General features: G+C 46.7%; 5 protein-coding genes and 1 long non-coding RNA gene across 9 annotated transcripts; 5 read left to right on the forward strand and 1 right to left on the reverse strand.

Moving 5' to 3' along the window:
• The first annotated feature begins 4,887 nt into the window (after positions 1 to 4,887).
• Positions 4,888 to 38,690, forward strand: MYT1 (myelin transcription factor 1). Its single transcript, XM_065850157.2, has 21 exons — positions 4,888 to 4,942; positions 6,793 to 6,823; positions 10,007 to 10,069; positions 11,104 to 11,351; positions 12,123 to 12,989; positions 13,658 to 13,792; positions 15,176 to 15,266; positions 16,836 to 16,949; positions 18,336 to 18,550; positions 21,106 to 21,311; positions 21,994 to 22,263; positions 22,716 to 22,870; positions 23,834 to 23,896; positions 24,122 to 24,190; positions 27,452 to 27,514; positions 28,110 to 28,193; positions 31,877 to 32,098; positions 32,671 to 32,762; positions 33,687 to 33,790; positions 33,903 to 34,046; positions 35,885 to 38,690. Exons 1-21 carry the CDS (start codon positions 4,888 to 4,890, stop codon positions 36,023 to 36,025), a joined length of 3,432 nt encoding a protein of 1,143 aa, XP_065706229.1. The 3' UTR covers positions 36,026 to 38,690.
• Positions 38,691 to 48,219: 9,529 nt separating this feature from the next.
• PCMTD2 (protein-L-isoaspartate (D-aspartate) O-methyltransferase domain containing 2) lies at positions 48,220 to 60,555 on the forward strand. 2 transcript variants are annotated; one of them, XM_065849916.2, is made up of 6 exons: positions 48,220 to 48,350; positions 51,255 to 51,589; positions 52,914 to 53,016; positions 54,767 to 54,938; positions 55,862 to 55,985; positions 57,203 to 60,555. In XM_065849916.2, exons 2-6 carry the CDS (start codon positions 51,283 to 51,285, stop codon positions 57,583 to 57,585), a joined length of 1,089 nt encoding a protein of 362 aa, XP_065705988.1. In that variant the 5' UTR covers positions 48,220 to 48,350; positions 51,255 to 51,282; the 3' UTR covers positions 57,586 to 60,555. The 2 variants fall into 2 exon arrangements, with proteins under 2 accessions (XP_065705988.1, XP_065705989.1); XM_065849917.2 differs by lacking the exon at positions 48,220 to 48,350 and adding an exon at positions 48,357 to 48,758.
• Positions 60,556 to 63,103: 2,548 nt separating this feature from the next.
• On the forward strand, positions 63,104 to 105,241 carry LOC136108292 (peroxidasin homolog). 3 transcript variants are annotated; one of them, XM_065849955.2, is made up of 23 exons: positions 63,104 to 63,396; positions 71,864 to 71,935; positions 79,377 to 79,448; positions 79,693 to 79,764; positions 82,046 to 82,117; positions 83,553 to 83,624; positions 85,139 to 85,308; positions 87,366 to 87,483; positions 89,034 to 89,203; positions 89,669 to 89,941; positions 90,100 to 90,216; positions 91,736 to 91,894; positions 93,184 to 93,296; positions 94,652 to 94,808; positions 96,345 to 96,453; positions 97,229 to 97,386; positions 98,601 to 100,104; positions 100,582 to 100,716; positions 101,332 to 101,540; positions 102,322 to 102,436; positions 102,788 to 102,881; positions 103,222 to 103,339; positions 104,724 to 105,241. In XM_065849955.2, exons 1-22 carry the CDS (start codon positions 63,233 to 63,235, stop codon positions 103,315 to 103,317), a joined length of 4,221 nt encoding a protein of 1,406 aa, XP_065706027.1. In that variant the 5' UTR covers positions 63,104 to 63,232; the 3' UTR covers positions 103,318 to 103,339; positions 104,724 to 105,241. The 3 variants fall into 3 exon arrangements, with proteins under 3 accessions (XP_065706027.1, XP_071671869.1, XP_071671870.1); XM_071815768.1 differs by lacking the exon at positions 63,104 to 63,396 and adding an exon at positions 68,030 to 68,181; XM_071815769.1 differs by lacking the exons at positions 63,104 to 63,396; positions 71,864 to 71,935; positions 79,377 to 79,448; positions 79,693 to 79,764; positions 82,046 to 82,117 and adding an exon at positions 82,191 to 82,209.
• Positions 105,242 to 106,320: 1,079 nt separating this feature from the next.
• On the forward strand, positions 106,321 to 115,432 carry LOC136108203 (tyrosine-protein kinase Srms-like). Its single transcript, XM_065849823.2, has 8 exons — positions 106,321 to 108,503; positions 110,269 to 110,390; positions 111,259 to 111,425; positions 112,575 to 112,713; positions 113,179 to 113,337; positions 113,833 to 114,014; positions 114,189 to 114,345; positions 114,829 to 115,432. The coding sequence occupies exons 1-8, from the start codon at positions 108,148 to 108,150 to the stop codon at positions 115,020 to 115,022; spliced, it is 1,476 nt and encodes a 491-aa protein (XP_065705895.1). The 5' UTR covers positions 106,321 to 108,147; the 3' UTR covers positions 115,023 to 115,432.
• A 2,334-nt stretch (positions 115,433 to 117,766) lies between these two features.
• On the reverse strand, positions 117,767 to 119,533 carry PPDPF (pancreatic progenitor cell differentiation and proliferation factor). The gene is made up of 4 exons (XM_065849827.2): positions 119,444 to 119,533; positions 118,540 to 118,617; positions 118,303 to 118,399; positions 117,767 to 118,086 (listed from the first exon to the last, which is right to left on the reverse strand). Exons 1-4 carry the CDS (start codon positions 119,496 to 119,498, stop codon positions 117,975 to 117,977), a joined length of 342 nt encoding a protein of 113 aa, XP_065705899.1. The 5' UTR covers positions 119,499 to 119,533; the 3' UTR covers positions 117,767 to 117,974.
• Positions 119,534 to 119,869: 336 nt separating this feature from the next.
• LOC139829243 (uncharacterized) lies at positions 119,870 to 120,642 on the forward strand. The gene is made up of 3 exons (XR_011741653.1): positions 119,870 to 120,079; positions 120,226 to 120,332; positions 120,423 to 120,642. It is a non-coding gene; the product is annotated as an uncharacterized lncRNA (long non-coding RNA).
• The last annotated feature ends 1,254 nt before the right edge of the window (positions 120,643 to 121,896 follow it).

Genomic DNA, 121,896 nt, shown 5'->3' on the forward strand with positions numbered 1-121,896 from the left:
ATACTCAAATGTCAGGCCCACGTTACAGCTGCGGCTGTGTCAGGCGTGATGCTCGGCAGCATCTTTTCTGGTCCACTTCCCCCGTGCGGAGGATGTCTCTGCTATCACTACAAAGCGTTAGTGCTCTGTAAGTGTTTCATTCGCAGCATTGGGCGTGTTTTTTATTTTTTGGGTGGGGGTTGGACCCTTTCTGCAAATGCAAACTGACAGCACAGCTTCAGGAGGATGTTTGCGCCACAGCTGTAGTTTTTAATTTGAGGTTGGTACAAGCTGCGGTTTTGCATCTAGAGATGTCAAAGCAAAATCCTCCCCCCGACTCTGAGCCCGAGAACATCGCACAGGGTGTCCTTTCCTGGAAGCTGTGCCAGAGCAAAAGGCAGACGGTAGTTTATTCAGCTGAGGACAGGACTCACAATAGGTGGAACGTCAGGAGGATTTAAATCAAGCAGCAGGGAAGACCCTAAAGGAAGAAGGGAAAAAAAACCCAACCCTAACCTCAGAATGTGGTTATAAAATAGCAACTGGGAGCTACTGAGCCTTTTTTATAAATAGAGGGAGACTTGATGAAGGAGTATTTCTCCCTCCATCACCCCTTCATATTTATTTTTTTTTAATTAATAGCTAGAGAAGGTCCAGCGGGATGAATCCCTCTTCACGTCCTGCATGGCACTTTGCAGAGAGCAGGAGGAGAGATTTAGAGACCCAGATCCAGGTCTGTCCACCTGTGTTCAGCCTGCAGCAGCCAATCGGGAAATGTGTAGGAGAGAAGCAGCAAATTAACCAGCAAAGTGATCTTTCCTGGTGAGAGCTTGAAGGAGTTTGCTGGGATGAGGTTGTTGGTGGTGAAGGTTTCCCACACAGCATTCTTCTCCATTCCCCTCCCTCATTCTGGCTTTGAAACAGGGTTGTGAGAGCTGGACCATCTTGCTGCTAGGCAAATTTATGTTTCGGGTGTTTTACAACTAAACACAGAGGCTCTGTCTGTCTGCTTGTCCCTCTAAAGCTCAGCCACAGCTTCTTGCAAATGGAATTTTGCTATATCCACAAATAAGCACTGATGGAAGCTCTGCTGATTTCAGAGTAAAATAAATATTCCCACTGAATCCTCACCTCCCTTTGTCCAGCTGAAAGCTTTTTCAGCGTGTTTATTTTCCCTGAGCTCCGTGATGCTCTTGAATACATATAAAGTATTACCGCTGACCGTGGGGAATTTCAGCATGGCCCTTAATGGTTTATTTGCATAGAGCTGTCAAAGCCCAGGCACACCTGGGCAACAGCGGTTTTATGTTAGCACCTCAGTCTTCCATCAGAAAATAAATGTGTATTAAGACAAGAAAGAAGAAAATATCAACCCTGTAGGTACTCTATAAAATAAAGCTGCACATCCCGCGCTGTATCGCTGTAGTCTTGGCAGCAGAGCAAGACCGTTATTGTAGAAGCAGGCTGTTAAAATTCGCATTGTACTTGGGTTAAAGTGTCTTTCAAGTTTATCTGTCTGAACCTTGTTAATTCAGATTTGCAGCAATGGGACATCACCAACTGAAATTGTGTTATGGTCGTGTCAGGAGGCTCCTTAGCGTGGGACAAACTTTAGAGAGAAGAGGGGGAAAAAGGGGCACCCAGAGATGAAGTGATGTGCCCAAGGTTACCCTGCCTGGCAGTGGCAGAGCTTGGAGCTGAATCCTGAAGCAAGACAGGATCCTTTCCCCTACGTTGTGTCCTGGCATTGGGTTAGGAACTCTGCTAGGGGCTTACTTTGGTTTAATATGTTACTGAGAATCCAGCGCTAAGGTGCGGAATAAACCTCTGTGTTTTCTAGCTGGACTAACATGCTCTGAGGCTGGCATCTGGCAGGTTTCCTTTCAGTTTGCTTTGTTTTCCATTCGGAGTTAAAATAATAAGAGTGAAATCTGGAGAACTTCTCAGCCTGGTTATTATGTGAGCAAGAGAAGAGAACAAATGAAAATACCGCCCTCGGTCTCTAAGACTGCAAACATGCACTATATGACCTGAAATTTTGCATTAAACCGATCTGTCTAGAGGGCTTCTTGCTGAAGGAGGCGAGCAATAAAGGACAGTGGTTTCATGTAACCTTCATGCACCCCAGCCTGATAACCACGGAGGCTCCAGAAGCGCCGTAATGACCACGTCAGTTAATGTAAGTTGCCTGGGAGGAGCAGGGGCTGAGCTCAGAAATGGATCTTTCTCCTGGTGTTTCGGTACTTTGGTGGGAAAAGAAGACTTTTTTTGAGGTGATGCTGCTGTTGATTTAAGCTGAGAAAATGAGCCTGACGGTAGAAAACAGAGTATGGGTGTGCAAAGCCCACTCCATCCCTCGGTCCTCTAAACGAAAGAGGATAAATACACAGCGGTGCGGCTGTGTCAGGTTCTCTAACCAAGTAATGGTGTCTTCTCTATGGGGCAAAACCCCCAATAATTTAGTTTGTGGGGTTTCTTGATGTATGCATGTGTGTGTGTGGGAGGCTGGTATGTTGTTGTTTATTTGTTTAGTTTTTTTTTCTTTTTAAAAAAGGCTGCTTTGGACAGCAGGTCAGGCAAGGCAGCTTATTTGGCTTTATTTTAATTTATCCTGAATGTTAGCTCAGATGTGATACCTAGTATTTCGAAGACAAAGGTGACATGAAATAGGATCTCTCCCATTTATAGATGAGCAGCTTGAGCTCTTCCCACCTGCTTGTCCTTGAAGGGCAGGTTTTAGGAAATGGAAGTTTTGCTCCACTTTTCCCCCACAGTCCCTGCAGGGTCCCAGCCTTTTCCTCTTTCTTTGACCAGAGCTGGCACTTTGCAGGCGGTGCCTGTTCCGCTTCCCGCAGCCTTCCCTCCTCTGCCGCTTTCAATAATTTATCTGCAGGAAACCCATCTTGCCAAGGCACCAGCCCAACATGTGCCAATTCCCTGGGAAAACTGTCAAAAAAAATCAGTGAAAAAAAAAAAATAGAAAGAAAAAGCCCTCTGTGAAATTCATTTTGGTTGGAGGCAGCTCCCAGCAATCAAACGTATTAGTCGTATTGTCGGCATGCGGTGGTGGCATTAACTGGCTCGCTCAGCGCACGCCGGCGTTGAAAGGCTCATAAATGTAATGAAGTCCCTTTGACACCTGCTCCTCTCCACACTTTAAGCGTGAGCCATTGGTCCGCAGGGAACCGGGGCTTTAAAAATAGAAATTATAGTAATTGTCTGCTGTGTTATTGGGAAGATTGTAATAAACGTGGAGCACAACACCGCGGTGCCATGAGCTGAATGCTGACAGGATGCATAAATTGCTCCAGGTTTTGATTTTTATTTTTTTTTCCCCCTCTCCAATCTCACCATCTAACAAATCACATAAATCACTGTGTGTTAATGCTGTGTTTCTGGAGGGTGGGATGGATAGAAGCACTTGGGGAGCTGTCATCCCTCCCCTTTTCAGCTGCGGTGTCCCATCACCTGGGGACATCACTCTGTCCCATCTCCCTGCCTGCCCAGCAGTGTCCCTCCCTCTCCACCACCCCCAAAACTCAGGGGGGACAAAAGGGTCCCCAACCATTAGTGCATTCTCTGAGAGGGATGGATGAAGACCCCCAGCCCCTTCTGCTGGGTTTCGAGATGCATATGTGGCTGTGGTGGGACATGTCATGGGTGCGTTGTCCCCTCGTGTCCTTCCTGCCCATTGAGCAGGGGGAGCATCCACTCCGGAGGGTTTATGCATGGATCCTCCTCATTTAAGGATGGTACAGGAGCTGGATGGATCCCCCTCCAGATGGACCTTGTCAAGGATGCTCCAAAGAGCACACATCAAAGAGAATCTGTGTTTAGTACAGCAAATCCGTGTTGGGAATGGTCCTTCCCACCTGCTGCATTCTCCCTCCTTCCTGTTATCCCAGGAAGAAGTGTCCCAGCCCATAATACTGTAATAAAAACCAAATTGCCTTGTCCCCAACTTACCAGGCTCTGATCCACCTCCCTGCTCACTCTCCAACCCTCTGCACAACCCTGGCATTTGCTGCTGAATGCACCTGCCCACAAAAGCATCTATTTTGAGATGTAGAACCGGCTCCTTGACCACTTCAGCAACTTCATTGACAAGTTTAATAAAATCCCATTGCTCTTTTTCTGGCCATGTTTCTTTACCCCACTGTGGGGTCTCCAGCTTTCACTGCTCCCACCCCGGCCACAACCTGATTTCAAAGCCCTTGACGCTAGGACATGGAGCCCATGCTGCACCCCAGAGGTGGCTGCACTTCAGCCTTCCACTACCGTGTGGCATGTTGTGATGTTTAATTAATATCAAGCTCTTTGAAGTCCCCGATGTTACTTATTCATGCCCGTATTCCCTGCAGACCCTCCTGTTTGATGTCTGTGTTGCAGGGGTTATTTAGATGCAACCCTCTTTGTGTCAAATTGAAGCGGAGAGGAGAGGTTGCTCTTTAGGGCACTGCATGAAAAGTTGCCCTTCCCAGGCACAAAATCAGCTTGGTTGCAAACTCAGAGACTTCTGAATATGTGCTGGCTACTCACCCAGGTGCTCACAGCACTTCTGTGGTGTAAATCCAGATAAATCAGTTCTGGCCTTAATAAGCAATACCTCAGACGTAGCTGTTTTCTATCTAAGGGCATCACATCTGGGTGTTTGTCCCTGTGTGGTACCCAACCAGCAGAGAGTCCTTGTTGTGTTCCAGGATGTGGAAATTAATTTAGGGTTGCTAAATTTGAGCACTGTAGGTTGAATGATAAAAATCGATGCAAGAAACCTCCGCTTCAAAAATGTGGGAAAAAGATTTCCCTGCCACCCGGGTATTCACACAGAGCAGCAACCACGAGTGAGGTTGTCCTTTAACAATGATTTTCTTGTTATCTTTCAACAATTATCTTTTCTTTCCATTCCAGATGAGTTTAGAAAATGACGATAAGAGAGCACGCACGCGATCGAAGTCTATCAGAGGTGAGCAGCTGGTGATCCCACAGCGCGGGGATGTTTAGACCCGAGCTCCCTGCACTTTGCTTGTTCCAAATGAGCTTTGATTTTTCACGTCCAGGCTTAACTCTAAGTTATGCTCACTGTCTCTCCACCAAAATTTGTCTAGGAAACTTTACAGGTCCTCCTAACATTTAACCCTCATCCGCTACAGTCAGGAGAAGAAGAAGAAAAAAGGTGGGGGGGAGCGGGGAGAAAAACGCCTTTGCATGCTTTGCTTTAGGGGAATCGCAATCACCAGAGCTTCAGATCAGTTCCCGGGGCTTTCATCACACACACTCTGGCAGCAGCTTTGAAGTTGCACATCTGAGAGCGCCTGGCAGAAGCTGTGCGTGCTGGAGAGGCAAACAGGGTTGTCCCTGGCAGGGACGTGAGGACAAACGGCTTGTTAATGCAAAGCTTGATTGCTGTTTATTTTCCAACTTTAAAAAAAATGTGCAGGTCTGTCTTTGGGTGCTTTCTGTCTGGGAGAAGGTTCTGGTACAGAGCACAGCGTGGTCCCTCGGGTGGTCCCATTGCCACGTGTGATGGCTACAGACTGGCTTCTCCATTCTGTTTCCTTTTTATGGATGTGGATTTGATGAATTTTAGAGGTGGCTGGAGGAGAAAAACAAACAAGGCTGGCTGAAAAAACACAATAGCCACAGAGACTGCAGCATCACCACAGAGCCGTGCTGGACACCTCCCTTTGTCCTGACCCACCTTCCTCCTTGCTCTTTTCAGCACCTGCATCTCTTTAAAAACAAAACCCAGATGCTGCCACTTGTGCTGAAATGAGTTCAGCTATTTGAGTTTCATCGCTTTGTTGCACGTACATAAAGGTGCTTGCTCAGGTTGCTAATGAGTGTGCCCAGATTCTATTTATTTTCTCGCACCCTGCCTTCCCCACACTCGAATCTGGATTTCTTGATGTGAAAAGGTAATTTATTGCATACACCCTGGGACTTGCCACTGCCTCCAGTTTGTTGAAGCTTGTGAGTCATCCCACCGGGAGCTGGATCCCAGGAAACCAATTAGCTCAAACAAATTGAGCAAACGTGTTATGGTTTTTAGCCCAGGCAAATTTAGACTTGTGGGTATTTTTTTTTTTTCCCCCTGATTATTTGGATTCCTGGCTGGATGTAAGGTTTCAGTAGCAATGAGCTGTTGTTGTATGTTTTTATTTGTAAGCAGTGACATGTCCTCTTATTCACAAGTGGGGAATAATCCCTAAAATCCCTACAAGCTGTTGTTGACCCTAAAAGCCAAGTATCACATCCCTATCATGTGTCTGAGCGTAGTCAGGGGCTCCCACATCAGTTTGGTGTGACAAGGAGAGAAAAACGTGCCTGTGCATGTTAGAGATAAATGTGGCCATTGCAGCAAAACAGTAGTGAACTGTGCAAACAGTAGCTGAGGGGCATATTTTACAGGCAGACATAGAGACGAAGGCACAAGAAAACTCAGTCTTTTCTTAAAAGCGTTAGAGTCATATGCATTTGTATCATTATAGCTCCATGGACTTTGAAGTCATCGTGTATTTAGAGAGAGATGTGGTCTCTGCTGCTGCAAACATGCACTCACGTGCTTGAAATTAAGCACAGCCATGGGGATTTACAGGCAGGATTATGATTTACTACAGGCTGGCATGTAGTAAATGATGGCAGGATAGATTTGCCCTTTCTTTCCCAAACGGGATGCCTGAGGAAGCAACAGAAATGCAGCAGCAGGCAGGAGAAGATCCCCAGGGGAGGGGAATGTTTCGGGGGGCTGAGCATCCCTCTTGTGTTTTTGACCTTGTATTTGTTTCCATTGCTGTGTCCTGCCCCCTCGCCCAGTGCCCACAGAGCTCATCGGCCAGGAGGTGAGGTAAGGACCCTGCTCCTTGGCTCCGGGAGGAAGGTGGGGACCGGTGCTGGGACTGGCTTGGGAACTGGGGAATAAGAGGGTGGAGGGCTGGCTGAGGAGCTTATATTGGTGGAACTCGTGTCCAAGTTCTTGGGGCACCACTTGACAACACACATCAGAGGAACCGCGGGAGTTAAAGGGATGAAAACACAGGCTCTGGATGGGTCACATTAGATGCTCTAGCCATCCTCTGTCCCACCTTAGGTCTAAACCCTGGCAAAACCTGATGCGCACCTTTTGTGTTGCAGGGTCATTAGGAACAACATCCTAATAAGCAGAGTTTCTTCTCTGTGTATTTTGCATCCTCTTGTTGCCCCTAAATGATATTGTCACATCACTTCTTGTGCCAGATGCTCCTCCTTTGGCCCTACATCCCCTGTTGTGTCACCGAGCTCCTGTTGTCACTCAGCAGCGCTGGCATGCCAACAGCAGCAGCCAAAAGAGCCGGAGCAAGCCTAACAGAGCTTCTCTTTATAAATATCAGCCTCCCCCATCTCTAAGCTCCCTTTAAACCCTGCACAAGGGCTTACACAAGAGGTAGGAATCTTTAACCTGGACTGGCGCTAATAGCAGGGGATGCCTCTCCTAGCAGCCTCTGTTTGAAAACCGCGTGTGTCAAAGAGTAATTGGACCTTATCCAACCCAGTTTCAGAGCATTTCTGCTCTTTCACTCTCCCATTACTCCGGAAAGGCAGGAGGAATGAGCAGTGGACAAGCCACTTCTTCAACTTTTATTGCTGAACACTTGAGCGGAGGTGGTAATTGGAGCAGGTGACATATATAAGGGGCAGGACAGAGTGCTCCACAAAGCCATCTCTGCAGCTGTCACCTAATTGCCTGATTAACTGGACGATTAATCGACTAATTGGAAGCAGAGCATCGTCTGCATAACAATAAGAGGCCCTTTTGTCAAGCATATGAAGGCTGGGGAGGCGGGGAGAGCAGGTCGGTGTGGTGGCTCTTGTGGGGAAGGAGAGCAGCTTTAATGGACATCGAAGCCGTTTTCCCCTTTTGGGATTCCTGCCAAAATACATGAAACCTCCCTGGAGGAGACTGGGGACTAGAAAGCCTGGCCATGTTGAGTATCACCTCTGTGCTGGTGTTTTCTAAAGGGACTAAATTAACCCACCAAAGCCCGAGACATCCCAAATCACCACCTGCTTTGGAAAGCCTTGATGCTGAACCACTTGGCTCTTTCCTGCTCACTCTTTAGTGCAGGCTTCATTTCACCACATCAAAAATGGGATGGGGGAATCAGGCTTAATTGATGCAAGAAACCTTATAAAAGCCTGTAACATCTTCATCAGAGCTGCTCTTGTTCCCCACTGAATAAGGCCTTTTTCAGGCAAGTCACTGGTAACATAAACATCACTTTGTCTTTTGGTGCAGAGTCATTTAAAGTGTGTCTGGGACTGCTCAGGACAGAGCTGCCTCAGTCAGGGCTGAGGGCAATTAAAATTAAATAAGACTTTCAGATCATCAGCAGAGGGAGCAGCAAAGAAGGGAGCTCCCTCTTCTAATCATGCACGTTAGTGAGATGAGATCTTTTTGTGTATGACCTGGAGCGTTTTGCTCAGTGGCCAGCAGGACCCCAGGCATGGTGGGGCTCAGGTTGTGTGCACACTGAAAAGTGTGGGAGCTGTTCCCCAAGTGATGGCGTTGGAAGATGCTCAGGATCTTGGGTTGACATTGGGCCATGAGCAAAGGGGACAGCAGAAAGGGGGAACTTTGTCTTGGAGGGGCCAGGAGGTGCAGCTTACAGCTACGCATCCACCTCATCTAGAAATCCACGTCCCCTTAGGGGACATGCTGCTGTCATTTACCCTCTTAGTATTAGCTTTACTAAGCTAAAGCAAGCCAGTATCCTCGAAGCAGTAGCCCTTTCCTGTCCCTGTTTTTGGTTGAATTCTGTTCTTTGAACGCAGATTTGACTCGTGCAGGGTGTTCTGGGGAGCTGTGCCGTTAATAACCCACTGGTGCACCCAGAGCAACTGCATCGTTTGGTGCGCTTGGATCTTCCTCATCCTCAGCTTTCTGCAAGGGCTGAGCTCTCTGCTGAGAGCAGGAATTCTGTGTCCCTAAAGCCTGACTTAGCAATTGGTACTTATTTAATATTTTCCTGTGTCTTTTACTCCAAGAATAACAGGCTGGCCAGATGCCCTCTGGGCTGGCAATGCCTTCTCCTTCTGTACTGTCATCAAGAGATTTCATTAGTGCTTCCAACTTCCCGGGCTGAGGGTGATACAGTGCTAAATGAGGTTATTAATCCTACATGACTCCAGGATTCCTCAGACAGCAGGCAAGTCACTTGGGCACCCTATAATCAATGCCATAATCTGGTTTTGCCAGAAAATGTTTGCTTTAATGCTTCTTATCTGAGGCCTTTATAGCTCCCGGAGCTGGGACTGATCGTGGCTGCAGGGGAGGTGTGTGGCCCCATGCCTAAGGATGCAGCGAGCAGGAACGTGCTGCCGAAAGCTCCCTGGAAACCTTTAACTCATCCTGTTCTGCAGAGCAGCAGGAACAGATGCAGAGATTTGGGAGATCTGGTCACATAAACCCCATCTGTTCCCCCAAAAATTAGGTTCTGAAGTTGCTTTGCAGGTTTTTGTCCTGGTGTTCTCCATCCAACGTACTCTTGCTAAAAACTCCTCCATCCATTCCCAGCCTGTTCTTTCCAACAAGCCGCCCATTTCTTACTGTAAGGAATCCCAGCTCCCTGATAAGCCATCAAACCAGTGAAAAGCCTGTGTTTTCCTCCTGCAGCAGCAAAAAAGAAAACTGCAGAGTGGCAGTGGGGAGGCAGGGTGCTGTAGTTGTCTGCTTTTTTAAAAGCTTGCTCTTACACATGCAAATCTTTAATTAAACATACTCATAAAACTATAATGAACCGTTCATCTAATTAAATGGGGTGAGTCATTTCATTAATTTTTAGCAAACTGCAAGGCTGCTCTCCTGCCCTCCTCCCTTGGAATTCAAAGGGATAAGCTGAACCACTTGTGGGGAATTCTTTTCCCTTTTGCGGTTATTTCGTTCCTTGTGCATAGGATCTGTTTAACTGACCATAGTTTATACACTTCTAATTAAAAATGAATTTTCCGAGTCCTATTGCTGCTCTTGACGGTTGCCTGTTTCCCTCTCAAGCTGTCCAACCCCAGGCTGTAACGGCTCAGGACACATCCGTGGGAAGTATGCAAGACACAGAAGGTGAGGCTGGGTCGGAGCTAGCTGGGGTGGAAAAATGCAAGAAAGGAACACAAAGACAGACATTCACTGGAGAGAAGCTGGTTTAGAGCATCAACCCAACTCACCTGCCCCAAATCTGCATAAAAGAACCCATTTTATGATAGAATCATAGAATGTCCTGAGTTGGGAGGGACTCACAAGGATCATTGAGTCCAACTCCTGCCCCTGTGCAGGACAACCCCACAGTTCCCACCATGTGTCTGAGGACGTTGTCCAGTCTCTTGAACACTGTCAGGCTTGGGGCTGTGACACCTCCCTGGGGAGCCTGTTCCAGTGTCCAGCACCCTCTGGGTGAAGAACCTTTTCCTCATGTACAACCTAAACCTCTCCTGGCACATCTTTTTTGTCTCTACATCAGTCCAGGAGGGATCCTGGGGGAGCTGCTTCCCCAGGCTGCACAGAGCCTTCCCACACACCCCAAACCAAGGCAGAAGAACCTGGCTCAGGTGCCTGGGGTTGACAGGAGCTGTCGGCAGGCAGAGATTTTGGTCTGCTTGGTGCCTCTATGGATGGGGAGGGGAAATGAGAGCCTGCTGGCTGCCTTGGAGGCTGTGCCAGCCTTAACTGATAGATTTCATCGCCCTGTAATGGTGGAATCAGTGCAGTTGGTAGACATGTCCCAGGGGCTTGTTCTGCATCCCCTACCTGGTTTCATGATGGCTCTGGTGGCCGTCACCAACAGTGATGTTGGGAGCTGTTGGTCCTGCTACTCCCTGGACAACCACTGCCCATGGGCCAGATGGTTGGAGTGAGCTCAACATCATCCTTGCGCTGACTTCTGAGCAAAGCTGACAAAGTTGCACAAAGTCAAGGTCTGAGAGCACATTTTCTGGCCACAAAGGGTTCAAACAGATAAAAATCTGGGTTGTTGAATAATTATTTTTTTAGTATTTGTGTATTTGTCCCCCTTGCTTTTGCCTAACGGGTTCAGATGCCATAGCCGTGCCTTTCTCACTCAGCAATGCCTCCTCTCTGCTCCTTGATCCCATCTGCAGTTTACAAAGCTGCCCTCTGGCAAAGAAGAGGAAGCTTCAGGATGTGGAGACCGAACATCTGGTGTCAAAGAGAAAATCCCATCCGCTCAAGCTGGCCTTGGATGAAGGCTACAATGTCGACAGCGATGGCAGCGAGGAGGCCGAGGCGAAGGAGGAATCTGGCTCTGAAGAGTCGGAGGGGACGCTGGAGGAGGACGAGTCAGAGGTGGTGGAGCAGGAGGAGACCCACAGCCCCGAGCCAGCAGATGGTACTTTATCGTTATTGATTGCAGATAATAAAGGGCAGGGAGTGTTAATAACCAGGAGTTATAGCTCCTCTGAGTTATATATAGGATGGGTCCTTCCGTTATTACGTTTGGTGGAAGCACAACAGCAAAGCTCTGGTTAAGCTGAGATGGGACATGCACAGATTGTCTCCGGTGTCCTAAAAATGAGAGTTTTTCCATTGAGGATGCTCCCTGGGGAAAGACCCACGGAAAGCACAGAGGAGGTAGCGGTGTGGCTCAGATGGCAGTGGGGACAGCAGCTGGGGTCTCACCAACAGTGCCTTGAGGATCTCGGTCACCTCTCCCAGTGCAGGAGTGACAGGAAGAGGAACTGGGGTCCAGCCACTGTGTCAGACCCCAGTTTGGAGCCCCTGGCCTGGGGAGCACTGGGAACATGAGGGGCAGGTGGCTGTTGGTGGTTGAGAAGCTGTGAGCATCTGAGCCTCGTGAAAGCTTCCATGTGGAAATCCTCTTCCTACCTGCTGTTCCCAAGTGCAATAAATTAGGCTGCTCCAGGAGTATAAGAGCCGGGCTCTGGTTTCAATTAGGCTTAAGTAAGAGAAAGAGATGTTAATGAGCTTCTATAATTACTTTATTTTCGTCCCTTTTAAAAATTTTCCTTCTTTTTTCTTTTCCCTTTTTATATTTGCTTTTTTCTTTTTCTATTTTCCTTCTCCTTCTTTTCTCCTTTTCTCGCCTGTTTCTCCTTTTCTTTCCCGTTTCCCTTTTTCTTTTTTCTTTTCCTCCCCTCAGAGGGAAGCCCAGCAAAATCAACCCATTACGGACAAAACACGGCAACAAGTACATCTGGGCCCAGCAAGGCCAACTACAGCAGCTATCAAGAAATAATTGCCAACTCCCTCCTCAACCTTGGCCAGATAGCGGAGGAAACCCTCGCCATCGAAGGGCAGCTGCCTGAAGCTGAGCTGCAGGTCTCCAAGCCGCCATCCAACGTTGTGCACCTGGTCCATGAGGATCCAGGAGAGGAGCTGGTGGAGGAGGAGTGCGACAAGGAGATCATCATCCAGACGGAGGACGCGGAGGAGGTCATCGAGGTTACCAGCGAACGCAGCAGCGAGTTGTGTCCGGAGCACCGGGATGATGCAAACTGCGAGGAGTCCTGCAAACTGCAAAAGGCTGAAGCAGAAGAAGAGGATGAGGAGAACGAGGAGGAGGATGAAGATGATGATGAGGAGGAGGAGGAGGAAGAGGAGGAGGAAGAGGAAGAAGAAGAGGAGGATGAAGAGGATGAGGAGATGGCTCCAGAAGTGATCTGTGAAGAAGCTCCTCACACTTCTCAGGACACCCAGAAAAGTCACTGTGAAGGGCAGTTCAGCCCGAAGCCCGAGTACTCGGTCATTGTGGAGGTCCGGTCGGATGATGACAAAGACGACGATGCCCGCTCCCAGAAATCAGCAGTGACCGATGAGTCAGAGATGTACGACATGATGACGAGGGGGAACCTGGGGCTACTGGAACAAGCCATCGCCCTGAAAGCTGAGCAGGTCAAAATTGTGCGGGAGCCCAGCCGGCTGCCAGGAGAGCATGTCAAGCACTTCCAGGTGGATGAGAAACAGAGCAAACCGCTGGACAGCATCCGAAAGAACTACTATGGCAAAGGTACTGGGATGAGCCTTCATGTGTCTCCTTCCTTTCCATCCCCAGTGAAAAAGCTGAATTTTTCTGCTCAGCACCTCATCAAAACTTGGCTGCTGGGGGGTTTCACAGCCCAAATGGGCATTTAGCCACAAATCCACAGTGCCCAGAGGGATGGGGACAGAATCACAGAGTGGCTGGGGTTGGAAGTGACCTCCGGAGATCATCTAGGAGATCATCATCCTAGAGGTCAATAGTGAATGCGCAAAGTAACAGTGTCCTCTATATCTCAGCAGGGGAATTGCCTGGCTAATTTTTTTGTTGGCCTTGAAAGTCTCAGCCTGGTCAGTGGGGCTGGTTTTAAAATCCAAGTGAGTTTTAAAGTGGTGGTAGGAGTCTGGCCACAGCAACACGAGGGACGTGGCAGGGGCTGCGGAGTCCCCTGGCCGGGCTGCTTGCTCGATCACTGTGAGCAGCTCCATGCCCCCAACCCAGTTAGATGCTAAAATTTGCCAATTTTAATTTTTGAAATTTCCAGTGTTATGATTCCACCTCCAGTAAAAAGCCCTCCAAACCCAAAGTTTTCTCTGTTTGACTGGAAAAGCGGTAGGAAGCATCCTCAGCAATTTCTCTCCCTCTTCCCTTCCAAATCACTGACCTGCTTCCCACTACCCTTTCCCCACAATCTCTAGATTCCTCAAGACCTGAGAAGCGAGAGATCAAATGTCCAACTCCCGGCTGCGATGGGACCGGCCACGTCACGGGTCTTTACCCTCACCACCGCAGCCTCTCTGGGTGTCCGCACAAAGACAGGATCCCTCCCGAGAGTGAGTACATGGTGGGATAACAAGGGTGGCTGAAATTACTCTGAATCCTTATTTCCTTAAGGGAAATTCACACCTGATGGGTAGAGTTGTCTCAAGGCCAACGAGAACTCCAAATAGTCCTGAGTGTGTGAATTTTGTGACTGAGTCCCTAGCACAAGCCTGGTGTTAACCCTTGGGATATAACAGAGTTTCTGGCATGGGACAGTCCAGGATGCTTCTATCTGCCAAAGCGTTATCACTTTTCATAGGAAACGTTATGCAGATTACTAAGAAGTTTCTACTGTTCTTAAAGATTTTTAGCACCATCCTGTGGAGAATGAGGTCCCTTCTCTGAAAATCAAAGAGATGCTTTAAAAATGATGCCCCCACCTCCAGAGGTGTGTTAAGGAGTTCCCATCTTTACACGGAATGTCACACATTTTTCTCTATTTGGGATATCGTGTTGGGGAGAAAGGGAAAATCTTCATTCTTGCTGTCCAAGCATGCTGAAGTTGTTCAGGATGTGCAGGATTGCTGAGTCTTCTGCTACACTCGCATCACTGTAAAATTCACAAGGTGCTATACTGAAATTCATCTATTCCACTGAAAATATTTATCGTCATTGTAACAGATTTATATATATATATGCATAGAGAGAGATTCTATTTCTACCTCTCTACCACCATCCTAAATAGCTTTCCCTGTACATATACATAAAAATCAATGTTGTATGTTTACGATAATGACATAATAGACCGAAAAAAAGCCATCAACCCCTTCCTTATCAGTAATTTCAAAGGTTGCAGGCCTGGCATAAACACAGAACTGCAGGAAACAGGGAGAAAGTACAGCTATCTTCATACAGGCTTGAATGCAAGAAAAAAATTAATAAATAACTAACACAAGCTCTGTGCTTTAGAAAGGCTTCAAATTAAATGATTTTCTTTACTTTTAAGGTCAGCACTGCAGGAAGCAATAAGCCCGAAGATTAAAATTAAAAAAAAAAAAATAAATCAAACAAAGACTAGTCCTAAGGATAAAAGCAGAGATACAACTTCAATCACTTAAAACTACCTGAAATTAGGAGACCTGGCTCCAAACCAGTGGTGGGCAGGAGGGGCTGGGTGGGGGGAAAGCGGATTGCAATCAGCAAACCAGGAGAAAGCCCAAGCTTTGTGCAGAGATGCTAATCTAGTGCTGACCTGAGCACTGCTGCCTTGTAAATCTTTTTTTCTTTATGCAGATGCATTCTAATTACAGCATTTCACGTTCCCTGATTTCTAGGAAACCAACGTACAAGACTTGATGATTTTGTCTTTTTTTTTTCTTCTTCTTTTTCTCTGATTTTTTATCAAGTTGTTTTTGCTTCCCTTCCCTTCTCCCCTTCCCCTTCTTGCTCCAAAGTCTTGGCGATGCACGAGAACGTGTTGAAATGCCCCACACCAGGCTGCACAGGACAGGGTCACGTCAACAGCAACCGCAACACGCACAGGAGGTACTGGCTTCATCATCTTCTCCTTCGTGGCCAGGGCAAGGATGGCAGGAGGGCAACCAGCCCAAAAAGCCTCTTGCACTGGGAGATGGTGGAATTATGATGGGTGAAGTAGGGATGACCCTACGACAAAGAATAATATGGTGAAAACAAGACAGGGTAGTGATTTTTGGCTGGATAATAGAGCATAGCAATGCTTCCAGGTGGAACTATGGAGGGGTAGATGCAGGTGGAGGTTCAGGGAAGAGGTATTTGGCATTAGGGAAGCAGAGGGTGTTTGGCGAAGGTGATGTTGGTGTGGCACTTGGCAGGATTTCTAGGAATTTACACAGTATTGAGGCTGAAATAATTGATGAGCAGGGGATTTAGGTCCTCTTGTCGTAGGACCTCAGCCCAGATGTGGTCAGGAGGGGACAGAGTTGTGTGTTGGGACCTGTAATTATACCCCATGCTCTGGCTTTGGTTAAACTTGAGTACTTTCACAAATGAGAAGGCTGAAAGTGGAGAGGATTGTGCACTTAAAAGCTAAAAACCTTCCAAAAAGCCGGACTACCTTGTGCTGCAGGAATGCACTCGTGAGTTTATGGTTTACCATTCGTTGCACTTGAGCTTAATTGGCAGAGTATGACGACTCTGCAAGTTCCAGTGTGTTCACAGGCACGAGGTGAGTTTGTGGTGTTCCCTGCTCAGCTGTGCAGGAAGCTGCTGGATGCTCCCTTGCAGCCATAGCTGCTAGAGGAAAATTGGGGAAATCTGCTTGGTTAATGGAGAAGCACATTTTGATGCAGGCAGCAAGTGATCACGGTGAGGATGAGGTTGATCCATTGATGTTGGTGGGTTACGGAGCGAGCTTTGGGCACAAAACTTTGGGTTGAGACCCAGCGGGTTTGGAACCTGGAGATGGAGATGGGGATCCCTCGGTGCTGGCTGTTCCAGCAATGCCTGTGATGATTTGGGGTTGGCTGGGAGGGTGTGAGCTCTGCTTGTGAGGGGTTTTTACCTTCCCTGAGCAATCACTGTAAGATCCAAGCTGTCCTGAAGAGGCAGAGCCAGGCTGGTGCCCAGGGTGCATGCCAGGAAAAGCCATTACAGCCCTTGACGTCCCCAGGCACCGGTGCGCTGGCAGCCGTGCACATCAGAAGTGCAAATGTTTCCCTGCAAGTGCCCCTCAGAAGGCTCCCTTAAAACAGCCTCTGCAAAAGATCCAAATAAATGCAAATCAAAAATGTCACTTAACTGCTAAAACCACTCCAAGAAACCAACCTGTCCCCTTCTGCCCCTACCGTGCTGAGCCCCGGGACCTGCCTCCATGGGCCCCTCAGGCCCTGGGGCTGCTCCAGGGCTCATCGTGGAGAGATTTGACACTTGATGTTTGGCTGCTTTGCTGCTTGCCAAGACTAAAAGTAAACTAGGATAATGATAATTAAAAAAACCCTTAAATGCAAACACTATTCCCATGGGCTCAGTGCAGCTCTGCGTCACTGAAGTGAGTGAAGATGTTCATGCTCAACCCTCATGCTTCATTTCCTTCTCCTTTTTCCTTCCTTTTATAAAAAAAATATGTATCCACAGTTTATCTGGGTGCCCCATTGCTGCTGCTGAAAAATTAGCCAAATCACATGAAAAGCAACAAACCCAGTCTGGTGATCCCACGAAGACCAGCTCTAATTCCGACCGGATCCTCAGGTAAACGGGACCGCGCTGCCCCAGCCTGCCCCGCGGGGCCACACTGGCACCGGCAGCTGTCACAGCTCCCCCAGCTGCATCTTGATACTGCTGAGCCCTGTTATTATCATCATAGGTCTCGCCAAGGTGGGGAGATATTTAATTGATGATCCCAGGGAGGGCATTGAGGACAATGAATTGCTTCTGTAGCATCAATTAATGCTGAGGCTACAGGCCAAAGGGTTTTACTGTTGAAGCAGAAGGCGTTTGTGCCGATCGCTCTGCAACGCAAACTGCCAGAGAATGACAGCTATTATATTAGCATTATAAGTAGGGTGGGCTCGAGGAGGGGGAAAAGGAGATTTAGGCTACATATAAATCACTCCATGGCAGTTTCGCATAAGTCCACCCGCTATTCTTCCTTAGCCCGCACGTTTCAGAGGCGAGAAACCTGCCACTCATTTCCAAACCAGTCGCATTTATTTTGTTATTTCGCCCATCTCTATCTTCCCGGAAGAAAGGGCTGTCGCACATTAAGGATGTCCCTGATAGATTCTGGCTTCCGTAGCTGATGTGATTCATGAGGCTGCAGATGGATTGTAATATGGTTAGTTATTTTGCAATGAGAGCAGGACAAAAACTGCAGCACGAGCCCTGAGCAGCGCTTCCACAAAGGCATCCAGGTCTGATTCATTTATTTCTTTGCTCCCCAGGGCTCCTGAGCACCCCAGTGCTTTGGAAAGGCCATTTAGGGTGATTACTTATTTATTTGCAGCAGAGCCCACGCCGGGTGCCGAGCGTTCTGGGCACATCACGAGGACGGTCCATGCTCCAAGGAGCTCCCGCTCCGAGGATTCACTGGTGCAAAGAGGTCAAGGGAAGGAGAATAACAATAAGCCATTTATGTACAATTTATATGCAAGACAAATTGATTCATGATAGGCAGCCCTGCATAAGCGGGGCTTTAAGAGGGACTCTGCAGGCAGGGGGAGGCCCTGGTGCCTTTGTAATGAACGTGCAGCAGGGAGTGGAGCTAAACTGGGGTCCTCACACCTTGATGTGCCATCCCGTGGCATGGGTCCCATCAGTGAGGGATGCCCAAGTTTCTGTTGCTGTTGGAAAATGCTGCAAGGATACTGTTTTGAATGGGATTGACACCTTGGTATTTTGCTTAAAAAGAGAAGGAAAAAAAAAATTGAAAAAAGAGGAAAAAAAAAAGGAATCTAAAAGGTCCAAACCAGATGCAGACTTGCTGAGGGAGAGCAAAAGGGCTGTTGCTGTCCCTCTTCCCCAGTAACACCTCAGGGACAAGATGCAGCCATGTGTCCCCATCACATCTTGTCCCCTCCCAACAGCCATCTTGTTGAGGGAAAAAGAAATCACTGTTGTTCATTGTTTCATCCTCAGGCCTATGTGCTTCGTGAAGCAACTGGAGATCCCTCAGTACGGAAGCTACCGGCCCAACATGGTCCCAGCAACCCCCCGGGCCAACCTGGCCAAGGAGCTGGAGAAATACTCCAAGGTCACCTTCGATTATGCAAGTTTTGATGCTCAGGTTTTTGGCAAACGCATGCTTGCCCCAAAGATTCAGACTAGCGAAACCTCACCTAAAGCCTTTAAATGTAAGTTGGGAGCAGGAATGGGATGGGTTTTGCATTTTCTGCCTTTCTCAGCATCTTGGGATCGTGGCTTTGGGGTGATGGGGGAATCCTGGGGCTGAGTTGCTGGATCCGTCATGCTGCTGTGGATTCAGGGTAGAGAAACGAGGCTGTGGAGGCTGAGGTCCCAAGTTGTGCACCTTTGGTGGAGAGAGGAGCTCGCGGCTGCTGGAAAAGCTTTGCTTGGGGACAGTGGCTTTGGGAAGAATTGCATTGAGTGCTGGAAACATTAATCTGAGCAACGTCTTTAGGTGGGATAAGTTACACAGTTGTCCTCAGTCGATCCCCGTTGCTTTGCAGTTCATATCTATTGATCTGTCTTGCCTCATCTGGCTAAATGGATTACAGTTTTCTTCTCTTCCATCTTCTATATGACCCATTGTGCCCATTTGTCTTCTCTGCCCTGCTCCGCAGCTCTGCTACCTATCGATCACCTACCTCCTGTCTCCCAGCTCTTTCCTAGCGTAGCCACCCACCTCTGCTCTGCACTGAGGACCTGGTGCTGGTTACAACACCATGTGATGAAAGCGTGGGGGAAAATGGAATGGTTAAATAAACCCTCAGGGACTGTTGGGGACAAGAGGGAACGTGCACGGGGAGCCAGGCTGCACAGGCTGATGCTCAACCTCCTTCTTCCCTTGGACACCAAATGTACACCTGAAGACATTTTTTGAGGAAAAAAAATACAGATTTAGGAGCCCAGTTTGCAGAAGTCAGCAGCCTCAAGAGGGCTTTCTGTCTGGCTAATCCCACTTCCACAATCCTGTTTAATCCTGATGCAGCTGCTCTCTGAGAAGTGCTCGTACTTGAAAGCATCCCGGTTGTTGCACTACAATGCAAGTGCCCTTTATTACAGTACTAAATCTGTAAAGGATCAGACAATGAAATTGGATGGAGGCCAGAGAGCACAACTGCCACTGTCATCCTGGGTTAGGGCTGATGGAAAAGTAATTTGTTTCCCAGCACAAGTGATTCTCTTGCTGAATAGATTGTGTTATTTGCAATATTAGCAAAGAATTTTCAGGGTAATTGTACTGACAAAAATAATTCCAGCAGACCCACTAGGATAATCCTTTCTATTTTTTCTCATCGCTTATTTTACTAATTTGCTGATTGCGAGTCTATAAGTGGTAGAAATACTTATGAAATGGAAAAGCATCACTGAGCCTATGGTGTGAAATTGCAATTGGCATCTCACAATCCTGGATATTGTCAGGTTGGGCTGGTGAATACCCGCACCCTGCCACAAAGACATGGATTAAACTGGACTTGAAAACAAGTAGCCATACACAAGAATAACCATTTGGGCATAGCTCCAATGAGTTAATCAAAGCGACAAGATGAATATGATTGCCAATCATAGCAGGGAAATCTGTTCCTTTCACTCACAACTTATTTTAAAGAGATCTTCATCCAGAGGGATTTATATTCCCCTGCATGTGTGTGCGTAACTCCCATTAATGTCAATATGCATTATATATGCACAAAACGAGGAAGAAAGCAGTCCTCGGGAAGATTAGCATTTTATAGTGTCTTATATTATGAGTTTGTAATGGGAATAATGAAATCACTTTGCTCTGTAGCCACATCAGCCAGGATTGTCTCTCACTGCTTTGCCATTGTCAGACCAAAGCTTGTGAGTCTTCCCTGGCAAAACTCTTATTGAAGGGGGTGGATTTTTTTCCACCAAAAAGGGCAGAGTAAAATTAATTAGGAATTTGAAGATTTTGCTCATTGGTTCAGAATACAATCTTGTGGTTGTTCAAAATCAGATGATCCTCGGTTTGCACCCACCGAAATTACTGATCCAGATGGACTCTGTGTGGGTCAGGACCCTCCTGAATGGGTCCAGGTTCAAGATCAGGGCAAGTTTTATTGTGGGTTAACCCTGGGAAGTACTCACTCTTTACACTCATAAGGTGTAAAGAGAAATTGTCACTCTGGGATTGCGTTGCTGCATGGTGTGACACACAGTAACCGTGCGGTGCTGCGGCCGTGAACGGCTGTGTAATAAATCCTGGTATTCAGGCATATTTAAATGGTATGTCAGCTGCCAGAAAATCCATATTTCACTGGTGTCTTCACTGGAAGCTTGTATTTCATGACCATGGTTTTGCTATTAAGGTAATTTTTTATATTGTAAGTTTTCAAACGTGCTACAAGAAATCTCCCTGTAATTCAGCTCTGCAGATAGATTATGAACAGTTAAAAAAAGAGCCAGGAAGATTCTCTAAGCTTTCTCCTCTAACTGCTTCCACTGAGGAGTGTGGAAAACCAGGCATGTTTTGGGGACTTGATTGCAGACTCAGTTAATGAATTGAGTTTTCACACTGAGAGACGCTTTGCACGAGCCACAGCCAGGATCATTCCTATCGCATATCCCGGGCAACAAAATAGCCTATGAATGGCCAATAACCACTAAAACTGCCTACATATTATCTGTATTGGACTGACTTGACCTCTCAATGCTGCTTGTGCCGTGATACATGAACCTTGTGTTGTTCCTCTTTTTCTTCCAGCCAAACCTTTTCCAAAGGCCTCTTCCCCCAGCCACAGCCCCTCCGGCAGTTACGTGAAGAGCACTTCATCTTCCTCCACAGCCTTCGACTACTCCCACGACGCCGAGGCCGCGCACATGGCGGCCACCGCCATCCTCAACCTCTCCACCCGCTGCTGGGAAATGCCGGAGAATCTCAGCACCAAGCAACAAGAAGCCCCCGGCAAGGTGAGTGAGGGGACCACCCCACCACCATACAGCAGAGGGATTAAAATGAAGTTTGGGATGGGAGAAACACCCCTTTTTTACCTCCCTTTTCATTTTAATCTTTAAATACTGATAAAATTCAGAGACTCGTATCACCCTTTCACTCCCTGCGTTGGGTGATGCGGTCTGGAGGAGGTAATCTTGGCTCTTACTGTGTTATGGAGATGCATCATGGTTCAAATTACCCATCCGAGATGAGCACCGCTCCCAAGCAGAGTCTCAGGGCTGGTTTCAGTTACTCACTGGTTTGTATCTGATGCCATTTGAGATTCTCCAGTTGCACCCAGGCTGACCTCCAGCTGTTTTTCAGAGGAACATGGGTTTTCTAGAAGTCCCACATTGCACCCCCAGCCTTGAGCAGATGTCTTGGATGTTGTGGGGCATCTTAAATGGCACTAGATGCCTGTGTTCAAGCAACTGAGTCAAAATGCCAGATTGCTGGTAGTAGAGGAGTGCATTTGCATGGCATGTTTCTGAAATATTTATGAAAGAGCATCCCTTCCATTCTGTTTCTTTTAACTGACTGTGGAGAGGATGGGACATGAATAACCTGCCCCGCACATGGCAAAAGCCAAATGGGAACAAGATCCCTGTAGGGAATTGCTGGCAGCTGCTAATGTTGGGCATGTTTCCAACCTTCCAGTCCATGGACATTGAGGTGGATGAAAACGGGACCCTGGACTTGAGTATGAATAAGCACCGCAAGCGGGAGAGCACCTTTCCCAGCAGCAGCAGCTGCAGCAGCAGTCCCAGCATCAAGTCCCCAGATGTGTCCCAGCGCCAAAACAGCACCAGTGCCACAAGCAGCACCATGACCTCCCCCCAGTCCAGCCAGGCCTCCCGCCAGGATGAGTGGGATGGGCCCATCGACTACACGAAACCAAACCGGCAGCGGGAAGAGGAGCCTGAAGAGGTGAGCAGTGACTCTTGATGCTTAAGTAACATCTCATGGGGGACTAAATGCCGTGTGTGCTTGCACAGTTGTTCTGTTTGTCCCCAGAACCTCTAGTTTGTCCTTTGAGCATAGGAGAGAAGTATTATTAGCTTCATCGGTGCTATCAGACATCATCGGTGGACAACCAGGAAGGAGACAGATGCTCTTGCCAACGAAGATCCCACCACTTGCCTTCTCCTGGCTCTGCAGTGTTTTCTTCATCATAAATACTTTCAGCCCATTGCACCAGCGCTGCTCCTGGTGACATTCCCCTATTCGCTCTCTGGTTTTGGACACTTCAAGGTGGTTGCAAAGGGCTCAGGAGTGTCAGCAATGCTGCACTAACAGGGATGAGCCTGGGTTCCTTTCCCACAGCGGCTCAGCAGCAATGACCACCACTACAACCGCTTTTTCTGACTGTTTTCTTGCAGTCAGAACCTGCCGCCCACTCTTTTGCCTCCTCGGAAGCCGATGAGCAAGAAGTGTCGGAGGAAAATTTTGAAGAACGAAAATACCCCGGGGAAGTTACTTTAAGCAACTTCAAGCTTAAATTCCTCTCCAAGGACATCAAGAAAGAGCTGCTCACGTAAGTCCTGCCTTCTTGGCTTTTCCTTCAAAATGTATAAAAGTTGTACCCAGCACAGCCAGGCTGGCAGGAGACGAAAGTTGTTAGCAAATACATTTTAAAAATTAGAAGTGTAGTTCTCTTTTTTATTGTGATTGATCTTATCTAAGCAGTTCAAATGAAAGCTCAGAGAGAAACTCTCTTTTCACACAATTGCAGATCATTGAGGCAAAGTACATTCCCATGTGGCCTTGAAAGTCTGCAGTGATAAGGGATCTTTCTGAGGAGCTCAGTGCCCTCGGGATTTGTGGATGTGGAAACCTCCGTGTAGAGCCTGGATGTTACTGCAATATGTTCCTGGCACAGTGGTGGAGACTGCCTGATCTCCTGCCCCCTCATTTGGGGACACTGGGCTGAAATGTCCCAGGACATCCCTGCAGTGTCCCAGGACATCCCTGCTCTCCCACACACCCCTGGCTTTGGGCAGGCAGTGTTATCAAGCTATTTTTGCAGCTATAAGGGCTAAAGAAAAAAAACCTTTCAGAAAGCTGAAATCTGATGCTTTCAGGGAATAGACTGATTCCCGCAGCCAGAGCTTCAATATTGGCAGCACTGAGGCAGTGGTGTTTGTGCCACACACAGGCTGCTTTAAGTCTTCCACTGCCAAGCAAACGAAGCAGCTAAGTCTTTTGAATATCTTCTACATATTTTCCACAATTTTTTTCACTTTTTTTCAAATTTTTTTCAGGATTCTTGTGAACTTTTGGGAACAAAAAAGGGAGGAAAGGGAGCTGAGAGGGAAACAGCTGGTTTATTTGCATGCAAACATATGCACAAGTGCTGCGGTCGGATGGAAGGAGCCGGTGTTTGGGGTCTGGATGAGCCGCCCCAGCCAGACCGGGGGCTTGGGTGACATCGCGGTCCTGCGACTCGGGCTGACTGTTCCTTCCCAGCACTGACCCTCCTGTTGTTGTTGTTGTGCAGTTGCCCAACCCCAGGCTGTGACGGCAGCGGACACATAACGGGAAACTATGCCTCTCACCGCAGGTGGGTTGACCCTTCTTTCACAATTGGGACTCAAAGACAACATTTTCAAATTTTTTTTAGAATATTTTTTGACCATGTGGATAGTTTGGTTCTGTTTCTTCCCCATCTTCTGTTGTCCCTTCCCCTCTCCCTCCCCACACCCTGGCCCTTTTTCTTTCTCCTTTTTTTTTTTCTTTTTTTTTTTTTTTTTTTGCTTATCCAGATATTCCATCTCTTCTCTTTCAGCCTTTCTGGTTGTCCTCTTGCTGACAAGAGCCTCAGAAACCTCATGGCTGCCCACTCTGCTGACCTCAAGTATGTTTGCGCTCAACTTGGAACTCCCTTTTTCTTTTCTTTGTTTTTGTTTTCTTTCCACCCTTTTTTCTCTCTCCCCCCTCCCTGCTCCTCCTCCTCTTGCTCTGCTTTGGCTTTTCCATCCCCTCCCTTCTCCTTTCAAAGAGCTGATGAAAATCCGCCTGCAAGGAGCTCTGGTGGAGTCCAACCTCCAGCTGCTGCGTTGAGAAGAGGTTTATTTTGGGGAGGGGGATCAGCTATTGGAGATAACCCAGACCCCTGGCAGGTTTCCTTTGGGCACTGTAGAAATCCGTATGCTATTTTTTGCCCAAGCTTTGGTTCCCTAGTTTGTGCCACAACCCTTTTCAATCAGCATTTTTTGTACATCTCTCAAGTAATCCAAAGCCTAGATAAAGGCACGCGCTTTATTTTTGGGTAGAGACACAGCTGGGAAAACACCACCAGGACACAGCAAATCCAATGCTTTTGGAGAACCTGATTTTAATGCTAAATTTGAGGAACCATTTGGGATGTAGTGACAGAGGTTCCTATTCATTTCCATGGGAGTTTGATTTGTGAGGGAATAGAAGAGGGAGCAAGAGCAAGAAAATCTGGTTTTGACATTTTCATTCAAATATCTTCCTCTGAATCCTGTTTTGAGCTTTAGTGCTGTCTTCCCAAAAGTTGTCATTTTCAGGAGGAGCTTATTCTTCACAGAAGGTTTCCCAAATACTCTCTTAGGTTGCTTCCCCTAAAGAAAGGTTTGATAGAAATTGTATTTAAAATAGATGGAGACACTGGGGGGACCCTGACCACCATCCACCCAACCTGCATCTTTGGGGGAAAGCTATTTGTGAATTTTTTTTTGACATCTCTTCCACAGAGCCAGCCTGCCTTTGGAGTCCAATTCTCCTCTGAGCTCCCCACTCTGCTGAATCCAGTTTCAGGATTATTTACACACCAAAATATTCATAACTACAATTGAGGAGCCTCTACTGAGGGTAAAACCTCATGGAGGACTTCACATTGCACAGGCTTGTAATGAAAAAAATTATAACACCCTGTGTCCTATATATGCAAAAAGTGATGTCTGGAGTCATAACAGAGGCAAGTGGGAGCCCCTTTGGTGATTAGGGTGGTTGGTAAAGTCCCAAATCCTTTTTTTGGTGGTCTGGAGGGTGGCATGGGTCTGGAACCAATGTGGGTGCTGATACCAGGAAAAATGTTCATTAACCGCCTGCTACTTATCACAGAGGTGGAAAAAGTAGCTGGATTAGTTGATATTAATAGAATATGCCAGTGGATGGAAAGGATGCGCATGATTAGCGCTAAGTACGCTTAATCATGCATTATTGGCGATATACATTTTGTAAGAACCTCTTAAGAGAGCTTTGCTGAACTGGTGTTTCTCCAACAGCCTTAAAGAATAGCCCAGTGATCAGGCAATTAGTGTTAGAGATATTAAAAGCTCTTCGGAACGGTGCCCATTTCCAGTAAGGGCCCCAAGATAAAGCAAAAGGGCTTGTCCCTGAGGCCAAGCATCGTGCCGAGCTTTGCTGTGCAGCGTTCCCTACTCCCCTTGGGCATCTGATGTCAGCGCTTTTTATCAAAATCCTCTGTAAACCAGGAGATTTTTGGCCAAAGCAAAGCTTTTTAGTGTTATTTCCCAAGTACTGCTTTTTTTTTTCCTAGCAAGAATGGGAACAGAGGAGGGAGGAAGAGGATTTGGAGATGATATTGCAGATAGCGCAGTCATACCTTTTCACAACTTCAGATAAGGCCATGTCAGCGTTTCTATTATAAATTCTATTTCAGGCGTTAATATCCTTGTTATAAAAGAAAATAGCTCCAGGCTGGAACATGCAATAAAAGGTCTCTGGTGGTATGATTTCTCTCTAGATAATTAAAAATAAAAATCAAATCACTTCTCTCCCCTCTTTGAAAGTCCTGAAAGGCAAAAGGAGTTCGATGTTAGTGTTTCCATAATTTCATCCCACCCTGAAGCTAGAACAACAACAAGAAATAGTTTTGCTTTCTATTTTAACAGCTCTAAAGCAAGCAGTTGAGCATCTCCCATTCATCCCGTGCCAGCGCCGTGAATTTTCTTCCCCCAGTCCTAATCACTTGACTCAAAAAGCCCTGGTTAATTGACATGTCCTCAGCGAGCACTCCTCGCCTCTCGTCCTTGTCCCCATGACAACTTTTATGCCTGCTGCGTCACCTACAGCATTTGGAACAGATCTTTGTGCATGTGGTACTTCATAACCCCACACCTTCCTCGCTCCTGCACCATTAGTGATGTGGTGCTGAACTCGTGCCATTATCTTGGCCCTTGCCAGCCTTTGTGCAGGTTTGTGTGATCACAGAACGATTCTCCAGGCTTTGCCTTCAACCACGGCCCGGAGAGCTGGATGCTTTACCTTCAGCCCCGTGATCACAGCTGCATCTTCAAAGTCCCCTCTGTATCACCAGCAGTTGAGGACTGAGGGGCAGATTTTGCACTGAAGCACCAGAAGCTGCTGGTGCACGATGCGTGGTTACCTGGTGATCCCCAGCCCAAGGTCCCATTGTTCTCCTGCAGACACTCCTGTCCCTTGCCCATGGTGTTACGGAAGGAGGAGACCCGAGGTTCACTCAACCTTCTCCCTCCTATTCCTCCATCAGAGACATCTGCCCATTTTGGACCCCAAGGACCCTCCTGCAGTGGGGTGTCTGTTTGCCCTCAGCGACATTAGCGCCCACAAAGTCACCTAGACCTGAGCTGAGACCTTCTGTTGGGCTTCCCTTTCGTGGTGGCCAAAGTGGCCTCTTTGTCCAGAGCCGTAGGCTGTATTTCTGGTTTGTTGTCCATGTTTGCATCCAGCCCAACGGCCCTGGGTGGTACCTGCTGTCTCCTTATGGCTTCCTCAAGATGACAGAGAGTGTCCTGGAGGTCATTTTGTGCCTATTGTCATCTCTTGAGCTGTCCCCTTCATGAGGGTGGGGACAGAGGCTGGGACCTGTGACCCTGTGCTGGAGAGCAGCCACCCACCGTGCTCCCACCGTCCCCACTGTGTCCCACTGATGCTCCTCTCCAACGCCAACATCGTGCAGCAATGCATCAGCTTAGGTGCCATGGATATTACAGACCAGACCTTGTTCTTACAGAGGGAGAAGGGGCAGGAAGAAAAAATCTGCCTCTGTGGTGATGGCCCCCAGATTTCTCTTTGAAATGAGCTGTCGCAAAGTGTTGATCCCCTGCTCATGTCCTCAGGCTAATCCAAGTGTCCCTTTCCTCCGCAGGTGCCCTACTCCTGGTTGTGATGGCTCTGGTCACATAACAGGAAATTATGCATCGCATAGAAGGTAAGATCTCCCTTAAATTATTTTCTCTGTAACCTCTTTCTGTTTTGTTTTTCTTTTCTTTTTTTTTTTTTTTTTCCCTGCAGTGGGCAGAGTTGTAAAGTTCTGAATAAAACATTAATGTTACTGACAACTGAAGCCTATTTTCATCTCTTTAATCTGACTTCTCTTTTTTATTTTTTTTTTGATGTTTCTAGCATCTGATTAGAAGCTCCCTTCAACAGAATAAAAGACAAAGGGTCAGATTTTAGCTGATGCAATGTTCCTGTTAATAATGCTACCTATTTATGACTTCTATTATCACTTTAGAACATTAATAGCAGAGATCTGAGCCTTCTGTTTCAACAATTCCATTAAACATCGCAGGCTGTTAGCAGATATCGTCTCATCTAGACACCATTAATTACTGTCCATCTCCCTTCGATTTTTTATTATATTTTTTTTTTCCTCCTGACTTCTCCTCGTGATGTGAAGCTGCAAAATGAGAGAGATCAAAAAATACTGTGCAAAATTCAAGGGAGAGATGACTGAAGTGGGGGAATAGGAAATGCAGTGATTCTGCCGCTCAGACAGGCCTTTCTTCTCTTTTTAACCACAGTCTGTCAGGCTGCCCTCGTGCCAAGAAAAGCGGGATCAAGATCACACCGACAAAGGATGATAAAGAAGACCCAGAACTGATGAAGTAAGTCTGAATGAAACTCCCGAGTGGAGCGTTTTCCTTGGCTTTGGCTCACACAGATTGATGCGGGGGGAGCAGCATCCATCCTGCATCCTCCCCGGCTCGCGCTGCTCTGAGCATCGTCTGCCCGAGCTCTTCTGCTGCTTTCCGGGGAATTTCTCCCTGATCCCGATAATGGTGTTGCGATTTTGAAATTTGCTTGGAAAAATAAGGTGATGGGGAGGCAATAGTGTATTTTTTTCTTAGTTGTTTTTGCAGATGTAAAAGGTGGGCTGGTAGAGCATAAACGGTTCCTTCCTACCTGTGCTTATAAAATTCCTAAAAAACCCCACCAGTGTTATAAATGTAAAACCCCATGTTTATTAGGGTTTATTCCTACTGGGAGCAGAGATTTTAAATATCTCTTGGTCTGCCTCAGGAGCTTTTATTTGCTGTGAAATCCATTTATTCTGACTTTAAGCAAGCCTCAGCATTACGGGCTCAGGTTTGGGGTCTGTGCCTCAACCCCACACAGCTAGAGGACATCAAAGCCTTTATGGCCGGGTCGGGGCCAGCACCAACTCCAGCATCTTACTTTTGGTTAACCCAAAGCATCCCCACTCACCCAGCGAGTGAAGGTGGAGGTGGGTAAAAAGAAATGTGGAAAAACTTATCAAGACCTTCACAGAGATTTTGGATGCCCAGGAGTGCTGGCATTTCCATCCAAACTCCTTTAGCTCTGCAGGCTGTCCCCAAATGCATCTTTTTTTCCCTATTTCAGCCCTGGTGCTGGTCTTGTCCTTGCGGAGCTGAGTCCCTCCACAGAGCCGGGTTTTGCTCTGGAGCAGAGACTGAGCTGGAGCATAAACTGTTGGGTGCGGAAGAGCCCCAGGGGGGCTGCGGGAAACCAGGATGCAGGAGCCGTGGGAAGGCCCTTTAGGAAAGATGATATCTGAGCCATCTGCTCTGTTTTTACTCCTCGGTCTACAGGAAGGAAAGCCTCCTGGTTCAATGAGCCGTGCGATAATTAGCAGGAGTTAGCAGAGTTTATTAAAAATTAAGCAACCTACTTTAGAATCTGTGGGAAAAGAAATCCTGTTTTGGCTGAAATACACTGAATACGCTGGTGGTATTGTAATGCTGTGCCTTTGAGCAGTGACACAGTAAAGGAAAGGACAAGCAGCCAATGCTGCTGTGCAACTGCCAGCTGTTGCACATTTCATAGAACCACAGAACATTTGGGTTGGAGGGCCCTTCCCAGCTCCCCCAGTGCCACCCCTGCCATGAGCAGGGACATCTTCACCAGCTCAGGTTGCTCAGAGCCCTGTCCAGCCTGGCCTGGGATGTCTTCAGGGATGGGGCATTCACCACCTCTCCAAGGCAACCTGGGCCAGTGTTTTACCACCCTGGGTAGCCTTGGGGATATGACGCCATTCCCCAAAGTCCCATGGCAGGAGCAGGAACCCTGCTCCTCCAGAATGCCCAGAAGGAGCAGAAACTCCTCTGAGATGTGCAAAACAGCACAGTGCAGTGGTCCCTTCACCACCACCTTCCCCCAGCCCTTGGAAAGTTCCTGTTCCATCTCCTGCAGCAAAATGTACCCGAAGCAGGTTTGGATGCTCCTGGTGCAGGTTCAGATGCGCCTGGTGCAGGTTTGATGTGCCCAGTTCAGGTTTGGATGCTCCTGGTGCAGGTTCGGATACTCCTGGTACAGGTTCGGATGTGCCTGGTGCAGGTTTGCGTTAAGGAGCTTTGGCTCTATAAATCCATCCTCCGTCTGCACCGAGCGCAACTTGGAACCCGGCCAAGTTTTGCACATTGTCACCGAGGAGAAAGTCACTTAGTCCCTGTTGTTTCTGCTGTTCATCCTTCAAGTAATTTGCTCGAGATGGGATTGAACAGATCACCTCAACCTCCAGCCCAGCCCTGCCATACAACGGAAGCGTCTGCCGCTGCCTAGTTGATCAAACGCTACCAATGCTTCCATTAAATAATAACAATTAAAAAAATATATATTTAAAAGAAGCCCAAGCCAGCTGTTTTGCACAATAAGGCTCTGGTTTATTTTTTTAACAATGAAAGTGTAATGAAAGTTAAATTAACAGTGTAAAATATGTAACGGTTGGACCGTAATGGCTGTGTTCTAACTGCTGGGGTTTGTCTCTTTCTTTCTCACTCTTTTTTTTTTTTATTCCCTTTTCCTCCTGAGGATTCAGTAATTTGCTCGTGATCATATAAAAGCAATGATGTTATGAATTTACTGAGGATCCTGCTGGCAGGGATATTATAAGTGAATTGTGCTGCATTTGCAGCTGATTAAAATCGAGATCAGCATTTTTCAAATTATCTTGGGAAAAGGCTGGGTGTGCAGCTCCCCCCGCTTCTGCTGTCATCTCCCTTTTGTACAAAATATAAACAATCAGGGTAATCATTTCTGCGGCGAAACGCAGCTTGCGATTTGCAGGAGCAGCTCAGCGGATATTTTGCTGGGGAAACTTAAGTCCCTAATTGCTTTCAAACCAAGGACACGGGGTTATTTTTGCCATTTCTTACCTATTTTTCCTCCCACTCCTGCTTTTTTTAGAGTAGCCTCCCTTGAGTAATAAACTTTTAAGTGTATTTATAATTGGCTAGCATCTTTAAACAAATGCAAACCACAGCAGAAACCTTAATAGGTACACCAGGCTTTGTCGAATGGCTGAATTTAGTGGGTATATCATTAGATGGGGAGTTTTGTGAGCTTTTTAGAGGTGGTCATCATCCTCCTGGTAATTAGCAGCTTCCACCTCTCACACCTCCCACCCACCCTAGCCAGTAAATGTTGGGGGCCGGAGGGTTCATGTGCTGGTTTGATGGTAATTCCCACTTTTATCCCCTTGCGAGAGCCATGGGATGTGAAGCAAGAGGAGGGAATCATAGAATCATAGAGTCACTTGAGTTGGAAAAGACCCTTAAGATCATCGAGTCCAACTGTTAACCCACCCCTGGCACTACCTCATGTCCCTGAGAACCTCATCTCCGTCTGTCCAACCCTCCAGGGATGGTGACTCCACCACTGTTCTGGGCAGCCTGTTCCAATGCCCAGCAGCCCTTTGGGGAAGAAATTGTTCCTGATTTCCAATCTCAGCTTCCCTTGGTGCAACTTGAGGCTGCAGGCTCAGCAATGCGCTGGGTTCATTCATCCTGTCCGGTGGGTTATGGACTCAGAAACCCCTTGGACACTCTCCTTACAGGAGCTGGTTTGCAGCTTTTTGGAGCACAGGTTGCAGTTCCCAGTGCAGGGGCTGGTTCCCAGGGCAGGGTTGTGTCCCCAGGGGCACAGACAGTCTCCTGGATCTCATTGGCCATGCTGGTGTAGGGTGATGAAGTTGATGACCTTGGGTTCCTCGGCAGTAACACTGGGTGGAGCCAGCTGTAAATGTGTGATGGTTCAGTGTGAGCGTGTCAGGCTTGAGGTAACATTGGGATCCAAAGTTGAGTAGCCCAACCTGCCATCTTTGCCCTCAATGAGGTACCAAACCCACAGTTGTAGACACTCTTAGCTCTTAATTTCCCATCTGCCATTTCCATCAACTAAGCATGAAGCCCAGATGAGATCCCCCAATGCAAAGCTCTCTTCCCAGGCTCCCTCGTTCCTGCTCATCCCTCATTTTCTTACATCCCTCTTCATTCCCATGCTGTAAATGTTGGCAATTCCCTCTGCCCAGGTGTCCGGTTCCTGGCTGCGTTGGGCTTGGACACATCAGCGGCAAATACGCCTCTCACCGGAGTGCATCAGGGTGTCCCCTCGCAGCCCGCCGGCAGAAGGAAGGATCACTCAATGGCTCCTCTTTTTCCTGGAAATCGTTGAAGAACGAAGGTCCAACCTGCCCTACCCCAGGCTGCGATGGCTCCGGCCACGCCAACGGGAGCTTCCTCACTCACAGAAGGTAAATCCTGGGGTGGGAATCGCCAGGAGAGTGACAATATTGCCAGGGACAGTTCCACTTGGCGGTAGTTGCTGCTTGAGCATCGCTCAGCAATTCATGGAGGCTCAGTGTCTGGTGTTTTTGGTGCTGGCCTCAGTCAGTTTGCTCCAAGGTTGGAGCCTTCTGCAGGGACGAAATGCATAATAGTTTTAATATTGCAACGGTGAGATGTAGATTGGGCAAAATAATGAAAATTTATAAGACAATGTCATTTTATGAAACGAATTTGGGCACCCCAAACAGGGTGTTTGACACCCAAATCAGCCAGACTCATCTCACTTTCCTCACCTGTCATGTCCTGTCTTTTAGGAAACAATGTGTTTTTAAATCTTTGTTCAGAGAAAATTGCTCTCGCTTCATAAATGGGGAGTTTTGTGGCATTATTCATAAAGCAATTTCCTCTGTACCGTAAAAAGCTTTTAGAAGAAGTGTCTCGCAGCATGAACTCCACCAAATGGTACGTGCTCTTGTTGGGAACATAAGCACCTATAAATACTGAGAGTTTATGAAACCCATTTTTACTCGCTTTTCAGTTTGTCAGGGTGTCCAAGAGCTACTTTTGCTGGGAAGAAAGGAAAACTCTCAGGGGATGAAATTCTCAACACTAAGTTCAAGACCAGCGATGGTAAGGATTTTCACTCCTCTTGCCTTGCGGGTGTGTGTCAACGTATTGAGCCTGTTCATCTTTTTCTTCGCGGACTTGGGAAGTTTCAAAAACTGAAATCTGGCCTCAGATTTCCAAGCTTGTCACGTGCTATGAACCCCCATTTCTCGGTTGCTCGGCTATGGGGGGTGGTGTGGTACCAGCACCTCTCCCCAGTGACACCCTGGGAGGGAGTAGTTGAGATGATAAAGGAGTTTCCAGGGTGAAATTCCAGGCAAAAAGACTTCATGATGAAATGGAGATATTTTTTGAAATATTCACTGACATTTTTACAAATCCCTTGCAGTCATTCAACTATTTTCACCTAGTCAGGGCTTTTAACCCCACAGATATTTCTGGATCTGGGATTTTGTTAGCGATGGCACTTTGCATTTCCACTGCTATTACTGAGATTTCTGTGGTATTTGAGAAGGTTCAGGCATTTTACTTGAATACTTATTTAGTTTGGAACCTATAAATACCTGCACTCTGCTAGAAATATCGTTTTATTTTATGAACCTTGGAATTTCTAACCAGGACATGCATTAGCTTTTTAAACGGCATCTTCCCAAACTCGGGACTGGAGAGAATGACCTGAGTTTTCAGGGCAATCAACCTTGCAGGGTGCATGGAGACACTGGGCTCCAGCTGCTACGCTGTCATTGGCTTTTGCATTTACATATTGACCTATAAAGTATCATTGAACCGTGACGCTAAAAATGTTACTAAAAATATTTTTTCAAATAATAAAAAACACAGGTGAGATGTGCATCCTGTTTTGAGGACGCGAAGGTGAGGACTTTGCGAGTGGTGATGTTTGTGAATAGGATGGGCTCAGCAGAAAACCCAACATTTTTGCTTTGCCCACGAGCATTTGCTGAGTGCCCATGACCTTCTCTCCCGCAGTTCTGGAGAACGATGAAGAGATCAAGCAGCTGAACAAGGAGATCAGTGAGCTGAACGAGTCCAACACGGAGATGGAAGCGGCCATGGTGAAACTGCAGTCGCAGGTTTGTGTCCTTGGCCGTGCGCCCAAGACTGGGGACACATGGCCAAGCCATGGGTGGTGGTGGGTGCTGTCACATGTGGGCTGGTCACCCTGCCGTGCTCGTTGCTCTGCAGATCTCCACCATGGAGAAGAACCTGAAGAACATTGAGGAGGAGAACAAAATCATAGAGGAGCAAAACGAAGCCCTGTTCCTGGAGCTCTCAGGGTTGAGCCAGGCTCTGATCCAAAGTCTTGCCAATATTCGCCTTCCGCATATGGTAAGAAACTTTCAGCCAGTGCAATCGAGGGAGCTGTGCCAAACCAAATCCACGATAAGGCTTATGTACAATTAAAGTGGGAGAATTTCTCTCCATACGCCTATGTGTTCTTTATAAGATCAGTACTTTTGCCTTATCTCTGGAGCTTGCATTGTGTATCCCTTTTGTTGTCATTTTTTGCCGATCTCCTTTTGTATCTATTGTTCTGTCTCATTACATCTGGGAGCATTATCACAAAATAGGAAACTTTATCAAGGGCATTCAGCGCCTTTTAGGCTAAGACAGCACCAGCGGAGATCAGGAGGGATTGGATTTCAACGTCAGAAAGATCTTACAGCTCCTATTATAATGCAGGTAGTTTCAATTCAGTTTTGAATAGCTGGCAGCCAAAGAATAGCATTCTTAAAGAGAGTGTATTTTGTTTAATTTAACAAGGTCTAACAGCCCACAGCATGTTACCACAGAGTTACTGCAAAATGAAAAGACTGCATTAAAATAGTAAACCCACAAAAGGCTATTAATTACCTCCTTGCTATTCACAGCAATGTAATTACTGTTGTCAAAACCAGGTGTGCGGAGGGGGGCTCATGTTGTTGGGGAATCTGTTCTCTTATAACTCACAAAGACCATCACAATGATCAGAGGAATGAGCTTTTGATTTATTTTTTTCTGCCATCATTTTTTTGGGGTCAGGGGGAGGGAGGTGCGGAATCTTTTTCGTTGGGGTTCATATTTAAATTCAGGCTGGTTGGAGAGGAGCCACCCTCCAGCAGAGCGGTTTTGGATAGTATTCACCCAGCTGCCTCACTGGCAGAAGACCACTCGCTGAGTGCTTTTCTGTAAAGTATTTGACACATAAAGGTCAAATAAACTGTTCAGCAAATATTTTTTTCAAGGTTTCAGGCAACTCCAATTAAATCATGCCCACGAGACCTGTATGCTCTTTTTATTCCTGTTCTTTTTCTTCCTCCTCCCTTTCTTTTCCCCCCCGTTAACTCCAAGTTAGATATTTGCAAGTTTTCCACGATGCCCCCCAAAAGCGAAGCTGTGCTGCAGCAGGATGCTGGTGTGGGCAGATGTGAGCTCAAGGTGGCCGGGCTCCTGTCCTGGCTTTGTCTTTGATTCCTTCCATGATGCTCCAGCAGCCTCTACCTCCTCTTGTCCTCCAGCCCTTCATTTCCACAGCCTAATTCAGCCTCAAGTCCATCCAGCTGCCTGCACACGCTTAAGCTGATGCTGTTAATAGTTTCACGAGGCCAATATATATAATTAAGGACCCAGTTAAGATACGTCAGGATCAGGGATTGCACACCGAGACTCCCGTACGTACAGCACGGGCACAAAAAGGCTCTGACCTGGAGACCCTTGGCTGTTGATGCATACAGATGATTAACTGCAAATAGAATCATAGAATCATTTTGGTTGGAAAAGTCCCTCAAGATCAAGTCCAACTGTTACCCCACCCCTGGCACTACCCATGTCCCTGAGAACCTCATCTTCGCGTCTGTTCAACCCCTCCAGGGATGGTGACTCCAGCACTGCCCTGGGCAGCCTGTTCCAATGCTCAACAGCCCTCTGGGGAAGAAATTGTTCCCAAGATCCAACCTTAACCTCCCCTGGCACAACTTGAGGCCATTTCCTCTCGTCCTGTTGCTTGTTCCTTGGGAGCAGAGCCCGACCCACCCTGGCTCCAAGCTCCTTTCGGGCAGTGCAGAGATCAGAAGGTCTCCCCTCAGCTCCTGTTCTCCAGGCTGAACCCCCCAGGTCCCTCAAAGAAACATCTCAACCTTCTTCTGCTGTACCGCTAACTCTTTTATTTGGCTTTTTTTTGGCTGCAGGAGCCAATTAGCGAGCAGAACTTTGACGCATACGTGAACACGCTGACCGACATGTACACCAACCAGGACTGCTACCAGAACCCGGAGAACAAGGACCTGCTGGAGAGCATCAAACAAGCTGTCAAGGGCATCCAGGTTTAGATGGGGATGGAGACGAGGAAACAAACAGACTGTAAGATGGAACTTTCCCTCCAAGTATTCAGGTTTACAAGTTAGAAAACTTGTTTAATGAATGAAAAAAAAAACTTAAAAAAATAAGGACCAAAATGTAACCAAGAGGCCATTTCTGAGACATGGAACTGATCGAACTCAATGTTCTCGTTTACTTAACTTCGGACTTTCTTGAGAAAAGTGGGATTTTTCTACCTGGACTACAAGGTAGATGAGGATGGAAGGTTAAATTCTCCAGTAGGCTGTGGGTCTTGATAGCTGGTGAAGAGTAGACAGCTTTCCTGAGCTGCCATGCTCTCACAGAGTTGATCCAAGGGTTGAAACGTTGCAAGAACAGGGTCTTGTCTGATCCAAGACTAGCATAAGACTGGCTTAAACCCTCATGTTGTCTATGGTCGTATGTCCAGATCACCTGCTCACACATGAATTACGTTCTGTATCGCTACAAGTGCTGGAGCGGCAAGCTACCTGTAAATCTGAACCTGTGCTGGGCCTCCCAACCCCGAGCTGTTCAGATACCCACTGGGCACAGGACCTCTGAAGTATTATAAAGTAGCTTATTTTTATTTTCTGACAGAAATCCGAAGAGTGGTTCTGGATCTCCAGTGGAAAGCGCAATGGAAAAAAGGTTCTCAGGGAAGCTTTTGGAGTTTGCAACTACAGTATTCCTTTGTCTGTCTTAACTATGAGAATAGCTATTATGAATAGGCCAATACCAGATATTTCATACAGAAGAATTCTTTAATGTGTCATGGTCCAGTGTATATGATTTTTTGGAAGTCTGTTTGATGACAGTTCTGGTTCTTTTCATTATTGTGATCATCCTTACAGCAGCGCAGTACTGCCAGTCCAGAGATCATACATCGATGCCAGAGAACGTTTGAGATTGTGATGAACAAAAAAACAAAAAAGAAAAAAACACAACATAAAGAGAGATGTTAATTGATGGCCAGCAAAGTGCTTACCTACCCTGAATCAGTAGTTGATTTCTTACAGATATCCACAGGGCAATGAGTATTTTTTGGTTTGGTGTTCTAAGTTTTGTGCAAAATCACAGCGCAAGCGCCATTCTGAAAAGACAAAAAAACCCAAGAGTATTCAGGTATTGGGTGTTCTTCCAAAGAAGCATTTTGTAAGCAGCTTGGTACATGCAGCCCACTGTGCACTTACAGGACAACTCTATGAATGTCTTTGCGACACGGCTCTCCAGCACCCGCCCTATAGCGCGTGGAGCCGCCTGTCACCCGCCGGGTTTGCTGTCCCCAACCTTTGCTCCTGCCTGGAACTCACTGTCCCCCTGCTGCAAACACTCTGGGAACAGAGCGGGGCAAAACTCCCCAAAGGGGTCCCAGTGTGGGGTGTATCTGTGTCCCACATCTGCATCCCGCATCCTACATCCCACATCTGCATCCCTCCTGGCAGCAGGGTGGGCAGAGCTGGGGAGGATTTTGCTGCCCCACATTAAAGGCAAGACTGCAGCATCGTTTTGAGCCCAATCCTGCAGATATTTAGGAAAAAATTCACAATTCAGAGAAGTCAGTGGATTCTCAGCGATGGCAGTGGCCACCAACTGGTGTCGTTCCCGCTGGGTTCAGTGGGGACGCCTGGCACAGGGGGGTTGCTCACACACGTTTGCAGGGTCAGACTCCACGAGTTCACTTATTTTAGAACCCATTCCAAGTGCAAAACTACAAAAAAGAAAGGGGAAAAAAAAAAATAATTTGAAGTGTTAAAAACACAATGTTCTTAACATGTAAATAGAGTCCAAATTGATTGTGACTGCAATTCAGTTAGTATTTAAAAGTAGAGAAATTGCACTTCCTGGAAGAAAGAGAGGAAAAAAAAAAAGTAGTTAGTTTAATTATCCTGTAAATTATTTAATTTTGGCAAGATGTATGTAATTTATATTTACAACACCTTATGTTAACTTTTTGCTATTTATTTAACTTTTTTATTTATTAATTTTATACTTATTTTGAACTGGACACTGCACCATAGAAAAGAAAAGAAGCAAAAAAAAAAAAAAGTTAAAAATTTAAGCTTTTGACCATAAAAAATGATATTCCAAAAAAAAAAAAAAGAGGAAAAAAAAAAAGAAAAAAACCTATCTACAACTCCTACTTGTAATTTTGATGCAACCAAGTTATTTTTTATATATTTTGTTATTTATTCTTTTAACGATGGGAATTTTTTTAAAGATATTTTATAACTGAGACATTTTGATAATTTTTTGGTTTGTTTTTTTGCGGGGCAGGGGCACCGGGGTGAACAGAGACTTCTTCCGTTTCTTTCTTTTTCATTCATATTGTTTCAGGCACTGATAACAGGAAATGAAAATTCTGTATTTATTATTTATTTAATATTTAAGTCGGGGGGGGGAAACGAACTGTGCTCTTGTTGTATATTTATTTTGTCGTTTGTGTGTTGGTTATGTGATGACTGAGTACTTGTTTATGTGAAGGAATACTGTTCATATTTAAATAATAAAGAGTCACATTGAAAGTTATAGCAGGCTACATGTTATTCTGTGAAAACGATACTGTGATCTACTTTCCTCAGGAAATGTATTTTGCAGACAGAACTTCCTTATGTACTGGCAGGGTTATTTCGTAATAAAACCCAGTTCTGTTTGTGACTTTAGTTCCTATGGTCTTTCTTCGAGCTGCTGCCAACGTCCCCGACGGGTCCCTGATGGATGGGTTTTGTCCTCGGGTGTGTGACCCCCCAGAGCTGCAGCCAGGGACTGTCCCCCCAAACCTGGCTCTCCCCACCTGCTAAACTGGGGGATTTAGGGGGAATTGGGTTGCACTAGGGGAGGTTTATATTGGATCTTGGGAACAATTTCTTCCCCAAAGGGCTGTCGGGCATTGGAACAGGCTGCCCAGGGCAGTGGGGGAGTCACCATCCCTGGAGGGGTTGAACAGATGCGGAGATGAGGTTCTCAGGGACGTGGATTCGTGCCAGGGGTGAGGGAATGGTTGGACTCCATGATCTTAAAGGTCTTTTCCAACCAAAATGATTCTATGATTCTATGAATTTAGTTTTGGTATCTCTGAAGGCTCTGAAGAATCAGGAGCTGTCATCATCTGCCCAGGAGGGCACCTAAAATCCTGCTAGTCCCATGACGGGGACAATCACAAGTCCAAGTACAGGTATGGATTTTGGATCTCTTTAGGCTGAAGTTCCTTGCCGAGGCAGGGAGCGGCAGGCAGCGATCCTCCTGCAGGATTTCACAGCTTCGTGCTCCTGCAAGTGATGTGCGAGTGGAGGAGCAGCCATCGGGAGCAGTGCAGGAGCTGCCAGCCCTGGAATGGGACACCAAGACAGACACTTTTCCCTCCCAGATTTAGAAAAAAGCCTCACCAAACTCTTCTCTGAGGTTTAACTAAAATGCTGGGAAGTGGCTTGTTTTTGTTAACCAGATTTCCTCACTTAGATCTGTCTGACTGTGGTATTCACAGATTCCCTGCCTGGAAGAATGGAGCTTTTTCACTGGCAAGAGTTTATGCTTTGAAGCTGTGGCAATGAAGAGAATTTCTCATCAGTCTCTGCGTTGGAAACATCATTTCTGAAGTTGCCAAAATTCAGTTTTGCTGTGCTGCAGCTGTAGCTTCAAAGGTGAAATAAGGTAAATCACATTAAGGCCATTTGGAGCTGAGTGAGTTGGGTCAAATGGGAATTTCAGGCAGGTCCATCACCAAGAAATTAAATTCTCTGATTATTGAGCTGAACTTTCCTGACCGTCCCCCTGCAGAGGTACAAGCGCTGCTGGGTTACAGCAGGACGGGGGCAGCCACATGGCAAAGACAAAGGTGAAAGGCAGAATAAAATGGAGCTAAAAAGGTAAGAAATGTAGCCAGGAAAAAATGGAGCAAAGTTTGGGCAGAAAGAGTATTTCTTTAAGACTTTTTCAAGCATGTACATGTTTCCTTTCCCAGTAGACCTCTCAGCCCCAGGAGCTGTGGAGCAGCCCCAAGGACAAGCTCTGTTTGAGGCTTTGCTGGGCACAACTCAGAGTCAATGGCATTTTGTCCCCTCCACAAAGAGCTGCACATCTTAAAACAAGCAAAACAGGGTGATTCATGCAATGGTTCACCCAAACTGCCTGGCATGTTGTTTTTCTGAAGGGCATGTAATTGTTTTATGGGGGATTTTGCTAGACTTTGCACTGCCAAGCAGCTCCTTGTGCCAATATTTGATTACGATGATAGAGTTAATAGACGTGCTCGCTTGTCCTTTCTTAACGAATTGGCTGTGCCGCATAATAGAGCGGTTAGATTTGTGTTAAATTGCAGCTTTGGGAGCCATCACTGTGAGATGTTATCTTCTCTGAACTGGCGTCCTTTATGGCAGGGAAGGGAATTGGATGGGTTTAAGATGGTACGCTGTCAGTTTATGGGTGTGCTTCCGAGAGCTCTTAAGCCTCCTCCAACACGCTCAGGGTGAGAGCTGAATGGCAGAGGAGAGCGGGTCTTCTGCTTCAAGGATACGAGGGAAAAGATACTTGTAAGCATAGGGTTTATTCTAAACATGTTGATAAATCATTGACCAACAGGAGTGTCATCTGGCCTCACTGATGCTGCTGTTAATTGTTAAAAGCTGCTAATGACCCTCCATTCTTCTGCTCAGGTGGTACCTTCTACTTGTTAACATTTACCCATCCTCTCCCACACAGCCACGGGTTTTGTGCAGAAAAACTTTCTGCTTTCCCAGCCTCCTGCATTTTTTTCCTGATTTTTGTTCCTCCTGTCCCAGAGCTGCTCTGGGTGAAGTCTCAAGGCTCCGTCCATCTCACCCTGCTGTCATGACCAACACACAGTTGGGTGGTCAGGAAAGGGTTGTCTCATTCTTCATCAGATTATTGGGGAGAGAGGGCAACTTGTCTCTTCAGAGCTGCTATTTGGCGTCAAATTCACCCCCTTTGAGCCCTGGGAGGATGATGCTGAGGCTGGGGAGCAATCGGATGGGCTGGAGATGACACTGGAGCCAATGGAGCTGGAAACTGCTCCCTTCCAAGCAGCCCTGAGCTCAGCCTGGCTGGATTAAAGGCTCTGGCTCGCACTTGTTAACACACTCACTGCTCCTACAGTTTTATGAGAAGATATATCCTGAAACAACCTCCCGCTTTGTACAGAAGGGCTCGTGGGATTGAGGCTGCTGGGAAGTACGCGGATGATGCATTCTTCAGACAAATAGCTCTCGTTATTCCAGATGCCTTCATCCCCTTCTTTCAGTGGGATGAATAAATCACCAGTTGTTGTAAAAATGGTAGTATCAGATTTAAAGACACTTTCGACCCTGTCAACAAGGAAGTATAACAACCATTAAAGCCAGCTTTCGTTTATATAACTGCAATGCTTTTTTGTTTGAATGTCAGTGACTATCTGCGATAATGTAAAGAAACGTAAGCCACGAAAGGATAGAGCAAGAACAGATGCTCTGCCTGAGCTCCAGGACTAGCACGAAGGGCTGGACCACCCTGGGAGGACTGGTCTACACTAAGATGCGATGTCTGATCCCACAGCGTCGTGGTCACAGTTAACTCCAGCTTGCCCTTATTTAAGCCAGGATGTACCAAAACTCTTCCTTGCCCAGTAAGCCCCAGAGTTTACCCAAACTGAGCACGAGGCATTGGCCAAATGGTCTCAAACAGGGACAAACCTGGTTTTAGCGTCACTGGGGAGCTGGGTTTGGCCTGAAGCTCACAAAGTCCAAGATCAAGGATCAAGCAGGTTTTGCCACTTGCCAGAGGACTCCTCAGGCTTCAACATTTAATAATCCAGCCCAACCCCGTCGAGGCTGTTTAGCAATTAAATAACATAAATCCAGAAGCTAGATTAATAAACAGACTAGTCTGTCTAGAGCAGTCTACAGGGTGGGGAGATAAAACTGTAAAATATTTATTACCAGCTTGGGGATGAAGTCATTAATTTAATAACTACCCATTGCTTTGCTTCTTACAGTTCTTAGCAGTCTGAAGGTTACAGAAGATTAGGTGGGAAACTTAGGGCCTCCCTGCTGAGAGGAGCCTTTCCCATGAAAGCCGGAGCCCAGCTCCCCCATCTGTCACCTGATTACGTTCTGAGGTGGTGAATATATTATCAAAATAAAAACAAAACAAAATTTCTGCTGGCCACATGGCAACCCTCCACGCAATTTAATGAGGACGCTGCTCTTTGTGTGCGGGGCCATTTTGAACAGCTGTGGAGATGACGGCAGGAGGATGTTCACTCACAACACGGCTCCCGGCAGCATCGCCAGAGCCGGTGCCTTCGGGGACCGACGCTTCGACCGCCTCTTGTCCTGAGAGGTGGGGAGTGTTGTCAGAACCTCCCTCATCTGTGATTTCTCAGTGGGTCTTCATGTTTTCAGGAGAGGGAACATGGGTATTAGTTCGGTCCCTGCTGTGATGTGATATTGGGGAGCATCAGGGCTTGGATAGGTGCATCCTCTTGATCCTGCTGATGGACGGAGCCCCCCGATGAGCCTGGCTCCCCTGCTGACAACCACAATTTGCAGTGATGCTGCAACAGAACTTGTGTGGGGGGAGCGAGTGAGGGTGTCTGTGCACCCTTGGTATGTTTTATCATCGGTTTCATCCAGGGACAGCAAACACATGTCATGCAAAAGAAGGGAAGAGGGGTAGGGTTTGAGCAGGGGTGATGTGTGATGTGAGGGGCCGAGATGCTGCTCATCCTCCCCAATGACTACACTGACGGGGGTAATCAAATCGCCTAAATAACTTAATTGACTTTTTAGCCTGCTTCATCAAATAAGTAAAAGGACTTTCTGGTTTCTGTGGGCTCCCACAAAGGAGACTTGTTTGGGGTCAGCTCAAAGCAACCGAATACAAAACTGGGTCTCCAAGGTCCTGGAGATGAGAGGCTCTGGACAGGTGGGTCAACTCTGATGTCTCGGCCAAGACTTCGCGTTATGGTTTAATGACATCAGGTTGTGTTTTAGCACAGAGTGAGATTTTTGTGGTAGGGTAGGGAGGAGAGGGAAAGGGAGATAAAATAGTTGTGAATCAGCCCGGCTTCTTCAGTGCTGAACAGCACAACAGACCCACAAGATATTTCTGTTACCACCAAAAAAGTAACAGAAATGTTTCTGCAGAGTGTTAACCTCAATTTTTTCCTCACAACACTCTAATTTGCAGCTGTCAGCACAAGCATCTTTGTCCTGACCATCCTGCACACATCCAGCACAGGCAGGGCTGACTGCGGAGAACCTGCCCCGGGATCATGTCATCACATTTTCTTTCATCTCTCTTATCAACGCCAACATTCAGTTCCGCTCCTTATTCCCAGCCGTTATCACATGTAGCCAAGGAAGCGCACAGTATCAGCCAGGAGGGAAAAAAAAAGGAACAGGTGAAATTCTGATGTTGTCAGCTAAAAGAGTTTCCAGATGAGCAGTGCCCACAAAGAAGCTGAATCTTGGTGATTTAGTTGCCAAATTTTACATTTGCTGCCTCTCCTCCATCACTCCTCCTGGCTGCGCGCTCGAAGCAGAGTCCTGACACTGCAAAGTGTTAATAGAATTAGTCTCCTGCTATAAACTGTTCACTGGGGCTTGTTAGTTCAATTGTTGATGCTAAATTCTTATCAGAGCCACCTAAAAGAGTATTAATCAAGAAAGGCTGAACTCCCCGACTGGGTCACAGAAATTTAATTAAACCCCAAGTAAAACCGGAAAATCATTTTGAAAAGAGAAGAGACGAATGCAAAACGCTTTTCGTCCTTTGACTCTGCATCTTCGCAGTTCAAACCTTCAGCCATGATTTCAAAGAGAGTTTTGCCAGAGCAAAGGCTGAGTGAAACAGACAAAACTTCCCTCCGTGCCTCCTTTAACACAAGGTCCTGATGCTCATGCAGGGTAAATAAAATATGGAAAATCACTGATCAAGACCTGCTAGGGATGAGGACCCACAACTGCAGCGGAGCAGGATGCCCTTCCAGGTAAAACAGTGATCTCCTTCAGTGAGATTGTGTTATGGTTATTGGTTTATGGATTATCTATTTTTCATTTGCTGTACAAAAAGCTCATGCAACAAACCATTTATTTGGTAGATTCAGGGGAATATTAGTACCAGCATCACTAGGACCTCACGTGGGGTATTGTGTGTATTCTAGGAAGTCTCTTTGGAAAAATAAAAGATTAATTTATCCTTGAACAGGTGTGAGGAAGGACTGGCAGGGTGATTAGAACAGAGAACCTATCTTAAGAGAGGAGATTAAGAGAGCTTGGCTTGTTTAGCCTAGAAAAACAAAGGTTAAGAGGGGATATGATTACTCTTCATAAATACATTCAGGGTGGGAGGAAGGGGAATTATTTAAGTTAGAGGATAATATGGGTAGGAGATCAAATAAGGCTCATCTTGGCCAGGATTGCATTTCCATGGCAAACCTGAAGATGTTTCCTGTTGCTGGAGGAGGGAGGTTCTGGAGAGGCCTTTTGAGCAGGATGGCTGAGCCCTCCTGGTTTTTAAGCGGGGGACGAACCAAAGTTGTGGTCGGTGCAAAGCCAAAGCAGGAAAATATGATACGGCTGCCATTTTGTTGATTTTTTTATCATTTAAGAATCCATAAAATCCATTGATTTTTATGTAATCCATGAACCACTTGAAAGATCTGGGAATTATTTTCTTCCCCCATAAATATGAAAAGCTTGATTTTTGAGATTTTTTATTTGGGAATCCTCTTCTAAATCATGGCAGACAGGCCTTAATAAGCCAGGAGAGAGCAGGACACCGAATGGGGCTGCTCAGTGTCCCCAGCACCAGGGGCCTCTGGGGACAAGTTCTCCCACCCTCAGCCAGGCTGCACCATCTCCTGGCCGCTCTCCTTTGACAACGCAGTTAAGTGAGATGAATCCAGGTCTTTACGAGTCCTTTCTCCAAGTGGCAGCGGTTATGCGCGGTGTGGCACAGTGCAAATCATGACATATGTTCTTCCTCTCGCTTCAGCAATTACTCAGAGCCCTTTGACAAAGTGAGGCGAGAGGACAGCTTGAGGAGACACACACATCTGCCCTTTGCATGGGCAGGAGGATCTTGGGCGGTTTGCTGTCAGTGTGCTAATAGTACTTACTATTGGTGTAAATGCACGTCTGCAAGTATTTACATATATACATAAGCGTGCGTTTATGCATGTACAGCATATGCTTCTGGAAGTGATACAGTGCCAAACTGACCAGAGCATATTTTGCAAAATAAAAAAAGGAAACAATGTCATCCTGTCACCCACCAAATTGTTGACTTAAACATTCACCTATATTGTGAAGCTGAGGTCAGACTGCCTGGGCAACTACATCGGGGCTAAACATGTTTTTACAATTTGTTCTTTCGAATAAATAGAAACATCCCATTTTAACTGGCAATCACTAAGATGGACTTTGGAAGTTAATTCCTGCTGACCGATGCTTTAAAAATATTTATAAAATTACTTGGTTTAGAAAAAAAATGAGGGAGGAACTGTAAAACATAGGGAAATAAAGACAAGGAAAAACAAGAAATATCTTGGCTTCAGCTTGCCCTCATGAAAATTGATTGTTCTCAGCAATTAAATATCTCAGCTGACGAATGATGAAGACCTAGTCGTTTTGTTGCTGAGGGCAGGGCCAGGGATTGCCCTTGCGCCTGGTCCCTGCCGTGCCCCAGCCCAGAAAAAGATGCTGAAGTGCCACCTCCAAACCCTGCAGCGATGCCCGAACTGCTGGGGACACCTTGTGGTACGTGGCTGAGCAAGAGAATAACGCTGGGATTCAACCAGTGCCACCAGCCCCAGCTTTCCCAGTCCTGCTCGTCCTTTTTCCACTCTCAGACGTTACCGGGGCTCTTTAAGCTGGGGGCAGCTGCCCACGCACATTTGCAGCCCACGCACACGCAGGACTTGCTCATCTCTTGCTGACTCTAACTCACGGATAACAGAGCCCCAGGTGAGCTGTGAGGGTGGAAGGAAGGTCTTTTTAAAAAAGCCGGGCAAGAAATAGCACAAACAGCAATCACAGACCCATGAAATCATGAAATACCCAACCATTTTGTTTTTCTTAAATGTGGGTATTTTTACAATTTTATCAGACAACTTTGGGTTTCCTCCAGAGCTGGAACCCAGTGCTACGACCTACACAGAGGAGTTTTCAGCAAGAACTACATTTTTGAAGAAAAAAGACCGTTTTCCTTCAGCTATTCTGTCCTGGTGGCTGTGCTCCAGCAGCTTTGGGGTGCAGGCAAAGAGGTGGGGACTTGGAGTGAGAAAGTGTCTTCTCTTCGTGTGTCACCCTGCTAATTCCTGCAATTACCCGGAACATGAAGGGCTGTAGGTCTCATCGACGGCACAGCCGCTCTAGCAATCATGGGAAATTATTTACCCAGCTTTTCTTTTAAAAATTTTTGTGCAAAAAAAAAAATAAAAATAAACCAACTGCTGTTTTCCAAGCAGGGAAGCAGAAGCCCTGGAATCACACGTGTAAGGAGTTTGTCCGTTCTGCCTTTGCAGATTCCGACCGCGTTGCTGTTACGCTCGAGCGCTTTCCGTATGAAAGGAGATGAGGCGAGCACAATCCCCACGCCCTGGTTCGGTTGAATCAGCAAGGAGTTTCAGCACTCGCTCTCCAGGAATAATCCCATTCTCCCAGGCAGCTGCCTCTGCAAAATGAAAGTGCAGACATCTACAGAATTACCCCTTTGCACAGAGACTGCTCTTATCATGGTAATGAAGGGAGCTGAGCTAATCACCTTAAAGCATAAATACATCTATGATGCTGATTAACTTTCTCCTATCCGAGTCTATTTACCAGGATAATTTTTTTTTCTTTTTCCACTGCAGGCTTGTTGTGTCTGAGATAGCTATTTCTTTTCACAATTAATCTCCAAACAACTTAAATCAAGAAGCCTCTTGTCTAGACACATTTATTCCTTCTCCTTTTGTAGCCATAGGCACTATCAAGTCCTAGATCTAAGGCCGGGCCAGACAGTTTTTTCTGATCTGCAGCCTTAGAGGTCGCACAGCTCATGCAGCCTCAGCCAGTGCTGTGTGGGTCACTTATGAAGACAAACACAAACTTTTAGAGGATAATTTCTCTCATTCTGGGATGAGTGGGAGGAAGCACCTTTCCCCATGTCTTGTTGGGCTCTGCATGTTGGTTATAACCACTTAAGGAGCCTACGTGGCCGAGTAAAATATAAATTAGGTGCCTAAAACTCAGCCAGGTCATGCCAGGGGACAGGGATCCCTCCACTGCACGAACGGCAAGTCAGATATTGTGGCAGTCTCACACTTCTCCATGTTTTCTTCAAGTCCGAGGTCCTGGAGTCATCTCACTTACTTTCTTCTCAGCAAATTTCTCCCTGGCATTTCTGGTTGCAGGAAAAAAAATAAATCAAAGCACGTGACTCAAGGTGGATGTTCATAGGCTCAAAATGCAGAATACCAATCAGCTCCCGCAGTAATTTTTTTTCTAAATTCCCGTGTTTTTTTCCCCGAGCCTAATGATACCAGAACATCTGGTGCTGGCTGCTCTTCATGCGGGAGGCTGAGCTGCAGCACGAGGACCGTGCGTGCCAGCCGGAACCTGGCACCTCCCCAGCTCCTCGGCGGCTCCCGCACCCCGGGAATCCCTGGTCCCATTTGCAGCAATGCTGGTACAGCGGGGGGTGCGGGGGGTGTCCTGCGGCGGATGAGGACTGAGAGAACTGGGAGAACTGGGCACCAAGCTGAAGGAGCAGGTGTGGAAAAGCAGCCCTAGGCTGGGAGCCAGAAATCAGGGCAGGGAAAAGATCAGGAAAAGTGAGTCCTGGTCTTTATTTAGGCCTGGTCCATATTTAGGCTGGATCTGTGGGTGCAGGCTGTTGGCCCGGTCTGTATTTAGGCCCGGCCTGCATTTACAACCGGCCGACATCCCTGTGCTGCAGACCCAGGCCATATCTAAGCCTGGCCTGTTGGCCCCATCTGCACTGAGCCCCCATCTGTAGCTCTGGTCCATAGAATCTGCCGGGTCCCCCCCCACGGAACTAGCGCTGCCCCCCCCAACCCCCGCCCCGCAGTGGTACAGTCATCCCCCCCGCGCCGGATCTGCATGGTACATCCCGAGCACCTCCCCCCGCGGGCAGCAGTGGTGTGCTCCCGCCCCCCTTCCCGCGGCGGTGGTACGCGTCGTGCATGCGCAGTGGGGCGGCCGGCCCTCGGCTGTGTTTACAGCTCCGGAGCGCAGCGTGACGGCCTCGCCATCGGGCCGGGAGGGGAGCGAGAGCACCGGGCTGGGCCGCGCCGCGCCGCGCCGACCCGCCGCTAAGGTACGGCCGGGGTGTGGGCGAGGAGACCTTGCCAGCTGAGGTGCGCCCGGTCCCGGCTCGCCCTGACCTCACCGGGCCGCTGCAGCGCCCCCCCGCCGACCCCCTCACCTCAGCCCCGGCCCCCAGAGCCTCGCTCCGGCCCTGCGGCTCCCACTGCTGCTGGGGCTGCCCCGCGGGGCGGACACGGCCCCTTCCCGTGGCCTCTCCCCCCGGCCCAGCGCCGGCTGCCCGGCCGGGGCTGCCTCAGAGCCGCGCTGGGCTATGGGCACGGCCGGGAGCAGCGATGGGTGGGGAGCGAGGCCACCCGGGGGTGATCAGAGCCGGGGACAGAGAGGATCAGCCTGGGCTTCCCTAGACCGACCTCTCGCTCCCTCCATCAGTTTCCTTGGCCTCAAGATGATAACGCAGGTAGTGATTGAGCTACATGGTGTGGGAGTTTCTAATGTGTTATTGGATAGTGTTAGAAGTGATAGAATTGAAAGCTGTGCTGGCTAACTTTTTTTTTTTTTTTTTTTATTGGTAAACATCCTCATGCTTGTTATTAATTTTGGAGTCTATTATGTCAGAGCAGGGATTACCCTGGAAATCTTTTGGGGTGAAGAACTGCCTTTTTGTGCCTTGTGTGTTGTTTTGAGTCTTGCCCTGTGCATCTGCTGGCCTTTGCCTTGGAAGAAATTTCAGTGTTTTGTTTCAGGCATCTGAATGCAGCTTCTCATATCCGACTTGGTTTTGTTTGTTCATTTTTCTGCTTTGTTTTTTGTTAAAGGGGAAGATGGCAACATGCAGTGGAAAGGGTGTTTCAACACTAAAAGGCTACTTGGTTTGATTCCTGTGTTGTGATCTGCTAATGCTCGTAATTTGTGGATGTGAACTTTGTCCCGGCTCAGATTTGTGGAAATCTGTGCTTCACCTAGGGCTGTGAAAAGTGCAACTGTGCTGATTGTGAAGAGACAGGATCTTGTTTTAAAAAATTTGTTAAAAATAAGTCCTGCTCATAGTCTAGGAGAAGGGAAACAAAGTTGAATGAAGATGTGGAATTATCTGAAGAGGAATTTAAATGTTTGAGTTCTGCATATAAAACATGCATTTTCCTGGAAGTAAGCTAGTGTCCAATAAAAGTAATAGTTTCAGAAGTAACGGACACCTGTTGCAACTTGGATGTTCCTTGATCTCATTAGAAAAATGTCTTCCATGTTGCAGAACATGGCAGAGTAATTATTGATCATACAGCTTAGTTAAAACCAGGTTGGACCAGTTGTCCCACTGGGGCTTGTGTACATCAGAAAGAATTTGTTTAGGATCCAAAGTGGAACACCGTTAAAGACACAACTTTTTATTCGTACTTTAAAAAATGTAGATTTTTTTTTTAATAGCCAAAAGAGCTTAAGTAGAAGCAAGAAGCAAGCCCAAGAACAAAATATACCAAAAAAATCAAGGGAGTCAGTGCTCTCAGGCAAGAGAGTATCTTAATGCATAAGCCTTCAACTTGATGTCCTTGCAGTGTGAAGTAACAAAACACAGTCATTTTTTGTAGAGGAAATGAAGGAGTAACTATAGAAAGGAGAGGTGTGGCCTTTTTTAAAGTTTCATTAATGGTCTGAAACTGGATTGATGTGTTTGAGGCAGGAATGTATTAAGAAGTGGCTCAAGTTACTTGCATAAGTATATCCTGCTTTGTGTCTCTCTGCAGATAGTCAGGATGGTGTGTTATTTGAGTAACTGAAATTTCCTTAGACTTCTGTAGCTTTTCTTTGTTTCCTCTGGATCTGAAAGTGTATAATCTGCTCTTACTGAATGTAACAAGTAAAACCCAACAATTTAGCTGTAGGCAGATCTTCTGGTCCCAGGAGTGAACTCTAAAGCTGCTCCTTCTGTGGTTGTTCTTGGGAGCAGAGAAAGATATTGTAAATAAATGCATATTAAAAAAATTAAATCATTATGTGTTTTCTGAAAAGTTGTTTTTTAATTTTAAGGTATGGATGAGGAAGAAAAGCTAGATTAATTTTGAGTAATAAGTTTTTCTATGTTCTTTTCCCCCTGTACCTTTTTCTTTAAAAGCTACAGATATTTCACTACATTATGTGTATAGTCAAAGAAGGCGCTTAATTTCTGCCAACAAGCCTGAGTAGGTTGCTGGAGATGATCATGCCAGTGAAGTCAGAATTATTTTAACTCATAAATGTGTTACTGAAGAGTTTCCAAATGGGGGTTAGCTCATCTAGGCAATTCCACAGGCTTCAGTGGAAATTCTCTCTGCAGTTTCTCTGTTTTGTTAAATGCTTTACTGATGCTGGTGGCTCAAGCACTAAGGATGAGCTGGGGGAAAGGGCAGTTGCTAAAGTGAGCTTGTTCTCTAGGTCAGAGGCTTTTTTAACCTCTGTGAAATCAGCATCCTGCTGTATGTTCCAAGAAGATGTAATTTGAGATTTTTCTGCTTCTTGCTGCCTGCATCTTAGTCTCTTAATTTCCCCTTACTGCTATTAGAGATGGAAAGTCCATGTGCAGTAAGAATTCCGACAGACAAGCCAGACTTGCACTAGTGGCTGAATTTGCCATGAAAAATGACCTGTAAGCAGAGGAGCTGGAATAATCCTTTACATAAAAGGGTTTGGTGGAACAGCTGACATGCTAGAAAAACATTGGTAGTGTTTGAAGATGGGCATTCCATGTTTAAATTGTCTATTGTGATTTTCCCCGCTAGTGTCAGGTACTAGATGCCAGATCTGCTGCATTTTGGTTTTCATTGTTTTCATGGGGGATGGGGGTCCTGGCCATAATGTTTTTTCTGCTGCTTGTGGTCCTTAATGTATCTGAAGGTCTCTCTCGAAGTACTTCATATACAGCAGCGTAATTTAGTGTTGAAGTGCATGTTCTGTGCCTCATCTCCCTTTATTATTCCTTTAGTTTTAGTGCTTATAGAAAACGGTTGAAGATGGGAGGTGCAGTGAGCGCAGGAGAAGATAATGATGAATTAATTGATAACCTGAAGGAGGCACAATACATCCGGACAGAGCTGGTAGAACAGGCGTTCCGAGCCATTGACCGAGCAGATTACTACCTGGAAGAGTTCAAAGACAATGCCTACAAGGACTTGGCGTGGAAGCATGGAAATATTCATCTCTCAGCGCCATGCATTTACTCTGAGGTGATGGAAGCTTTGGATCTGCATCCAGGGCTGTCGTTCTTGAATCTTGGCAGTGGCACCGGCTATCTGAGTTCTATGGTTGGACTCATCTTGGGTAAATACCTTTTCAGCCATGTTGACTATTTACATTAGATTTTTAAAAAAGTTTTGAAATTGGGAGTGGAGCATTCCTCAAGTAATGAAAGTAAAAGGTAGCTAGGAGTAAAGAATGCATTAATCCAACTGGCCAATTTATCGGGGTTCTTGAGGCTTTCTCTCTGGAAGTGCATGGGATCCAGATTTCTGTGGTGGTCCAGAACAGGCGACGATGTGACTGCACAGGTGGCTGTAGTGGACTCCCACAGGGCTGGGCACAAACTTGAGTTTGTTGCCCCTTGAGCAAGAATCCAGCTCAGGAGCAAGAGTGCCACGTTTGAGCTGGGACTGAGCATGTCACAGGAACCTGTGCCTGCCTTGTTTTTACACTGTCCTGTCTAGACTAAAACATGTGGGATCCTATGTTGACTCTGACCAACATACAGGTGGAGGTAAGTCTCTGGAAAAGAGTTAGTGCATCAGAACTGACTTTGTGACCACACCTACAGCAGGTACAAATCAAAGTGTTAAAGTGCAATTTATACAATTGTAATTTGCCCTAAAGTACTTCAGCCAAAACCTGTGCTGCTTCTGGCTGCCAAGATAGGTAACAGGTGACCGTAGGGTATATGTTTTGTTTTTGTGGAGGTGTCAAGAATTTTAACTGCTGAAATGTTTCTTGTCGGGGTGATCCCTTGTTCCCATCTCCCATGGCTTTTCATGGAATCATGTTTGTGGCTTGCTGTTAGGTTTGTTCGCATTACCTAGGATGCCAATGAGTAATTCCAGGGCTTTTGAATTCTTCTGAATTTTTTGAAAAGTTATCAAGTCAGTTCTGGGTAAAATGTGTGAGTACTGAATAGCTTCTGTATTTTCCAGTTTATTTTTGCTGTTAGTTGATGTACAATATATGGGGACTTCCTGATCCCATTGAGAAGATTTTTAGCATATCTTATTTTAGTAAGAGGGTATAAAAATAGCATAAAGATTTTTTTTTTGAGGAATTTTTTAAAACACACAGGCTGTTGTTGCATTGGAGTTTTTTCCAGGTAGTCAGTTTTACAGCAATAGTATCAGTGTTTCCTCCAACAGAGGAATTTCCTGCATAGTTAAGAGCAAATAATTTGAAATGAATTATGCAAAACAGCCTCATTTACTGCCAGAAATTGCAGGTATAGGGTTGCAATTCCCACTGTAGTACTAAAATAGCTGACCCTATGCAGGTGCTGACTGCCTGCCACTGAAGGAACAATCTGTTGTAGGAAATAACCAAAATTCTTTTCAACCCTGTTGGATTTTGTGTTGTTGCCTGTTACCATTATCCTCCTGTTCTAAATGTGCAGGTCCTTTTGGCGTTAACCATGGCGTGGAGCTTCATTCCGATGTGATTGAATATGCCAAGCAGAAACTGGACTTCTTCATCAAAACAAGCGACAGCTTTGACAAGTAAGAATGTGAAATGCCTGCTTGGATTCATTTTGTGCATTTGGCTTCAGTCGCGGCAGTTCTTGCTCCCACGTGGCAGCTCTGGATTCAGGGTAATCCGAGGATTCCGGCTCCTTAGGCTTGCTGAGCTGCAGAGTGTGACCTTCTAAGCTGATGTGTGTTGTGGGGGAGTTTCAGAAATTTTTGCAGTGTTTTTAATAGCAGTTGTGTTGCAGAGCTTAGAGGCAGCTGAAGACGGTTACTTATTTTAAAAAGCACTTGCAGGTAGCAGCTTGAAACTTGCAAATAACAATAACAGTTCAGTTTGTGATCTGAGAGCTTGCATGGTTGTTAGAAGAATATGAACTGATTTCTGTGGTAGCCTAATATGTTTTATCTGAGTAGAAGAAAAATGGCATTTTAAAATATAAAGGTAATTTTATGGTGATTAAGTTGGTACTAAAACTGCTTGGGATTTGATTTATCTTCTTCCTTGGAACCTCCATTCTGCTGCTGTCACAAGTAATAGCTTTCCAGCGAGATAACTATTGCCGATAGTAACCTCGGCAATAAAAGCTGTAGCTGTCATATTTTTGGATCCATCTCACAGTTTGTTCAAACAGTGAGGTAAAGCATCTCTGGATACCTGATAGTCCTCCTCTCATGGGAGGAAGAAAATTAAAGTCATTACATGCTGGAATTCAAACCGCTCAGCTTTGTGCTATTACTGCTGTACTAGAAAGCTCCTCATTAGAGAGCTGTTTTCCCGATGTTGGCAGCAGACCCAAAGCTTTCAGCTTGCACACAGATGAGTGGATTTTCTTTTTTCCAGAGTAAGGTTGCTGTTGTCTGAATAGGTGTTTTAAGGAAGACTTTTTATTTGTTTTCTCTCCAGACGAGTATAGCTATGGAGGAAAAGTGAGCTGAATTCAGAAATAAACATGATTGGAATATTGGCATTGCTGAGAGAAGTGTCTGCTGGGTTACACAGTTAGAACACTGTGTGCAGGAGCTGTTAGCTGGCTGCTCTCAATGTCTAGCATGCTTTGCAAAACCAGAAAGCTTCAGGAAGTGTTGAAGAATAAATAGGTGCTATATTGAGCTGCCTCTCAAGATACCGGTAGAAAAATCTATCAAAATCAGCCCTTAAATGCAGGGCTTAAAGCTTATGCAGTTTGGGAGCATGTAAGAAGACTGGAAGCATCATGGAATCATCCATTTTTCTTTTAATCTGAATCAGAAAAGCTATAGGCAAAAGTTCTTTTATAAAGGGTGAAATCACAGCTCTTCTGAAGCTACTGGCAAAACTTCCATTGGCTTCAGCAAAGCGTATTTCTGAAGCAGCAGGTGATAGACCCTGGTGACATCTGAAAGCCATTTAAAAGCTTTTGAAAATACCAAAAGAAACCCTGATTAGCATTTGGAATTACAGGTCTAATATTTATGTTTGTGTATTATAACTGAGTCAGCATCAGGTGACTAAAAATACCTTCTTCTAAAGAGGTATATGAAAATCGTGTATGAAATTATTTATACGTTGAAGATTTTCACCTATGAATTCTCACCTCATTGACTGATTTTGAGGCGTCTAGCTGTGGTCTGTTCCAATAAAGTCTACAGTATAGGGGCTTTGGAGGAGAAATCCCATGAAACTGGGTTTTGTTTTGGTTTTTTTCAAGTATTTTTCATTGTTTCATTTTTTTTGGAACAAAGAAAATAATTCATTTGATAAATTGTAATATTCTTGTGTGGTACATGTCGTCTTTTTCAGATTTGAATTTTGTGAGCCGTCTTTTGTTACTGGCAATTGTCTGGAGATTTCTCCAGACTGTACTCAGTACGACCGTGTTTACTGTGGGGCTGGAGTACAGAAGGAACACGAGGACTACATGAAGAACCTGTTGAAAGTTGGGGGAATTCTCGTCATGCCTCTAGAAGAGAAGGTTGAGTGTCTTTCTACTCATGTTTCTCTTTCAGTTGTTAATTCTGATCTTGGTTTAGTTGGTAGCTCTTCCTTTTATTTGCCCTTCTTGTAGCATGTTGAAGAAAATATTAAGTGCACACTTCATAACAGCTAAGAAATTTATAGTTCTGCCACTCTTTCACACGTACCAGTCTGTTGTTGTAAATTGCAAATTTACTTTCATGCAGCGGAAAAATGTCAGCAACTTTGTACGAGTTGTTTGATCTCGTGTTGTACTTAAGGTGTAGAATTTTGTATTTTACCATTAACTGGCTTATGGAAGTGTGCAAATTGTCCCTATTTAAAGTGTTAGTGGTTTATTTTTAGTAAAAAGTAGATATCTGCCCTGTATGTGAGCTCAAGACTGTCATGCAGAGGATGTTTTTGGTGTAATGGTGTGTTTTATCAGGCTGGGATGGCTGAGGTGCAGGGATCTGCCCTTTTACCGCTGTCAGGGTAGTTGGGATGGGCAGAGCGCAGAGTTTCTTCCCATAAGATGCTGTACGGTGAGTTTGTGTAAAAGATTTGAGCTGGAACAGAAATCCAGCGATCTGCAGACTTCCTTTGAGAGTGTTATCAGTGATGGACACGTTTTCTCAGTGGTCAGACATAGAAGTTGTGGTTCAGAATTGAGGAAGATCTGGGAAAGCAGGGTGAGCCAAACTGCCAGTGCCCAGAAGCTGTTGCAACAAATGAAGTTATTTGGAGCTAATCCTGGAAGAACTTCTCAATTTTCTGAAAAAAACCACGGGTGTTTCTCCTTATTACCTAATTTTACTGTTGTAGCTTCTAGTACTTTAACCACTTGTCTGGGCAGAATAGTCATTGTTTCATTTTTTTTGTTAAAAAAATAATCTTCCTGTAGTTCACACAATGGACGATAATCTCCTTGTTCTGCTTTAGTTGACTAAGATAACTCGTACGGGTCCTTCTGCCTGGGAGACCAAGAAGATTCTTGCTGTTTCTTTCGCTCCTTTGGTTCAGCCCAACCACGCAGATTCAGGAAAATCCAGGCTTGTTCACTTGCGTGAGTACAGACGTTCCTGAGGATGGGGGAGGTTTCTTCTGCTCTTTGGTTATAAGCTGCACCTTGCTTAGATGTAACATTCTGTGAACCCTTTCAAGGAAAATGATTCCAACGGCTTCCTCCTTTGAACAGTTGAGGGACAAAAGTTGTGCAATTTTTGGTGAGCTGTCTGGAGCGCAGTGGCCTCAATCTTTAGATTAAGGCTTCAGTGTAGAGGGGCCTCTTAAGAACATGTGAAGACAGAGATACTTCCATAAAGAGATTAGTCAGGCTTTTCTTGTTTTCTGGGAAGGTGTCTTTGCATGACAAAAACCAGCTCAACAAGCAGTCCGTGCTATGGGCGATAAAGTTCAATACGGACTGTGAAGTGCTTTAAAGTCCATTAAGTGCATATTTCAGCACGCTTTGTGTGATGGATTTGTAGTGAGACCTCTGTATATATTATGTGTATTTTTGAGTTCCTTCAGGTCACAGGAACACTTACTTGTCATTGAAAGGCGGGGTTTTATTTCTTTAGTGCACAGATGTGTGTGCATCAATACATGTTTTTCTTTATGCAGCATGACTTCTGTTGTGCACTTATGGGCTGTCAGCAAATAAGTGTAGAAGACAGAACAGTCTTCCATACTATTAATGTGGAAAGTGTTTTAGTGCAATAACTTACTGTATGCTTCTATAATCACTTTTACCAAATGGTTTCCAGCCGGCCTTCACCCTCTAAGTCTGAAGCAGGTTTTGAAGAGCGTAAATAGTACTCGTGCTCTGTAAGTGAAGAGCTTAGCGAAGCTGAAGTAGCTTCACAACAGAAAAATAATTTAATGGAAGAGTTAAATAGACTTCAGGTCTATTTATCTGTGGTAGGAAAAATACATTTTTCTACATTATTAAGCAGTCACAGTTTCAGTCACTAAGTCTGCATTCTTATAATCTTTAAGACTTGTATCTTAAAACAATTGGGAGGACTTGACAACAAAATCTGAAACTCTTCTTTCATCTCATTCTTTTTCTTCAGATAATGAGAGAAACTCATAGTTAAATTTTGTTTGGAAAGTTACAATACAGTTTATTTGAGTTGACAGGATTTGAATAGAGCTGTTTTTGTAATCGCAGCAGGGAATTCAAGTGGCCCGATTTAATTCGAGCAAATGCAACTTTGCCTGTGAGTACTCTTGGGGGAAATGTCTCCATATCTGTTAACGGTTTTCATTTTGTTTTAGCCCCAGTGGCTGTTCGCAGCCTCCAGGACCTGGCTCGCATTGCCATCCGAGGAACCATTAAAAAAATCATACATCAAGAAACAATGAGCAAAAATGGAAACGGGCTGAAGAACCCCCCCAAATTTAAACGAAGACGTGTGCGTCGCCGTCGCATGGAAACTATTGTTTTCTTGGACAAAGAAGTCTTCGCTAGTCGTATCTCCAACCCGTCAGACGATAACAACAACAATGAGGATCTGGAGGATGAGAGACAAGAAGACGAAGAAACTAAACCCTCCGAATTAAAGCCAGATCCCCCTGTAAACTTTTTGAGAGAAAAGGTCTTGAGTCTGCCTTTGCCTGATCCCTTGAAATATTACCTGCTTTATTACAGGGAAAAGTAATTTCGTTCTTTTAGAAAGTGGGAAGTAGGCAGAAAACAAAATACTTAGGGCTTGACAAATGTACCACTTGCTTGCCTGCTAATCTGACCACCCGAGGCAGTAGGTTAGCTGGGGAATGTGGCTGCTGTATATTTAAACTTTAGAGCTTTTTAAAGATTTTCTTCTCAGTTGTGTGCTATAGTTTTATCCTACAGCAGGGATTCCTTAGGAAGCGAGTTGGTGAAATGCTCAGCTGCTTATGAAAGGGGGATTTAATTCCCTGAAACTAACTACACGGAGATAGTCTAAAAATCTCATGGCTGCTCTACCGAATTGCAGTTTTTAAATACTCTTAAGCAGTTCCCCAAAGACCTTTGCTGTCTGTGCTCTCTCACTCTAAACCTGCCATGTGTTTCCTGTGGTGTGTGTTTAATGGAGGATGAAGATTATTAGTAAAAACCGACCTGGCAAATCTTGTTTCTTCCAGAAATGTGAAAAAGCACAGCTTTTACAAAATGAAAGAATTTTTGGTGTTACCCTTGTGGCATCCAGGTTTTGAATGAGAAGGAAAGCATTAGCTCCCCTTTGGTCTCGGTTTTGCTTATCAGATATATATAATTTTTCCAGTGGAAGGTAAAAATGTTTTACAGAATATTGGATTTTTTTAATGGGAGACACCTGTTCTAGTGAATTAGTCTAAGAGATGCAAAGTTTGGTGTTTTTTTTGAAGTGATGGAGGCAAGTGAAGGATTGCAGAGCTGATCAGCTGTGATGGGATGCGAGGGTCGGCAGGGCTGTGACTGCCTCTGGAAATGTTTACACAGTAATTCTGGGTGAGGAAGAGCATAGAGATGCAGAGCAGTGAGGTCGTGAAAGCGGAATCTGCAGATTTTGCTGTTGTGTGAGATGAGATCTGCTGGGCTGAACAGCACGAAGTGCAGAGCGCTGGCCTGAGCAGAGTGGCTTGTGTCCGCGTAAATCGGCCACATGTAGTTTTGGGGAGAACATGTAGAACCTGAAAACAGTCTAGAAAATCAAAGGGACGCGGTTTGTCCATGTTCCTGGCCCAGCTGGAGCGAGGGGGCTGGAATACAACGTGTGTACACATGGTCCATGTGCAGTAGGTGGAATGAAGCTGATTGACTTAGTAGGTTATTTTATTCCTGCAACAATTAAGTAGATGTTTTAACAGGCTCATATAGAAGGACCTTCCACTCTGCAGTTCTGTGGACATGAACTCTAATTTTTATTCCCAAGTCTTCCTGTAACAGGGATGGAAGGAGATACCATGTTTCGAAGTATTTGGTTCAGCCTGTTTGAAAAAATCAGCCTACACTGGTAAAGGCTGGCAGGAAACCCTTGAGCTTGTATTGATGTGAAATACTGCTGAAGCTGGGGGGCAGGGGTTACAAACCCCCTCGCAGTAGGTACTAAAGCTGTGTGAAGACATTGCCCCATCAGAAGCACTTCAGTTGGTATCACTTTGATATCTTATTTTCTTTTATGCCATCTCATTTTCTGAGGAAGGATGAATCAAGATCGTCTTTCCAAAAATACGCTGGCTTTTCGGTTAATGGTACCGAGTTGTACAACTTGCTTAATGATAGTGTTTCAAAGTTCTGTGTGGCTTTGAAAATAAACAGATAACTCTTGTACGTCTAAGCCTGGGGTGGAGAGCTCTTCCATGCTTAATAGGCTTTTTGTAGATCTTTGAGAATATTTCCTGTAGGAATGATATGATAATACAGTGTTGTGTGGCCACTGGCACATAGTGCAGTCGTGGGCTGTATTTTGCCTCTGGTTTCCTAGGTCTCCACGGCTGGTCTCAGTGGTACCCCAAGCTATCTTGTTCCCTCTGATTTTTATTTCTTGATTTTTAAATGGGGCAGTTCTGTGGCCACTGAGCTGATGGTTTCCTGTAAACACACAAGTGCCCATTTTGGAATTCTGGCAACTACAATAAATTTTTCTCTACAAATGAAAATACCGCATATGGTGGTAAATGGAGGCTTAGTAGAATCTCAGTGTGATGTTTCTTTGTGCTTCCCCAAAGCTGTCACCTCTCTGTTTACAAGGCATTTTTGTTTAATAGCTGTCACATTTGCCTTCCTGAGTTGTGGCACAGTTTTCACACCCCTGTGTAGTACAGGGCACCTCTTACTTTGGCTACCAGGTCATCCTGCAGTTTGTTCGTTACTAAACTTCTTTTAAAGGAGCTGCTTTAAAAACAACATTCAACTTCAGGTTTGTATTTGTAAACCAGGCTGAGATTCTGTTAAGGCTGACCAGTAGAGGGAGAATTATCTTTCATTTATCCCTGTTTGATTTTTACCTCCATCCCACCCGCAGTTCTAAAATATATTTTGTCAGATTTTTCACCAGATTTGCCTTTTTTATTACATTTGCTAGATTTTTGTAGCTTTCTATAAGATGCATAAAATACTGCTATTTTTTCCTGGATGAGTTCAAATAAATAAATATATATACAGGAGATTTATGTTCTAGGTTGTCAGATTGTCCCCTTGTCCAAAAAGCCACAAATCCAAACAAACACATAGTAGAAATTTTATGTGTAATATAATTGTGAAATACTATTGCTTATAGCCTATACATGAAGGGGAACTGTAAATATCTTTTCCCTGTGCACAAGCACTTGCACTGTAGTTTTGTATGCGTTTGTAAGAGAGTATTTGTAGCATAACTGGTTTTGTGTAGTCTGTAAACTGTCTAGGAATTTTACCTGCTTTACCTGTTTCCTTTTGTCTTCACTGTAATTGTGTGTTACTCCTTATAGGTTTCAATACTGCAGTAAACTTGCAAAAAGAAATGAACTTCAAGCTGCTTTGATCATTAGTGTGTAAGTTGAAAAATCGATGTGTAGAAACCTGCGCTCAGTTGGCCCAAGGCATGTGGGAGCGTTATGCAATTTAAACTTTATTAACAAGTGGTTCTGTATCAATAAATTCAGTAAAGACTTTTTAGCCTTCTTAACATGGTTTCGCATCATCTCGTGATTAGAATACCTTGTAGATAAGTACTTACCTTCATAATTGAAGATTAAAACACTAGAACGCTAGAAAAAGCACTTAATAGTGTGGTGCAGGTGTGTAGTTTTAGATAAGCTCCTCGAAATACAACCTCTCAAAAGAAACCTGCCCAGCTTGTGGTTTCTAAACCTTGATGTGATGGAGTCGTGCAAGGCAGATCTTGGAGTTAGCACACGTAGAACTGACCTAGACATAATATATCGGAATGGTTCAAGAGTGAGCTCACTTACCTGGCTGTTAGACCTGCAGACAGCAGATATCAAGAGGTTATTTAGTCCATTTCTGTACTTCCAGAGATCGCCAAACCAAACGTCAGGAGCTCCTTTCATGTGTTCTGAGCTGCAGCTCCCCGCTTGTCTCTACTCTGCTTCAGTGCTTAATTAACACACGTTTTAAAGAGCTGGTGTTCAAGGCTTCATTTCACTAGTATAGAGAACAATATTTTGGCTTCAGCTGTAATAGGAAACTTGTCATCATAGCAAATACAGCTGTCGCTAATTAAATGTAACCATTAACCTTTATTCCACAGGATAATTACCTGTAGTCTGTGTTTCTTCCTGTCATTTGTGTGTATGATAGATCTCATTTTACGGCTATAACAGAGTCTAGCTCAGTGTTCATGTTTTCCTTCACATGATGCTTGCTGAAAAAAACCCCTTTTCTGCTTTGGAAAACTATGGATGTGTCATACAAATAGCATCGAGTAAGTTAAATTTGTTAGATAATGTTTATGTTCATAGTATAATGTACAACATCACAGTTCCCTGGGAAGCAGAGCTCCTCAGGGGATGTACCCCAGTGAAATCTTTCTCCTGGGGCAGAAATGATGATTAAAAATAAGGAAGTGGGGGGGAGGGAAAAGCCCCATTTGAAAAGCAACCCCAACTTCTTGCATTGTGTTGGTGTGAAAAAGTCTGTCAGGCAGAGGCTGGCAATGCCGAAGCGCAGGACACAAGTGTTACCTTTCATTCCTGGTGCTCGGGAGTTGACTTTTTGTTCAGAGCTGCACGCTCCTTTTTAAACAGTTTGTTATGTCGGTAGAAAATAAACAGGTAATTGAGCCTCTTAGAACCTGGTTTTGTCAAAAAGGGCCGAGTGGCCACTAGAGGACACTCTGCTCTAAACCATCAGTTGGGTCCACAGGGGAGCAGGGAGGAGCTGAGGGAACTTGCTGAGATTTCAGAGCCACGTCAGGGCAAACAAAAAGCATGTCACCTGAGGACCAGTCCCAGAAAACCTGCAGTAAAATGTCCTTTCATATCTGCGAATAAACATACCTTTTACCATGTAGGGCATGGAATTTGTAAGTTGAAACCCCCCAAACCCAACACTCTCCCCAAATGGTCAAGTGACAAAGAATCTGAAGGGAGAACTTGGGAGGTTTAAATGTCACTCTTGTTAAAGACTGTTTTGTCACGTTAATTCTATTGCAGTTCACAGGCTAAAGCAGATGTGCAGGCTGGTGGGAAACTTTCCTTTGATCATCCAGGTAATGTGGAATGAGGCCTTGTTTGAAATTCCTCAAGCACTTTTATATCCCAATGAGCATTAGTGCCTCATGCACATGCTAAGCCCACACTTTTAGGATACTGTATAGTGATAACCTAAAACAAGCTGGTTTCACTCTAAGTGTGGGTGGGTGGTTTGTTTGTTTGAACAATAAAAGGTGATTAATTCTACTGGAAACAACTCCTCCCTTTTGCATCTCAATTTTAGCATCCAAGGGGAGAAAGAAACTGAGGTCTGCATTTCCTACGGGTCAAACTCAGCTGATTTCATTGGGGTTTTTTCCACTCTCCAGTGCTCAGTTGCCTTGAATTTCTCTCAAATCCTGACCTGTTTCCAAATGACGTGCTTTTTGAAAGAAATTACGGCAGCCAAAGGTCTTTGAAGTGAATCAGCTTTTACTCTACATAAGAAACTTTACAGAATGCTTTCTATCAGATGGGGGGGGGGGGTCTGTTTGTTTATGGTTTTCTTTAAATTTTATTTTATTTGCAGGTTGTTTATCCCTGTTAGTGACCTCCCTTTTAAAATCACTTCTCTAGGGTTCCACTCTCACATCAATGGTTGGAAACGTATTTTTGCTGGATGTTGTAACTGCATGTAATAAGAGACAAACTCTATCTTAATCTTACTGCCTGATACACTTGTCAGGCGGTTAGATAAGGTGCTATCAGTTTGCAGAGACTGTGCCGAGCCAAAAATTTTGGCTTAAAAAACTTGACCCTGGGCCGTCTGCCCTGGGAGCATGGGGTCATTTTTTGGTCATTGTCTACAGAGGTGCATCCTGCAAAATGCTTTCAGAGAAATGCCCGAGAAGAAGGTGAGGAGTTAACTGACTGCTCAAAAAAAAAGAAACAAGGCAAAAATAAATCACAAATGAAGAGTTTCTCTTTCAGCACCACAATTAAAGAGGGGTGGGAACAGTCTGATCTTCAGTGATGTACATAATGGCAGGGGAGGGTGGGCGGTTGGACTGTCAAACTGCCTTAATTTAATTGCAAACACATGCTGATGAGTCCCCTCCTCCTGGACCTCAGGGCTGGGAAACTTTTCTTTTCCTTGTCAGCTCCCTGCAGTTCAGAATTGAGGCAAATCCACTCCAGCAAACACCAGCCATGCTGATGAAACCCGCAGCTCTCCCAGGCTTTTTGTGTTTTCTCCTCCTGCCCAGTTTCTCCTGCTCCTGCCCCAGTCGCTGCCTGTGCTTCAGGACCACAGTGAGATGCATGCACCTGATGCTGGAAACCATCCCCGATATCCCACCCCAGACAAACATACTGTGAGTAACAACTTCATTTTCTGCCTTCTCACCTGCTTGGGTTTAGAAAGAAAAAACTAAGGCTGAAGTTTTTATCCTCCTCTTATTTTCTGCAGAACTGTCTGCACCACAGACTGTTTCATGCTTTTAAACCATGAAACAGAAACGGCTTCTTTTGGCATCGGTTAACTGTTAATAGGATAGTCAAGGGAATTGAAAAAATTAATAAGAATTTTGCCAGGGCAGTCATTGGAAGCCAGTTTTGGAGAATCTAAGGTCACAAATGTTAAGCTGAGCTTATAGAAAGGTACTTTTCTAATTAAATACAACCCTATTTCTTTGCTAGACTCTTAAGTACTGGTTTTCCAGTTTCCGTCTGAACTATGCAAGCCAAACTAAAGGCTTATTTGGAAAGCAATAATTGTGTCAGCTCCCAAATTCCTTGAGAAATAAAGTACCTGTTGCAGAGGGCGCTGAGTCCATTTGAACAGAGGAAGTGGAGGAGAAGGGCAGGTAACGCTTGGAGACTCCTGGGCAGCTCTTTCTGACCCCGAAGAGCAATTCACTGTGATTTTGAAGTAGTCAATCCTCAACTTAAAGGTGGATTTAAGATGCAGTGACAAAATACTTCCCTTTGTGCTACTTCTAGCTGATCCCTTGGTTTGAAAGACCTTTCTTTGTAAAGAATAGGAAAGACTTGTAAAAAAATTATCTCTATGCTCATCCTCCTCAAAGTGCTGCTGACTTGTAAAACTTTTTCAACGCTAGTTTGAGAAGCTCTTCTTTGTGCCTGTAATAAATCTGGTCTCGGCCCAGACATCTAAATGAGCATTTCTCCTGCAAGTATCTCGCTGCTATTGCTGGTGCAGTTTCTCTGCTGGCAGCCTGAGGAACTTGGTGTGGGCAGGATGCCGGTGTTTGAATCACTGCCACCCACATGTGCTTTAGTGGAGGGAAACCACAGAGGTTCTGGTATTAGTGCCACACAGGGAAATGTCTACACTTGCTACAGCTGCCAAAAATACCCTGTTGGGGAAACTGCAGCTGGGGTGCTTGAGAGTCACCCGGACACGGGGCAGGTCAGAATCTGGACTGGTTATTCTGCAGTGTGGAACTGGTCAGTGCAAACCGAGTAGTGATTGTCTGCTCCACAGCAACTTGCAGGGGCTGACTCTCCAAACTTTTTTTTCCCCCTCATTCTCTTGCATATTGAAATATTAAAATATTTAAAATACCCTTACACTGCTTGATTTTAGCAAAATAAATAGTTTCTCCTTGTTTTAACATGGATTTTATTGGGGAAAAAGTTTGTTTCATTGCTGAACTGGGATATTTCTAGACTCGGTAAAGCTTAATTTCTGTCCTGTTGGAAAGGAGGCAACATTTACTGCCGTACTGGACAGCCTGAGCGTGTTACTGGTAGAGATTTTTTGAGTGCTGTGGTCACCGCCTGTTTTTCAGCACTGGAATATGGTGTATTTCTCAATGCCCTCTGGAAACAGCACAGGTCGTGTGGCTTTGTGTGGTGTGTGGCAAGTGAAAATCCTGACTTTCTGGCCATCTTGAAGATCTAATATATGTAAATGCATTTGCCAGCTAGCATCCCATTGTATCTGTTACAAATAGCATTTGAATAATTAAACTTTTTAAACCGTGAAAGATCAAAGGATGCTTCTTAACCAAGCCGCTGACTACTCCAGCTTTTTGGTATGTTAATCTTTCTCCTGGGAAGACCATCGTGTCAGAGAGAACATGCAGAATTCTAGCAAGAATAATCTTGATCGTGGCATTATTCTGAGTAGAAAATGTGGGATGGTGATATTTTCCACATTTGCACTTTGGTATGAACAGGACCTGTGAGTGCTGATACAAACCCAGACCCCGGGCTCCAGCTCTGTTCCCTCACTGAACAGCTGCAGTTTCCAGATGGAGTTTGCTTTGAAGTTGAGAGTTGGGGACTTTGTGACCCCCAGGACTCAGTGCCACCCTCTCCCCCAACCCTGGAGGAGTGGGGAGCTCTCCTGGCCAGCACACGCTGTGCTGCAACCAGCCCCGTTGGCAGCTGGTCCCCCCGGGGCTGTCGCCAGCTGGCAGTAACGTAGCGCAGCCCATAGCCCTTCTCCGAGCGATGCTGGGATTGGCATGGAACCAGTTCCAGGATTGATGAGCTGTTACTGGCACCTTTTTGGTCACCATTTCCCTCCTCCCTTCCCAATCCCAGCTGGGTGCAGCTGAGGATCTGGCCCAGTGTCTGGTTTTAGCAATAGACTATTTATCTCTGGTAATGAAGTCTGTTTGTTTTATCCCAAGCAGAGAATAGGATGGCAGGAATGGCTACACGTGTACAGATAAGTAAGCTATAAAAATTCACGGTGTATAACTGCAAATGTATTTTGGCTGCTGTCTGTTCAACTAGAACATGATTATCCAGATGTGATCCGCTGGTTACCACTGGGATTCAAGCAGTTCTTTTTGCCAGCAGCCCAAAGAAGAGAACAGCTGCGGAACATACACTCCGAAAATTTCAATAGGTCTTTAACCTTCTAAGCCATTAGTTCTGCAGTGTGACATTTAAAACAATAAACTTTGAAACGTGTGGGCATGAGTAGAAGGAACCCATGGAAAGAAGTTCCCCTCTGGCTGGCAGCGGATGGATTGCAATCCAATTATCCATGGGCGATTCTCCCTTCTGCATTATGCATAGCACTTAATGAATGAGCTCGTCCAGAGAAACACAGCCGAGGGCACAGGCGAAGGCGGGTGCAGTCGCTGGGGTCTGAACGCGTCGCTGGCATGAACCGAACGTGACCCAGTTGTTCACAGACCTGGTTGCTAATTGGGCAGCGTCAGCACCGCCAGCTTCACAAGTTATATTTCCCATCGTTGTGGTGCTGCTGCTTTGGTGGCTGCTCGGTTCTTTTCTTCCTCCTGTGGGTCATTGGAAGGCTGTAGTAGGACAGGGTGTAGCTCTTAAGGGGCATAGTTTTGAGAAGGAACTTTACATGTTTTTTGGGGAAAGGTTGACTGAGCAAATGAGTTCTTGGAAATGCTGCTCCCTTTGTAGTCTCTGTCGTGTGCTGTAGGTTGAAGAAAGGATTACTCATTTCCTCTGCGTGTGATAGTCTTACACACAGCCATTAAACGCACACCCACGTGTTCTGGATGTGCCAGGTGTGATCTCTTGCTGTCTTCTTTCGCTCTACTATTTTATCTTCATTAAACCTTTTAGAGGTGACCAAAGTCTTCTGTGTATACATTTCCCTTCATTGGAAGGAAAATGGGAAGGGAAGGTATTGAAAACATATTTTCCTTCCTAGAAACATTCCAGCATCTTTTGGTGACAATATCCAAAGTCTTGGGATTGTAGCTCCCTGAAATGTCCTACCCCCCATAGACGTACCAGGTTTTTTCCTGTGCTCTTTATGGAGAAGTCAGTATTTTTTTTGGTGAAATAACGTGTGTATTCTGGATAAAGACTTCAATGTTCATGCTCTTAAAAAAGAAAAGTTGACACCTGTGCTACATGAGACTTGATATTAGAGAGTACCCCAGTAGTTTGTTTTTGCTGACGTGTTGCTGCTGCTGCTTGGACTCTTCATGCTCAAAAGTTTTCTTTTACTCCTCAGATCTGTTTGTGGCAGCTGAAATCTTCAAAAGCTGGTTTCGGGAATGCCTGTGGTAATTCCTTAATTAAAATCTAGTGTGCCCATCCCCAAAACTTCAAAACGTAAGCAGCGTGGCAGTGCAGCCGCCTGTTCTGCAGCATGGGGCTCTGCATCTGCTCGCCCTTCGGTGTTTCAATCACGATCGTATAATCTCATTTATTAGTCTTTTCATGCTGAACATTTTTTCCTTCCTCTTCGTTCTTTGAACAGTCAAATCTTGATGTCTTAAGCTGATACACTCCAAAATAGCCAGGACTTGGAAAAAAAATCCGTCCCTGAGCCCCGCTGCGGTCTCATCTATCTGGCAGTAATGGCAATGCTCTGCTGTCCATGTAAGGGCTGGGACATGACGGCTGTGGTTTATTAAAGCCATTTGGGGACTCGTGTGTGAGAGGGACATTCCTGAACTGGGGAGCTGATGACAGTGAGTCTGGAAGGCTCTATTTCCATCTCAGCAAGGCTGTTTTCCCTTCCTGCCAGGACCAGAGCTGTTTGGCACGACGGGGGAAGCTGAGGAGCTGACTGTGATGCTCTGTGGATGAGTAACAGAAATGAGTGTCATCTTGATAAATGTTATAGCTCTTCTTATATATTGGAAGTTTGACTTGAAAATTGCATTTCAGATGTCTTTCACATGCAGGAAACGCTGGAAGAAACCTCAGTGTCTTATCTCTTTTTGTAAAACAACCTTTACTCTCTGTTCATAATGGTTGGGTGGCTGCCACTTACTCAACCAGTTTTGGGTGAAACGGTCCAGAACCATCAGCGTCATTACTGTGCACAACGTTTTGAGCACAAAAGATGCTCCGATGAAACACAACCAGTAATTTCTTTGGAACTGCAGTAAAATACCTCTTGTAGCTAATTATCTGCTTAGTTAACATAGTAATACACGATTCTGTAAAAGCCTAACTAGATTAAACAGCAATGGAAGTTTCTTGTTAAAGCAGTTGATTGCTTTATATGCTAATCACTGTTAATTATTTAACACAATGCTTTCAGGAATGATTGTTCCGATAGCAGCTGAGAGGATCGGAAAGATTTGTCACTCTATAAAGACCTGTTTCCCCAGCCACTCGCAAATTCTGGCATTCTGGGACAGCCTCTGCAATGGGGTTAAGAGTTCCCAGAGTCAGCGAAGGTGAGTTATTTCAATAGCAGATCCTGGATTGTTTGTATATTCCAGCCCAGTTTCCTGTCAGAACTGTGGTGCTTTGGTTTGGTGAGATTTTCTCCAAACCGTATATGATGGTAGACAAGGATCTGGGATCCTGTAGCAGCAGCTTTCTCTTGTGGAACAGTATCTTGTAGTCCCAGACCACTGGCCTTGAAAACACGGGGAAGAGTTAAATCACAAGGGATATATTTTATTTTGATTTTTTCCCCCCATTTTGCAAATTCTGAGGTGGGAAGAAGCCGGCGGGAGCGGGGCAGCCCGGCTGCCCGTGCACGCAGCAGCTGCATGGGCTGGGGTGGGAGAGGCTGTGTGGTGGGTCCCCGTAGAAAATCACTCTTGTTCCTGAAAAGAAATGCAAAGTTTCCAGAATGAGTGCCCTGGGAATAGAGAGAAACAAGTGTTTCTGTGTCAGAGAGGACAAACTCTGCAGGGAACGTTCTCAATCCAACACACACAAGGCAGGAATTCCCCTGTGCCGCCCTACGTGGAATTTGTTACCGGCTCAGCTTCAGGCCAAGGCAAGGGCTGGCATGAAGTACTGTGGATGAGCCAAAGTCAATTTCTGTTTTATTTTTTAAATGCATGAGTAAGGAGGAAGGTGTGTGTTCCTCCGAGCCTCCAGGGATTTTGCTGTGCTTTTTTACCACTTTCAGGGATACAGGGAACAAAATAGTCCAGACCATTCTGCCTCCGGGGCTACCTAAACCATATTGTGGTTAATGTCTGTCTCAGCTGCAGTACACCTGAGTGTTTTATTAGCATTGCTGTTTAAGGTATTTTTTTTTAAATGCAGAATCTGCAGTTTTAGTCAGAGACAATTTGCCCATTTCTATTTTTAGCCATATTCTGACATAGTTATTCTATCTATGGCTAAATAAGCCGTTTCAGTTCTTTTCATTGTCATGTTCGCTAGACTTCAGATCATTCCCGTTGCTTTCCCCTGGATTCTCTCCAGTTAATTCCCATCGTTTCTTGAAATGAAGTGCTCAGGGCAGACACGTGCTGTTTCAGCTGCCCTTTGTGTCTGTGGAGAAAGCTGCTGCCTTTGTGTGATGGAGAGCGAAGCGGAGAATAAGGTTTCCAAAGAAGGGCGAGACAGCTGAGTTCCGAGTTAGGGGTCTGGGGACTCATCGTAAAGTCTTATCTGGAACAGAAAATGGAAGGAAAATCACCATTGTTTTATTAAAATAATAGGCTAAGTTTTACGATGTGCTCCTTGGGGTTGGTGGAGGGAAAAAGTTCCTGCGTGAAACCAGAGCCCCGTTGCTGTCTCAGCAGTGGCAGGAGGCATCTCCATCCAGCTCTCCATCCATGTGCTTCACGGCAGCAGGAGCACCACTCAGAGATGTGACAGCAGGGGACCTCCCTGAGTGACAGGGGTCGCTCCTGCCTGGCTCAGTCACCTGTGGTTCTCGGTTTTGCTTTTGGTTTCAGCTGTGAAAGCTTACAAGGGGCAATGGCTACAAACTGGAACACAGGAGGTTCCGCTTAAATATGAGAAGAAACTTCTTCAAGGTGAGGGTGGCAGAGCCTGGCCCAGGCTGCCCAGGGAGGTTGTGGAGTCTCCTTCTCTGCAGACATTCAAACCCGCCTGGACACCTTCCTGTGGAACCTCAGCTGGGTGTTCCTGCTCCATGGGGGGACTGCACTGGATGAGCTTTCCAGGGCCCTTCTACCCCCTGGTATTCTGTGATATTCTTATGTGCGAATGCTGGGAATTGAAGGATTGCAGTTGTCTTTGTTCATTAAAATAGTGGTATTTTACACTTCGCTGCCTGCTTCCCACTGTCTTCCATAAGCATCAACAGCTTCAGCCCTGACCCCTGTGTATTTCTTCCATTTATTTGTTATGTTTGCTATTAACTGTACCCACTGCCTGGACTAATTGCACAGCTCTCTACAGGCCCCCGGGGCAGGCAGAGTTGGTGTCTGTGTGTTACAGTATATAAATCAAGTTTGCATTTCTTCAGCTTTTTTCATGGCCTGGTCTTTCCTCATTTCATTTAATGAGGCTGTGGACAACAGTCAGCGCGTTGTACTATCACTTGTGCAAATGTTTAATTGTATTTGGCTTTACGGTGTCAACCATTGCCTTGAAAAATCCATACAGATATCCTCAAATTCACATCATCAGAGGGAGGGACGTGTAACACCTTCCAACAAGAAGAGAAAAAACGCACTTTTGAAGCAATGCAGGTAGAGCCAAACACACCAGAAAGTATCAAAGGTAAAGTCACTGTTAAAAACTGCAATTCCAAAGGGTAATCCTTCGGGACTGCAGTTTGCAGTGGATGAAGTGCTTGGAAATTACAATTCAAACACTTTTTTTAAACATTGAAGCTCTATTCCTTCCTGCTCTCTAACTCTGCCTAAAAAGTAAGAAAACTCAGTGGGAATTTTTTAACATAACTAGCTTTGCAAACTCTTAAGCTAAAGAAACATTACATCTTAAAATCGGCTTTACTTACTGTACCGTTTTTGAGCTCAAAGATGTTTCAGCCCCCATGAATACTCACTGTCAGTTTGAGTTCACAGCCACCTGCAATCAATGCACCTCTTTCTATTCTTCATTTTGTACAGGCCACTGTTCTGGTTGGTGCCTGCTCTAAAATGAAGTGCTGAACTTGTAGCTATTTGTAGTACTTTTGTTTTAAACTCTGCCTCCAATTTCTCTGTAACTTAGCACCAGAATGATGGGTGATTCAGCATGTTCGTGTCTTGTTTTCCTCTTAAAGCCTTAAAAAGGCTGCCTTAAAATCGAGAAATAGTTGTGTATTCTCTGAAAGTGATAGATCAGGCAGCTTAGGATTAATTAAAAAAAAAAAAAAGGAACTTCATTGTTGAGCTTTGCATAGGAACTATCAGCAAAAAATACGTCAGTCTTTTGTGTTTTGTTGTAATACACCGATCATGAAAGGTGCCAAATCAATGCACATTCCCTATAGAAGTGTTTCTACTTGGTTAACCGAGTTAAACCACTTAGCTCTTATTTTATTATCTCATTAGGAATCAAAACCCCTTGTTTTAGGGCTCCAAGTCGATGTAGTTACATGGACAGCCCTTGAAAATTGCCAGAATCCCCTGGACTCCACTAATTCTAATTGAAGTTGGCACAAATTTGAAATGCAGGCAGCGATAAGCTGTTCTGAGTCTTGGAGCATTGCAGAGCACGATGTGAAATGCTTATTATATCAGGTTATTTAATCAGATTTAACCATTTTAGGGCAAAGGTAACTTTGCTAGGGAGCTAAAACATGGGCCCGTGTGACGATATGCATTCCTCTGGAAATTGGTATGAGATACAAGCATAATTGCACGTGAACTTGGGGCGTTGAGCAGCAGACATTGCCCTGTGTTCATGGAAATAATCACTTGAGGTCTTTCAGTCTTTGGTGTTCTATGAAACGAAAATGAATTTCGTAAGTGTAGGCCTGTCTTTGCAGACACGAGCAGACGCCGGTCACTGCCCCTGCTCCTCCTCCACCCCCTTCCCTGATCTTTGGCTCCATGTCTCCAGTTCACTCAGGACGCACTCCCCCAGCAGCCCAGCTCCCTTCCTCCTGTGCTGATGCTGATTGCTATATAAATTTATACAGATATAAATTGCTCGTATCACCAGTGCACTGATTGTATTTTCTGCTTTCAGAGATTTACGTTTCAACCACATCAAGGAGATACAACCTGGAGCCTTCAGGAGACTGAAGAACCTCAACACCCTGTAAGTTCCTCCTGCAGTGAGGATATCCATTTATTACTTATGTCAGTACTAGTCCCCATAATGGCTTAAAGGTGGCCTTGGGCTTTTAATTATTTCAGCCAAGGTGTGCATATTCAGCTAAAGCTTTAAAATCCTCTCTGTTCTACCCTGGATCGTGTTTCTTACCCTTTTAAATTAAATTTGCAATTTAATAACTTTCATTTTGGCAATTAAAAATGCTGTCACTGCTCAGGGCTGTTTCAGCATGTGTGGCTTTAGAGCAGCCTGTAGAGACAGTTCTGGCCCCAGATCAAGACAGCAGAGGGATGCATTAAAATCTTCCTTTCCACATTAGTTGCTTGACATGACTTTGACTCAAGTGAGAGGGCATCCTTCCAAATGCTGTCTTGCCACTCTGCCTTGCCCTGGAATAAATGTTTACACCTGCCCTACTACAGATAGCAGCAGCAGTAGAAGGTGATGCTGTATGTTTTGTGAGCCAGCCGGAGCAGACACGCTCATGTTGGTATGAAATACAGCTCTACTAACAAGTTTCTCACTCTGCTCAAAGCAAACAGTGGGAGCCTTTGCTGCTTCTTGCCGCTGTAGGGCCGAGGGTTTGAGGATAGATATGAGTGTATCTGCACCACGTGGCCAAGGAGTTGAAAACAAACAGCTCCCAAATCAAAAACAGAAGCTGTGTCAGCTCGGCGCTGTGCTGGATGTAATTGGCCTGTTGAGATTCAGATGTAATTATTTGAGCTGTAACATGGTGCTAACAGCTCTAAGATTTCCAGGTCCAAGCTCAAACCTCTGCAAGGCAAACCAATTAGCTTGGGAGCCTGCACGTGCTCACATTTCGTGGGTTTATACATTCGCAGACCCAAACGGCAAGAGAAATTCCAGACTGTGTTTTTCTGTCTGGCCTTGAGAGATCTGAAGACTCTGATCCTGTAAAGATGACAGTTCTGAAGGACAGGAGACCTGGGCAATGAGGAATTCAGCCAACTGCAAGAAGTTGTAGGAAGAGTGGGAACCCAGCAGGACTGTATCATAGAGCCCTGTTCAATAGCTCTCTTTTAAAAATCAACATTTGCTAAAGATTGTTCCACTGCGTGTGGGGGAATGATTGGCCAAACCCTGACTTGCAGGATCATTCCAAGTACCCTGGTTGTGACCCAGGTGTCTGCTCACAGCACTTGTGGCCAACTAGTAGGCTGGCAGAAGACTTTATTTGCAATGATCTGTTCATGCAGCAAACGAGAACAGCCTGTGTTAGTCCCTCAAACAGCACCATGTGGTACTGAATTACCAAAAATAATAGAGAGAGAGGGTGCTTTGGATGGATTTCTGTCGTTTGAGATAGTCGCATTTATCACCCTGTCTGAGCCTACAATATTTAGAGAGAAGATAAGAATGTGATTCCGTAGGGTTTTACCTGATCACAAAGCTCTGCTGAGGCATCCTGGTCTCCAGACCTGCTCTCCGACCCCTGGAGCTCTCCTGAGTCGCCAGAAGAAACCATTCCAGATGATGTCAGCCCTGGGAGATGCAGGCAGCTGTTTGGCAGTGGGCTCGGCAGCACCGCCAGGCTCATTTCAGCCGAACCCTGGGGAAACTCGGCACGCTGGAGAGCCCTTCACATGAAGAGACGCTCCACCCAACCTGCTGAGCTTTGTCAGAGATCCCAGTTCCTGCCGGTTTGAGATCCCGGTTCCTGCCCTGCCAGTGCCTGGTCTAGGCAGGTCCCCGTCAGCTGCAAGATTTCTGCCTTTTGCCACTCTGCTTAAAGCTAGATACAGATACACAGCCCAGCTGAGGTGGAACTACCTGTCTCTCTGTAATACCTGTTTATGCTCCGTGAATTTGTTAAATTCTTTTTGGTGTCTGTCTCCACGCCCTCCTGTACAGGGAAACCAAGGACAGCAAGTCCATGAACAGATACTAAAGGGAATAGGCATGAATGTACCCGCGACATCCCTAATCTCGTGGTTATGGATGCTGAGCAATAAGAGTTTTGCACAGGCAGTGGTCAGGCTGTCCTGCTTTCCCTAAATAGTGTCCTATGACTATCGCCAGATCTGGATTAATAGACCAGGTGGGGAAAAAATTCAGCAATTTTATATTTGAATTCTGAATATGAACTACTTTTGCAGATGAAACCTCTCCATTTAGATAGTAATTTGTGTGCTTGGTTATGTCTCCTGGTTTGACCAGCAAACTGGAAAAATCAGTTGTCCTCCCACTGGCAGTAGTTAACTCCCATGGGTGAGAAGCTTGATAACTGAATGAGAGAACCTAAAACCTTGCACTCCTAAAGCAAGTTTCTCTCTAGGCACTTTGGTTTATGCAATTGCCACATCAAAAGTGACAAGAGCTGAAAAATTTGCTGATGTTTCTTAGATGGTAAACTTTTGCCTGGGGACTCATATAGGTCTTCAGGTGATAAAGAGAATAAATCCTTTAAAATCCCTGAGAGACTTGCTGTGAAAGTTTGGCCAGAATATTTGAAGTAAGAGGCTTGGAGGACAGAATAGCTCAGGTTCCATATGCAGAGCTCTGAGTTTGCAGCTTTTTGCCGTGGGACTTGAACAGAAGTCCCTAAAGCAGATAAATGATTTTAAAAGAGCCTTTTTCTACAGTGCTTGGGCCTGGAAGGGGAAGGGCAAGAGATTCTGGTGAAATTTCTGTTCTGCATCAGCTGTTGGGCAGGATGGCTGTGGTATATCCAAGTCTGACAGTTTATAAACCACCCTGATAAGGAAACCTTTGTGGCCTGGGTTGGGTGTGGGGAGGTGAGATGTGAGACTGACGGAAGAAGAGCCTGACGTGAACGTCCAGTGGGACTTTTCAACAGTTCAAACCTTCCTCTGCCTCTTTTCTCTCCCTGCTGTGGGAGATTTGATAAATTACAGAGCACTACTTCAAAATTAAAAGCAGGAGCCCTGTTTGTTAGTGGAAGAGATACAATCACCACAGGTAATAATCAATTATCCTAAAGCCTGCACCATTTGGAGCTTGCTCGTTAACTGTCTGCAGTGTTGCATGGGAGAAGTCCTCTTGGGCTGAAAGTCTTAGAATTTGCAAGGTTTCCTCATCCCTTCCTATTGCCTCTTCTCAATCCCTGTGCAGATGTTGGTGTCAGGATCTCCTTGGTGTATTTTTAAACTGTTAATATGCAAGGAGAGGGAGGGGGGAAAAAACGCTTGTGTGCCATCTACAAAATACCCTCAGCTCCTCAACAGCTGTTCTGCTTGTTTGCCAACACCAGCCTCATCACCGAACCCAACATGAGCTCACAGCAGGTGGGGGACTGTGGAAAAGAGAAAACACATGGTGAGCCTGTGGTGAGGCACAGAGTTTTATTGCTTTCCAGTCTTTGCTGCTTCAGGTCATCTTTGGGTGGAATGGATGACAACACCCTTGTGTGACCGTCGCCTTCCGTGTCCCCGCAGGAGGTCAACACCCTACCGTATTGGCCCAACTGGGCCATTGCTGTATTTGCAATCCACAGCCATCACAGCCAAATAGTTGCTGCTACTTGGATCTCTCCAGCATCACCTGTAGAAATGTCCAGCTTTGGGACCAAAGCACTATTTCTGGACTTGCCCAGTAGGTATTTTGTTCTGCCCTAGAGAACTGGACCTCTGTGGAGACCGCACGGTGGCACGTGCTTCTGCCTGTGCCCTTGCCTTGTCAATGTTGTTGGGCGTTTTATTTCTTTTTCTGCTCAGGTGAGAGCAAAGGCAGTTCTGGGGAGCTCTGCTGCTCCTTTAGCTGCTGCTTGTGAAGGGTTCCAGGGTGAAGGATGGGGGAACATGAAGCATCTGTCTTGAGCCCTCTAGTAGCTCTTGAGAGAACACGTTCTGTCAGCAAGGAGGGGATGTCAGAGCCTGCTTGGATCTCAGAGTACAAGTTTCTCCCTCAGATATGGGAAATGCCTATTTCAGATCATTCTGTCAACAATGGAAAATAATGGCTGAATATTAAAGTCACTTTTTCTCCCCCTTTAAATACACTACATGATGATTTCTGTTGATAGTGGGAGGAGAAAAATAGCTGTTATGTCACAACGGCTGTAGCATGTCGTTTGTCAAAAGGAAAGAGGAGGTGGTTTGAGTCTGAATTCTGTACTGTCACGTCATTTAATACGTTTTTGGAGACAGAAAATGACCTATTTAATGCAACTTAAGCCTGTGCTTGGCAGCCCAGAGAGAGGGTGGGGAAGGGAGAGGCAGTGAGGACATAAAATCTGAAGGAAATTGAATGTAAAATGTTTTCTTAGTGAATCTGAGCCAGATCTCGTGGTGCTTGTATATCTCAAATCTCCCAGGTTTTTTTTTCAGGAATAAAACCTGTGTGAATGAGTCCACCTACTCATTTGGAACCCAGTTCTTTGACTGGCAGGAAGGGGAATGCCACATCATTTTGCTCTCTTTTGATAAGCTCCAGGAAATGTACTTCTGATACTTTTAATTTAGCTTGTTTTGCTACAGGGTATCCTCCAGACATGCATCGATAATGATCTTTCCATCTTCTGTCTGCCAGAGCATTTGTTCCCAGCAGATCTCAGCTTTCAATCGCCTTTAACGTTAGCAGGGATTTGGGTGGTTTTGCTATTGATTGCAGCTGGGATCAATACCAAGGTTCTTGCCAGGACTCTGGGTGAGTTGCACAGGAGTCAAGGAGCAGACAGCTGTGCAGAAGCCATCTGAAGTCTTTCTAGGAGCCAGATGTGCTGATTTCTCTGAAAGCAGAGTTTTGGAGTATGTGGACTGTGAAGGACTTCATAAATTATCTCACTTTTGAGTTTTTTCCAGGACACATCCTATTACAATGGGGAATCCTGAGACAGGAAACAGAGATGGCTTCTTCCATACGCTTTTTAACCTTCAGTTGGGCAATGAACAAATTTTTAAGTATCAGACGATGAGATAAGAGGCCTGCGTACCACATGCCATCTGAACTTCCAGAATCTGTCTTGTCTGGCTTGGATCACTGATTACACCCCCTTGAACTGTCCTAAATAGCCAAGACAACAAAACAGACCAGGTTAACGCTTTTAAATAGCACCAAACCGCAGTCACACGGCATGTTGCAGTTTGAAATCCCATCTGGACTTCATTCCTTGTCTAAAATCATTGCATTAAAGATGTCGGTGAAGGATTCCAGCCTGTTGTGGTGCGTGGGGCTGCTTGGGCTGTTGGTGTGACCCTGCGTCAAGGACCTGGTTGTCATCTCTTGTTCCCTAAGAAATGAGCGGCTGATGCCGGTTGTGTAGCGGGGGACAGGTGCTCACATCCATGGGAGTGATGTCAGATCTGGCACCCATCTATCAGCCTATCTCGTGTCCTCAGAAGCGGGGCCAAGGATCAGATAATGGAGAACAAGCTGCTTTCCTTTTCCCCTGGCTGTGGATGAAAGCGAGCTGACGGAGGGCAGGGAAGGCAGCATGCACGGCTGGTGCCTGCGTTGTCTTTATCCTGTGGGTAAATAGACAAAATCCCTCTCCCACACTGCTCTCAAGCAGTTATTTCCAGTCCTTGGGTGTTCAGTTGTCAAATAACTCTTTGGGTTGGTGTTCAGGGGCTCTATTTCCACTCAGCATGTCTGACTGTCAAAGCTGCATTGTGTGTTCCAAGGACCTGACATCATTTTTGCATCCTTATGAGTGAATTTGGGTTGTTTAACCTCAGCCGTGTGTATTGAGCCCTTGCTTCCAGCTGTGCTGAAACCTTCCAGCAATTTTCTGCCTTAACCTCTTTGGGATGCTTGGCCACAGCCCTTGGCCACAGTTTGGTCCTGGCATCTGCATCCCTGGGAGCAGAGCAGCTAACCCAAAGAGGATGGACAAACCAAGGGCAGGGAGACTTTTCTCAAACCCGTATTGTTCTGACTTCCAAAAGTTTCTTTGCACTGAAGTTTCTCATGTGCTTTTTGGACCCTCAATGTAAAACTCAGCTCGAGAGCAAGGTATTGGAAAGCTGGTGTGACTCAGGTGCTTGGCAGTAGCTTGTAAAGCTGTCACAACATGTGTGCGTTTCTGGCACCTTTTATCTTTGCATCCCTGAGGTGTTTGATTTTTATCTGCATCTTTTCCCACACATTTTCTTCATTTCTCCCCACCTCTTTGTCTTTTCTCTCCATCCTTTACTTGCACAAACTGTTCTTCCCAGGAAGGGACCTTTGCTGGCAGTGCCAGGGGCTTCCTGATGCACCATCTACACAGTTTTCTCCAACAAATGGGGGCAGCAGATTGGGCTTTGCTGCTGGGAAAATGCTCAACTGTCCTCTCACCTGCTGTCTGGTGGCAGATCATTTCTGAGGAGCGCAGTCACCACAAAAAAAGAGCTTGTAAAACAGAAAATGCAAATCCAACTGATGTGTTGAATTTGACCCAATGTTCTAAGGTCTGGCTGCTTGCAGAGGGAATAGCAGTTTTTTCTCCAACATGAGAAAGAACAAATCTTTGCAGTACATGGTCACAGCTCTCCTCTCCTTTTAGGAATTTTAAGAATAAGTGTAACTAGTGAAATCCTTGCTCTGGGCTATTGAACCATAAGCTCCACCAGCTCTGAGCATCAGTGGGATCCCACAGCCAAAGACTCGCAGGAGTGTGGTTGGGCAGCCACCATGAATAGTCAAATGTTGTATATTAAAGTGCTATTTATAACTCGATGTTGGACTTGGCAGTGGTGGCAGCAGCGGTTTCTGGAGCGTTCGGCTGTGTGGTTACTGGTGTCACAGTGGTTTAATAACCAAGGCTGAGCTGTTTCTGGTCGTTGGCATAGGCCATTGTTTGCGTGCACAGTCACGGCAACTGCACATACAAGTCAGAGATTGCTTGCCAATGCGGTTTTGTCCATTGATTTTGTATTAAAATCTAGCACGAGGTTGTCTAGATCGAAAGAGGCTGTCTCTGAATAGCCTCAGGTGTCAGATCTGTGTTTGTTTATTTTTCAATTGCACATATTTGTACACAAAGTGATTAGAACACAACGTTACCATTTTAAAACTCCCCTGTGAATGGGGATTTTGAAGTGTGTTGGTGCTCTCAAACTCCCTCTGCTCAAACGTTGTTGAACACAAACAGGCACCTTCATGAACCCTTGTGGTTGTACATGAGTGGCAACAATGATTTAATTCCTCCCTTCCCTCCCTTCCCCTCCTCCCTTTCCTGGCCAAAATTGTAACTTTGAGATGAAAACCACTGTGACAAAAGTAAAGAAAAGTCTTTGAACACTGTACATATTGGAAGCATTTGTCACCTCTGGGCAAGAAACCTTCTCATTGACCTAGCTGGTGTGAGTACCCAAACTTTGATCTGTTAACCCCTTTGAATCTTAAGCTCTGCAAAACACAGGTTCAGAGTTGTTTTTAGTGGGCATCCAGGAACACAAATGCCACAAGTCTCACACATGCTGAATTCACTGGTTGTGTTTTTCTTTCTTGATTTGAACAGGCTGCTGAACAATAATCAGATAAAACAAATTGTGAGAAGATCCTTTGAAGACCTGGAGAACCTCAAATACCTGTGAGTTGGTAGCTCGGTGGTTTCTTAAACTCTTTGACCTTGACTTCTAGTGCTTCCCAGTCAAGAATGTGTTTTCTCTGCTCGGAATTTCTGGATGTCAATGTCAAAGCTATAAAACATTGCCCTTGAATCCAATCAGAAAGCTCTGGTTTGTATTGAGGTCCACAGGTGTTTCCTGTGTCTCTTTAAAGCGCAGCTGCTGATCAGTTATCCTAACGTGTTTTTCTTTCTCTCCTTTTCAAAGCTACCTTTATAAAAATGAAATTCAGAGCATCCAGCAACATGCCTTCGACGGGCTCCATTCTCTGGAACAGCTGTAAGTACAAATGAGCTTTGTTTGCTGCTGAATGTGACGTGTGTAAGAGCTGATTTATTGGCTCCTCTGCCCCAAGTGCTGTGTTTCCAGTAGTGGAGAGCACCAGACATTTAGCAAGGAGTAGGATGAGGCTTCTACTGTTTTATCATCCAGCTTTGCAAGAATACGCTGGCGTCATTTGAAACCAGCTGGTCCCAGTACTGATTTTGGTCAGTTAATACTGAAATATCTTCCTACTGATGTCCCATTGCAGTGATGCTCCCGCAGTCCTTATTTGCTCCCTTTCTGTGCATGGTAAATCTGTGCTATTTAGCCAGTCAAATAGGTTTTGTTTTTTGACTCCTAATGCTCTGAGTTCAGGGTGAGATGGGAAGACTGAGGTCTAGCTCTTCTGAAGTGTCTTGCTAAACTGAGATTGGATTTTTCATCTCAGAGGTGGTGATATTTTATATACATGTTTGTAAATATATGTATGCATGTGGAAAGAGTGTGAGTGTGGATATTTGAAGGATAGGAATTATTTGCATAATTGGAGAACAGGCACCAAAGGAGAAACCATTCCAATTAATGGATTGTCCCCAGTGGCAGCATTTATAGGGCTGGAATATAACTAAAAATGTTGGTATAGGAGGGATGGGATCCAGCTTGTTCTCCAGGCTGACAACAGGAGGAGGCAGAAGTTTCAGGCAAGCTTAATAACAGGTGTGCTGCCAGCCTTGTGTACAGTGTGGCTTTTATCGACCAACTCAGCAAGGGTACCTGGCAGAACACATCGGAAGCAGATACCAGCTCAGCTACGCTTAGAGAGGAGAGGATGCTGGCTGCAGTGATATTTTAACAGTAAGCGTTCCAGACTTGATGTCACGAATAAAAGAAAAAGAAAAAAAAACGAACACAACAAAGCCACAAAACCAACAAACAACCCTCTGAAAGGCCCATCTGTTTTCAATCTCAGGTAGGCATGGTTCCAAAAGAATTAGCTCTGCTCAAATCCTACCCCATTTCCCTGTTACCCCACAAGCCAGTTTTTCAAGAAAAAGTAGAACCTGGTTGATGGACAGTATCAGATGCATTCCTCAAGGTCCAAAGCAATGACAGCAGACATTCGAGACTTATTAAAGCACATACATGTCTCCCTGCTGTTGCCCTGCACTGCAGAATCTGAGTCACGGTCTCTATGGTTTGTGCTCGGATAGTGGACAATTTATCACTAATCCTTCCATTACAAATCAAACAGCCATGTGGCAGCTTAGGCAATTATTTCTCGATGCAGTCAGCTACAATAGCAGAATGAGTATTTGTGGATTTGTGATTAATCGCTGTCTGCTGTGAAATTCATGCCTGTGTATAATAAGGGGAAAGACTTTAGACAACTTTGAAACTGTACTGAAATTCATCTAGTGGTCAATAACATGTTAGTTATGTCACTGAATATCACAGGTATCATGGGGTGTTGTTCTGCAGACCCCAGGTTTCCTTTGCTGGTGGCTGGGGTGACCTGCGGCAGTGCCAAAGATCTTCCAGCCTCTGGAATTGAGATTTTAGTGGAACCAAAACCATCAATCTGTATGAGCAAGAGCTGGGCTGTTCACGTAGATGTGCCACTTAGACCCAAATGTTCCAGCTGACGGCACCGTCTCTGTCTTTGGAGGCCTGTGCCTTCCCTCTGCAGAAACAGAACAGCCCAATGGCAGCTGTTTCCAGATGTTTGTGTTCTTGCTGAGTGGATGATGTGCTGGGAGCCCCTTTTAGAATCGCACACAAGTGCAGGCTGGAAGAGACCTTTGGGTGCCTCCAGTCCCACCTTCAGCAATAAGCAGGACCAATTTTAAAGCTTTATCAGGTTGTTCAAGGCATTTTTATACAAATTCATTCTCAGCAAGCTCATGATCCCATTCAGAAATATTGCAATAATTAGGCTGGGAACAAGTGCTGTAAGAGGAAAGCTATTTCTTCACTCTCAACCAGCCAAGGATGTGTTGGGCAGTGCCGATGGTTGTGGTCCTGGGCCTCAGGGAAGAGCAGACCTGTCCTTCTCTCAGTGTGTGTTTAGTTTATTAAGAGCAGGGCTAAATAGTTGACAGAATAGGGAAAAGCCAGAGTTGGCTGCTGTGTTTGCACATGGGAAGTGAAGACATCAAAGTGGGTGCTGCTTTCTCTGCATCTGCCCTGAGATGTGTGGTGACCAAGTGCTGGGTGTTGGTGGATTGATCTGAAAAGATCTTCTCTTCTTTAAATGGCAGATCTGTAACCGTGTCCTTTGTGATTTTCTGCATGACAGGTACCTGCATTTCAACCACCTGGAGAGCCTGGAGCCAGAGACTTTCAGTGACCTGCCTAAACTTGAAAGGCTGTGAGTAAAGATGGGACCTTTCTTGTGAGGAGAAGGGTGAAAAAAAACCCCATCTTTTGTGCAACTTTTTTGATGTGATCTCCAAAATGGAGGTAAATGCAGAAACAAACTTCCTTGAAGAAGGAGATTTTAATTCGTGAAGTAGAAGAGTTACTGAGAACAAAAAGGGAATTTCCTGTGTTGTGTTATGTTCACATTTGTACCCAAGTAGGGGTAAATCTGCAGAAATCCCAGTGGTTGGCCAAGCCAACTGACGTTTTACTCTGACCGTAAGGTCAACATTAGTCACTGTTGGGCAGTGTGTATCATAAAAAAAAAAAAAGGGTGGAAAAGGAATAAAGTCAGAAGAAAGTCTAACAAGAAAAACATGCATCCTTCTTGAAAGCAGTTAGGAAATGAATTCCTGTGTCTCCTGCTCCCCAGGTTTGCTTTTAGTAGTGATGCAGCAACTAGGACAGAAGTTCCCACGGTGGTTCCCACTCGGTCCTGAAACCACCAGACCCTTCTGTGCTGCATGGAATTGTGCCTTATGTCCATACATGCTAGGAAAAGAAAAACATGGGATCCAAACACCCTGAGGAAAACTCAGACCTGGATCTGTATGCTCTGGCTGATCTCAGCCTCTGTATTTGATCCAACAAAAATTCTGGATTTAAATTTTAGAGGGAGGTTTTTCAGCATCCAGCTAGGCTGAACTCATGCAGACATTTGCGTGCAAGCTGTACTGCTTTTGTATTTCTTTTGTTCCTCCATCTACTAAAATTGCTTCCTATCTTTTGTCTATGAGTTTTAGATGTCACCAACATAATTAAATTTCCCCCTCCATTATTGGAATGGAAAGTTAATTATTCCATCTTAGTCCCCACTGAATTTTAGCACTATCAGGGTTTCTTTCCAAGAACTGGGGAGTTTTACCTGTGTGCTAAGAATCTGGAAGTGAGATTTGACCAGAGGCTGTTGTTGTCTGAATTAGATTTACTCATGGATTTGGGTTAATAACTATGTTGCAGTTGTCCAGCATCTTCTGCTGGAGCCTTACTGCAATGGAAAACTGCTGTGTTTCTGCAGGGGGACAAGAAACGGTCCCTTCTGTGCCTGGGTCAGCTCCAGGGTGGGTCCAGTCTGTGGGGATTTTGTGCCCTTTCTCCTCCCTTTGCAGAGCATGAAGCAGATTAACTTTAAGGTTCCAGTTTAAACCTGTTACATCACATCTTGAGTCACCGTTTCCAGTCCACACCCGCTCTCCGCTTTGGTGCATTGTATTGCACTCACAATGAATGAAATCCCTATAGCTCAGGGAAATAAACACTGTAAATGTTTAAGTTTCATTTTAATGAGCAGCCCTTGTATTTAAACTGAGTTTTGACCTGGGATGTTGTCGTCCTTGTAGTGCAAATAACTGAAAAATGTTTTGGCATCTGTTCTCCCATGGCAGATTCTTGCACAACAACAAGATTTCCAGGATTCATCCAGGGACATTCTCTCAACTGGAATCCCTCAAACGGCTGTAAGTAAAAAAAACACATTGCCTGCAAAGAGCAATTGTTTGTCTTTGATCTGATGGCCAGGACCTGAGGAAAAATGTGCCCGGTTGGCAAAACTTTTTGTTGCACTTCTAAGACCACCACTAAGTTTATAAAATAGTTTTGATTGGACATGAGAGCTGATTTAACCACTTAGTAGTTTCTTAATAATCTGTTTACAGCTCAATAATGCCACAGGAATGAACATTCCTGGAAAGTCCTTACAACCATCTGAACCTATAGAACATCCTTTGAAAATGGAGGAAGTGCAGGTTACAGATATGACATTGGTCATGTGTTCTTATCTGTATCTAACATGGAAGGGAAAATCATAGTCATAAAAGGAAAGGCTTTTTTTCTAGCAATTGCAAATACTCAAGGAGTGCCAGGGTGCATGGTTCTCCTCTCATGCAGGAATGCCCTGGTGTGTTATTTCTACATAACCTGCTGCCTCTCAAGCTTACTTGTTGCTTGCTTAAATGTCCAAGAGCTTTGCTTTGTTTGTCTTTTGTGAGCTCTGGAAATAAGTTCTATGATGTGTTTTGAGGACAAAAAGCAAAAACTAAAGAATTTTGTTTTTCTGCCATGATTTTAAACCAGAAGAAAACAATGTGTTTCTCCCTGCAGCCCTCTGTGATTTCTGCCAGCAGGTAAAATGCTTCACTTCTGTTTAACAGAGAATAACTTGTGAAATGTTGTCTGTATGTGTCAGAGGAAAAGGTTTGGTATCTGTAAAATACTCTATTATGGCCTTGTGTAAAATATCACGTTCTCAAATATTTGTCCCTGAAAATGTTAGACTTTTCTTCCTTTTTTTATTTTTTTCAATGGCCCAGCCCCACCTCCTGTCAAACCATCAGTGGGGAAGGAGGCAGAAGCTGAATCCCCCTGTGGTCTGTATTTATCCTGATGTGTAGAACAAGAACTGCACATAGGAGTGAGGTCAGGGGAGGGAAAAACATGGGTGTGCTGGGAGGTCACCGGGGCTTCGTTCAGCATGGTCCAGGTGTACGATGCAGGAATAAAAGTTCTTCCAGTTGTGCAGAAATGCTGCAACCTCAGGCAGCCGCTCACAGGAGATTGATCTGACGCACAGAGCTTTTTGAGCTAGGAGCAAAAGAGCGTGGAAAGCTCTAACAGGGGTGGTGTTATCTGCTGCTCTTACAGATTTCAGTAAAGGTTGAAATCTCCAATATTTCAGTGTTTCTCTTTGCCTCAAGCCAAAAATGCATAATCTGTTTTAACAGAGTAATTTTTATTTGAAACTGGAATGGCTGATGAGTAATGTTAGTTTTTCAATGAAATCCTTGTGACTTGGTTAAGCATCCCATTTAAACATTGTGGGAATGAAATATCTCTAATATTCATTTGGGGTATGATCAAACGCGGGGAAGAACAGCCGAGTGATCTTTCACTCCAGGGTGCAGTTCCTGTGTCTTGAGTAAGGCAGTGGTGTTCGGGACCTGGGAAATGAGCAGCTTTTTCCTCGCTTTTGCAGACGGCTGGACTCCAACGCTTTGCTTTGCGACTGTGACTTGATGTGGCTGGCGGAGCTGCTGAAGAAATACGCGGAGCAGGGCAGCATCCAAACCGCCGCCACCTGTGAGGCCCCGCGGGACTTGCACGGCCGCTCCATCGTCACCCTGACCGCCCAGGACTTCAACTGTGGTGAGCGAGCTCAAACCCCTCCGTCCACCACCCCCAGCCCATGGAGTTGGGTTTTGGTTTAGGAATCACTTCCTCCGCCCTTTTTCCTCCCTCTTCCCCATCCTGGCATCCCACTTTCTCCCTCCTTTTGCTGCTGAAATGGGAAAGTCCCAGTGGAGTAACATGGGTGATCAGGATAAAGCAGAGGAAGCAGACAGCAGCTCTGTTTTGGCTGCCAAGTGTCTTGTTGGTTTTTAGATAGAGTAGGGCCAGTGAAAGACTTACTGAGGCTGATGGTTAAACCAGCAACCAGAAGAAACGTCCCACATTGGTCTGAACAGAGGGGTAGAGCTGTGATGGCTGGAAAAACAAATGAAAACCAAAGCAAAACTCTTAATAGATACATTGCTGAATGTTTTGTTTGACTGCGCTAATGTGCTGGGTTTGTTAAGCTGCTGTTCCTTAAATTTAAATAATTTCTCACTAAAAACTGCTATTTTGAAATGAAAGGTTATGTTCTGAAAAATTCCAAAGTTCAATATGTCCTGCAGAGAAAGACAAAACTCTAACTTTTAAATGCGGGATGGTACAAGCATCGTCTGTGGTTCCCTGATCCTTCAGTACTGGTAGATTCAGTCAGAGATGTTCCCACTCACCCAAGCTGTTAGCATCCCTCCTGGATATGCCAGTCCAGCTGTGTGCAGCCGTGCTGTGAGCCAGATGTGTGACATCAGCTGGATTTTGGAGAACTGTCCCATGAATTCTGCTGTTTTTCCTCTTTTTTTTTTTTTTTTTTTAAATCTTGACCATTTCACAGCTCAATTTAATGCACAGCTATGCAAAGAGTTGAACTGGCACAGAGTCTGTAATCTCGAGGGACAGGGAGAATAGGAAGGGTGTAGAGAAAGCAGCTGGGAACACATGGGGTGGGACCCACTGCAAGTGGATGTGCTGTTCAGTGAGCTTGGGCTCCAGGCACACACCCAGTGCCACGGTACAGCCGTTAATGTAAATTTGTTCTGGTTTAGGCATGGGCACACAGTGGGACGTCTGTCAAATTAGCCTGAGCACCTGGTGGGAAGACTTTGCTGGCATTAGGTTTTTATGCTGGTGTTGTGCCAGCTGGGGAAGACAAATGATGCATAATTCAGCGTAAAGCTCTAATGGTGCAGGCAGCTGATATCTGAGTCAGTCCGAAACCTGCTGGCATCAAGTTAACCCACCACTTTTTAGCAGATGTGAGCAAATCTGCACTGGATCAGTGTTTTGTACCATGGGGCTGTGGTGGGTTTAGTCCCACACGAGTGTTGCCATTGGGGACACAATGCAAAGCCATTCGCTTGTGGTCTAAGGAGCAGGGGCATAGAGCTTCCACTGGAGAAGGTGACAGATTCTTACTTAATCTTATGAATAATTCAGCTGGTTTTACTGGATTACTGGTGAGCGTACAGATTATTGGATGGGTAAGTATTCTGCTGAATCAAGGTCAAGCACTCCAAACCACACACATAAATTCCTTAATATTTTAGTACATCCTTTAGATGTTTAACTTGCTTCGTGCTTGAGTACATCTTGAAGTGAAGCACATAGTGAAAAACTTGGTTGAACAGGGGTCAGCTGGTAAATTAGGGGCATAATGGATGAAATCCAGTCGAAAAGGTGTGGTTTGCAGGGAGCTGGCATGATGTTCGAATGGAGCTGAGAGCAGCAGACTGCCGGGGCAGAAAAACAGCCCAAGTGAGGATGCTACCGACTTCTTCTGTTATTCTAGGGAAACTAGGAGGGGCAGCTACAGTGAATCAGTGTTCAGCCAGCTCTGGAGCTGATTTACTGCCCAACTTACTGGCAATAAGAACAAGCACTTCGATTCTCCAGGGCTTTTATCAGGCTCAGGTGAACGGTGCTGTCCCCTCCCCAATATCAGTAATTTTATCGATGTTGGTGGGAAGTTTTGGGGTGGCTCTGAGTGATGTTGTACCCAGGGCTCTGCTGGTACCTGCTCCCTGGGAGCTGCAGGATGGCTTGTAGGTGGTTTTGTGCTGCTCTAAACTGGAATGTGTTAAAACTGTCTTTTGCAGAGAGGCCTCGCATAACCTCAGAACCCCATGATGTCGACGTCCTCTTGGGAAACACAGTTTATTTCACCTGCAGGGCAGAAGGCAACCCAAAGCCTGCGATCATTTGGCTGCACAACAAGTAAGTCACACAAAAATGGGCCCTGGAGTAGCAAAGTTTTCCAAGCACCAAGCTCTTCAGTGTAGTTTTGTAATTACAAAAGCTGTTTCACGCAACATAAAATATAAAAGAAAAAGGTATTCCATTGGTTGTATTTATTATACCTTACTTTTAATAGTGTTCTCTGGCGACCACATAACCCATGTGTTTCCATCTGCATTTGAAATGTTTCATCTGCATTTGTGATGAATTCCAAGAGCTTATAACTTTTCCATAAACATACTCTACAGGCTGAAAGCTGTTGTCTTTTGATCAGAAAATAAAATTAGTATGTCATGTTGCTCTCAGCCATCATGTTTGCCATTTTATTAACTGCTGAAATGCTTCTAGCTTCTAATTTTTTCTCGCTGAAGGCCTAGCGTGCTGGGAAAATGGCTTTTTTTTTTCAAAGGGAAAAATCATGGGGCTCCACTGACAGACCTTGCAAAGCAGCGTGTAGATTGTCATTTTGTACAGCAACACTGAAAACATATGCAGCTGTGCCAGATGCCAAAGCATTTCTGGGAAATGCTACACAATAAAATATTCTGTGCTCAGGCAGTTGCCCACTGCGGAACTGCAGTTACTTTGCTGCTTTACGAGCATCTTGTCTGTGGAAGCCTGGATAGGGCTCGGTTATTAACAAAAATGATCAATGTGTGCTTCTCCAGCAAACTCCCCACCAGGCAGAGTTTCAGCACAGAGCAAAAGTTTATGGCTGAGTTAAGTCCCCTGGAAGGAAGGTTTCGTTAGGGAAATGCTGGCAGGCTCCCAAAGACAGCATTGTCAGAGCAGTAACGATAATAAATGTTACGCAAACGAGATATGACTAGAGTGGGGAGACATCAGGGGAATTAAATAAATGCCCAGCAAGCATATTAGTTTGCAGAGTGGATTCAGCCTTTGTCCTAGGGGGGGAGAGGTCCCTTCTCCCTTTTCAATCATCTGCAGCCATCCAAGATTCCTTCGTGCTGGGACAAATGGAACGCAGCAGTGGGACCTTCTGCTGCGGGCTGGGATCCAGGAGTCGCAGGTCACTGTAGAAAGGAGGGAGATATTTCACAGCTCTTGAGTTGGGTTGGAGTCCAAGTTGTGTTGGGGTCCCACAGTGACTTACTCAGAGATTTTTTTTTCCCCCCTGCAAAGAGGCCTAGAAATGGCTGCACACAATAACGATATTAATTAACTGTTATATTTGCGCTTAGTAAATAATGAGAACAAGCTTTCTGGGCCTGGATGTCATGACAATGGCAACGATGCTCTTGCATGGGAACAGTGTGCTCTGCTGATGGGCTGTAAATGTATGTAATCAGTGGTGAGAGACAAAGTAGCTCACCCAGGGAGTGAATCAGAGCTGGAGTTCAGGGCTGTAAATCATAACTCATGCTATAAATTTCATAAAGTCTCAGCATAGCTCCAAGGAACACCGATTTACTGCAACACATGCAAAGCCCCACTGCTCCCAGCAGCTCGGGGAAGACCACCCATCTTTACTCCTTTCAGATTTTGCCTGTTTTGCATCTGTTTTTCAGTAACAAGATCGACATGAAAGGCGACAACCGCCTGAACCTGTTGCAGGATGGTACCTTGATGATCCAGAATACCAAGGAGTCAGACAAAGGCGTCTACCAGTGCATGGCCAAGAACGTCGCCGGGGAGGTCAAGACACAAGAAGTCGTCCTGCGCTATTTTGACACTCCATGTAATTGAGCCTTGTGCACCACTTGAAGGCCAAGCTCAGATTTGGGCTGGGACTAGAGCTAAGTCAGAGTCAGTCTCAGCTTTTTATGTGCCAAGATGTTCTTAGTGTGCTGCAGAAGAGTGGCTACAGCATAACATGGTCTGAGCTTTACGGGGGTTCCTTCATGGGAGTGGGAGACTGAGGGTTCAGAGATCGGAGTTAATTTGTGCCTGGAGAGGGAGTTTGGGGCTAATTCTGCAGCACAGAGATAGCGGGGTGAAGGGGACACAGGAGTGGGGATGCTCCAGCCCGAGGTGACTGGGATGCAGAGTTGGTGGGAAGAAGCAGTGCTGGGAAAATTGCTCACATGGAGGATTTGATGCTCAGGGAAGAGCCAGGTGGCTTCATGAGATGTCCGGGCACTTCCTGCCCGTAACAGAGCAGGCACCAGGGTTTCTGCTTTCTAATGCACTTGTTTCCTTGCAGCCAAGCCCACTTTTGTGATCCAGCCGCAGAACACCGAAGTGCTGATGGGGGAAAGCGTCACCTTGGAGTGCGGGGTCTCTGGGCACCCCCACCCTCGCATCAGCTGGACCCTTGGCACGGGCTCTCCTTTACCGCAGGATTCCCGTTTCACTATCACCAGCTCTGGAGGACTCTTCATTCGGAACGTCACCTTCTCGGACCAGGGCCAGTACAACTGCAATGCCAGCAACACCGAGGGATCCATCCAGGCAACTGCGAGGGTCATAGTGCAAGGTGAGGAGTCCCAGGCTGATGACATTTCTGGGATAAATTGCTCAGTTGGGGGGGGTGTATTTAAGCCCCATGACTGGTTCTGCTTCTGTGAACTGAGAATTAACCCAAGTTTGCTGCCTGAGTTTTTCCTGCTGCTTGGTCACTGCTTTCCATTCCAGATTCTCCCAGGTTTCTCCTCATCCCCACTGATCAGACAGTAACTGAGGGACAAAGTGTGGACTTTCCCTGCTCTGCCGAGGGTCACCCTCCACCTGTGATCACCTGGACGAGGGCAGGTACAGCCTCACTCGACGCGGGGCTTTATTTTCCTTCCGTGCTCCCGTCTGCGGGGTGTGGATTAGAACAGCCCAGCTGCTGGTTGACACAGGACAGATGATCAGCACACACCTGGTCACACTGGGAGGTACATCAAGGATCACCAAGGACGATGTAAAGCAGTGAGGGAGGAGCCTCTTAGATCTCTGACACGCTAAGTCATCGTGTCAGAAGGAAGGAGTGTGCTGTTTTTTATCGAAAAAACCTCAAACATCCTTCTGTGATGGCTTCCTACCTCCTTTGAGAAAGCAGGTCTGGCCACTCCGAATCAGGGGGTAGCACCAGCTACCAGCTCTCCATCATTATAATCGATTTGCTCCTCTTGGGGAGCACATTGCAGGAGAGCACTGGTCACCACTGACACCTCTGGGGTTTCTTTTCACTTTGGAAAAACTGCTTGAGACCAACAGGTGCTGGTGAACTTTTAAAGGCTCAGATGATGGTTAGTGCTGGCTCCACTGAACTGATCCCTTCCAACGCTTTCTGGGACAGAAGCCAACAATGCCTGGCCCAGAGGCCCTCCAACTTTTCCTTATGCTTCACAACCCATAATTAATGGTTTAGCACTGTGGAGAATTCATGGCTATTGTTTCCCAGCTTCCACAGCTGACGTGGAGTTAAAAAGGACCAGCTAAAATTCTCCTCCAGCAGCATGTTCTCCATCTCCTTTAACCTGTTTTCCTCCACTGCCCAGATTTCAGAGGATATTTCTTAGAGATGTGGAAAGGAGGACAGTGACAAGAAGTAAAATTAATATAATAACTGCTGTGTAACCAGGTTAACTTGGTCACCCGGAGATCCAGAGATCAGCCAGGCTTCGCAGTGCTGTCACAGAAGGGATGCTAAGAGCAAGACAAGAGAAGTGATGGACCATTGCTCATTCTCAAAGCCACTTTTAGCAGTGTGGGGAAGATTCAGATTCCTTTTGTTACTTGGGATGAATAAATAGAGCCCTTATCTGGAGGAAAATGGAATATTAAAAAAAAAATTGCTAAGCTGAGAAACTCTAATAATTTTTGGGGGTTTGGTAAAGCATTTTAATTTTGAACTTTTCTCCTGAAATAGAGGAAATATTGAAATGACACAGTTTCCAAACCAAAGAAAATCAAAAGACCAAATGAAAAAAGGCAGTGTTAGATGTTGGTATGTATTTGAACAGCCAGCTTGGCCAGTTGAACACAGATTTGCTATCCATCAGGGGTCGGTAGATCTGCAGTTTGCACTAAGAAAAGGATTACGAGGAAAGAAAAAAGGTACCAGCCCCTTTCCAGTTGCTTAGATAAGAACTCAGTCACAATCCTGGGTGTCGGAAGAGCAGCATCTGTCCCGTTCCTTGCTTAGCAAGACCAAGATGGTATTTAAGGTGGCTGATGTCATGTTGGGAAAGAAATGAAATTTTTTACTGTCACACGGATACTTGCACAGACGGGAACAGAAATCTCACGGACAATTAACAAATCACACTTCTTGTCTGACTAGGGGGGCCGCTGCCAAGTGACAGGAGGCACAGCGTCCTCTCCACAGGCGTCCTGCGGGTGACCAGGGTGGCTTTGCATGACCAAGGCCAGTACGAATGTCACGCCATCAGTGCCATTGGAGTGAGGACAATCCCGGTACAGCTGTCAGTGACCCCCCGAGGTGAGGCTGGGGGAATAAGGGCTGGAAAATGGGTTTATAAAGTTCATATTAAGGTATAGAACACGCTGTCTGTCAAGGCAGGGAGCTGCCCTGGTTTCCATGGGATGGGATTTTGGTTTTGCCCATGAACGGACATAGAGTCCTGAGAGCTCCATCAATTGGTGGGAAACTTTAAAGAGGTTTCCAGAGTGCCAAGATTTGTAAATTGGAAGAAGCTGCTTCAGTTTTCCTCAAAAATTAATCTGGTAGTCTAGAAAAAGTACAACCAGGGGAATGAAACTTATCTGGTGTAGCCAGGGAATGGGCTGGTATCAGTTGGCATGGGGTTATGGGATCTAAATGACCTTTAATGCTCATCAGATGAGATCCGAGTTGGCCAGTTTGAGTGAAAAATGGGGCCCTTTAATGTGTTTGGGAGTTGTTTGTAAGAATATTATTTTGGTAAAGGAAACAAAGGATTTTTGTCTGAGAATTTACAAAAATGTATTAATTAAATTATTAGCAATTTTTCTTTTTTTTTTTACTATTTTTAAATCTTGGCTTACCTACAGGATGAATTGCAAGATTCTTTTTAAAATGAAATATCTTGCAAAAAAACTGATTCCTGATTTCTTTCTCAGGAGGATTTAACTCTGGCTCCACATACATTTATCTTAAACATGAGCTATCAGGTCACAGGTTCAACCTAAACACAGGTATTCTAAAATCAAGCCTCTGTAGAACACAAGTCACACAGGAATGCTTTCAGGTTTTTATTTGCTTTTTTGTTTCCGTATAAATAATTGCTCAAAATAAGCAAACATCCCCACTTGTTCACAAACATGGCAGAATTTTGCTGATAGTAGACCTTGGGGGGAGGAAACTACCTAGAAACATGAAATTAGTGATGCTTCAGGCACAGAATTCACCAAATATTTGAAGACCAGCAAGATCAATATAACTATTTAATCTGGCCTGAGTAACACTTGCCAAAGGATAGTTCCTGAATCAATTAATGATCCTTGTTTCAGCTTGAGCATCTTTTCTAGAGAGCCTTTGGATTAACTATTTTAAATGACAGGGAACCCAGCACATTCCTATGTAATTGCCCCAAGTAAAGACACACAGGAGCAGAAAATAATGAACATAAATTACAGAGGACTTGGTAGAGAGACTGAGACCCCTTTGAAGAGCCCTTGCAAGAGCAAAAGGAGCCTAGCAGCTCTGGTTTGCATGTCCTGAGATGTTTTTCGTGCAGGTTTCTCTTTTTTCCTTGATGCATTTCTTGCACTTTTGACTTTTTTGCTCAGTGATACCTGTGTTCCTACACCCCCCGCAAGACGTGGTGGCAGAGACGGGCCAGGACGTTGCCATTGCCTGCACTGCCCAAGGAGATCCACAGCCAACCATCACCTGGGTCAAAGTAAGAGATGGGCAGGAGGAAGATGGTTTTTTCTCTTGAGGGTGGTGAGAGCCTGGCCCAGGTTGCCTGGAGAGGTGGTGGATGCCCCATCCCTGGAGACATCCCAGGCCAGGCTGGACAGGGCTCTGAGCAACCTGAGCTGGTGAAGATGTCCCTGCTCATGGCAGGGGTGGCACTGGGGGAGCTGGGAAGGTCCCTGCAACACAAACTGTTCAATGATTCTATACTATCTTGTCCTCCGTGGGGGCATTAAACAACTCTCTTGTTAAACATCTCTTCCAGCTCAACTAGTTAAATCAGTTTGTGCAATACACATGGAAGAAATTGTGTTTGATTAAAATTTAAGGACTGATATTTCCACTGATTTAGCGTTTTTAATGGTCTGAAAGAATGTTGCTCCTTCTCAAGCTCAAAACCGTGCAACGCACATTCCTGTTTTCTCTTGTTCTTCCTTCCAAACGAGTAACTTGAAGCCAGTGACCCCCCCAGGATGTTAGAAACACTTAATTGACTATTCCTGGAAAAAACTGAAAATGGATTTTTTTTTTTTCTTTTTCCCCTAAGTAGTTTGTCCTTATTTCCAGGATCCCCACTGGTGGAACTGGATGATACTGGTTGGCTCCAGCTTTGATGGGGCAAACCCACGATCCTTCACAATAGCGCTGCAGCCTGACTGCTCTTTTCAAGAACTCCTTAGGTCAAGCTCCTTAGACGTTTTCTTGCTGTGCTGTAGTACAACACCTGGGACCTTCCCTGGGAGCTGCCTTACTTTTGAGCACAGTTGGGCACAGGATGAATTAGAGGGGAAAATGCTTGAGCCCCAGAAAGATGTTAAGAAACAAGAGAATTAAGAAAGTAAAATCTGAAGCCCCCAGCCAGGTGGAGAGGTTGGGGTTTGAGGGAGCTGCTGCTGGAAGTGCTTCGATCAGCAATGCTGCTCAGGGCCTGCAAAAGCCAGTATCTGCAGTTCAAGGCCAGCAAAATTCCATCAGTTTCAGGTTGTCCCATAACTGAAGACTTTTAGGCTTATTTATGTGCTGTGAAATTTCTGTGGCAGCACCAGGGCACAGCGCTGGCTCCAGCCAGAGCATCTGTAAGAAGTGCTGAGAAATGCAGTGAGTGCCTGGAGGTGGCCCAGGGTGAAGGAGCCGAGCAAGGACCTCCTGGCAGTGGGTCCAGGCAGGAGGAGATGTCCTTGGGTGGCTTTCTGCTTTCTCTGGAAGAGCAATGCTAACATCTGGTGGCCACATCACTTCATCGCATCCATCTGCGGGTTTGCTGAATGGGCTGAGGGCTGGGATGGTGGGAAGCTCTCCACACCCTGACACGTTTTGTGTCTTTTCACGGTGCAACAGGAGGGTATCCAGATCACGGAAAGCGGCAAGTTCCACATCAGCCAAGACGGGACCCTCTCCATCCACGACCTCGGTGTGGCTGACCAGGGCAGATACGAGTGCATAGCAAGAAACCCCTTTGGCTTCACTTCCAGCGCCATGCAGCTCTCCATCACTGGTAGGACAACTCCTGTGCTCTTCGAGTCTTCTCCTCCTCTTGTGTAGGGAATGGCTACACTGTGTTGATGCCTACGCTTTGAACATGTGTCCGTATGAACATGGACATCTTATTTCTCCAGCTTCTTTGCAGACAAATCCCTTGCAGGCGTGATCGGAGTCACTCCATTGTGTAAGCCCGAGCATCTCCAAGCTGCTCCTTGCTGTTTTCTCAGCTGAGCTGCAATTTCTCCCTGCAAAAACAAAGGTGTTGCCTTAAATTGCCTCCTGCAAGCTGAGCTGTTGGTGTGCGTGTAGTTACTGCCTCTGCTGGGAGGGAGAAAATTAGTAAAAACTTATTAAAATATGCCAACACACTCACAAGTTTAATGGTTGGACTTGATGATCTGGAGGGTCTCTTCCAACCAAAATGATTCTATGATTCTAAGTCATCATCTGACCGTAACCTCACACACCAGGGGAGGGCAGAGGAGAACGACATTGTTGCTGCAAATACAGGGTTTAAAATATTTGCTCAGTCTCTTGGGGATGGGAAATAAGTCGCTCGTTTTCAAGCTCCCACTCCATGCATTAGGGAGGTTGTGATGGATAAAGAGGTCAAGAGTGGAAATTGTACTTGTTAGAGGGTGAGGAAGAACTGGCAAGAGGAAAAAAAAAAAAAAAAACAAACAAATCCAAGCAATAAAGTTAAAAATATAAGTAGACAGCTATTCCTCAAGCACGCAGGAACAACCAGCATGAATATTAAGTAGCTTATTAGGTGAATTTAGTGTCATTTTCTATACAGGGATTGTGTGCTAGGAGCTGAGAATAATCTGAAATGTCTTTGTTGCTTGAAATTATTCCTGAGATAATTTCTGTGATTTATTCTTGGTTGGTACCCCTTTTTCCAGCTGGCTGTCACGTACATCAGTAGCCAAATGGGAACTGGTTTGTTCAACTGTGACAAAGGCCCTGGCTTAAAAAAATCCATTCAGTAGTAGTTTTTAAGAATTCATGTCTTTACTTCCGAAGGTATTCAAGCAACAGCTTTCTTTTTTTGCTTCAAAATGTTGTGTTTGATGTGTTAACTCTAGGTTTGTACTGAATTAGAAGTGTTCCACAAATGGAAAATGAATGTATGAGCAATACATTCCAATAAATTTTAGCAGTTTTCTTTGTGGGAAGTAAATACATTATTTTGGGTTAACTTCCTGTGATATTTTTTTTTTCACATTTCCTTTTTCCAGTTTAACCAAACAAAACATGCATTTATTTGCAAAGCCATACAGGAGCAAACTGTGAATATGTGTTCCACAGCCATCTCCTGAGAAAGCCATCTGCTTTTTCAGACAGTTAATTTCTTCTTTAGAATATCTGCTTTTGAAAACAGAAGTTTCATGATATTTATGTTGCGAATGGAAATGGAGTTTGACCTTCAATGGGGTTATTATGGGGCTTCTATCGATACACAGATTTTTCTTGAGCTTGGAAGATAATTAATTTCAAATTGATTTCAAATTAAGAATGTTTTGTGCTTTCTTTCTGCTTTGGGAAGCCACGTTCGTCGGTCGAAGCGGTGACACATTTGTGGCCACGTCGATCCGAGAAGCCATCAGCAGCGTGGACCACGCCATCAACTCCACACGCACCGAGCTGTTCAGCAAGTAAGTGCGTGAAACACCACGATCCGAGACTTGGAGCAGAAAAGAGATAAAGACAGGGAATGAAGCTTTCTCAGATCTCATTTTATCACTGACAATCCACAAATGAAAGCTACAGTGTTGTTTTGGGTATTGGAGGTTGAAGCTGTACCGTGTAGAAGTGAGGATGTGATAGAGCTTCATAACAGGCAATGGGGATTCTGGAAAAATCTGATACATGAATATCCAATATGTGAATATCACCTTTTATGTCACTTATATCTGCAACATAAATTTTGTTAGCTGGAGCTGGCTCCAGAGGCAATGCCTAGAAAAGAAAATAATCAGTATTGTCATTTTATAAATGCAACTGACTTTGTGCAGGGTGAACAGGAATATATAATTTGAACCCTTTTCTCAATGAAAAATGACTTCCTGAGTGAATGGTAATTCCCTCCTCTTCCACTCCAATATATGTTTTTATTGAAAAGATAGTTCATATTAAGCCCAAAACCTCTGGGTTTTAGCTGTTGGAATGTGAAGAATAATTTACTATAGCAGGAAAAAAAAATAGAAATGCTAAGGAAATTAAATTTGTGTATTTTTCTAGGGAAAAATATCCTTTCTTTGATCATCTGCAATATGCAGGCAAGCCTCATCATTATTATACACTAGTTTTGGGGGTCAAGCACTGGACCAGGCTCAGAGTCTGACTCTTGCTGCCTGTAGAGTTGATTCATTTAAATCTTCAGTCTATTTATTTTTATGTTCCTGCATCACTTCTGCCTCTTGGAAACAGACGCCCCAAGACGCCCAATGACTTACTGGCTCTTTTCCGTTACCCTCGGGACCCCTACACCCTGGAAACAGCCCGGGCAGGTGAGATCTTTGAAAGGACTTTGCAGCTGATCCAGGAACACGTGCAACAAGGTCTCATTGTGGATATGAATGTCACAGGTACGAGAGATTTTATTTTCCTGCTTCACTTTGTGCATTGGATTTAATTAATACAACTGTGTGTAGTTACCCAGAAAGTTTAAAAAGTGCAATTTCGAGTATGCCAAGAAATGTCTTGTCTGGGTTGCAATTCTTATATCTCATGATTTTCATAACAGCCGAAGGTCTTGAGGTGACTGAACCAACCCCGCACTTGGGAAAGTGTTTCCATTCCATGTTCTGGTAAAGATTTCTTGGCTGGCTATAAAGCCCCAGTCTTTAAAAATATTTCACCACCTGACTCCCAAAGGAGCGCTGTGGTGGGTCTGAGGTTCAGTCCCCCAGCAGCGCGGCCAGAGATGTTTCCTGCCCTCCAAGTGGCAACGAGAAAAATACTGGAAACTGAAGTATTTGGGTGCTGTAACCGAGGAAGGGGATATCACTTTGTCTTTCTACCACTTAGACCTTTTAACTACAAACTCAGATGGGTTCAAACCACGCTGGTTCCTTTTAGTGAGGCAGGATAGCAAGCAACAGAGCAATGCAACAGTAAAAATACCAAGGGAGGTCCAAGCACCCAGCAGCTGAGCTCCAAACTTGTTGACTGGGACCTCCTTTATATACAACAGACATGCCCGCACGCTGCAAGTTTCTACCTATACATGTGAGTCACCGTGTACATTTGGGGCTCGTAAATATTTTTGCCTACCTGGGTGTGCTCCAGGCTGTGAGGAGCCTCTCTGCAGGCTGCAGGTCCCGTCTGGGCTGGTTGTTCTGCCAACCTCTCCCCCTCTTCGTCCCGTCAGCATCCGCACAGCACAGCGTTATTCAGTGTTATTCAGCACTTTCGCATGATGTAACGCCCTGGCGGTCACCGACGGCTTCCCTGCGGCTCCTCACGTAGGGTTGGGATGGTTGATGGTGCTTGAGATTGCAGTTATAACCCAGAGAGATGTAAAATAAACCAAGGATGGAGACCAAGATCAGTCACAACATTTCTGGTTCTACCTCTGTGCAGTTCATACTAAACTCTTTTCCCCTTTTCTTTCTGCTATGGTGCTATGCTTCATTTAACCTTCCACAAATGACATAGCAACACCAGGATCAGAGACCTGGCCTTTCTGTGCCCACCATGACAATCCCAGCATCAGGGGCCACCCAAAACCCTGACATGGGTGGTGGGAACATGATGGCTCCAGTGACCGTGGTCTGACCTGGTGCTTTTGCCTTGGCAGGGTATCGGTACAATGACTTGGTGTCCCCCCACTACCTGAACATGATCGCCAACCTGTCAGGCTGCTCTGCCCACCGCCGCACGCCCAATTGCTCCAATATCTGCTTCCACAAGAAGTACAGGACCCATGATGGGTCTTGCAACAACCTCCAGCACCCGATGTGGGGTGCATCTCTTACAGCCTTCCAGAGGCTCCTCAAACCCGCCTACCAGAATGGATTTAACCTCCCCCGGGGCTTTTCCTTGGCACAAGATGCCAGGGGGCTGCCCCTTCCTCTACCCCGCCTTGTCTCCACCACCATGATTGGGACTGAGACCATCACCCCCGATGACCAGTTTACGCACATGCTCATGCAGTGGGGACAGTTTCTGGACCACGACATGGACCAGACGGTGGCAGCCATCAGCATGTCCCGCTTCTCAGATGGAGCACCTTGCAGCCAGGTGTGCAGCAATGACCCACCTTGCTTCTCCATCACGGTCCCGGCCAACGACCCCCGCGTCAGGAACGGGCGCTGCATGTTCTTTGTCCGCTCCAGCCCCGTGTGTGGCAGTGGGATGACGTCCCTGCTGATGAACTCCGTCTATGCCAGGGAGCAGATCAACCACTTGACATCTTACATCGATGCTTCCAATGTTTACGGCAGCACAGAGCAGGAATCGCGGGAACTGCGGGATCTGAGCAACCGAAATGGGCTGCTGAAGCAAGGGCAAGTTGTGGCTGGCTCGGGGAAGCATCTTCTTCCCTTTGCCGTGGGGCCGCCCACGGAATGCATGAGGGATGAGAACGAGAGCCCCGTGCCATGCTTCCTGGCCGGGGACCACCGTGCCAATGAGCAGCTGGGTCTGACAGCCATGCACACGCTTTGGTTCCGGGAGCACAACCGCATTGCCACGGAGCTGTCAGCCCTCAACCCCCACTGGGACGGAGAACTCCTGTATCATGAGGCACGGAAGATCGTGGGTGCCCAGATGCAACATATCACCTATGCCCAGTGGCTCCCCAAGGTCCTTGGGGAAGCTGGCATGAAGATGCTGGGTGAGTACAAAGGCTACAACCCCAATGTCAACGCGGGGATTCTCAACGTCTTCGCCACTGCTGCCTTCCGCTTCGGCCACACCTTGATCAACCCCATCCTGTATCGGCTGAATGAAACCTTCCAGCCCATCCGCCAAGGCCATGTCCCCCTGCACAAGGCCTTCTTCTCCCCTTTCAGGATCACACAGGAAGGTGGGATCGACCCCCTCCTCCGTGGGCTCTTTGGGGTTCCTGGGAAAATGCGGGTCCCCTCTGAACTCCTCAACATGGAGCTGACGGAGAAACTCTTCTCCATGGCACACTCTGTCTCACTGGACTTGGCCGCTATCAACATCCAGAGGGGGCGAGACCATGGCATCCCACCTTACAACGACTTCAGGGTCTTCTGCAACCTCTCCTCTGCACAGGAGTTTGAGGACCTCAGAACTGAGATCAAGAACTTTGAGATCAGGGAAAAGCTTAGGAGGTACTGTAGCCTGGACTTGGGAGCATCAAAATCACTGGAGATCAGTCAGTGGAAAGTTTCTGCTCCTCCCAGGAGACCTATCAAATAACCTTCCCAGATATCACTCCCCACAGATGCTGAGATAGGGTAATAGCTGTGGTTTAAGAACGGGGTAAGACAAATGAGATCTCCCCAAGTGATCGGTCTGGTTCCGAGTGGAATGTCATCAGGCACTGCTGGGGTGGGGTTTGGGAACAGGTTGTGCCTTGAAGCTATTTTCCAGTAAGACTAAACTGCATCCTATCTGCACTGGCTGCTTCTTTCCATGGCAAGGCCTTCATCCCACTGTCTTTTAGATAAAGACCATTGTAAATATGGTCCTTGCATACAAATATGAGTTCCTTGCATACAAATCCCTATGATGTGATCAGATTTATTTTATCTCCACTCTTTGATCATCTTTTAACTTATTTTATTTTAATATCTTTTATCCTGCAGCCTATATGGGACTGCCAAAAATATTGACCTGTTTCCAGCACTGATGGTGGAGGATCTTGTCCCTGGTACCAGAGTTGGACCAACGCTGATGTGCCTGTTAACCACACAGTTCAGAAGGCTGAGGGATGGAGACAGGTATTATCAGCGGAATCAACCCAGAGTCTTTGGTATTCTGCTTGGGGGGATTTGCTCCCTATGGGTAGGAACAGAAGCTATAAGTTTTGATTATTTCTTGTCTTACAATACGAGGCAGGCCAGCTCATTTGTAAAAGGACTTTCCACAGTTATTGTCAGTGTGTACTTTCCTGATTTAACAATTTCCACTCCACCGCTGGACACTGGACACTACTGAGAAAGTGCCCAATGTCTTCTGAAAATGCTAGAAAATATCCACAAGATTTTCCTTGTAATTTCCGTTTGCTGCTTGTGTGAATAAGACACATCTTTGCCTGGTGATGCAGGAGCATTGTTTCCCCGTGCCCCTGTTCCAGCAGATCTGTCTGAGGCTTGGGTTCCCCTGCATGGGCTGTACCTGCTGCTGGTGGCACCTGCAGCTCCGGCCAGCACCTCACAGGGACTCGTGGGTTCAGAAAAGGGCAGTCTGTGTTCAAAACCACCTAACACCAGAATAAAAGCTCCTTTTGAGGTGTGTGGGTGCTACCACAGGTGAAGGGGAGTTCTCCTCCCAGCCTCACTTCCCAGCCTCTTCTCCTGCCACTGAATCACGCTCTGATTACAAACCCACTGCAGGTTTTGGTATGAGAATCCCGGAGTCTTCACGCCGGCGCAACTGACTCAGATCAGACAGACGTCCCTTGCTCGTGTCATCTGTGACAACAGCGACCACATCCAGCAGCTCCAGAGAGATGTCTTCCAGGTGGCCTCGTACCCACAGGGCATGGTTGGCTGTGAAGAGATTCCCGCGGTGGATCTCCGCTTGTGGCAGGACTGTTGCGAGGGTGAGGAAGGAGTCTGCTCCAGCACTGACTGACGTGGGGACAGCGCTGGGTGACACTTGTCACCTGCTATGAGCTTATAGGAAATGCCAGGAGCTGGTTTCATGGTACATCATGAGAACAGTGTGTCAGCAAATGGTTGCAAAGAGAACAATAAGAATAAAGAATGAATAGAATTGCAATGGAATGGAATGGAATAGAATTTGAATATTTCAGTTGGAAGGGACCCACAATGATCATCTAGTCCAACTGCCTGACCACTTTAGGGCTGATCAAAAGTTAAAGCAAATTATGAAGGATGTTGTCCAAAAGCTTCTTAAACACTGACAAACTGGGGGTATCACCTACGTCTCTGGGAAGCCCATTAGCTTCACTGAATATGGTTAAATGCCCACCTGGCTGAGGGCTTCTGTCTCTAGCAGCCGCCTATAGCTCGGCCTTGTGGGGAGAGACTAAAGCAGGACATAGGCACAGTGATCCCCACGACATATCATTCATCTGGGAGTCTGTAAAACTCTGCCATTAAACCACAGATCTTACCATGGTCCCTTTGTGCTATATCCTGGCCACATATGTCCAGCTGAGCCATGGGAATCCATGCATGATGTGTGCCCTGTTACACACCTTTGTTGCCTCCTCCCCTCTGGCACAAGGGATGTCTGGGTAGATGGTGGAGGAGAAGGTGGATGGTGGAGGGGACCAGCACTGCCTTGTGCTGACTTCAGTCTGCATGATTCTGCTTTAAACACCAATGCTCACTGCAAAATTTTCCTTCTTTCCCAAGACTGCCAGACACGTGGGCAGTTCAGGGCTCTTTCTCAGCGGTTCCGAGGCAAGAGGTCTCCTGGCTTCAGCTACCCAGAAGAAAACCCTGCCAAACATCAGCCTGCCTTCCCCAGGTGTGGTATCACTGCTTCTTTTACCTCCATTTTATGAACCATAAGAAAAGCATTTAAAAGCTCAATCCATTCAGGCCTATGCAGTTGGCATTCTTCAGAGGTCTGGAGGCCAGGAGTGTTTCAGCAAAGAGGTGCTGAGCTTGGTCAAAGTTGTCCGACACTTTAGTGCAGAGCTCAGCTCTGCTATTTAAATATCTGGGCTGAGTGGCCGGTTGGCATCTCTTGACAGCTGGATCTGGGAATTGGGCCCTTCTGTTCAGTGCTTACTTGGAGGCTGATGTTGGAGAAGGCACAATCATTCTCTCATCTGACATTTGCATAATCCCTTTCACTTTTTATCTCTGACCCCAGGAACGAGGCACCTTCTCCAAGCCCATTGTCCAGAGAGAATCTTGAGTCTCTTGTGGCTGAACTGGAGAAGACAGTTGCTTCTCTACAGAAACAGGTAAAACTTTGTGCCTCAATGTTTGTCATCTTGTCACCCTGAGAACAGGACTTAGCTATTAGCTACAGGCAGCCTCTGTGACTTCTGTGCCCTCCAGACCCAAGAACAACCATCTGATCGGAGGCGACTTAGCAGCAGGTACAGGAGAGGTAGAGTAAGGAGAGAAGAGATTAAGCCTGGCTTTGTGAGCTCAGACCTCTGCAACCAAAGAGTAAAACACAGGTTTGAGCCTCAGTGGAGGTTAACTTGAGCTGGCACTTTCTTCTTGGATTTGGGACAGGTTAATGATGATCTGTGCAAAGGTGCAGACTCAGAGCTGCCACTTTCTCCTCCCCACCAGGTGAATGCACTAGAGAGCCAGCTGAGGTGGCACCACAGTAACATCAGCACACATGGACAGGGGAAGAAGACTGGAGGCAAATGGAGGAAAAGATGACGATGTTGCCTGTTTCTCTAAGGTCAGTGTGTTTCTTCTGGGCTGAGGTCCAAGAGGTGGATCAATGTGATGCTGCTGAGCATGTAGTGGGACACCTGAGGAGTCTTCACATAGACTTGCAGAAGGGGATGGAGCAATGTGGTGATGAATGGGACAAGAGGTAATAGGCTTAAATGCAGCAGATTAGACACTCCTTCCTACCAGTAATGATTAGTGACTCACTGGAATGGGTTGTCTGGGGACACTGTGGCGTATCCATTCCTGGAGGTCTTGTAAGAACCGGTTTGGCAAAGATGGGGAAAGACATAAGTATAGCATGGACTTGGTGGACTGGGTGAGGTTCCCCTGAGACTCTGGGTAGGTTTCTTCTAGCAACACTTAATATCCCAACCCCAAATCCAACAGCCTCCACAGGACCTTTGTGGGGAGAGATATCACAAAGCTCCATGATGGAGTAGATGGACTGGTCCCTCCTCAGGGTAACCAGGACATCTGGGCAGATAGAGCAATCCATCATTTGCGTACATGTTGGCAGAGATATCCCCCTCAACGTGAGTCACGGTGCACCTCTCTTCTGCAGGACCAGTCCTCTGTTTGCTCAGCTCGAGCCAAGAAGTTGAGGATGTTCAAGCGCGTGTTTAAAGTCACTGTCACAACCTCCCAGCCTGGGAATCCTGCTCAGCTGTGCAGGGTGCTGGCAGAAGCTGCACAACCTCTAGATCAGTGTTTTGGGACACAAAGAGCAAAAACTGAGCTCCCTTAGGCTGCGTTCCATGGGGATCCCTGCAGCCTTGAAAGAGAGGATGCACAGCTTGCTGGCACCTGCCAGTCTGGAGGTGTTTAAAGGCTTTTACATGTTGCAAATGATTACTCCAGGGACAGGAGCAGAGGAGTTATGCAGAAGTGTTGTTCTGCCAGGCAGTCTGTACCAGAAGTCAGATTACAGGAGAAGGTGAGCAAAGGCTGGTCTGTGCTGGTAGAAGGGGAAGGGGAGACTGGCCACACTATTTTCCAGTCTAATTTGGTGTGTTTGTCCCTATAGATTTTCCAGTTGAACAGTGACACCCCTTTAGAAATTTGACATAAATTGCTGTGTGTTGCATGAGTTGCTTTTCCTTGCTGTTTGCAGATCCTTGAAGAGCCACTCTAGGGTTTACAGGGTCCCTGGAAAGTATTTCTGTGGTTTTAAAGGGCTCTGAGCAATGTGGGCTGGGTGAAAATGGCCCTGCTCGTTGCAGGGGTTTGGACTAGATGAGCTTTCAAGGTCCCTTCCAACCCAAACTGTTCTGTGATTCTTTGTGCTGCAGTCGTGCACACCCCAGACCAGCCAGGCGCTGCACAAACATCTCTCTCTGCCTCCACCTGCCTCCCGTCAAATTTTTTTACCTCTTTTCCTGCCATTTCAGGTGCCCGTGACCTGCACTTCCACTCTCCACCAGCCAGTCCAACCCACTCCTAAGGGCTCAGCAACAGCGGCCACGAGCCCCCACGATGCTCTGCCTCCTCTCACACCTCCTGTTCTGCTGCCTGTCCCTGGACAACTGTACTTCTGCCTGTACTGAACCCTCTGTGCTGCCTGTCCACTATCCCTACGCCTGTCAGCCACCAGGGGTGGGCTCTACCCCCTTGGATGGTGACGGACCAGCCATCTGCTGAGATGCCACTTTCTTCTGCAGTCCCTGCAAACAGAGGATAATTGAAGCTGCTTTAGTGCCACCGTTCTGCTCTTCTCTTCTTCCCACACAACGCTGTCATCATCCACCACCTTTTGTCTGAAATGTCCCATGGGCACCCAACTGAAACAATTCATTAAGAGGCAAAACCTCTCTTGAATGCACTGTAGTGCCAGGAAGCATCTGGAGAAATTAAAAAAAAAAAAAAAAGACTAAACAAACATCAAACCCAAACCAAACCCTCAGCCATCTTCTGATGCCAAGAGAAAGACCAAGAAGAACCTGAGGGCACTGGCACTGTTTGGGCTGAGCTTGCTGTCCCTGCCAGCCCCGAGGGGGTGACCTCAGGGCTTGGGGAAGTCCCCCGGCTGTTTGGGTGCTCCAGGACGGGATGCCAGACACGAACCGCAGCCACCCGTGATGCTGAGATCAGTTGCTGAGCTTTGCCAGACATTGGGTACCAAGTGGTGCATCCTCAGTGACATGACCCTGCGAGTGACCTACTGTCATATGCCCAGTGCTCAAAAACATTTTCGTTGCTGTGACCTTGATTCTCCAACTTTCTGCCCCTTTAGAGGTTTAATTTGATTTATATTTTGCTTCCTTTTTTTTTTTTGTTTTTGTTTTTCCAAAAGGCTCTTTGTTGGAACATGTATTTGGAGTGTAAACATAACAGAACCTGGAACAGAACCTCAGATGATTAGATGTACTGGGCGCTCTCATTAGTGGAGAGGAGCTGCTGGTTTCTGTCAGTTTGTATGGGAGAACACGATGTGCAGTATTTGACACGCGGATGAATGCCAAGTGCTGTTTGTGTTTAGTGCTCTCAGGTGCTCTGCAGCTAAGCCAGGACTATGTAACCAGCTCTGCAGAACAGGTTTGCTGGTTTGGTTGCTCTTTGGAGGTGCTTTTTAGTGGTGCTAGGAAGTCCCTGTGTATCCACCATAGCCTCAAATCTGTTTGGACAGATTGGTTTTTAATACATCTTTGTAAGCTGGTCACAGGGACTAAAGAGAAAATACTTGATCCATTAGATATCTGTGCCTTCCTTATCTTTCCTCTGTCCTCCCGCCTTCCTTCCCACAGTGCAAGGACCAGAAACTTTGGTGAATGTGCTTGTTTGTTTTTTGGTTTTTTTTTAATTTTTAGTTGTGTTCTAGTACCAAAGGGATTCAAAGCAGCAGGGATGCTCCTGGAACTCACTAGGAAAATAAAGAAGATACTAGAAAAAGGTTGTGATTTATCTCCTGTTTGCTGACGTGGGACCTGGCGCCGTGCACGCGTGTCCTGTGCAGACGCGGGTTTGCAGCGATGAGTGTGTGTCATGCGTGTCTGGTCCGTTCAGCTGGGAGGCAGCGTTTAGTCCTCAGGGCTGTTTGTCATTTGGAAGTACTCTTTCATTTAGGTGCAAATCCAGGTCCAAAGCCTCGCGCGTTATACATCAGCTGCACTTGTCTATTGCTTGTACCACTAGAGAATCTCATCTGGCAAAGGTCAGTAAAGGTAAATCAGGCTCTAGCCTCCTGCGAACCACAAGTTTACCAAGTCCCCAGTCAAAACAGCAAGGCATAAACGTTCAGTGCTTAATCTAATCAGATAATCTCGAAATGCATAACCAAGCAACCCATTTTCCTCCTGATGGAGCGAGAGGTGAGGAGCAGACTTGTCAGAAGTGCTGCAGAGGGGATTTTCCCTTCCCCATGCGTTGCAAACCTTTCTATGCTCCATCCTCGCCACGCTGAAGTGGGAAAAACACACAAAGAAATTACAAATACCTGCATGGCAGCAAGTGAGGCTGTTTGCTGGGCAGCGGGAAAAGACCTTGGGGGAATTAACCAAGTATTCAGGTGCTACTTTGGTAAGTAGGGAGCAGAACACTAGTGACTTTTCTTGCTCCCACCTGTGCAGCAGCACCCGGAGCAGAGCCTGCTCATGGAGCACTGTCCTGCCCTGTGCCCTTATCTGCCTGGGACAGAGCAGGGATGAAGCTGAGCCCAAAGCCGGATCTGGAGATTCCAGCTTTTGCAGGTTGTTTGGGCATCATGGGACACCCAGGACACAGCAAGGCTAGAGCTGTTGATCCAGAAACAGGTCCAGTTTGCTCCTCACACACCACAGGCTTGCAATCTGCACGTCAGACCCCCACAATAAATTTTTCTTTTTTTAAGCGACCTCTTTCAAAATGCAACTGCACACCCAGAAATGAGGTACCCAGACCAAGTATAAGCAAAGGAGGATCAAAATAATGGGCTCAAGGCCAGGAGCAGGGTGGCCAGGAGCAGGGTTGCCAGGGCCAAAACTCCCGGTAATTAGATGGAATGGTTAAATGACAAAACACAGGCTGGGGCTGGGGGGCTGGCGCTGGGATTTCTCATCAGAGCAGCAATCTGAAAATGCACGTGCAAGATGTGGGATGGAAATCTCTGTTCCTTTGGCCATCTTTGCTGGAGGTTGAGCAAGCACTGGATCCCAGTGGATCTGAGAAGTGGATTCCCTGGAGATGCTCTGCAATGCGGAATTACCGGGAAGAGGGAAATGCTTTGGCAGGGTGAGCCTGGGAGGCCACTGCGGACAGAAAGGAAGAAGGATATCCACCCAGCAAATATCCAGACCACTTCAGATCTCCTCTAAGGTTATTTCCTTAAATCTGTTTTAACTCTCACACATTTGTGAATGAAATTATTTTCTTATGAATCAAAAAAATATCCTCCCACGTAAGTGAGATCAAGAACATTAACTTGAGTCAGCCACTTATCACAAGAGCTGCTTGAAGAACAGAGACCTGTGTTTACCGGGGCTCTGGCAACAAGCAGGAGAGCACACTTTAAAATAATAATTTAAAAGAAAAAAAAAGTCATTCTTCTTTCTTGAGAGCAGCGAGCCCGGCTCCAGCTGTGCCCGTCTCCCAGATGTGCCCGCGGGTCTGAGCGTGGGACTCCCTCCTGCAGACTCATCCCACCTGCAGACTCGTCCCACCAGATCAACCAGTTTCACTTTCAGAAATAGGAAGTTGGTCGGGAAGGGCCCAGACGTGTGCGAGGGACGCGGGACGGCAGCATGAGCCGCCCGGCCGGTGCCGTGAGCCTGGGATCGCCCCTTCCTCCGGCCTCCAGCAACGTGGTGGCTTAGACCACCCCACCCACCTCATCCACCGGCAATGGAGCAGTTTGTCCGCAAGCGTTTGACCTTCTTGACATCCTTCTGGAACAAGCTCCGTCCCCGCTCTGTGCCGGAGAGCTGCTCGCTGGGGTATCTCGGTTCCGATTCCATTTCGCTGCACTCGGAGCCAAACTCCGTTTCCTTCATCCCCAAGTCCTCTCTCTGTATCGCTTTATACGCTTTCACAGCCCGGAGCGCGGATGAGCTGAGCGTAAGCGCAGGGGACAAACTGCGTGTCCTCCGAGAAGAAGGAGAGTATGTCTTAGCCCGGCGGCTGCTGGGGGAGCCGGCGGTGGGCTACGTCCCTGCTGCCTACGTGGCCAATCTCAGCCAGGGCACCTCAGCTCATCGCCCGTAAGTACCCTGAGCGCTGGGGGATGGAGGCTGGACCGGGGTGGCATGTCCCTCTGTGGCAGTGGGGAGCAGGAGCTCCCTGTCCCCTGCTTTTGCCACCAGCAGTGGTGGGACCGAGTGGGGGTCCCTGGTGTGGAGCTCCTGCAGCTGACAGCAGTGGGGTGGGGGTTTTCAGCACAGCGAGCGAGAGCTGGGGGATGTACCCAGGGAAAGAGAACCTCGTCACCTTTCCTGGGTGCATCACCCTGGCACAGGGTGGGGTGGCTCTGGTCTTGGATTCAGTGTGATAGTGTGGATGGGTGCAGCTATGGTGCCAAATAAATGGGTTCCAGCTCCTTTTCCCCTGTGTTAAAGGGGAGGGAGGGAGCTAGGGAAGCTTATGCTTGAGTCCGGAAAGCCCAGGAGTTGTGGGGTGAAACAGTTTGGGTTGGGACCTGCCGGGAAGCCTGGAGCTCTGTAGGGATAAATCATGCTGCTGCCATTTGGGTTCTGTTAACCCAGGGCTGGGGGCTCCCTTCTTGCTGGTGCCTCTCCCAGCTAATGTGGAGCTCAGGTTGATGTCTCAGCTGGGGAAAGCCCAGGCTCATCGTTGCATAAGGCAGCCTGGTCCCGACATGCCGGGCAAAGCGCTCCAAGACACAGCAGCTCCTGCAGTGCCAGGTCCTGAGACATACTGAGCAATGGGGAGCGTGGGGATGGGGGGTGTAATAGCCCTGCAGACACCCCTGGTGCTCATGCAGTGCTGCTGGGGCACAGAGGTGATGGAAAGGATTCAGGGGGGCTGGAGAAGGTGCCCTGAATTCACGGGCAGTGATTGCAGGTGGTAGAATGGGAGAGACCCCCCCTTGCTCCCCAGCCTGTGGCTGCTTTGGGGAAAGGCAAAGCCAGTCTGGCTGGGACCATGCTGGGACCAAACTGAGAAGGATGGAGGGGTCGGGTCCTGCCTTGGTCCCACTCACAAAACAGTTGGGTGGGCAGCAGCTGAGTGTGCATGTCTGTGTGTGCGTGCCTGTGTGTCCACACACAACCTGTGCGCAGCCCCATCCCGAGGCTGGAGGGGAAGGGGATGCCGCCCTGCCAGAGCGAGCACACAGCTCGGGGCTGGGTGGTAATTTGTTCAGCTGTGTAACCCCAGCACGTATAATTCACATAATTTCCTGCACAGCTTCTCAGACGCTGCTGATCTCAGTTAATGACGAAACCCTCAGCTTCTCACGTCCTGGCTGTGTTAGGATGGAGCAGCCTCTACCTTCCCTTACTGTGTGCCCGCTGAGGACCCAACCAGCCACCCTGCCTTGTCACGCTGGAGATTTCATGACAAATCTCAGCACTGATCGGGCAGAGAAGAAGGATCTGGCTGGGTCCTCCCTCCTGGCTCAGCGCTGCCAAGGTCCCCAGCCAACGCTGCCGTGTTTGGAGCAGCAAATGGCAATTTCCAGAGATGTTTTCATTGATGAAAACACTGAGACCTGGCCAGCTCAATGCAACCGTGAGCAGACACTGCTGGAGCAAATGGTTTGTAACCAGCAAGCTGCAATAAAATGCAACGTGTGCCTGCAAAACCATTGCAGATCTGGCTGATGACGGTGTGAGCAGGGAGACACGTTTACAGGCTCTGAGCTGCTCACTCAGTGGCTGCCAGGGGAGAGCCAATGGTGGGAAGGAGTAAATCCTGCTCAGAGGGTGCAGAAGCCACTGCGATAGATGCAGCCCCATCCATGTGCCACCTCTTTGCACCTCTAACCGCTCTGCTCTTTTCCCCCAGCTGGTACTTCAGCAAGATCAGCCGAAACGAAGCTGAACAGCTTCTCCTCTCACCTCCCAACCAACACGGCTCCTTCCTCGTCCGGGACAGCGAGAGCAGCAAGGGCGAGTACTCTCTCTCAGGTAATTTAGTGGCAATTATCCAGAGAAAATCAGCAGAGGGAAAGGAGCCAGGCTATTCCTTAAGGCAGCTCCTGGCTTGGTCAGCACAGGGTGAAAAACATGGAAATACATTTAAAATGCTTTCCAGCATCTTGTTAAAGTGAATCAACTGCTTTCAAAAAGAATGGGGATAGCTAATAGATGCAGGTTTGGATTGCTGAGTTACTGTGACAAAAGAAAGTATGTGTCTCCCATCCAGGATATGAAAGCCTTCAACAATTCACAGCAGCTTAATGATGGTTTTGTAGCGCTAAGTCCCAGGATTTCATTCCAGTGGCTTTTGTCATCTGAGCGTTGTCTAAAAATATGCCACCGCGCCAGATTGCCAGAGCCTGGGCTGCTCCCACGCACAGAAATCTGAATTCAGGGAGTTTCGGGTCGGGCAGTGCCAGTGTGACCAGGTCCCACCTGTGTAAAAACAACCTGGAGAAATTCCCGGTGAACCCACATCCAACCTGTTGCCCCCCTGGCTGCAGAGGGTCTGCGGGAGCTTGCCCCTGATGCTGGTTTATCCACCTTGAGCAGCAATGAGCTCTGAGCAGGTTGTTTCTGTGGGAATTATTCCTGCTAATAAACTAATCAAAACTGCATCACTTCTCCAAACGAGCTCTGCTTGCCCATGGCCAGGAGTCTTCTGAGCCAGGAGGTTGGAGCAAAGGGGGCAATTGGGATGGGATGTGACACCCCAGGGGTGAGTTGGGTGGCTTTAGGGTGAATTAATAGACCGAGCGCCTGCAAAAGAGAGAAGGTGTGAGTCAGGAGGGAGGTGGGAAGGAACTGGTGATTGTACGGGCTGAGTTTTTCTCCCCGCCTGGGCTTTTCCCCGCAGTTCGCAACCATGGGAAGGTCAGTCACTTCCGAATCTGCAAGAGCCCCAGGGGCAGCCTCTACATCCAGAAGGGACGTCCCTTCCCCAACATGGAGGAGCTCCTGGCCTTCTACACCGAGCACTGGAAGGTCATCCAGAGCCCCTTGCTGCAGCCCTGCAGCCCCGCGGTGCGTACACCAACAGCATGGCCAGGGCGGAAAAAAAGGAAAGATAAGTTAAGGAAAAATAGGAGTAATTAGTCTAGCTATTTGCAATTAGAGCTTTATTAAATTAAATTTAAAATACACCACTAGTATGGCTACCAGCATCACCTTTAATCAGAGATATTAAGGCTGGACGTGGCTCTTCTATGTATTTTTCACCAGCCAAAATGCACAGGCTTTCCTGAAATGTCTTCTCCATCTCAAAGACTAGAAACCATGTTGTTGTACATCCCTTCAATACTGTATCTGGAAATACCTGTGCTTCTATTTTTTTTCCTAGAGTATAAGATGACCACATTATTTTAATATTGTTTTCAGGCCAATTAGTGTGGCAGCCATAGATCCAATTAGAGTATTAATCCCATATTGCCAGCTCATTTCCTGATTAGAATTCCATCCACCACTTATTACTTAGAAATAACAATTAAGCATGTGCATAATTTGAGAGAGAAATTGAAAGGTGTAAGATAAAAGAAATGCTTAATGAGCTGAAGTCTAAGTCAGCCATAATATGCAATAATACCCATTTACTCATTTTTATTTATTAGTGGAAATGGAGAAAAGCCACATTTGAGGTCTGATGAGGAGAGAATTATGACTTGAATTCCTAATGCTCCATGTAGTCTCCAAAAATCTCCCCTCTCGCACATGCTGGTTCCCAGCAGAGGGGATGCAGAGGATGCCCTGCATGTTTTGTGCCCCCAATGAATCACAGAATCACAGAACAGTTGGGGTTGGATGGACCTTCAAAGTGCATCCAGTGCCACCCCTGCCATGAGCAGGGACATCTTCACCAGCTCAGGTTGCTCTCTGGGCAACCTGGGCCAGGCTCTCACCACCCTCAGGGGAAAAAAGTTATTCCTTATATCTAGTCTAAATCTCCCATCTTTTAGTTTAAAACCATCACCACTTGTCCTATTACAACAGGATACATCTAGCAGGGGCGAAAGCGATACACAGGCCGTAACACCAGTGCAATGCAGGTGGTGGAGCACTATGTCCTGCTCACTCCTCTGTGACCACCAGACCTTGGTGGGCACCAAGAGCTGGTGCAGGCTGCACCAGCAGGTTGTGCCCAGTGGCTGGTCCAAGCGTGAAATGCCCCTTTCACAGACTCCTCCCGAGAGGGACGGCTGGGAGCGCCCACGCTGGGAGTTCACCCTGCGGAGGAAACTGGGCGAGGGCTACTTCGGTGAGGTGTGGGAAGGGCTGTGGAGGAACACGGTGCCGGTGGCCATCAAGATCATAAAAGGTAGGTGGAGGAGCAGATGCTAACAGTGGCCAACTGGGTCCCTCGTTCACCACCTTGTTGTTTGCCTGGTTTTGTTTCCTGGTCCTCTTGGTTGTTATTGTCTACCTTATCAAGCAAACCGTGGTAGGATCTGGCAAGTAGCCACTGGACTACTTCTGTGGACCCACCTAAGCTTGGGTTGCACCTTTATAACATGGCTCTGTCCAGTGGGTTTGTGATAATCATGTCAAGTCCAGTGGGTTTGTGGTAAGTTCTGATGGGACTACAATCCTGAAAATGGGATCCAAAGCCCCAAGGAAAACACCTTTTGGGGGTTTTGATCTAAGACACAGCGTGTGCAGACACAAACTTTGAGAGCAGGGGTGGGCTGTGAGGAAGAAAACAGTCCTCATCCCAGCTGGAGGTGCTAAGCTCCCAGCATCCACCTAAGTAGCTCTCAACAGCTGTGTTGGCTTTCTCCCCCAGCTGACATGAAGGCAGAAGACTTCACCAAGGAGATTCAGAACCTGAAGCGCCTGAGGCATGAGAAGCTGATCCAGCTGCACGCCGTCTGCTCACTGGATGAGCCCGTGTACATCATCACTGAGCTCATGCGGAAAGGCAACCTCCACAGCTACCTCAACAGTGAGTCCTGGTGCTGCCCTGTAAATGCTTTTTGTGCCCCAAAATGGCCCTAAAAACCCAAGTGGGGACCCTAAGAGAACACCAGCCTGGTTTTGGTTCTGTTTAGATCAGTGGTAGTGCAGAGCAATCCACTGTGTGCCATGATCTTTTTGGTGTCCATGTGGGCTGGGTCCATATCAGTCCCTGGGAGCCCAAGCATGTTAGTAGGGGCCTTCATCCCTCCTTCTTCACCCATCCATGATCTGCCAGCTTCCACCAGTGCACAGAAACCCCTCTGCTCTGGTTGGGCAACTTCATTAGGGAAACAAATGGCCAAACCTCCCACTGGCTTTGTTCACACACAGAGCTGGTCACAGACCATGGTCCACCCAGCTATCATTTTATTTTTCTTGGCCTTTCTTTTCCTGACTGGGTAATCAGTCTTGAAGGGAAACAAGCCAAACAACTCCCACCTTGCTAGATTGCCCTCAACGCTTGGATTATCTGGGTTAACAGGTCCTGAAGGGAAGTCCCTGGGCACCTCCCACCTGCTCAACATCGCCTGCCAAGTGGCGGATGGGATGAGGTACCTGGAGGAGAAGCACATTGTCCACCGGGACCTAGCAGCCAGAAATATCCTGGTGGGAGAGGAACTCACCTGCAAAATTGCTGATTTTGGACTTGCCCGTCTCCTCAAGGTTGGTTGGTGGGATGCTGTGGTCCCTCCCATCACTCCAGGCCACCCAGTTGCCCCATGTTGCAGCCGTTCCCCTGCCATCCCCTTTCCCAACCCACAGCCCCAGCAAAGCCCCCAAAGCAGCGGCTGTATTCAGCAGACCAGCCCTCATGACCCATCTCCCATTGTTTTTCAGGATGACATTTATTCCACCAGCAGCAGCACCAAAATCCCAGTGAAGTGGACAGCCCCAGAAGCTGCCAACTACCGCACCTACTCCCTCAAGTCCGATGTCTGGTCCTATGGGATTCTGCTCTACGAAGTCTTCACGTATGGACAGATCCCGTACGAAGGTAGGACTGCCAGCCCCCTCCAGCACCACTCTGTCCACACACTGGGCAGCTTGTTCACAGTCCCCAAAAGCTAACATGTCATGAATTGTTGTATTGTCCCTTCACCAGTGGATGTAGAAGCAGCTCCAAGAGCATGAGCAAGTTATTGTCCACTTTGGGGGTTTCTTAGAATGTGTAGATGAGGTACTTAGGGACCTGGCTTAGTGACAGTCTTAGGTTAATCGTTGGACTCAACAATCTTGAGAGTCTCTTCCAACTGAAATGATTCTATGAGGTTCAGTGCTTGCAGTGTGGGTGCAGGAGATGCGGCTGGGAAGGTGGTTCAGGCTGGATGATCTCCCACAGCCTCTATTCTACCAGCTTTGTGGCAGGGAGACACCATTTCACAGCAGCACCAGTTGACATCTTGGCCCATTGCAGGGATACCTTCAGGACATCCTTTGGGGCTATTAGATTCAGGCGCATCTTCTCCTTCCTTGGCAGGAATGACGAACCAAGAAACTGTACGGCAAATCACCAGGGGCTACCGCCTTCCCCGGCCCAGCTCCTGCCCTCCTGAGATCTACAGCATCATGCTGGAGTGCTGGAACGGCAACACGGAGGAGCGGCCCACCTTCCTGGCCCTGCGTGAGAAGCTGGGCTTCATCTACAGACGGCTGCTCAACTCCTTCTCCTGAGGGACCCCTTCCCACCACCCTTCCTGCACAAGTCCCTCCAGGCCAGCTCTTGCCAAGTGGTTCCTTCCTTCTGGTTTTGCCCTCTGACAGGGCTCCAGGGAAAGCACATCTACCCCCCAAAACCAGCCCGTGGTCCCTGTTGGTCAGGATGCATGGAAGTGGCCAAGGGAGAAGGTGATGAGTTGTGGAGAACCCATGGCTGGTGCTTCGGTGTGTAGCAGCCTGGAGAAGCCACATGGCAGTGAAGGCATCACCTAGAGTTTACATCTTCAGCCAGCCGGTGGGGTGGGAGGTCCCTGCCGCTCCCCGCGCCAACGTGAAGGTTTGCAGTTTGTGGTCAGTTGTGGCTCTGCTTGTTTTTTCTCGTAGTGTGTGTTCGGTGTATTTATCAATAAATGTGTGTGCATCCATCCACGTGAGTCCTTCCTGGATGCTCTGCCCTCCCTACCCAGGAAATGAAGGTTTGCAACCAGTCCTACTCTTGCAACCCCAGATATAACCATCTTCATGTCTCTTTGATCTCCGTTCATCCAGGTGTGTTAAACCTTTGTGTTCCTCCTACAAGAAACTAAAGGACTGAAGCCATGTGTGGCAGGTGATGGACATATTGCATGTCAAAGGGCTGGGACGGGTGTGGTGCAGGCACAACAGGGTGGTTGCAGCCAGATATTTGCAGGTCTGATTGCCACCAGATGGAGCTAAAAAATCAAGCTGGAGGAGGATGAGTGTGTGTGTGGGGTGAGCAGGGCTAGTGTGGGGAGCAACGTGCATGGCTGAGGTCCCTGGGGAAGCCAGGGTGACATGGGGACACAGGCCAAGCCAGCGTTGCCCATGGGAGCTTTTCCTTCCTCCTCTGCAGCTGCTTTAAAAGCAGATCTGCTGCCTGGGCTTGCCCTCCAGCGCAGTCTGCGGGGTTCTGGCATTTGTCTGAGTCATTACTTGCTTTCTAAAACCAGAATTTGCGGGGGGCGGGGGGAGCCCAGATTTACTCACCTCCTTCTTCCATGATCTTAGCTTGGATTGGGCACTGCAGCTGTCCCCTAAAGTCCAGGCTGCTACGGGCTCTTTCCAAAATCCATCTCAAAAGTAGAGCTGCTGGGGCATTTCCGAGTTCCCCCCGGGTGGCCACTGCAAACACGTGTTGCTAAAGGCTGCTCTGCTTTCAGCCTGGCATGTGCCCTGTTTGCAGATTCAGCTTGACTGAATGGGATTTAAAAAAACCAGAGAGTGTCAGGCTAATGCAAGGTATTTATCTGAGCTGCACAGTTTGTTTCTATTTTTAAGGTCCCACATTGGTCTTTGAAGGGTAACGGGGAAGCAAAGCTGCTGGAGGGAAAAAAAAGAAATCCCCGAGCAGCAAGAGGCAGGCAAGGAAAGGAAATATTTCTTACTCCAGGACTGCAGCGTGAGGTCCTGCGAGGACTGCGGGGTGACACAAGGGCTGCTGCAAGGGCTGAGAGCGAGTGAAAAGCACCAGCTATTTTCTTCCCAAATATGTGAGTTAATCAATAGTCAAAATGCAGAACGAGGGAGCAGAGGAAGAGATGTCTGTCCCTGGGGTGGTGGGTGTCCCTCCGATAGAAACCCGAGCGACTGCCCCGAAGCTCATGCTGGGACTGGGAGCAGACCAGAGCAGGAAGATTTTGCACCTTTAAATCCAGCCCTGCCAGGGCTTTGTTTGCCTCCAGCAGGAACGAGGACCTTGCCCGCACACTGTTTGCTCAGTGCTTTATTGAGCAGCGTTCCCCAGCTCTCAGGCTGACCAGAGAAGGGCCAAACTAATTCATGCAAAAAAATCAGCCAAAATATCACTTTGGGCAGCAGAACACATGGGCCAGCCAGGCTCCCAGCCCAGTGCATCCCCCAAGGTGCTACCCGACCACGAGCTCCAGCCTGAGATCAGCCCCATGAAATGCAAGCCCTGAGCAAGGCTCATCCCTTCCCACATCACAGAGAGCTCCCTCTGCTCACAAACCCTTCCCCAGGCACTCTCTGCTACCCCACGGAGCACTGGAGCAGGGCAGCGATGTGCTGGGAGCAAAACCAGTTTGGTGCCAGCGAGGACAGGCTGTGCAGCCAGGGGTGGGGGAGGCGACGGCAGAGCCGGAGCTGCTCACATGCAAAACAAACACGCGCCGGTGAGTCACGCTGGCAGGATGGTGCCATCTGGAATTACCGGATCCTGCTGGAAGTGCTGCGGTCAGACACTGTGACGTGTCCCGGTCCAGCCACACTGACATGGAATCAGAATGGTTTGGGTTGGAAGGGACCTTCCCAGCTCCCCCAGTGCCACTGCTGCCACGAGCAGGGACATCTTCACCAGCTCAGGTTGCTCAGAGCCCCATCCAGCCTGGCCTGAGATGTCTCCAGGGATGGTTCATCCACCACCTCTCCAGGCAACCGGGGCCAGGCTCTCACCACCCTCAGTGGAAACGATTTATTCCTCATGTCTGGCCTCAATCTCCCCTCTTTTAGTTTAAAGCAATTGCTCCTTCTCCTACAGCAGTAGGCCCTTCTAAAATGTCTGTACCCATCTTTCTTATTGGCCCCTTTTAAGTACAAAACCACCACAATAATATCTCCCTGGAGCCTTCTCTTCTTTAGGCTGAAGACCCCCATCTCTCTCAGCCTGTCCCCATATAAATGTTCCACCCCCCCTAATCATTTTTGTGCCTCCTCTGGCGCCTCTCCAACAGGTCCATGTCTTTCTCATACCGACATCCACAGCTCTGGATGAAGACCAGTTTTAAAAGGCTGCTTGACTTTATTAGTTGCCATTGTACAAGGTAAATAAAACGTGTTACCAAGCTTGTGCAGAAAAGGGTGTCGTTGCATTAAGGAAGAGTAAAAAAGCTGGTGTGGGAATCATTGGGGCTTTGCTGTGCTTTCTTTTTTTTCTTACGAAGCAGCACTTTTGCCTACTCTACGGGGGAAGGGGCTGTACCCGCCGGCTCACGCCAAGGGCCCAGAGCTGGGCTCACTGGCGTGACGCCTCCGTCCCGCTCCCGGGGCTGCCATTGGGCCACACGCCATGGGTCCTGTCGTCACCTGCAGCGTTCCCAAGCTGCAAGACAGAGCAGAGAAAGGGTCAAGCCGACATCAAGGCATTTCATTCTCACTCTGAATTTATTTTTGCAATGAAGGAGTTGGTGCCATGGGCATGAAGACATCACCCATCGGGTCAGGAGGCACCTCAAGGGACGCACCAGGGATGTCCCCAGCTGCCCTGGGTGCTGCGTTGGCACTTCTCTGCATCATCTCATCCAGGGAAAGGACTCACCTCTCTGGGGATTCCGACACGGTTGTCATGGCTGGGTGAGTTGTCTTCCCGAAGAAGAAGCTGGCCCACCAGTGGCCGGGGTCGGACTTGGGCAGACCTGGGGGAAGGTTTGGGTCAGTGCAGCCCACTGCCCCTCAGTTCCATCCCGCAGGAGAAGCTGGGGCATCTCCAGTAAGATTTGCAGTGGAGGGACTGGGAGCAGAGTCCCCCCATTGTTCCAGGATGGGGGGCACTTACCTGGGGGATGGGGGATGACCTCCCCAGAATACTCCGAGCTGCCGCAGGAGCTGTTGCTGGATGTGGAGCTCAGGCGCCCTGTGGAGACATCAGAGCCACCATCGACCCTTAGTCATGCCATGAAAAATGGAGCACGGCCTCGGTCCAGCCGTCCCTGGGGTGACAAAGCTCAGTCTCATCACCACCTCCCTCTAGTACCTGCCCAGCTTTAGTGGCAAATCAATAAAAACCACTAGGAAGAAAACACTGGAGGGATGACAGGCTGGCTAACAGCAGGAAGTAGAATAACACCTAAACGCATATGTAGGAAAACACTTCCAGTCCCAAGGACATTATTTAATGGCTTTGCATCTGTATGCAACACTCTCGAGGCCTTTGCAGATAACTTGAGGTTGAGAAGATGCAGATTTCTGCATATAATCCATGCGGGTTTAGTCCAGTTGCTACAAACTTATTACTAGTTTCAGATCAAGGGGAATACTTTAATTTCCTCTGGTTTAAACAATCCATTAATCCAGAAAGTCTCTTCCCTGGAGATGAACCAGCAGCTGCCATTGCCTGGACTGGTTTTGCAACTCATTTCAACAGCAGTGGTGCAAGATGCATTTAAAACCGCCACCTCCCCTCAGCGACAACTTTAATGATAAGTGAAGGAGATTGTGAGACCCACCTCCAGCTGGTACAACTGGGCAGGGGCTGCAGTGGCCCAAAGGAGGGTCCCAGCACCAGGAGGGATGGATGGTGGCTGCCCCGGTTTGTCACCAAGGCCTGGTAGCTCTCCTGGGGCATCAGCTGGAAGCTCACACCCAGCATTGGCTTCATCTCAGCTAGAACCCTGTCACCCCCCAGCCTGGCAGGATCCTGTCCATGCACCCCCTGTGCCAAGCCCACCCCGAGCTCTTACTTCTGTAGTAGTTGTGTGTGGCCATGAGCGAGCCGCTCGATGGGATGGATGCCATGGTTCTTGATCTTGGTTCTTGTGCAGATCTAAAACCTGCAAGCAAAGGGGCAGCCGTCATTGCAGAGGGGCCCCCGCAGCCCCCACCCGCTCTGAGCCTGACATGCACCCACCCACAAGAAAACTGCAGGAGTCTGAATGGTCCCAGTGTGATTTCTCCACAGATTTGACACGTGCACCATCACGGCAGCCCCGCACTGGGGATGGAGGTTGGTGCTCACAGTGCTACACACGGTTTAAGTCTGCAGCTGTAGATCTCTTACATGCAAAGCCAAAATAATTTCCTCGAAAACGTCTGCTTACACAGAGCCCAGGGCTGGCGAGTCTGCACAGCAGCTGCCCTGAGCGGGTGTTTTGCTTCCATACAGAAATCCAGTTCCCTTTACCGCATCAGCAGCTGGGAGTTATGAAATCTCGGCCAGAGGTTGCGTAAGAAGCAAAGGAGTGTTTTGCTCGGGGCGCATACCGAGGATTTTCGTGCAAAGGGTTCCAGCCTCAGCCTGCCCCCAGCAGCACAACCACCCCCGCCCCGAGCTGCGGCCAAACCTGCCTGCCCCGCACAACACATCCCCAGCTCCACGGGTGAGAAAATGGCTGTCCCTGGCCCACAACATGCCCACTCCTGCGCTGGGGAAACAGTAACATTTTTATCCTCCTGATACAAAGCACCTCCCTGCTCAGACACTGACTCTTCCCACACCTCATGGTCTGACCCTCTCTCTTTCAAGCAAGCTCAATCAACGGCGCCGCTTGGCAGCACAAGGCACAGTCCCCTGGGCCTGCAGGAGGACACCGACCCCATCGTCACTCGCAAGAACTGCAAAAGCACCGACCTGTGAGTACCCAGCGCCCTGGGACCCCCACTATCCCCCGGGCACCCAAGTCCTCTCTAGCTCTGATGAAGCTTTCCTTGGTCTAACTATAGACTCACTCGTTGGATGTCCTGTTACAAAACGTCCTCCACGCATTCACGTCGCGGTGGGGAAACTGAGGCACGGAGCCATCTCCCAGAAGCTTCACCCCAAAAGAACTCGATGTAGCCTTGCAGCTGACCTTTCCCAAAGCAACCCTCCCTTCCCCCCCCCACCAAACTGCTACGGGCCGCCCCGTTTGCCCCCCCCGCTCCCGCCCGATCGCAGCGCACCTTGGGGGGGGGGTGGCGGTGGGGGTCCGGCGGGCGGGCACTAGGGCCGCGGGGGCCGCTCGGCGGCGGCAGCGCCGCTCCGGGAGCGAAGCGTCCGCTCCGCACGGCGTGAGCCGTGGTGATGTTGGCTCCGCCCCTCGCCCTTATATATTCCTCGGGCACGCCCCGGGGTCGCACCGCCAATCGGGATGGGGAGCGCGTCCCTGGGCACGCCTCTTTCCTGCGAGGGGCGGGGCCTGCGCGGGAGCGTGTGCGCAGCGTCGGGAGCTGAGGGGCCGCACCGGGGTTCGCTTGCATCGGTGCAAAAAGCCTTCGTATAGCAGTCGAGTAACACTGGAAATTCGGAGCGAGGAGATTCAAAAAAACTCAAGTGATACGGCCTTATGCCAGCTCTAAAATTCGAGTATAAATGGATCAAAAAATAAATATGGACTTGAGGGGATTCCGAGCTGGCTGGGCTGTATCAGTCTCTGGGGGAAAATATTTTGGGGGAAAATATTTTAGAGGAAAAAGCCTGCAGCAAGGTCTAAGTACAACCCACACCAGTATACAGCTCCTCTGTGTTTGGATACCGGTATAATTCTGTAGAGATACTGGTCTATAAACCACCAATACCGCAGGATCCGAGTCCTGGAGAACAGAGGCAATGCCGTATCTATGTAAAATTAAAACAGAAACCTTACAGAAAATTGCTTTCTGCATGGAATGGAAATGTGGTTGAGAACACAAAAGTGAATCCAGTTTCATGAGAGCAGCACTCTCGAGCAGTGCAAGAGCCTCGCGTTATCTCCACAAAGGTGGTTTGATATTTGCTATAGCTAAAGTGTTATTAATTTATTCTCTCTCTGGAGCTCAGTAATCCTTCAAAGCAGAGTTCTGCAGCCTGGCATGCTGAGGGTTTGCGATAAAATCTCGCAGTTTGGGTGCAGCTGTGGGAAGTGGGGATTTTGGCAGGCGATGCTCTGAGCCATTTTAGGATTCGGAGACAGGAGGGAGCCCATTGTAGCACAACCTCTTCAGGCAATGGGACTCATTTCTCCCATGTTCTAGGGCACAGGCTCAGAAGATTTTTCTGGCCTAGAAGTGAAAGAAAGAAAGGCTAAAAATTGTGTGCTTCAGATCTGAAAAATTACTTTTGTTTCAGTGAAGCTGCTGTAATTTCTCAGGTTCCTCCTCAATTTCTTCCTGAGAGGTGATTACCTGCACCCCAAGTCTCTTTAATGATCTACAGAGCAGTAAGAGTAAATTGATATAG

The sequence above is a fragment of the Patagioenas fasciata genome, chromosome 16, assembly GCF_037038585.1.
Source record: "Patagioenas fasciata isolate bPatFas1 chromosome 16, bPatFas1.hap1, whole genome shotgun sequence".
Lineage (NCBI taxonomy): Eukaryota > Metazoa > Chordata > Aves > Columbiformes > Columbidae > Patagioenas > Patagioenas fasciata.

Bases quoted from the DNA above. Each gene is read 5' to 3' on its own strand.
- MYT1 (XM_065850157.2), top strand. From the start codon at position 4,888: ATGAGTTTAGAAAATGACGATAAGAGAGCACGCACGCGATCGAAGTCT. The intron at 6,824-10,006 runs GTAAGGACCCTG...TTCCCTCTCAAG, and splicing joins CTCATCGGCCAGGAGGTGAG to CTGTCCAACCCCAGGCTGTA. The intron at 18,551-21,105 runs GTAAGTTGGGAG...TTTTTCTTCCAG, and splicing joins CTCACCTAAAGCCTTTAAAT to CCAAACCTTTTCCAAAGGCC.
- PCMTD2 (XM_065849916.2), top strand. From the start codon at position 51,283: ATGGGAGGTGCAGTGAGCGCAGGAGAAGATAATGATGAATTAATTGAT. The intron at 51,590-52,913 runs GTAAATACCTTT...CTAAATGTGCAG, and splicing joins TATGGTTGGACTCATCTTGG to GTCCTTTTGGCGTTAACCAT. The intron at 54,939-55,861 runs GTTGAGTGTCTT...GTTCTGCTTTAG, and splicing joins TCATGCCTCTAGAAGAGAAG to TTGACTAAGATAACTCGTAC.
- PPDPF (XM_065849827.2), bottom strand. From the start codon at position 119,498: ATGGCATCCATCCCATCGAGCGGCTCGCTCATGGCCACACACAACTAC. The intron at 118,618-119,443 runs GTAAGAGCTCGG...ATGTCTCCACAG, and splicing joins CACACACAACTACTACAGAA to GGCGCCTGAGCTCCACATCC. The intron at 118,400-118,539 runs GTAAGTGCCCCC...ACCTTCCCCCAG, and splicing joins GGTCATCCCCCATCCCCCAG to GTCTGCCCAAGTCCGACCCC.
- LOC136108292 (XM_065849955.2), top strand. From the start codon at position 63,233: ATGCTGATGAAACCCGCAGCTCTCCCAGGCTTTTTGTGTTTTCTCCTC. The intron at 79,765-82,045 runs GTAAGTACAAAT...TCTGCATGACAG, and splicing joins CTCCATTCTCTGGAACAGCT to GTACCTGCATTTCAACCACC. The intron at 93,297-94,651 runs GTAAGAGATGGG...ACGGTGCAACAG, and splicing joins CAACCATCACCTGGGTCAAA to GAGGGTATCCAGATCACGGA.
- LOC136108203 (XM_065849823.2), top strand. From the start codon at position 108,148: ATGGAGCAGTTTGTCCGCAAGCGTTTGACCTTCTTGACATCCTTCTGG. The intron at 111,426-112,574 runs GTGCGTACACCA...CCCCTTTCACAG, and splicing joins TGCAGCCCTGCAGCCCCGCG to ACTCCTCCCGAGAGGGACGG. The intron at 112,714-113,178 runs GTAGGTGGAGGA...TTTCTCCCCCAG, and splicing joins GGCCATCAAGATCATAAAAG to CTGACATGAAGGCAGAAGAC.